This window comes from Elgaria multicarinata, chromosome 6 (genome assembly GCF_023053635.1).
Source record: "Elgaria multicarinata webbii isolate HBS135686 ecotype San Diego chromosome 6, rElgMul1.1.pri, whole genome shotgun sequence".
NCBI lineage: Eukaryota > Metazoa > Chordata > Lepidosauria > Squamata > Anguidae > Elgaria > Elgaria multicarinata.
The window spans coordinates 119,279,982-119,424,160 of NC_086176.1; positions in this window are offsets into that span (position 1 = coordinate 119,279,982).

Genomic DNA, 144,179 nt, shown 5'->3' on the forward strand with positions numbered 1-144,179 from the left:
TGCCAAGGCGGCGTTGCAGCACTCCAGCCTCCCCACAAGGAATTCTGGGAACAGGCTTCCTCTTTGCCTGCTGAAGCCACTGCTCAAAAGGTCAAAGATGAAAGGCTGGACAGGAACAAATGTGTCTGTCCACTAATCTTAGGTCTTCAGCCTTGTGGGGCCACGCACACACACACGCACACGCACACACACACACGCACACGCACACGCTGCACATCTGGTTGGCTGCCTGAACTCTTGGGATTGCAAAAAAGGGGAGCTTCCGTTGGCTCAGATTGCACTCTGTTTTTATTTTTGGCTAACCCTGCACTTCCTCTTTGGGGACAGCTTCTACCCAGCGCTGCGCCTCCAGAGTGGCTTCCTTTTACACTGTCAGATAGGGGGTCCATTTGCCTACCCCAAGTGGTGGCCCCAGGTTTCTGAGGGCCCTTGGGAAAGGCACCGCCCATGCTCCCCCTCAGCGAGCCCACCTTCTCTCCACCATTGCCACTAACTGCGCCTGCGTCTCTTTTTCATCATGGCTACCACTTGACCGCTTCCCAGGAAGGGAGCCAGTGAACAAGTCAGCCGTGGCACCTGCTGCGCCTCCCTCCCGCCACCACCATTTCCTGGGCCAGAGTAACTATGGGCACGAGGGGGAGCCACTCCAGTGGTCCCATGCTGGGCTGTGGCCCCCCAACAGGTGCCCAGGCAGGCCTACCCTTGACACTGGCCCTGCCTGCCCTTGACACGGCAGCCAACCTCCAGGGTCTGAGGTCACGCGTCCGTCCCAGCCCTGCAACCTGGGGTTCCTTTTAAAACTGGAGTTGCCATGGATACTTTTCTGGAGAGGAAACTTCTGGAGAGCTTCGGCTATTGGGCGGTATAAAAATGTAATAAATAAATAAATAAATAAATAAATAAATAAAACATAATTTGCTGATGTCATTCTGTTATCAACCTCATTAAAATTACCAATTGTATTTCTTTTATTTAATGCGTTGGTTTTGGTTCCGTCTGTCACATGCTTTTGGAGAAGTTGCTTTGGAATGTCTGTTTCTAATCCGAAGGATTTGCAAATCAAAGAGATGTTCCTGTTTTGATATCACAAAGCCTTGAGGTCTCTCTGGAGTAAACAGCCATGTCATTAGCACAGTTGCCACGTCTCTCCCGTGTTACTCGGGGTAGGCAGTGTCCCCTGGAGCTGAGGGTGGAGGGATCCTTCCTTCCCAAAACTGCATTAATGAGATTAGCAGCAGATGTATTTAGAAGCAGCCAGATGGTCTCAGAGCACTGGGAATATTCCTGTAGTTTGATGACTTTCTTGTCTTCTGAGAAATGGGAGATGCTGCAGCTTTGATAACAGGATGCAAAAGCTGTTTCCATCTTTGTGGAACCGTCAACAAAGTCCCTCGGATGAAGTCAGACAAATGGTTTCATCACTCACCCATCTCAGCTCCAGTTAAACCTGGGCAGCGCACCCACAGGAAAAGAAGAAAAGCGTAACAGAAAACGCTAAAAAGTGTTTTAGTTAATTAATGAGATTGCTGTGCAAATGGAGAATCGGACTCAAAGAGTACTTATCAATGGAACCTTCTCAAACTGGGGAGAGGCAACGAGTGGGGTGCCGCAGGGCTCAGTCCTGGGCCCAGTGCTCTTCAACATTTTTATTAATGATTTGGACGAGGAGGCGCAGGGAACGCTGATCAAATCTGCAGATGAAACAAAATTGGGTGGGATAGCTAATACCCTGGAAGGCAGAAACAAACTTCAAAGTGATCTTGATAGGCTGGAGTGCTGGGCTGAAAACAACAGAATGAAATTTAATAGGGATAAATGCCAAGTTCTACATTTAGGGAATAGAAACCAAAGGCACAGTTACAAGATGGGGGATACTTGGCTCAGCAATACTACAAACTAAAAGGATCTTGGAATTGTTGTAGATCACAAGCTGAATATGAGCCAACAGTGCGATATGGCTGCAAGAAAGGCAAATGCTATTTTGGGCTGCATTAATAGAAGTATAGCTTCCAAATCACGTGAGGTACTGGTTCACCTCTATTCGGCCCTGGTTAGGCCTCTTCTAGAGTATTGCATCTAGTTCTGGGCTCCACAATTCAAGAAGGACGCAGACAAGCTGGAGCAAGTTCAGAGGAGGGCAACCAGGATGATCAGGGGTCTGGAAACAAAGCCCTATGAAGAGAGACTGAAAGAACTGGGCATGTTGAGCCTGGAGAAGAGAAGATGGAGGGGAGACATGATAGCACTCTTCAAATACTTAAAAGGTTGTCCCACAGAGGAGGGCCAGGATCTCTTCTCGATCCTCCCAGAGTGCAGGACACGGAATAACGGGCTCAAGTTAAAGGAAGCCAGATTCCAGCTGGATATCAGGAAAAACTTCCTGACTGTTAGAGCAGTACGAAAATGGAATCAGTTCCCTAGAGAGGTTGTGGGCTCTCCCACACTAAAGGCCTTCAAGAGGCAGCTGGACAACCATCTGTCAGGGATGCTTTAGGGTGGATTCCTGCATTGAGCATGGGGTTGGACTTGATGGCCTTGTAGGCCCCTTCCAACTCTGCTATTCTATGATTCTATGATTCTATGAGACGATTACAAAATGGTTATACCTGGAAGAACCGAGGCCTCAAACCACTTGGACCAGGTATGTCTGAGATTAAGGCGGAACTGAGATGGAAACTGATTGGACCGGACTCTCATCACAATTCAGCTGAAATCTTCCTACTTAGCCACTGCTGGGTTCCGGTTTTGAAATTTCAGCAGATTAGACTGGGATCTTTGAGCTAGTCTCATTTATGGATAGTTTGAATGCTGAACCTACATTCCTTAGAGTGGACCTTGGATTGAAGACCTTCTGAAGCTCAAACTATATATCAAACAGAATTTTTGGCAGAGGGGCGTGGGTCATTTTTCTTTCTTTTTTCTTTTAGTAAACACCAAAATGATCATGAGCAAACTATATATCATGGCAGCAGCAGGATGGACAGAGAATGGCTGTGCAGCCCTTTCCTCCTAGTTTGGCTCAAAATCACCATCGCCATAGGGTTTTGGCACTTATTTATTTATTTATTTATTTATTTATTTATTTATTTATTACATTTTTATACCGCCCAATAGCCGAAGCTCTCTGGGCGGTTCACAAAAATTAAAACCACAGTAAAACACCCAACAGTTTAAAACACAATTACGAAATACAGTATAAAAAGCGCAACCAGGATAAAACCACACAGCAAAGTTGATATAGGATTAAAATACAGAGTTAAAACAGTAAAATTTAAATTTAAGTTAAAATTAAGTGTTAAAATACTGAGTGAATAAAAAGGTCTTCAGCTGGCGACGAAAGCAGTACAGTGTAGGCGCCAAGCGGACCTCTCTGGGGAGCTCGTTCCACAACCGGGGTGCCACAGCGGAGAAAGCCCTCCTCCTAGTAGCCACCTGCCTCACTTCCTTTGGCAGGGGCTCATGGAGAAGGCCCCCTGTAGATGATCTTAAGGTCCGGGTAGGTACATATGGGAGGAGGCGTTCCTTCAGATAACCTGGCCCCAAACCGTTTAGGGCTTTAAATGTTAATACCAGCACTTTGAATTGGGCCCGGACCTGGACTGGCAGCCAGTGAAGTTGTAAAAGGACTGGCGTAATGTGATCTCGCCGGCCAGTCCCTGTTAATAACCTTGCTGCCCTGTTTTGCACCAGTTGAAGTTTCCGGACCGTTTTCAAAGGCAGCCCCACGTATAACGCGTTGCAGTAATCCAAACGAGAGGTTATCAGAGCATGGATAACTGTAGCTAAGCTATCTCTGTCCAGATAAGGGCGCAGCTGGTATATCAGCCTGAGCTGATAAAAGGTGCTCTTTGCCACTGAGTTCACCTGTGCCTCAAGTGACAGTTCTGGATCCAAGAGCACCCCCAAACTACGGACCCGATCCTTTAGGGGGAGTGCAACCCCGTCCAGGACAGGGCAAACATCACCTCGCCGGACAGAACTTATGGGTGGGAAGGTATTAGGAACCCTGAGCTCCACGGCAGCTACTTTTCCCCCCTGGGATGCATCCGCAATTTCCACCTCCGTTTCATTAGTGCATCAAGCGCTGCTCACTTTCACGTTTATTTTTATTTTACTTATTACATTTATATACCGCCCCATAGCCGAAGCTCTCTGGGTGATTTACAAAGTTTTAAATGTTGAACATTAAAAATCAATATACAAAATTTAAAACCATGGAAGCATAAAAACCGACAACAGACAAAGACAATATATATCTAAAACAACTAATAAAAAAATAATAACTTAGGTACTCAAACCCAAATTTTTAAGAGCTAAGCACTCAGAGCTCTGGGCCTGGATTCTCTCATATTCTGATTTTTTACAATCTCAAATTCTTTCCATCCCCAAAATGAAGACATCTGCAAATTTTGGTAAATTCTTACCAAAACCGAAATGAATTTAATTCCCACTCATCTCTACTTGAAGCTCTTTGTTAACTTTTTGGTGCCAGGTCAAGACTTTTCTCTTCTCCCAAACATTTAGCAATATGTAATTAGCCTGGGTTTGTTTTTGTTTGTTTTTGTGGTTTTAAATTGTATGTTTTTGTGGTTTAAAATTTTTGTATATTGTTTTTAAGTGTTTTTATCCTATGTAAACCACCCAGAGAGCCTCGGCTATGCAGTATTTTGCCTTGTTTCCCTTTTTACCTGCACCGGCTCATGCTTCCTGGTATCACTGCCCCACCCCGCCCCTTCTCCTTCCTCCTCCAGTTCATTGGTTCTTGTGGTTGATGGACATTCTGATGGACATGGGCCTCACCCCTGCTCTGGTTTTGTTGTCTAAAGTTTAGCGATTTAGCGTTTCAGCGGCTGGGCACCTCATACAGCAGGCAAAAAAATAAGAGAGGGAGGGAAATTGAAACAGGTGGATCATAGAGCAATGAGAGTAAGGGTTGGAGCAGCGAAAGTCCATTCGACTGACTTGGCGCACTGGAGGAGAACTGCCTTCGCCCTCCTCTTTCTTCTGCAAGACCGCCTTTCAACGCACATGCCTCTCCCACGAAGGGGCGTTCTACGACACAGTGATTGGATAGCAATACTCAGGGATGGAAGGGTGGTTTTATCCCCCATGGAGAAAAAATACTGCAGTTTCCCAGCCCTAGAAAAACATGGAAAATGGAGGGGAAGAGGCAAGGTGACTGCAGGATGGGGACGACGTCATGTGAGGGTCATGGGGCAAAATGGTAAACGAGACAGGACGACAATGCGAAAAAATGCTGGTGTGATGGAGCTCCCTGCTCCAATGGGCGAGAAAAGAAGTATGGGGGAGGTAATTCTAAGCTGGAAAACATCTAGAGATTAAAGGATGACGTAGTTTCTCTGTGTCCACACTTCCTCTGCCTTGACTAGTGCAAACCCACTTGGACTGATTTTGGCTGTGTTTTAAATATACAGAAGGGGGAAACAGAGTTCCATGTAATGCGCTGCTGGTGCCTGAAGAACTTCTCAGGCCTGGTTGATGTGTCTGTCAATCAACGATCCCAGCATCAAGTGGTGAGTGGCTTGTGTGAATGGACTGAGCCCTCACTGATCGATGGCTCACAGTTGAGGGTGTACACTGACTCCACTGAAGCACGTTATTTTCTTTGAAATGAGGTGAAGCTACTGGAAAGTTCCGTTCGATCTGTGATGGCTCATTCACATGCAAAGGAGCCCTTCATGCTGCAGCTACCAAGTGATGGACATGGAGAGGAGACCTGAGAGTCATGGAGGGAGGGAGGGGCGGAGAGAGAGAGAGAGAGAGAGAGAGAGAGAGAGATGGAAAGATGGTCTATTTCAGCCATGTCCCTTGTTTCACAAGATATATGTCCCACAAAACATTCACTTGCTTCTATAACTAGGCATTTTGTATCCCTATTCTGGACAAATAACCAGATGATGATCTTGTTACTCCACTGATCTTCCGCACCCTGGCGAGGTGATGGAAAGGAGGCATTTGTCGAGTTACCGTTATATCTGGGACGCACATCCCACAGCGGTTGCTGATGGGGGAAAGAGACACACAGCCCAGCACGGATGAATAACTTGCAATACAACCACAGATGCTTGATTGGGGGTCTGTGGGATGGAGATGCCCCTGGGGGTGTCCTCAGTCCCTCTAATACCCCAGTCAACACATAAGCTGCAGAAAGGGCCAGGTTGAGGACATACCGGTGATCAGCAGTAAATCTGAGCACCCACTCAGCGTGGGGATGGTCCACACTGGATGAAGAGGCTGGTCACGGCTGAGTCCCTGTGTGTCCAAATGATGTACAGGGACACACGGAGGTGGGGGAGACGAGCATGGGTTTTCCACGGGATAAGTACTTCCTGGGAAAACCTGATTCCTTCCGCATTCTTGGGATCATCCTGAGACCGCGGGAGGTGTGTGGCTGCCCGTCCTGGCTTTTCCCCTCCTCCCCGTGAGTAGCAGTGGTCATCAAAGGGAAGGCGCCAGAACAAGGGGAGTGCAGGGCCATCAGGGGTGGGTTGGGAAACAGGGTCAGGGCTTTTTCTTCTTCTTTTTTTTACCTTAATTTTCGCTGGAGCACAAGTGAGCTCCAGCTCCTTTTGCCCACAGCACGCGCAATGTCCCTCGTCCCATCCAGAACATCGCGCAACCATGTAGACTCGGGGCGACGATCCCGGAAGTAGGTAAGTCTGGTATCGCCCCTTCTCCAGTCCTCTACACCTATAGGTGTAGAAAGGGACACTGATTCTCAGCAACAAATTCCTGTGTAGAATAAATGTGTGGAATATAATGACCTTAAGCATGAATGAAAGAGAGAGAGAGAGAGAGAGAGAGAGAGAGAGAGAGAGAGAGAGAGAGAGAGGGAGAGAGAGAGAGAGAGAAAGAGAGAGACTTCTCACCTAGGCTGGGTTGTGCTGGGTTGTGATTTCACCAGCACCTTGACCCTCTGCTTCTTGCTGCCACAAGCAAATGAGTTCTGGACTTGCGTGCTTGAGTTAGTATCAAATCTACTCTCAACCACCAATCTCTGACTGGTTGTGGCAGGTCCAAGATTCAGCAGGAGGGCACCTTCCTCAGTCAACCCTCTTCCACTATTCATAGTTTTATAAACCTCAGAATCTTTCCACCCGGCCAGAACAGCAGCATCCAATGAAAAACTCTCAAATGCTTTCCAGAAATGCATCCAAGTGTATTCTGCAACCAATAATGCTATTATGGATGTCTACACCAGCACTCTTCAAGCTGACTCACTACAACTCCCATCATCCCCAGCCTGCAAGGCCAATGATGCCACACTGGGGGGAGGCTGCTCTACAAAGACTCTCCAGTATTTTTTTTTTTTACTGATAATAGTCACTAAATGTATTTTAATCACCATCTTACTTTTTTTTAAGGAGGTAATTGTTAACCATTACAACTTATATCAGTAGCTTTTTCTTACTTAAGTAATTTCAGGGTCTTGAGGGCAACTAAAGGGCAACTAGAATGATCCAGGGGCTGGAGCATCTCCCCTATGAGGGAAGGTTACAACACCTGGGATTGTTCAGCTTGGGGGGAAAGGAAGCTAAGGGGAGACCTGACAGAGGTGTGGAAAATGATGCCTGGTGTGGAGAATGTGGATGGGGAGACCTCTCTCTCTCTCTCTCTCTCTCTCTCTCTCTCTCTCTCTCTCTCTCTGTCTGTCTGTCTGTCTCTCTCCCCTAGGACCCAGGGTCATCCCATGAAGCTGATTGGTGGGAGATCCAGGACAGATAAAAGGAAGGACTTCTTCACACAGCACAGAGTAAAGCTATAGAATTTACTTCCACAAGATGTAGTGATGGCCACCCATTTGGATGGCTTTAAAATAGGGTGACCATATGAAAAGGAGGACAGGGCTCCTGTATCTTTAACAGTTGCATAGAAATAGGGATTTCAGCAGGTGTCATTTGTATATATGGAGAACCTGGTGAAATTCTCTCTTCATCACAACAGTTAAAGCTGCAGGAGCTATACTAGAGTGATCAGATTTAAAAGAGGGCAGGGCACCTGCAGCTTTAACTGTTGTGATGAAGAGGAAATTTCCCCAGGTTCCCCATATATACAAATGACACCGGCTGAAATTTCCTTTTCAATACAACTGTTAAAGATACAGGAGCCCTGTCCTCCTTTTCATATGGTCACCCTACTTTAAAAGGAGGTTGGATCAATTCCTGGAGGAGAAGGCTATCAATGGCTAATAGCCCTGATGGTTATGTGCTACCACCAGTGTCCGAGGCAGTAAACCTACATGCACCAGTTGCTGGGGAACATGGGTGGGAGGGTGCTGTTGCACCACGTCCTGCTTGTGGGTTTGTGGTTGACAGCTGCCTGGCCGCTGGGTGAGCAGAGTGTTGGAGTAGATGGACCCTTGGTCTGATCCAGCCTCAGGGCTCTTCTTATGTTCTTATGAGAAATGCATCTTTCCTAGCTCCTAAACTCAAACCTGGTGTTTTTTGTGGCTATTTGGATCTTGTCTCCAAAAGGAATTGTACACTTCCAGTGAGGAGTGTGTGTGTGTGTGTGTGTGTGTGTGTGTGTGTGTGTGTGTGTGTACAAACTGGCCATCTCCAATAGTGCTTTGGAGAGGCTCTTGGATTCTGAGATTCCTTCCTGCTCTTGGATTCTGTTGCGACACCATGGCCCAGTGGTCTTGTCCTAGAAACCCTGGAATGAATAAATAAGCAGAGCACAATCTAAGCCAAAATTATTGCCATCAGGAAGAGGAGAGGCAGGGGAGGAAATGGCCACTTAAGCCCCTGTAGCTTTGCGGATTAACAGGTGGGTTTTTAAGAAAAGCAAGCGGCCGCAAGAGCCAGAGGCATGGGGCTTTGCAGGAGCTTAGAGGAAGCAGGGGGGATGCAAACACTTTGCCAAGGATCAAAGCCCTTCCAGAAGAATCAGAGCCTGCTGTTACCTTCTTTGGCATACAACTCTCCAGGGCTTCCCAAATCGCACTCGTCTCAGGCATCAAGACCTGACTGAAGCATCAGGGGAAAAGCTTCCTGAAACTCCTTTTAGGCAGAAACTATGACATGGCCCCAGATGAATCCGACAATGGTATAAACACAGAAGAACTCAAGCTTCCTACCTCAGGCTCAGTTTTTATATGATGGGAGCACAAGCCTCGCTTCCTGCCCGCATGGCTAGATCCGTCGTAGTGCTGATATAATGTAGGGATGAAGCAACCACAAGAATCATAGAATAGCAGAGTTGGAAGGGGCCTACAAGGCCATTTAGGGACCCTAAAGCATCCCTGACAGAAGGTTGTCCAGCTGCCTCTTGAAGGCCTCTAGTGTGGGAGAGCCCACAACCTCCCTAGGTAACTGATTCCATTGTCGGACTGCTCTAACAGTCAGGAAGTTTTTTCTGAGGTCCAGCCGGAATCTGGCTTCCTTTAACTTGAGCCCGTTATTCTGTGTCCTGCACTCTGGGAGGATTGAGAAGAGATCCTGGCCCTCCTCTCTGTGACAACCCTTTAAGTATTTGAAGAGTGCTCTCATGTCTCCCCTCAATCTTCTCTTCTCCAGGCTAAACATGCCCAGTTCTTTCAGTCTCTCTTCACAGGGCTTTGTTTCCAGACCCCTGATCATCCTGGTTAGCCCCATTGCCTCTGCCCACACAATCCATGTGCCCAGCTAAATGCCAGTCCTTAAAGGCCACCTCTCCCCTCTAATACACGGTTACTCCTTTCCAGCCACCTTCAAAGCAAACGTCCGCACTGGCTGATTTCAAAGCTGCACGTCCTGCCACTCCAGCCAAGGGCAGCACAATACGGTCTCTAAATGCAGCTTTCTGAAATCAAGTGGCATTTCCTAAGGGGAGATCACACATCCCAGAAAGGAGCTGTCGTTTGCGTTCCATGTGTGTGTTTGTGTGTGTGTGTGTGTGTATGTAGCAACTTCGTAAGTATTACAGCTGCTTCAGCAAACCTCTAACTGTCCAGATTCTGCACAGAGAAGGTAGAACTATTGGGATCTTTTGGCTCCTTTTCTAAATGGCCTCGGTTTGTTGATGTATTTCTTTAAATTAAATATTTCTTTAAAATAATACTTAAGGGCTCTTAAGTAATACAGATTGCAAGCTAAACCACAATCTCACCCTGAGTAAGATTGCTACTCTGAAGAGGAGGGGTCTTGTGGGAGGCTGAAAAGATTCCTGACAAAGTGGGTGGGGGTCACAGGCTTTGCTTACATCTAAAGTCCTCCTCCGGGTGCCTACTCCGAGAGAGGCTCGGAGTGTGGCAACGAGGGACAGGGCCTTTTCGGTGGTGGCCCCCAGACTATGGAATGATCTCCCTGACGAGGCTCGCGTGGCATCAACGCTGCTATCTTTCTGGCGCCAGGTTAAGACTTTCCTCTTTGCCAAGGCATATGGTGGCACATCTTAATCACCCACATGTTTAGGTTTTTTTTAACGGTTTTTAATGCTTTATGTGTGTATGTTCTGTGTTTTAGAATTTTAAATTTTGTATACTCGTTTTTATCTTAATTTTAGAATTTCTGTAAACTGTCCAGAGAGCCCTGGCTACGGGAGCAGTGTATAAGTGAAATAAATAAAAAAATAAAAAAATAAATACCCACCCACCCGCCTCCGCCCCCAGCAGTTCCTCTAACACCAATCCCTGTTTTGTACAAGAAATAGTCCATCAGAGTCTGGTGTCAAGAGAACTCACTCTGTGGGAAATCTCCTAGAAGAAATCTCCCTTACAAAGCCTGCCCGTGCTTTAAGATCTTCTGGAGAAGCCCTTCACTCAGTCCCACCTCCATCACAGGTACGTCTGGTGGGAACGCAGGAGAGGGCCTTCTCGGTGGCTGCTCCGGTGCTCTGGAACTCTCTTCCCAGGGAAGCTAGACTGCCTCCCTCCCAGATGTGTTTTAGGAGTCAGGCAAAGGCTTTCTTGTTCCAGCAGGCCTTTGGCGAATAATCGGGACCTCTGTCTGTGCCAAGGACTTTTAAAACTGTCATTTTAAATGTTTTAATATTGGAATATATTTAATATATATTTAACTTCGCATATTTCTGTTTATAGGTTTTAAATGTGTATGTTTTAAATTTTGTAATGCTGCCTTGAGGCCCAGCATTGGACAAAAGGCAGGATAATAATAATAATAATAATAATAATAATAATAATAATAATAATAGGTTTGAGTTAGGACTTGCGAGGCCCCTGGTGCAAAGGAGGTGGTCCGGCCCACCCGGACGACCAGATTTCTGCCACAAGAGCACCCTTTAGGTCCCGCTTTGAACCACTCTACCGCTGGCCGTTGTCGACAGCTTCGGAAAGGCGCAGACGCCCCGAGGCCCCTGAAGGCACACTCCATTTGAGTGCGCCAATAACAAGGCAGGAGAATTTAATTTCCACTCCGAGGGAAAGCAGAATGAAACTGGGGTGGCAGAGAGGGGGCTGCTGCTGTTGTTTTCCAGGCGACAGCTCCTGGATTAGAATGGTCCCTGAGAGCAAATGCGGAGACTGAACAAATAAAACTCACAGATGACTGCCTTGTTACCGTTGGCCCATCAGAAGAGGAGCGTCTCTCCCTGCCGGATCAATAAGATTGCCTTTCGTGGTCGTTTCATAGAAAAATTGCTCTCCAGGCAGGGGAGGGGGGCAGTTGGATAGGTTCGGCGGAGGCATACATCAGCCCCATTCTAATTTTCTTGCTATCGACCGCAATTGGTGCTAGAACCGGTGTGCTTGCTTAATAAGTATCTTTACACCTTGCCGGCTGCATGAGTACGTCATGTGGTTTTTGTGGCCTTCATCCCATTCATCTCTCCCTTGAGCCGGCACGAAAAAGCTTTCCTTTCCGTGCTGTCCTTTCAATTGGTCCGTTGCCGTATTGTCAAATCTCCCAAAGTATCAAGTTTGCACAGCACGTTTTGGCATCGATGATTACCGGCACCTTGGTTATGGAGCCTCTTAGCATGCAGGGGGAGTTTACACCTTAGCAGCCTCATCAAAAGACAAGGTATTGATGGATGGACGGCTGTGAAAATCACAGAGACGGAGAGGGCTCGGAAGAAATCCGTGAGCGTAGAAATGAATCATGCAAGGGGTTAAACCAATGTTTCCCAAACCTTTTGAACTGCTGCCCCCTTTCTAAATGTGTTTGGACTCCTGACACAGCCACCCCACAACTGCCTGTTTCTCACAGTAGACTGTGCATGCAACCAGGTGCGTAAGGCAGTGCCTGCTGCATGTATGAGAGGCACCCGTCGGGCTGTGCTGGCATTAGGCAGAGAAAGGAAACCGAACAAGGAAACTCTCACTCCTCCCAAAACAATTACTACAGATTACTACAGGAGCCCTGCTGGATCAAACCAAAGGTCCACCTAGTCCAGCCTTCTGTTCCCACAATGGCCAACCACCTGATGCTCCAATGGGAAGCCCACAAGTAGAACATGACAGCAGTAGCACTGTCCACCTCATAGTGCCCATCAACTTCTACTGAGGCTGCACTGCCTCTGATCTTGGAGGTAGTATATAGCCACTGCACACACACCCCTCACAGCTACTAGTGCTGGACTAGATGGACCCTTGGTCTGATCCAGCATGGCACTTCTCAAGAAGGATGCAGACAAGCTGGGGCGTGTTCAGAGGAGGGCAACCAGGATGATCAGGGGTCTCGAAACAAAGCCCTATGAGGAGAGACTGAAAGAACTGGGCATGTTTAGCCTGGAGAAGAGAAGATTGAGGGAGACATGAGAGCACTCTTCAAATCCTTAAAAGGTTGTCACACAGAGGAGGGCCAGGATCTCTTCTCGATCCTCCCAGAGTGCAGGACGTGGAATAATGGGCTCAAGTTACAGGAAGTCAGATTCCAGTTGGATATCAGGAAAAACTTCCTGACTGTTAGAGCAGTCCGACAATGGAATCAGTTCCCTAGGGAGGTTGTGGGCTCTCCCACACTAGAGGCCTTCAAGAGGCAGCTGGACAACCCTCTGTCAGGGATGCTTTAGGGTGGATTCCTGCACTGAGCAGGGGGTTGGACTCGATGGCCTTTTAGGCCCCTTCCAACTCTGCTATTCTATGACTCTATGTTCTTATATGTAGTAAGCCCTGCTAATAAAAAAGTGCTGGTGCTGCCTCCCTTGATCACCGGCTCCACTACACTAGGAAAGTGTCAGGTATAGGCCTTGTACCTAGTGGTTAGATTGTTTAGGAAATGGTTTGAGAATGTCACATGTTCTCTGCAAGCTTCTCTCTGTAAGCAGTTCCCCTGGGAGTAGCTGGTTCACTCCTTTGCCTTGGCCTTGAAGCAGCTAGTTCTCTGGGAACTTCAGAGTGTTTTGGAGAAGATGGGGGCTGCTCTTCAGAGTGGGTTGTAACATCCTACTCTCTTGGCACGTGGGCTTAGTTTACAGGTCAGAGGACCTGTCTGTCAAGTGGCCTTGAATAGGCCTTATACGCTGGCGCAAAACTGACAAAGCTTTGCTAGGCTTCATCTCTCGACACAACGCCTGATCTCCCTCCTGCTTTGGATTCCATCTCCGCTTGGGACTTTGAAAGTACTCTGCACGTGGACGCTCTGCTATTTGGACTTTGGATATCTAAGAACTCTGCCATGAAAAGTGGTGAGGCTTTTCATAGACTTGGACTTGCATATGCTGTGGATTCTGTGTTCGTGCCCAGACTCAGGTGGCAGGGAGTTCCCCGTCCTTAGCAGAAGGATGGGACTCTTGGGCCTGAGGCTTAACCTTACCTGGAGTCGTGGTAACAGGATCAGCTCAGTAGTGGTAGGCTGAGACTGACAAGTGCGTGACAGATCTCTCCGCCCGGCTTTGGTGGCTCAGAGCAACCTTTCCTGGGACTTTGTTTTAGGAGATTGGCCATGTTGTGAGAATAAAATGTGGGCTGGGGCATGTGCATAGCCTTGAGCTTCCTTGGAGAAAGGGTAATCACCACCACCATAATTGTTTCATGTGACTCAGCCCTATCACATGTGTTCTGGCTGAAGGAAGAGGCGACAGGATGGCTTTTCTCCTGAATCCACAACTTATCTTTTGAGTGCTGAGAAGAACACACCGGGAAGATGCCTGCAGGAAACACCTCTGTACACCTTGCTGCCTAATGGTTCCATGGCTGGGCTGGTTTGAGGGAAAACGAGTCATTTGGACAAAGCCACTAGATGGCTGAGACGCGGCCCAGGAGAGCATCAAGGGAGGGCCTCAGGTGGTGGAAAAGCAGCCCAGGTGACGGGGATCTTTGCTGGGGCCTCCGGAGGAGCCATTTCAGACACGACCTGATGAGTCGAGGGGAGACGTTCCCGGCGCAGCAGGGATGAGGCAGAAAATCCAGACAGAGGAGTTTGCCAAGGAGACCTGGAGCTTCGGCACACGCCAGGCTTCAACTGATTTAATGAAAAGTGCCTCTTCCCGAGAATACTGCGAATTGTGATTCAGGCGGGGTGGGGTGGGCGGCCGGCTAGGGATGTGCGTGTTGCTTGCCTTCACTGACATTCTACCTGTATGTTTGTAAATTTAGTAGCCTTTCCAGCAGGCTGTATGAAGGGAGATCAAAGGGGAAACATGGCTATTCCACCAGCCTGGCTGAAAACTATTTAATTTCCCCCTCTTCCCTTGCCTTTCACGTTGTGTCTTTTTAGCTTGTAAGCCTGCACCGTGGGCAAGGACAGACACATTTTACTGATCGGATGTAAGCCACCCTAGAAGGCTTTTTGGCTAAGGAGTGGGATAAAATGCTTTAAATAAAATAACTAAATGAATAGAGCAAATTGTTAAAAAAAATGGCGTAGGTCTCTCATCCAAACACACGCGCGCGCACACACACACACACACACAAACCATCCCAAAGAAACTCATCCAAAAGAAACTAAATAATATGAACAGAACAGCTTGAACATTGAGCTTCAGGGAAAAGATGAGGGCATTTCAGGAATGATCATTTCAGCCGACCCATTCAAAGATAAATGGAGTTTGTGGGAGTCAAGCTTTCAAAGCAAAATCACGCGCACACTTCCTTGCAATGAAGAAGGCTCTTGGGGGGTGTAAATTCCACAACACACCATTTGTGGGCCACCTTGAAGCACTGGAGGAGCGATGCCACAGCAGATTTCACAGAAGCAGAGGGATTTGCTGGGGAGCCATTCACCCGTTGATATCTGGAACTGCGGCGGCGTTATGTCAGGCTGGAGCAGACCAAATGAGCTGCACATCAGAGTGATTTTGTTTTCAAAGCAAATGCTGGGCAGGAGCATTTTTGGAACCTTGTCGATCCACAACAGTCGCCTTTGCTGAGAAAGATGGCAGGCCACGTCTTCTTTTCAATCAGCCTACCTGCGTGACTCATTTTCCTCATCCATGAAATTCGTCAAATCAAAGGAGGAGGAGGAGGAGGAGGACGACGACGACTCAGGATCACCTGGCTGACTGTTTGCGAGCACCAGGTTCTTCATACAATCCCAATTAAGAGAAAAGCTCAGCTGGGAGGCAGCGCCAAATTTCACACCAGCGTAGAGATTTGCACATCTTATATCTAAACGTTTCCCGGGGTTGATTTTGATGTTTCATTTTTATACGTAAAGGAAGTTCGAACAAATTCTTAATTCTTTTGTCAGTTCATGATGTTGGTGTCCTTTGTTCCCCCCCGCCCCATCCACCCCAATCGTGTGGGCGTGGCTTCAGCACGTCCTCGGAATTCCAGATGTGCCCACAGAGGTCGCCACGCCCTGCTTTAGCGTGATATCAACTTTTCTTGTTCTGTGACCTGGGGTTCCTTTTAACAGGAGATGCCAGTGGTTGAACCAGAGTGCCAGTGTGGTGTAGCGGTTGGAGTGTTGGACTGTGACTAGGGAGATCCAGGTTCTAGTCCCCACTCAGCCAAGGAGCTCACTGGGTGACTGTATGCCAGGCACTGACTCTCAGCCTAACCTACCTCACAGGGTTGTTGTCTAGAAAAGGAACCATGTACTCTGCCTTGAAAAAAAAAGGTGGGATATAAATGTAATAAATGAATGAATGAATGAATGAATGAATAACATTGCTTGACTGCTGTGCAATGTGTAGGGCGCTGCCTTGATGGTGCTGGGTTGCTGACCCTTCTTCTAGACTTTTGCTGCTGCAGGGTGGCGGTGGCTAATTCCTGTGCCAAAGGCAGTGCGCCGTTTGGCTTGCCGGCCTGCCCCCTGCCCCCTGCCCAGGCAAATGGTGACCCATCAGGGGTCGCCACCCGCCCAGCCATGCCTCCGCATCGAGGGTGGAGTGAGGTTAGATGGCGGAAGGGCCGTGTTCACCTCGCTCCATCCTGAAAAGTCAGGGTGAGTCCCCGACTTTCAAAATGCGGAGTTTCTCTGGAAAGCAGCACCACTGTGGAACCACCTCGGGGCTCCCAGGGCATATAGACAGCGCCCAAGAGCTGATGCGTCCATGTACATCATTTTAAATGACATTTTATGTTGTCGATTTTCACTGGTTGAAATAAAGGAATCTGGGAATGGAAGTTGGATGAGGGAAGTGCCTCTTCCCATGCGGTGTGTGTGTGTGTGTGTAACTAAATCAGTCGTCCTCAACCTCCAGATGTGTTGAATTACAACCACTGCCTTCCCCAACTGGGGACATCTCTCTCTCTGTGTGTGTGTGTCTGTGTGCATGAGCCAGGTTGTGGCAGTCTGGACTAGGTGATCCTTGAAGTGCCTTTCAAGACAGATGTCACCAGACACATTTAAGAAGAATGTTTTAAATTAAAGAAGAACTTCTTAAAAAAAAAAATTGGCAGTGATGCCGAAATAAGGTTACATGAATAATTGTCACAAAGCACGAGGCTTAATGAGCACGGCCTGCTCAGCTTATCAAAGGACGTAAGAAGTGTCAGTGTGTAATTACCTTGATAGGAGGGGAGAAACGTCTGCAGCTCAGCAGCGGAGAACATGCCTGGCATATGGAAGTGGCCGGATTCCAATCCCGCCCCCCTGCGCCGCCCCCCCCCCATCATCAGTTCAAAGGACCACAGGATTCAGGGCTAGGAAAGGGACCTGCCTGAAACCCTGGAGAACACCTGTCAAAATTCACAACCGACCCTTCTGGTCCAGGGGCTCGTCTATACGGCTTGTTTACCCTGACGTAGCTGCGCAGATTCTCATTTGAGGACACACGAGTCAGCCGTTTTTAACCGTGATAATGCGCATATTTGCATCAGCGATTTACCACGACTTTTTGCTCATGTCCGAGTTTGCTCCGCGTTATGGTTATATGTCACTGGGGGAATTAAACTGCGTTTTGATAGGTGGGCGGAGCTTTGAGGGTAGGAGAACGTGATTGGCCACTTTCCCGCTTCCCCACCTATCGGCAGCCTCGTTCCTTCCCCCCCTCCCTGCTCCGATTTTGCTGTTATTTCAATCTGCAGAGCTCCACATATAATAGGGTGACCATATGAAAAGGAGGACAGGGCTCCTGTATCTTTAACAGTAATGTAAGGAAAGGGAATTGCAGCAGGTGTCAATTGAAGTGGGTGAAATTCCCTCTCCATCACAACAGTTAAAGCTACACTAGCTATAGTAGAGTGACCAGATACAAAAGAGGGCAGGGCTTCTGCAGCTTTAACTGTGGTGATGAAGAGGGAATTTCACCCTCTTCAATTGACACCTGCTGAAATTCCCTTTTCTACATTACTGTTAAAGATACAGGAGCCCTGTCCTCCTTTTCATATGGTCACCCTAGCGTATAAACTATATCACTTCACTCGCCTCCAAAGCATCATATATCCCATACTGTGAAAATGTGCATGTATAACTGCACTACAAAATATATATATATACAGGAGATAATTCGCTGTTGCTGCTGCAGTGTGACACTCTTTACCTACATTTGAATCAACAAAAAATCTGGTTTATATTTAATGAGGAGCAATCCCGCTGTCGTATAGACAAGGGCCTGGCATGATTAGTGGTCTCACTCACTATGGGACACCTCCATCCGATGGCCATCTCTTTCTGAGGCTGACAGCACCGCTTACCAAAGCTTCGTAGGACCCATCATCCTTGGTTTGCCAGGGCTCCCAAGTTCCACCCCTACCTCTCCAGTGACAGGGGGGTGTCTAGTCATTAAGGGAACCGACCCCAGCCCTTCCAGTTCATCAGTATCGCAGCAGAGCAATCCTCTTGTTGTCGACGCAGAAGCAAGCCCCATTAAGTTCAATAGGATTGACGCTCAGGTAAGTGTGTATAGGATGGCATCCTTAAAACAACCCAAAAATCCTGGGAAGGAGATAAAATGGCAGCGTAAAATGTCTCGGCAGATAAAAACATTCTAAAACGAGTGTCTACCATATTATATAATCATCTGCCTGGCAAGATGAATGGTTGCTGGAACATGGAGGTTTGCACTAGTTGGTGAAAAACTGACTAGTTTTGGGGCTGCATTAATAGAAGTCTAGCATCCAAATTGCTTGAGATATTGGTCCCCCTCTATTCGGCACTGGCTAGGAATTGCATCCAGTATTGTATTGCATCCAGTTCTGGGCCCAATGAAAAAGAAGAGAGAGTCTCTAGTGTTGGAAAATAGAAAAAGGTTTTTATTTTTTGTTACATATATCTTCAATCTTTAAAAATTGTATTGTTGTAAAATGACTAATTGTAAAAAAGCTCGACGTTTCGGATCTCCTGATCCTTCTTCAGGAGCTACAAATAAATGAAAAACTTTTTTTTATCAACACATACAATACTTACATTGAATTTTATCATAAATTGTATACACATTAACAACATTAAAATATGCAAAAAGGAAAATGACAAAGGAGGAGAGGGAAGGGAGGATAGGAGGACAAGAGAAAAAGAGCGGAAACAAGAAGAAAACCAAGGAACAACATTGCTTTTACTTCTGTTTGTGGCAACCTCCCTCTTCCCTTGAATTACACTTGCCAACTCAAACTTTTTTCAGTCATTTAGTTGTAGCCTGCACTGGGCTCCACACTTCAAGAGGGATGCAGACAAGCTGGAGCGTGTTCAGAGGAGGGCAACCAGGATGATCAGGGGTCTGGAAACAAAGCCCTATGAGGAGAGACTGAAAGAACTGGGCATGTTTAGCCTGGAGAAGAGGAGATTGAGGGGACTCATGAGAGCACTCTTCAAATACTTAAAAGGTTGTCACCCAGAGGAGGGCCAGGATCTCTCCTCGATCCTCCCAGAGTGCAGGACACGGAATAACGGGCTCAAGTTAAAGGAAGCCAGATTCCGTCTGGACATCAGGAAAAACGTCCTGACTGTTAGAGCAGTACGACAATGGAATCAGTTACCTGGGGAGGTTGTGGGCAATCCCATACAAAAATCCTTCAAGAGGCAGCTGGACAGCCATCTGTCAGGGATTTTTCAAGGTGAATTCCTGCATTGAGCAGTGGGCGGACTTGACGGCCTTAGAGGACCTTCCAATTTTACTATTCTGTGATTCTATGATTCTAATTTCCCAGGCTTAGGCAGGGATGGGCTAACTGTTCTTCAGGGCCAACCTTCCCCCTCAGGTAGGGGAATATCTTCCAATCAGAGATAAGAGAATTTCCCTGCTTCACCAGCTGCCCACCAGCTGCCCTCCTTCAAACGCGCTCAGGCCGGAGCTGGGGAACGTCTAGCGACTTCCGTGGCTTTTTGCGGCTCCTCGCTTACCCACGAGGAGCCACGAAAAGCCGCGGACCTGGCGCAGCGCTCATAGGAGCGCTGTGCCCATCTGCTTGCTCGGGCGGCGGCGGCGCGATCGCACCCGCCCTCCCCCCGTGCCACCCACCCTCCCATCCTTCGCCCCCCCCATTTTTTTAAAAAAACAAAAAACACCCACTTACCTTCACGGAGTCTTCGGGCCACCCGCGGCCCCTTTAAACAAAAAAAAATTGGCGGACGCCGCAGGGCTTGCGTCTTCCCTGCGGCTCCGCCGTCTGGAAGCGTGGGGGAGGAGCGCTAACGTTCACGCGCCTCGGCCCCGCCTCCCTGCCGGCGTAAGCCAGCAGGTCTAGGAAGGCCCACAGTTTCATCTATTAGAAGACTGGCCTGATCTGCTCCGTGTGTTTATAGTTCTGGCTGCTTAACCCAGGGAATAAACTGTTTACGACTCAGTAAAGTTTGCCAAGCCCTTCATTCATTGGATCCAGTCTGCTTTATTCAGCTACTTCTGCTAACAAGAAGACGACGGAGCAAGGATCTGTGGCTGGGAACTAAACGCAGCGAACGGCGCTTTGAGGAAGGCACTTGTCTTTTCCTTATGTTATTCTGGGCCACACTAAGCCATGGTTAGGCTAACCCCTTTGCAGCAAATTGTCAGTGAGCATATTTAGACCATGGCTATGTCGCCACCATGGTTAGGAATGGTTCACATGACACACTAAGGGCCTTCCTAGACGAGGGTTTAGCCCGGTGCGAGGGCCGGGCTCCCTGTTGTGCGTACAGACGATGCACAGGGGATCCCGGGGTCGGGCCAGGCCAAACCCTCCATTGACCTGGGATAACCGGATCCGCTTGTGGCCCGGTTTTTCCGCAGCCCCAGGCTGAGCCCGGGGCTGTGGAAGATCTAGCTAGTTCCGTGGCTTTTCCCGGCTGTTCGCTTACTCATGAGTAGCCGGGAGAAGCCGTTCCCATTGGGCTGGGGGGGGTGAGATCATGGACGGGGGGGCGGAGGGGGCATTGGACATAGCGAGCAGGTGAGCAGGTGAGCGAGCGGGGGGATGGACAGGTGAGCGGGTGGTGGTGGACAGGTGAGCAGAGGGTGGACAGGTGAGCCGGGGTGGACATGGTGAGCAGGGGGGTGGATGGGCGAACGAGGGGGCAAGCGAGCGGACGGGCGAGTGGGGGGCGAGTGGGGGGCATCAGACATTGGGGGAAATCGGGGGCAGGGGGAAGCGGGGAACCCTTTTTTTGTTTGTTTGTTTAAAAAGTCTTATCTTATCGTTGGTGCGCTCCTGCGCAGATGGCCCCTTTAAGTTTTTTTAAAATGGCCGACGTGACGGGGCTTTCCCTTACCCCGTTGCGTCTCACGTGTAGAAAGGGGCGACAGCCTGCGCTAGCTGCAGCGCGGCCTCGCCCCTACTCCCCACCAGATTAACAGGTAGGTCTAGCAAGGCCCTAAGCCATAATGCTTAGCTCAAAAGGCTTAAGCACTTTGGCTGAGTGTGCCGGCTAAACAGGGCCTCTGTCTCTATATAAATACATTATTTATTTAATTTATTTATTTAATTACATTTATATACCGCCCCACAGCCGAAGCTCTCTGGGCGGTTTACAACATTTGTGGCTACAACATTTTACAACATTATTATTATTATTATTATTATTATTATTATTATTATTATTATGATAATAATGATAAGCAGGATAATTTCATAGGGAGCTTTTCTGTAATCGGCACGGGCGACAGGAACTCGGAGGAGCCTTCTCTCTAACGTCATCACTGGAGGGAGGAGGAAGAGGAGGGTGAGCGTGTGTGGGCAGGTGTTCAGAAGACGGGCTAGCTGCACCTTTCCAGGCCTCAGGCGGGAGTCCTTCTGGGCCCTACGTGGAGATGCCAAGGATTGAACCTGGGACCTTTTGCATGCCAAGGAGGTTCTCTGCCTCTGAGCTACAAGCTGACCTGAGAGGGGAAATGAGCTTGTTCAACACCAGGTTCCATCCCGCTGGTGTTCTGAATGGTCGTCTGTAGCTCTGTTTCAAGACTCAAGCCATGAGTCAACCTTGAGGGAGCTTAGGCAGCAAATTGTGCTATGCACTAAGGAGACCTGTGAGGGAATCCTTAACACCCATTAATCAAAGCATGTCCTGTGACAATGGCTATCTCCCTATAAGACCTTCCAGGTCAGACCTGCTCTCTGTGGTCTGCAGGGCCGGTGCTACCATAGAGGCTACTCAGGCGGCTGCCTAAAGCACCAAGCTAAGAGGGGCGCTGCGCGCTGCACAGCACTCACACGTGTTGTGAGCCAGCCCGGCCCGAGGATTCAGCTGGGCCTGGGCGGGCGAGATGGTGCCCCGCGTCTGCCCAGCTGAAGCGAAGCCAGGGACGCTGGGGTGGGGGTGGGTGGCTCCATGGTTGGACTTCCGCCTGGAAGCCACCCACCCAGAGCCGCTCTAGCTGCCCAGAAGCCGCTCTCCCAGAGCCAGGAGGCTGCCGCTGCTGCCAGAAGAAAAAGCTCGTGGCGAGCTCGACCCTGGCCCAAGCCAGCCTCTGCCTTACTCCCGAGTAAAGGGCACCGGGTCGCCGCACCTCTCTCCTCAAACAGGCCACGATGTCCAGGCAGGCAGGCAAGCGGGACTCCCTCTCCCTTCCCCCAGGAAAGCTAGGGACTTGTGGACTCCTCGCAAGGCAAACTCTCCTGCCTCCCGATCCTGCGCGCGTGGATCAACGGGACTTGCATCCGAGAAAGCGTTGCACCAGGAGGCACCAGTGCGGCCCGATCCACCTATGCCTCCTTACTCGGAAGCCTTATTCCCCTGAGTAAACGTGCGGAGGGGATCGGGACACCAGGCTGCATAGCGGGTTGTGTTCATACGGAAGTAAGTCCCCGGTGAATTCCAGACAGCTCGGTCCCAAATCGAAGTGAGCCAGTCCCAGCTCTCCACTCGGCGCACACGTTCGGACTTCTGGGCAATTTTGTGTGTGTGTGTGTGTGTGTGTGTGTGTGTGTGTGTGCGCGCAAGTAGCTCACCTTGCCTAGGGTGCAAAATAGTCTGGCACCGGCCCTGGTGGTCTGAGCAACTAAGGGATTCTCCTTGTGGCTGCTTCCTCCTAAGCAATAATCGCCCTCCCCCTTTCCATCACCCATCACCTCATGTGGGAATGGGGATCCCACCTGTAGAAAATGAGGAACCCAGTGCTTCACAGCTCTGTAGCCTAAGGAATATGGAGTTCTGTAGGCGGCAGCTCACTGGGAAGTTAACCTCCCAAAATGGCCACCATGCTGATTTAATTCTATGGCAGCCATTTTCGGCAGGATGGAGATAGAGCAGGGGTGGGCAACTTGTAGCCCTCCAGATGCTTTAGCCTACAACTCCCATCAGCTCTAGCCAACATAGCCAATGGTGAGGGAAAATGGGAGTCGTAGGCCAAAAATCTCTGGAGGGCCAGAGGTTGTCCATCCCTGAGATACCGGGGGGAAATATGTGGATCTCCAGGGGTATGAACCTTGCAATGAACTGGGTTTAAAACGAGCCCGAATAACACCCCTCCCCAAAGCAGCTGGCCTGGCCGAGCCCCCTGGCACCCACACAGGGCCTGCTGCTTGGAAGCAAGCTACTAGTCCTTCTCCATGCAGAAGGCAGACAGATGAACGGAGGTGGCTCAGCATTAATTAAACATCTGGAGAGCCTGGCAACCCGCCTGCTTGGTTTTGCCTGGTGTGTTCTGTTCTTCCACCCTGCCCCACGGTCCCTGTGTGTGGAGATTCATTTCCATTTTCAAAGCCAGCCAAGGCCCCCGTCTCCCGGGCTCCTTGTACAGGGAGAAAAGGCAGGGAACGAGTCTGAGAGCTGTGAAGGGGAACCAAAGCAGTTAGCAGGGAGAAGGTGGCTTCCTGGATGCTGCAGACAAGACCGGGTATTCCTAGATGATGCTATTCAGCCAACCTCTACATCCCTGCCCCTCCCTGCACCTATATTTCGGTTCCTCTGAGCTTTTTGGTTTTGCTATTTTATTGTTTTACTATACATTGATGGTGCTATATAAATTATTATTATTATTATTATTATTATTATTATTATTATTATTATTATTATTATTACTTCTGCTTGTGTGTTTAAAGATTACACATGGAACAGAATCTGTGCTGAATGTTCAACCATTGTGATTTTGGAGGATGAACATAGTTGCATGAAGGAGGAGCAAAATGGTGCCCCCCGCCCTGTGACAGCAGAGCTATTTCTGTTCCTGGTCACTGCCCTTCACTTCCTCTCTCTGTTGCTGCTTCAGTGCCATCCCTGCCCTATAATCACGGGGGGTGGGGGTTGTTTATATGGTGGTAGGTTGCTGCCACACTCAACCAAAAACCCCTACACTTTTGCTGCTGGGTGGGTGGCAGCTAATCCCGATGTAGCAGCGGAAGTGTGGGGTTTCCTGCAGCCAGGCCTGCCCCCTACTTCCTGACTGTTAGAGCAGTACGACCATGGAACCAGTTCCCTAGGGAGGTTGTGGGCTCTCCCACACTAGAGGCCTTCAAGAGGCAGCTGGACAACCATCTGTCAGGGATGCTTTAGGGTGGATTCCTGCATTGAGCAGGGGGTTGGACTTGATGGCCTTGTAGGCTCCTTCCAGCTCTGCTATTCTATGATTCTACCCTTTGCCCATGCGAGTGACAACCCATCAGGGGGCACCTTCACCTCACTACGTCTCTGCATCGAGGATGGAGTGAGATTAGATGGTGGAAGACCCGTGTTCGCCTCACTCCATCCTGAAAAGTCGGGGTAAATCCCCAATTTTTTAAAAAACACAAAGCTTCCCTGGAAAGCCCCACGATGGCTTCAAGGTGGCTGCTGCATTGTATAATTGACGCAGGGCTTCCAGAACATATAGAAAGCCCCCGGGTCTTTGTTTCCTTGGGAATAGCCCCGAGCGTGATCTCAGCCAGTTGGAGATTACAAAGTGAACCTGATGACATGATGATTCTACACGGCCAGTCGGATTTGGCTGCATGATGACATCACTGAGGGCTAGCAAAGGCCGGATCTACACTACTGCTTTGAAGCGCTTTGAAGTGCTTTATCACAGTTTTGACAACTGTATCTGGAGCGTGTCCTGGGCCCCAACAGTTGTCAAAACTGTGATAAAGCGCTTTAAAGGTCTTTAAAGCAGTAGTGTAGGTCCTGCCAAAGCCAATTAAGAATGACAACACTGCTTCTCAGATTGGCATTGCTTTCATTCTGAATGGGCAAAGGGTTTTGCCCTCCGTCAGATTATCCCCCCCCCCCCACAAATCACTTTCCCACAAGAACTTCCATTTTCTGTTCCTTATTCTCCAGACCTGCTACCCTGGATAGATAAGCAACCCAGTCGTTCAGCCCAAGGGCTGGATTACATTTTGGGGGCACTTTCAGGGAGGCCACATTCCAGTGGTGGGTGGGGCAAAAAGGGTGGGGCAAAATGCAAATAAAAATACCCCAAACACCAGCATATTTTAGCTCAAAGTTCTTACCGCTATTTACGAAGCCTTAAGGGCGGCATTTCAACCTTTTAGAATGGGGTAGGGGGTGGAATGCATAAATCCAGGAAACCACCAAACAATCAGCCACTGTGGGAAAAGGGGGCGGTGCCAGGAAGAAGGGGGCGTGGCCATTTGGGGAGGGCTGGTTTGGGCTACTGCTGGGACTTGATTTAGCCCCTGGGCCTGCAGTTCTGCACCCCTTGATTTTGGAGCACAAGTCATAGAATCATAGAATCATAGAATAGCAGAGTTGGAAGGGGCCTACAAGGCCATCGAGTCCAACTAGGGTGACCATATTTGGGAAACCAAAAAAGAGGACACCTAGTGTGTGTGTAGGGAAGCAGCTTTCTGAGTCCTGCAGAAAGTACGTTATTCCCCCGCCACCTTAAAGAACCTGATTGGACTGGAGGAGGGGAAAGGATTTCATTCTGCACCACCACCATCCACTCCAATTGGGGCCTTTTCTATAATGTCCACGAATGACCCACTTTCCCCTTTAAGACCTCAATTGGAGCTCGGGGTGGGGGAATGATGTGCCTCAAGAAAGCATGTCACTCCCTCCTGCCATGCTAATGGCAGCCTTAAAGGGGAAGGTGTGTCATTCCAAGACATTATTGAAAATTATAGACAATCCCCCCTGACACCATGGAAAGAGCAAAAACCAGGACAAATCCAGGAAAATCCTGACAGTTGGTCACCCTAAGTCCAACCCCCTGCTCAATGCAGGAATCCACCCTAAAGCATCCCTGACAGATGATTGTCCAGCTGCTTCTTGAAGGCCTCTAGCGTGGGAGAGCCCACCATCTCCCTAGGTAACTGGTTCCATTGTCATACTGCTCTAACAGTCAGGAAGTTTTTCCTGATGTCCAGCTGGAATCTGGCTTCCTTTAACTTGAGCCCGTTATTCCGTGTCCTGCACTCTAGTGTAGCTGTATGCAATTTGAGAGGCTACCCCAGGACCCGTGAGAGCAACCAAGGGAACTGGGGGGAGGCATCTCTTGGGGCGTTTGCCACAGCCACTTGTGGGAGATACAGGAGACTGATTAGGGGAGGGGAGGGGCTCCCAGGCTGGGTCCCGATCCCAACGTGGATGACGCTGAGCCCGGCTTAGCTTTCGCAATATCACCGGCTCGTCTGCTTCCCATCACGCTGTTCCTTTTTCTATGCAAAACATGATATTTTACATTTGCTCTTGCCAGAATTCATTTCCCAGCTCTCCAGTTTATTGAGATCGGCCTGGATTTTTATGGTGGCTTTCAAAGCCAGGCTGACCAAAGGCTGTGAGTTCTTCCCCTAACAATAACGAGGACTAATAGGTCCGGGCCTCCGTCTGTGACAGTAATTCTGGGGTGGAGGGTGGGGAGCCCGTGATGGCAGGAGCATGATTGATACGATACCTGGTTGTTCCATTGCTCCTTAAGTTTAAATTATGCCAACAAGATATTGGAAACAATTAGATTGCAATTAATACATGGGAGGTACGTCGAGATAATTAGCCATGAGTTTAACGGGATGGATGTGACGACCACATTCCCTGCTAATTGATGTTTAGTTAATTTGCCAGCGGCTGTCTTGTTAAGCGGTTATGAATGGTGTAAGAAACCGACTGCAAGTTGGAACATGCTAAAGGGCCTGCAATTACATGCGCCAGGCTTCGCAATCGTTGGGTTTATCGCTGTGTGCGGCAACTCTGCAGCTGTCTCCCGTTTCTGTTGCCATTCCGAATCACTCCTTTTATATGCTCCCATTACTTATCCCATTCCTAGCCAATAGGGCATGGGTTCTCAACAAGGGGGGACCCCCCCGGGGGAATTTTAGGGTTCTGGGTGTGTGTGTGTGGAATTGGGACCACTATTCAGCAAAGTATGACGTCCTGTAGATTATGTCTTCCTACACATGTTATTAAAAACATCCCAGAAAAGTGTCATGTCGTCTGCAAAAGCCAGGCCTTTGCTCTCTTTTCCCTCCCTCCCTCGCAATCCTAGAAGTTTCAAGCTTCCCATTTAAAGGGGCAACGCAAAGCATGGGAGCCGAGAATGTAAAAGGGGCCATGCTTTGCATGGCCCCTTTAAGTGGGACGAATATAGGGGGGGAAAAGATTTTCAATATTATATGCATATTATTTGGAATGCACCTTTTGAGTTAGGCTACCTTGGGAAGGGGGGAATTATATTCTGAACAATGGTGAAAGGGGGAATGGAGCAAAAAAGGTTGAGAACCACTGCAATAGGGTGACCCTATGGAAAAGAGGACAGGGCTCCTGTATCTTTAACAGTTGCACTGAAAGGGGAATTTCAGCAGGGGTCATTGCTATGCATGCAGCACCTGGTGAAATTCCCTCTTCATCACAACAATTAAAGCTGCAGGAGCCCTGCCCTCTTTTGTATCTGGTCACTCAGGGCAAGGCTCCTGCAACTTCAACTGTTGAGATGGAGAGGGAATTTCACCAGGTGCTGCATGCATGCAAATGACACCTGCTGAAATTCCTCTTTCAGTGCAACTGTTAAAGATACACGAGCCCTGTCCTCCTTTCCGTATGGTCACCCTACTATCTCAGCATCCACCATGACTTTAAACAGGGAGGAGGAGGGGGCCTGCTAGCCCTTTTTATCTTCACAACTACCCTATAAATTGGGCAAACGGGTGAAGTGAGTTGTCCAAGCTAACTGATTTATTTCTAATCAATTATTCTAAGAATTTAATCATAGAATCATAGAATAGTAGAGTTGGAAGGGGCCTACAAGGCCATCGAGTCCAACCCCCTGCTTAAGGCAGGAATCCACCCTAAAGCATCCCTGACAGAGGGTTGTCCAGCTGCCTCTTGAATGCCTCTAGTGTGGGAGAGCCCATAACCTACACCAGCCAAAGAGGCCCTCAAGGTGGGGAACAACTAAGCTAAAAGATATATAAAATCCTGTAAAACAAAGAAAAGTCTAACATCATACACAGCACAGCAGCAACTTTAGTCTGTTCTCCAAATGCCTCCATGAACACAAAGGTTTTAGCCAATTATTTTATTTTTATTTATTTAAGGATTTTTATGCCGCCATTCAGCCAAAAAAGGCTCTCACGGCGGCTTACAAAAGTATTTCTTGACAGTCCCTGCCCACAGGCTTACAATCTAAAAGACATGACACAAAAGGAAAGGGGATTGGGTGGGAGGGAGGAGGAGGAGGAGGAGGGGGAAAAGGAAAGCAAATTCAGGCACTACAATCTTAATTGCAAAGTTCAGCAGTTACAGTTGACAGCAGGAGGGAGGGGCCCCTCAGGTGGAGCTGGACCCAGGCATGGTGGAGAGATGCCTGGCTGCTGCTTCCTCCCTCACTGGTGGCCTCTGCAGAGACAGTTGGTAGCAGGAGGGAGGGGGCTCTCAGCTGGAGCTGGACCCAGGCATGGTGGAGAGGTGCCTGGCTGCTGCTTCCTCCCTCACTGGTGGCCTCTGCAGTGACAATTGGTAGCAGGAGGGAGGGGGCTCTCAGCTGGAGCTGGACCCAGGCATGGTGGAGAGGTGCCTGGCAACTGCTTCCTCCCTCACTGGTGGCCTCTGCAGAGACAGTTGGTAGCAGGAGGGAGGGGGCTCTCAGCTGGAGCTGGACCCAGGCATGGTGGAGAGGTGCCTGGCAACTGCTTCCTCCCTCACTGGTGGCCTCTGCAGAGACAGTTGGTAGCAGGAGGGAGGGGGCTCTCAGCTGGAGCTGGACCCAGGCATGGTGGAGAGATGCCTGGCTGCTGCTTCCTCCCTCACTGGTGGCCTCTGCAGAGACAGTTGGTAGCAGGAGGGAGGGGGCTCTCAGCTGGAGCTGGACCCAGGCACGGTGGAGAGGTGCCTGGCTGCTGCTTCCTCCCTCACTGGTGGCCTCTCCAGAGACAGTTGACAGCAGGAGGGAGGGGGCTCTCAGCTGGAGCTGGACCCAGGCACGGTGGAGAGGTGCCTGGCTGCTGCTTCCTCCCTCACTGGTGGCCTCTGCAGAGACAGTTGACAGCAGGAGGGAGGGGGCTCTCAGCTGGAGCTGGACCCAGGCACAGTGGAGAGATGCCTGGCTGCTGCTTCCTCCCTCACTGGTGGCCTCTGCAGTAATGCCCTAGGCAAACTCAGGAAGCTGACCAGAAGAGCCTCTCTAGGCAGAGAGTACCATAGAGGAGATGGGCACCAGCCCCAAAAAGGCCATGCCACTGCTGCTGCCAACCACTGGCCCAGCTAGTAAGTGGGGTTCAAGGAGAAGGGGGAGCGGAGTTGGGAGATGGGAGGAGGGAAGTGGCACTGGAAGCAGGTGACTTTTTTTCTGAGGTCAGATCCACTCACAAAATAATTCCAAATTTCCAAATTTCTGAGCAAGAGCTTGGCTTTTTTTCTGAGTCGATCAGACCTGCGCCTGGGAGAAATCACCTATATATATATATTTTGATGGTTTTCTCAATCAAGAAAGTCTAACAAACTTCTGAGGAACTGCAAGATGTCCCCAGACCTCTGGCTCTCTCTAGCAGCATCTCCAGCCTGCTTAAAACCAAACAAGCCAGCGGTGACGTTCTGCTTCCCGGCACCGTAGCGAAAGCCTCTTCCTGCCCTGCTGCTGGGACTCCTGGTTCCACGTTGATTCTGTTTATTCTAATAAGAAAGTGCTGTTGGAAAAGCAGCCCCGGCTTTTCGAGGGCGCGTTTCCCGGCGTGGGATGTCTGAGGACGCGAGACGGCTTTGACGGCACGTCGTGACGGTTTTGTTGCTCGCTAGATGAAAAGTGAAGGGTGAAGACAAGCCAATGAATCATTCCTGTTTGGTTTGGCTCGGGCGAGGGGATGTGTTTAGAAATGTTGGGTTCCTTTCCTCCTTTCAAAGGCTTTCTTCTTTCACCCGGTTTGCTTTTTTAAACTCCCCCCTCCCTCTTTCCTAGATTATCCTGAATTATTCCAAGATGGTAAAACAGGCAAACTCATCTTTTTCTTGCCTTGGCTTTCCTCACAGCAGATGTCAAAGAAAAACGTCTGGCTTTGGAATCGCGAGTCCTCAGTGGCAGCTGGAAAGATGTGAGGCTGGTTACTCTGCGGGTAGAGGAAGACCACGGCGCTGTGGCTGGGCCCCGCTGCATTCCCGTCCCACGAAGCGAAGAATGCCTTCCCACTGCCTTTTCTATCAGGGATTTTGAGGCTTCGTTTCCTCACGGAGACATCTGCTCCGAGTTTCCCAGGGCTGGGTTCCCATAGCTTGGTTGGCGTCTTCCTTTCTTGGTGGAGAAAGAGCCGCCGTGCCTTGGCTACCTCGACAAGCAGCATGCTTAAAAGGTTGTCACACAGAGGAGGGCCAGGATCTCTTCTCGATCCTCCCAGAGTGCAGGACACGGAATAACGGGCTCAAGTTAAAGGAGGCCAGATTCCGGCTGGACCTCAGAAAAAACTTCCTGACTGTTAGAGCACTGCGACAATGGAATCAGTTACCTAGGGAGATGGTGGGCTCTCCCACCCTAGAGGCGTTCAAGAGGCAGCTGGACAACCCTCTGTCAGGGATGCTTTAGGGTGGATTCCTGCATTGAGCAGGGGGTTGGACTCGATGGCCTTGTAGGCCCCTTCCAACTCTGCTATTCTATGATTCTATGAGGCAAGCCTGGGCTTTCTGTTCCAGACCTTGGATGTTCGGTGAAAGTCGCCAGATCTGGAAAAAACCAAATGGATGTTTGTTTTCCCCATTCCAGAATGTTGCCTCGTCATGTATCTTATCTTATCTTATCTTATCTTATCTTATCTTATCTTATTTATTTATTTGTTACATTTATATACCACCCCATAGCCGATGCTCTCTGGGCGGTTTACAAAAGTTAAAAACAGTAAAAATTAAAAATATACAAAATTTAAAACCATCAAAACAACAGTATAACAACAAGAGTATCCATTTAAACAACAGTTCTGGGGTCCGTTAGAAAACAAACTTAGCGTTGTTAAATGCTGTTAAATGCCTGGGAGAAGAGAAAAGTCTTGACTTGGCGCCTGAAAGATAACAGTGTTGGCACCAAGCGAGCCTCATCGGGGAGATCATTCCACAGTCGGGGGGCCACCACTGAGAAGGCCCTCTCCCTTGTTGCCATCCTCCAACTTCCCTCGGAGTAGGCACTCGGAGTAGGGCCTTAAATGTTGAGCACAGTGTATGGGTAGGTTCATGTATCTTGATGATCCTCCACCCCAACATACACACAAACATGGAAAGGTGTTGGTTAGGGGTTCATCTGAACTTTGGAAAGGGAGGGGGACTTGAAATGCAGATTCAAGGAATTTGCTCCCCTGAACCTCTTAGGAGCTGAGCCCAGAACTCCAGCAGAGTTTGCCCAGCTTGTAATGGCCTCGCTGCTATCCCCCTTTCCCAAGCAAAGGTCCCCTTGTAGAGTTGTGGGGTGGGTTGGTGGGTGGGATGGCCTTGCAATGCAATCTAGTCCAGCATGTGACCAAACAGACGGTCCCGAGCAGTGTATGAACCAATGGCCCTTCCTTATTCTATGTCCCCCAGAAACTGTATCCAGAGATGGACTGCCTTGGGATCTGAAGGTTCCATGAATTATTATCCACCATAGCTCTCCCTTCTTCCATGAATTTGTCTAATTCTCTTTTTCAGTTACCTGAGTTAGATGTTATCACCACTGGATTTAAATTGGCTGTTTCTTCAAAGAAGAGGTGCAGCCACAAATGAGAAGGAGAAGTGATGCAAAGTGGGCATGGCTAAAGGAGAAAAGGTTGGACTACAGAACCCATGTGGCACTTGCAGGAGTTGCATCAGTGACTCTCAGCATTGTGTCCCTGCAAATATGCATCTAGGCCTCCAAGGCCTTTTCCCACATAGGTAGGGTGACTATATGAAAAGGAGGACAGGGCTCCTGTAACTTTAACAGTTGTATTGTAAAGGAAATGTCAGCAGGTGTCCTTTGTATATATGGGGAACTTTCCTCTTCATCACCACAGTTAAAGCTGCAGGTGCCCTGCCCTCTTTTAAATCTGGTCACTCTAGTATAGCTCCTGCAGCTTTCACTGCTGTGATGAAGAGGGAATTTCACCAGGTTCTCCATATATACAAATGACAGCTGCTGAAATTCCCTTTTCTATGCAACTGTTAAAGATACAGGAGCCCTGTCCTCCTTTTCATAGGGTCACCCTACACACAGGCTCCTGCATAGGTGCAGGGATCAGTTCAGTAGGGCATGGAGGTCTCACTTTAACACCTTTCATGAGCTGATAATCTGCACATGCACAAAAACCTCTTTTAGGTCACAGTAGGCACCAACATTTGCTGGGTAGAAACACTGATCCGCTTTGCACGCAACCCATGATTTGCTGGGGTTGTGTGCCGCCACCATTTTGAACCAGCCCGATCAGAGCTTATTTTATTACATGCAAATGAACACTATGGTTTAACTGTGGGTTAAACAAACCACAGTTAACCTAAGAATAATGGTAGGTTGACTGTGGGTTGTTTAAGCCATGATTAACCCATAGTGTTCAGGTTAGCATATACTGTATTTCTTTGATTCTAAGACACACTTTTTCCCCCATATAAACATCTCTAAAAACGGGGTGTGTCTTAGAATCACGGGTGCGATTATTATTCTTAGAATCAAAGCTTTTTTTCTGTTGGTGGTACTGAAATTAGTGTGCGTCTTACAATTGATGGCGTCTTACAATCAAAGAAATACGGTAATGAAATAAGCACTGATTGGGCTGGTCGGTGGTTGCATATTTAAAATGGCAATGGTAGGCACTGAGCACGCAACCTGGCAAATTGTAGGTTAACTAATTAGCCCACAAATTGCCACCCTTATGTGCAAACAGGTCCATTGTGTGCTTTTGCAGAGGGCACAATTTAAATTGCTGGTTCTAACCTTTAAAGCCCTAAATGGTTTGGGGCCAGGTTACCTGAAGCAATGGCTCTCCCAACATGAACCTACCCGTACACTACACTCAACGCTCAACATCTAAGGTCCTCCTCCAGGTGCCTACTGCAAGGGAAGCTCAGAGGATGGCAACAAGGGAGAGGGTCTTTTCGGTGGTGGCCCCCCAATTGAGGAATGATCTCCCCGATGAGGCTTGCCTGGCGCCAACATTGTTATCTTTTCAGCACCAGGTCAAGACTTTTCTCTTCTCCCAGGCATTTAACAGCAGATGTTGAGTTTTATCTGATCCCAGAATAGTTGTTTGAAATCAATATTGTCTGTTTTTATGGTTTTTAAATTTTGCATATTGTTTTTTAATGTTCAATGTTTTAATCTTTGTAAACCACCCAGAGATCTTCGGCTATGGGGTGGTATATAAATGTAAATCATAGAATCATAGAATAGCAGAGTTGGAAGGGGCCTACAAGGCCATCGAGTCCAACCCCCTGCTCAATGCAGGAATCCATCATCATCATCATCATCATCATCATCATCATCTCCGATATTAACCTAGTTGGACATCAAAATCATTGTCTGAGGCCTCCTCCAGGTACCCCATGGGATGAGGTAGGTGAAGGGGAAGGGCTTTTCAGTGGTGGCACCTCATTTGTGGAATGCTCTCCCCAGAGTAGCTCACCTGGCATCTATGCTATGGTTCTTTCAGCACCAGGGGAAACCCTTTTTATTCTCTTAGGCATTTTAAGAACTGCTTTTAATGTGTTTAGTAAACCACCCAGAGAGCTTCGGCTATGGGGCGGTATATTTTTTTCCCCACCCTGTGCCTGCTTACCCTTCCCTGTACCTGTTGGCATTCTCTTCCCCTCCTTATTGTTTTACTATGATTTTATTAGATTGTAAGCCTATGCGGCAGAGTCTTGCTATTTACTGTTTTACTCTGTACAGCACCATGTACATTGATGGTGCTATATAAATAAATAATAATAATAATAATAATATAAATGTAATAAATATATAAAATAAATAAGTATTTAGTACCCTATTCTGCTGATATTTTTAATTTGGTTTTATGGTGTTGCAATGGTTTTATTCTTTGCTGCTTTTATTTTTGCTTTTTGTTTTGTTTTAATGTTTGTACTGTTTGTTTTTAATGTATTGCGCATCGCCCAGAGTACTTCAGTTATTGCGCGGCTAAAAAGTACAGCAATTAAACATGCCATTGCCCATGCGCAGATTACTGGTCTATGTGCCATGTGCAGTGGGGTCCGTGCCCCCTTCTGTGTCGGCTGCGTGGAAGCTTGTAGCAGACTGTGAACCTCACATGCGCTGGGCTTTCCCCAAACTCTTAAGCGACAATGAGAAAAGCCCCGTCTCCTGTCGTTCTCCCTGCCACACATATATTAAAGGCCTCTGACAGAGAATGTGATACGAACTGTAAAGCTCATTACATAGTAAAGCTCCTATGGAGTTATAATAATGAAGTTAATAATGAGATGATAATAATGAGGATAAGGACCTCACGCGCTCTGTGCTTTGAACAAAGGGAAGAGTTTAGCAGAGCTCGGAGGAGGCTCTGTCAGGCTGCAAGGCGGGGAGGCCACCACCTTGCTTCGAAGATTTTGGGGACCGTTTACAGCAGCCGAGCAGAAGGCTGTCAGGAGGAGAGCTGGGAGCTGTCATCTTAACGCATGGCTGCCCTCTGCCATCATGAGCCATGCGTAGGTATGCGCAAGGGGTGTGGCGGGTGTGCCCAGGCACACCCTAATGTCTCAAGCGATAAGGGAGTCATTGAGGGGGTCATTGAGTAGGGATCCAGAAGGGGATCCAGATGCAGCTGAAATGGTCCTTCGGCTGCCCTCCAGCTGCTCCACGGCCGTGCTGAAGAACCGCTGCCTCCGAGAGAGCCTCATTGCTCCCATCAGGCAGCAGGAGCGAAAAGGAATCACTCTTCAGGGAGCCTCTGTGCTAGCAGCCATGCTTCGAAGAGGCCAGGAGCAGGGCCCCCGAAGGCTAATATTGCCTTATAAACTCTTCCTCTGCCCAGTGTCACCACAAAGCCCCAAGAACGCTACGGCTTGAGGAACACAGAGTAGGGCATCAGTGTCTACAGTGTATAATAAAGAAATGAATAAAAATAATGCCCTTTATGACTGAGTATTCAATAAATATTTGCCTCAAAAATAAATAAAAGTCCCTGGGTAGACCCCCTAAAGAAATGTGCTGCACACGCCTATGGAGCCACGCAAAGCCTCTCTTCGGGCAGGAAAGGCTTCCCAGGCCCCGGACTGTCCCCACCAGCCCAGGCTTGCTACTGGATGAGAAGGTGGTAGACGAGATCAGGCCGAGACTTTGCAGTGACACTCTCCCCTGGAGCTTCTGGCTTGTTTCCTGGCTCCGGCCTCATGATTCTGACCTCCAATGCCTCCCGTGGGCTCCAATGGGGCCCTGGTGTATGGCTCAGCCCTGGGAAAGAGTATTTGTTTATACAGAACAATGTCTAGGCCACCTGTCAGGGTGGGACCCCCTCAAACCATGCAACATCGATGCAATCGAAACCAATAAGGACATTTATCAATACCGTAAATTCAAATCCATTAAAAACAGAGATCACCAATAAAAGCTAGGATTTACCAATAAAACTAGCAGCCTGGTGGATCCTCAGGTCTTTTGTGAAGACCTTCAAGGAAGGGGCCTGATGAAACACCAATGCGGCCAACATTGAGAAGTCCCTCTCCCTTGTACTCACCAGTGTCACTGCCCTTGGTGGTGGGCAAGGGGAAAGGGTCTCTTTGTTCTGGGCTCCACAATTCAAGAAGGATGCAGACAAGCTGGAGCATGTTCAGAGGAGGGCAACCAGGATGATCAGGGGTCTGGAAACAAAGCCCTATGAAGAGAGACTGAAAGAACTGGGCATGTTTAGCCTAGAGAAGAGAAGATTGAGAGGAGACACGATAGCACTCTTCAAATACTTAAAAGGTTGTCACACAGAGGAGGGCCAGGATCTCTTCTCGATCCTCCCAGAGTGCAGGACACGGAATAACGGGCTCAAGATAAAGGAAGCCAAATTCCAGCTGGATATCAGGAAAAACTTCCTGATTGTTAGAGCAGTACGACAATGGAACCAATGACCTAGGGAGGTTGTGGGCTCTCCCACGCTAGAGGCCTTCAAGAGGCAGCTGGACAACCATCTGTCAGGGATGCTTTAGGGTGGATTCTTGCATTGAGCAGGGGGTTGGACTCAATGGCCTTGTAGGCCCCTTCCAACTCTGCTATTCTATGATTCTATGATTCTATGACTGTGGGTGGGCTGGTTCAGGAGGAGGAGGAGGAGGCGCTTCTTCAAGATCGGCAGATCTGAGCCCTGCCACAGAAACCAGCAAGAGGTTCTCCTATCTCTGCCTATTGAAATAAATGGCTGTAGCTTGTGTACAGTTCCAGTTCACGTCAGTAGGGCTTGTGCAAAAGAAATATGTGCTGGATCGCACCCCTCCTAACTGGTGTGTATCTAGGGTGCCCCCTGGATTTTCCACCTCGAGTACCAAAATGCGTTGGTATTTTGCACTTCCATTGACTTTAGTGTCCTTTTTCCTTCCTGACTTTTTGAATATTACAGAGGCTTTTTAAACGGAAACCCATCTCACTTGAGTACAGCGCAAATAGACAGAGCCCCAAATCAGACATTTTACCAGAGGGCTTTTAACTCAGCATAATTAAAACCAAACAACAGTAGCCCCCGTGGCTGAGAAGATATTTATACAGGCTAATAGCTATCAGGTAGATATACACAGAAGCTGGCTGGAGAGCGATACGAAGGACTCTTTCCCATTGCAGCTTAATCCAGGGTGACGAGCAACAGCGAGAGAAGCAGCCGTCGCCACGGAGGCAGGCAGGTGGTGGTGATGGGGAGACAGCTTGAGAAGGAGGGAGCAGCAGCGTGCACCTGCACGGCCCTTGAAGAACGAGTGCGGATGCTCATGAGCTGTGGGTGTGCATGCGAAGAATTCTTTGCACCCAGGAATTGCGGCTGAAGTGGTGGACTGGGGGTCGGGAAATCCGGGCTCTAGACCCCACTCAGCCATGGAAGCTCACTGGGTGACTCTGGGCCAGTCATGGACTCTCAGCCCAACCCATCTCACAAGTTTGTTGTTGTGAGGAAAGAATGGAGAGGAGGAGGATTAGAGTATTGCATCCGGTTCTGGGCTCCACAATTCAAGAAGGACGCAGACAAGCTGGAACGTGTTCAGAGGAGGGCAATCAGGACGATCAGGGGTCTGGAAACAAAGCCCTATGAGGAGAGACTGAAAGAACTGGGCATGTTTAGCCTGGAGAAGAGAAGATTGAGGGGAGTCATGAAAGCACTCTTCAAAGACTTAAAAGGTTGTCTCACAGAGGAGGGCCAGGATCTCTTCTCAACCCTCCCAGAGTGCAGGACACGGAATAACAGGCTCAAGTTAAAGGAAGCCAGATTCCAGCTGGACATCAGGAAAAACTTCCTGACTGTTAGAGCAGTACGACAATGGAACCAGTGACCTAGGGAGGAGGTGGGCTCTCCCACACTAGAGGCCTTCAAGAGGCAGCTGGACAACCATCTGTCAGGGATGCTTTAGGGTGGATTTCTGCATTGAGCAGGGGGTTGGACTCGATGGCCTCGTAGGCTCCTTCCAACTCTGCTATTCTATGATTCTATGCCGCCTTGGGTTCTTTGGAGGATGTAAATGCAATAAATAAATAAATAAATATAAGAGGGCAATGCTTCCCATTTTAGGATGGGAAGTGTGATCTTCAACTATGGTCCATGCCAACAGTGAATACTCTCTTCCCTATCAGTGATCTCTTGGGAGTCAGGATGACAACGAGAAAAGAGCCCTGGTGCTGGATCAGACCCAGGGTCCATCTAGTCCAGCATTCGGTTCCCACAGTGGCCAACCAGATGACCCAATGGGAATAAATAATAATAATAATAATAATAATAATAATAATAATAATATTTCTTACCCGCCTCTCCATTCTGATCGAGGTGGGGAACAGCACCAAATATAAAATACATAAAACTAAATTAAACCATAATATACATTGTTTAAACATTCTATGAGTAAAGTATCTATTTACAACAACAACAATTTATTGCGGTCAATAGACCATTCCAACAAAAGTTACATACAGAAACACTTAGCGTACAGTTGGCTATTAAAAAGAAAAGTAATCACAGAGGATCTAATAGAAATGGCCAAGTTCAAAAACTTGGCCACTTGCTCGGTGATTGATTTGTCTGTGTTCCAAAGTAATAGGGACATTAGGAATTCAGTTGGGTGACCAGGAAAAGGTTGTAAAATGGGGTTCAGAAGATCATTCCTAGCCCCTTGATAAATTTCTAAAAACATCCTAAAATTCCACTGGACAGGCCTGCCGGAAGCCCGGGAGCAGGACAGGAGCACAACAGCAGTCTCCTGTTTGTCATCCCTAGGGTCGGGCAGAGGCATCCTATCTCTGGCAGTAGAGGTAATATAGAGCCAACGTGACTAGAGCAGAATGGTGGGGGAGGCATTCAAGACGTATTTCTGCTCCCTCAACTCTTATTTCACCATGCAAAATCTGTAATTCCCCCTTTAAAGCCATCTACGTTACTGGGCATCATCACAAATTGGGGCTGTCAATTTCAAATTTTGCCCGTCCCAAATCCACCTCCCGTAAATTTCATTGTATGGTCCCAACTTGAGAGAAGGAGGAAAAAAAACTCTACCCACTTCACCCACTTCCTTTTGAAAACCTCTGCCCTGTATTCCAGCCTTCTCCAAACTAGAGCCCTCCAGATGGTAGCCATGCTGGCTGAGGATGATAGAAGTTGTAGTCGAACACATCTGGAGGATTGGGGAAAGGTGATACTCCCTCAATCATCTTTTTCTTTAAATAAAAAAGCCAAAAAGCTTTAGTCTTTTTTCATACTTATGTTTGCCGATTGAGAGCTGGCAGACAAGACTTGGAGGCAGCAAGCAGATCCCCTATGGTGGAGAGTTTTGGGCAGTGGGAGGGAGGCGCCTGAGGGCCCACTCGTATGACTTCTCCGAGGAAGAAGGCGGTCTGGAAACAAAGCCCTATGAAGAGAGACTGAAAGAACTGGGCATGTTTAGCCTGGAGAGAAGATGGAGGGGAGACATGAGAGCACTCTTCAAATACTTGAAAGGTTGTCCCACAGAGGAGGGCCAGGATCTCTTCTCGATCCTCCCAGAGTGCAGGACACGGAATAACGGGCTCAAGTTAAAGGAAGCCAGATTCCGGTTGGACATCAGGAAAAACGTCCTGACTGTTAGAGCAGTACGACAATGGAACCAGTTACCTAGGGAGGTTGTGGGCTCTCCCACACTCGAGGCCTTCAAGAGGCAGCTGGACAACCATCCTTCAGGGATGCTTTAGGGTGGATTCCTGCATTGAGCAGGGGGTTGGACTCGATGGCCTTGTAGGCCCCTTCCAACTCTGCTATTCTATGATTCTATGAAGATTTCAAAAAATGGTCCTGAAGCAGCAGCAGGTCAAGGAAAACAGCAGAATGGCGGTGGGGGAGGGGAGGGGGTAAGGCTCAAGAAACGTTTCTGCTCCCTCAACACTAACTTCACTCTGCAACATAAAATGGACATGCATTTGGTGCAACCCCGATCACGCTCTCCCTGCAGTGAAGATCTTTGTAAGTAGAATACTCCGTTCCTCTGGCTGGATGACACAGATGGTAATTGGGAGTGAAGGAGGTGAGGAGAGGACCTGAGATGCAGAAGAGTTTGTTGAGGAATAAGTCTGCCAGATTGAGGAGGTCAGCCGGCGTCACAGCTTTCATAGGACCAGCTGGAATCCTAGAATCTTAGAATAGTAGAGTTGGAAGGGGCCTATAAGGCTATCGAGTCCAACCCCCTGCTCAACGCAGGAATCCATCCTATCGGTCCCTTGTATTGTGTGATTTCTGCTGAGGTGTTATCTGCAGTGCCACACTTTGGCCATTCCTACTGGTGGTGATGAAGTGCAACAGAGATAAGTTGAGCAAATCTGACTGGGACCCAGTTTGAGATTGTCAGGGTCTCATGTGCCCAAGACCCTGGACGAGAAATCTCTTCAGAGGAAGAGGTTTGGGGCTCCACAGAGAACCCCTCTCCAGCTGAAGACCAGGAGGAACCCACTATTGTCATGACACTATAGCGCCCAAAGGCAGCCTGATCAAACCACCCCAGGGATGCCTCACCTGGGCCTCCCAATAACCCATCCAAGCCCATTCTGAGCCCTGCCTCAACCCCTAATTCTCCTGCTTTGCTGCCCCCCCCCAGCCCTCAAGAACAAAGGAGGCAGCAGGTGATGCCTGCTTCACTGCCAGAAGACTTTGGATCACCAGGGTTCTTCCTTGGAGGAGGAAGAAGTTCCACCTAAAAGCAATGACCCAGCTGAGGACCAGGAAGGGGAAGGGCTGCCCATGGCTCTCTAAGGCTCTCTATTTCCTGTGGACCTTTGCTGGGTGAACAGCTCCCTTAGAGCCGCGACACCCCAGCTCATGGACAGAGAGCCTCACTGCCTTGCAGTTGGCTTGGGTTTTTTTAATGCCCGTGAGCTGTTTTAATAGCAACATTGTTTTATTTTTTATTTTTTACTGAATTATATTTGTGGCATATTTTATGTCCTTTGTTTACTGCCCTGGTATCTTGGGAGGAAGGAGAATTTGTCTATTTGTTAAATAAACAAATCATTTCAATTAATCACTTACTTAGCACCAAACGTATTCCAGGCACTGCTCAGAACACTTCCGTTACACGGAGAAGGGAGGGGTTCCACAGGGGAGAGAGGGGACAGCGCACGAGACCGTGGAGGAGGTGCAAGCTGCTAGTTCTACAGACAGGGTAGATCTGCATAATCCAGGCTTTATAATAGAGTCATAGAATCATAGAATAGCAGAGTTGGAAGGGGCCTATAAGGCCATCGAGTCCAAACCCCTGCTCAATGCAGGAATCCACCCTGTCAAGGGTCTGGTTTTTGGATGCCAGGAATAAACTGGAATCCTTTTTTAAAGCACAGGCATATAGTGGTTTGAGAGCCAGAGAGAAGTTTTGGAGGGGACGAAGTTTTGGAGGGGAGGAAATTTTGGAGGGGAGGAGACATGAGAGCACTCTTCAAATACTTGAAAGGTTGTCACACAGAGGAGGGACAGGATCTTTTCTCCATCCTCCCAGAGTGCAGGACACGGAATAACGGGCTCAAGTTACAGGAAGCCAGATTCCAGCTGGACATCAGGAAAAACTTCCTGACTGTTAGAGCAGTACGACAATGGAATCGGTTACCTAGGGAGGTTGTGGGCTCTCCCACCCTAGAGGCTTTCAAGAGGCAGCTGGACAACCATCTGTCAGGGATGCTTTAAGGTGGATTCCTGCATTGAGCAGGGGGTTGGACTCGATGGCCTTGTAGGTCCCTTCCAACTCTGCTATTCTATGATTCTATGATTCAGTTGGAATCCCTCCAAAGACTGGGTTTGCTTCTTAATGATCCCTCAGATTTCATTATCATGATTTCAGAGGCTGTTGTAGTTGGGCAACTTATCTGTCCTCTCGGAATAGTTCTGGGGTGATTCCCAACACGCACAAGCAAATATGCTAATAACATGTCTTGGGATATTAAGTCAAAGTGTTTTGGCTGGCTGGCTGGCTGGAGGCTTCTGTAGGATTAGGACAGGCAAGAACACGGAACAAGCAAGGCAAAGCAAATAACCAGTCAACAAAAGCAAGATTGATTTCGAAAATAATATAAATTTAGCCGTTTGTTCTTAGGGATACCTGTATTGGGGAATTAGTTCTGGAGAATAAAATGTGACATCAAATATGTGTGCCTGTTGAAATGACTAATCAGCCAGTGGCCAAAGTGACCACGAAAGCAGCCAGGAGACTCCACGTCATTATGAAAGGAAGGGCTCCTTCCATACACAGCCATGTCACACCCTATGTGGGGCAAATCCATTGTCAGCGATCTGTCTCTAGTTCTCCAGCAAACAATAAGCTAATTAAGATGCAGGTTAAACCAAGGGAGGGGTGCAGGAAGGGATATGCCCACCTGAGATCCTGCTATTCCTGCACTGAGCAGGGGGTTGGATTTGATGATCTTATAGGCCCCTACCAGCTCTTCTATTCTATGATTCTGTGATTCTACCAGATTAGCTAAGGGCACAGAACAAGGTCCTACAATTCCCAGCAATCCCTAGCCAGCCATGCATTAGATTGTACCTTAAGTTCATAGAATCATAGAATCATAGAACAGCATAGTTGGAAGGGGCCTACAAGGCCATCGAGTCCAACCCCCTGCTCAATGCAGGAATCCACCCTAAAGCATCCCTGACAGATGCTTGTCCAGCTGCCTCTTGAATGACTCTAGTGTGGGAGAGCCCACAACCTCCCTAGGTAACTGATTCCATTGTCGTACTGCTCTAACAGTCAGGAAGTTTTTCCTGATGTCCAGCTGGAATCTGGCTTCCTTTAACTTGAGCCCGTTATTCCGTGTCCTGCATTCTGGGAGGATCGAGAAGAGATCCTGGCCCTCCTCTGGGTGACAACCTTTTAAGGATTTGAAGAGTGCTCTCATGTCTCCCCTCAATCTTCTCTTCTCCAAGCTAAACATGCCCAGTTCTTTCAGTCTCTGATAAGTTCTTTCAGTTCTTTCAGTCTCTGATAAGTTGCAAATATCTGGTGGGGAAAGAGAAGAGGCATTCATAGGGCCAGGTAAAGAGGGTTTCCTATTTACATTTCTGGAAATGCAAGGGCTAATGCTTTAGTCTGGGAATTGCAAGCTTTTGTCCCCATGCAGGCTTAGCACTTAAAATGTGTGTGTGTGTGTGTGTGTGTGTGTGTGTGTTATCACTAAACTGCTAATGAGTTTTTCTACTCAAGGCATTTATTGTGCACTCATGATTCCGCATTCATGATTGTTAACTGGTTCTTTAGATTAGTGGTCCCCCACCTTTTTGGCACCAGGGACCGGTTTTGTGGAAGACAATTTTTCCATGGACCCGGGGTTATTTTTTTTGAGGGGATAGTTTTGGGAAGCCACGCCCACCCGCCCGCCTCCCCACTCCAGCATCCTGGCTTCGCTTCGGCTGGGTGAAGTGAAGCCAGGACGCTGGGGTGGACAGGCAGCTTTGGAACGGCGTGCCCAGAAGTCACTCTCCCAAAGTGGCTTCTAGCTGGGCGTGCCATTCAAAGTCACCCACCCCCACCCCAGCATCCTGGCTTCGCTTCGGCTGGGCAGGCGAGATCATAGAATCATAGAATAGCAGAGTTGGAAGGGGCCTCCAAGGCCATCGAGTCCAACCCCCTGCTCAATGCAGGAATCCACCCTAAGGCATCCCTGACAGAGGGTTGTCCAGCTGCCTCTTGAAGGCCTCTAGTGTGGGAGAGCCCACGACCTCCCTAGGTAACTGATTCCATTGTCGTACTGCTCTAACAGTCAGGAAGTTTTTCCTAATGTCCAGCTGGAATCTGGCTTCCTTTAACTTGAGCCCCTTATTCCACGTCCTGCACTCTGGGGGGATCGAGAAGAGATCCTGGCCCTCCTCTGTGTGACAACTTTTTAAGTATTTGAAGAGTGCTATCATGTCTCCCCTCCATCTTCTCTTCACCAGGCTAAACATGCCCAGATGGCGCCCTGCACCAGGTATGCTGAGGTGGGTGTGGGTGGGTGAAAGCAGCTCACCTGCGCGGCCCGGTTCCTAACAGGCCACGGACCGGTACTGGTCCTTGGCCCGGGGTTTGGGGACCCCTTCTTTAGATGACTTTGTGATCCTCCAGTTTTGCTTCTGTTTTTTCAGACCACTTCCATGTTTTTTTTTTTTTTTTAGAGTGGGGGAAATGGGGTATTATTTCTGAAAGCGCTTTTTCTACTTGTGTATTTGCGTCATTCTGCTATAGCAAAGCTCCACCTAGAGGTTATGTAGCAGAAAAGCAGGAAAGGAATAACTCTTTGTGTAGAGCTGGGATCTCAGTTCAGTGATGAAACTGAAAGTGGATACAGCAATGGTGCACAGCCCTATGTAGAAAAGCTCGAATCTTTGTTTCTCCTCCAAGGAGACGGGCACACCAGTTCTTCTGTTTCTTTTCCAAACGATGGGTGTATTTTCTATGCAGTGCAGAGTTAGGCTCCTTCCTTGCACCCCACAGTGATCTTTATGAAGCCAGGGATTTGGAGTGCAGCCCCGAGGCATCTGTTCGAGAGAGAAGCTTTCTCCAAAGGCCTGCCCCCCCCTCCATCCTGACAACCCCCCCATTCTCCAGGCCTCAAATAAAGTAAGCTGGTTTTAATTTCCATTTGTTTGAAGTCCTGTGATGCTGTGTTTTATCTTACCTGCTCTGAGCCTTCAGCCGCAGGGAAGAAACCTGCTGTGCCTAAACCCCATTACAATGAACGGCGGCTTGTCATGGCTGCTATTCATGTCAATGGAGTGTGTACAGGAGAAATTCCTGGTTGCTTCGGAACATAGGAAGCTGCCTCCTAGTGACTCAGACCGTTGGTCCAGCTAGCTCGCAGCTTGTTCGTGCCCCCGAATGCCTTTCGAACCCTTTTGCATCAGCAGACAGAGTCCGTGTAGGCCTTGCACTCTGTTGAGCTGGTTGCAGCCTTGGGGGGCTTTTGCTCTGCCTTCATGCACGGAGCCGATCAAGGAGTCGCGAGCATCTTCTTCCTCTGGTCAGCGCATGGCATGGCCTAGCACCACCACTGGAGGGTGCAAGAGAATGTGCTACAGGAATTTTCAGCCAAGGTTAGGTCTCTCTATCCTTTTCCATGTGTGTCTTCCTTCCTTCCTTCCTCCCCCCTCCCCTTCTCTCCCCTCCTGGTTTCTTCACACCAAGCAAACCTTAAGAAAGAGTGCTGATGTGTAGAATTAGTTCTGCCTGGCATAATTTGTCCTGGCACATCCACTGGCGCCCCCATCCCCACTAGGAGTGGCAAGAGGCCCATCCTGTCCTGAATGGACAAGGAGACTTCAAACAAGACTCCAGGGCAAAAGCTAAGATCCTGGGAGATTTACTCTACACACATACGCCTCACCAGCATCAGTTCCTTGCCAGCTTTCATTGAAATGGAAACATGTTTTATTAAGTGTGTGTGTGTGTGTGTGTGTGTACACACACACACACACTAAAAAATTGTGGTTGCATTGCCATCTCACCCACTGCCGAGAAAGAGGAAGAGAAGAGATGAAATATGTTGACTAGCACCAGATATGTTTGAAGCGCAATTCTGGGCTTCTCCCAACCTCCGTCTCTCACACATTGGCTGCTCTCAGAACTGCTCCATGAGAGGGTTCCTGAGGCTACCTAGAGGGCCATCCCGAGGACAGCAAGGAAACCGGTGCCCAGGCATTGCCAACATGGGTAGAAACCATGAGTCCATCCCTTGTGCATGCACAGAGTTTTTCATCTTAGAGTTCTTTAAAGGTGTCAAGAAACCCGTGGGCAGGGCAGGGTGAGATGGTAAACGAAGACGAGCTTAACCCACTCAACACACACACACACACACACACACACACACACACACACACACGAAAAGATTCAGTCTGGGTGTTTGTTTCAAGCAGCCACCCCCAATTTGGTTGATGGACAAGCTGGGTGGGGATGATGGGACTTGCAGTCCAACACATCTAGAGAGTGCCAGGTCAGGGAAGGCTGGTTTCAGGGAAAACCCTTCTCTCCTTGTAATTGCGGCCTTTTGGTCATGCTAGACTTTAGAATGGAAACAGCAGCACTTTCTCTTCCTCCGCCCGTGTCCAGTTGACAACTCGTTGCCACCATGTCACTTGTGACGTCAGCTTCTGCCATTAGTGGGGAAAGGGAACAGCTCTTGTCTTCCCTTTGATTTCCTTCAGCTTTCTCACATTCCCTTTGCCATTTTCAGCCTCTCTTGTTTGTCAACAGCCTTTTGTTTTTTGGAACAGAGTCCCTAAGGGCTTCTTTACATTAAGGGGAAATTGCGTTTCCTGCCCGGGGCTTTGCTTCCTGTTTCTCTTCCTCAATTGTAATGGAGCTGCATTACAGGGCAAGAGGGGGGCGAACACGTGGTCTGTCTGGGAAAACTTCCCCTCCTCTCACTGTTCATAGCCCCGAATGGGACAGTGCCCTCTAGAGGGTGATTTGTAGGGCAACTTCTCCTGCACACGGTAGGAAATCTCGAGCTATTTCAGCAACATCAGGATATCACAGGGTTTTGTTGGAATGGAATTACCAGGGGAAGGTGCAGGAGATGTGCAGAAGGCTGCGAACATCGTCAAAAGGACCCGCAGACTGCCATGAGTGGCCAGTCGTGAGCGTGCTTTATGAAGAAGCCCTGAGTACATCAGCCACCATGTTGCAATTGAGATGGACGCAGCCATCTGAATATACCACCCTTCATACCTGTCCAAACAAGGACCCCTTAGGTCAGTTCTGGTTCTCCCTCCCTCCCTCCCCTTCATATATTGGAATCTTGTTTTGCCAGCAAGACCCAGAAAAGGGCAAAGTTCTTATATGAGAGCTAATGGGATTGTGAAAGAGATGTCAGTGCCTTCACAGGCACACCGCTGGGCCATGCTAGAGAAAGCCTTGCTTGCTCCGAATCCCTAACAGAGATGTCAGGCAGGCATCTCAAATGAAATCAGAGATGTCACCTGTTCGGGAAGCCTTTCCACATCTTTTCTGCGTCTCACCTGCCATGTCTTTTCTCTCTCTCCTCCCCCGCCTCTCCCTCTCCCGTTCTCCTGTAGGAGCAGGGCTGTTGCAAATTTTATGGGTATTGTAAAGAGTGCTCTTGTCTGCCTCGCACATTACCTTTTCAAAGTGCTGACACACGTCTCGCTGGGATGAAAACTCCTCTGCCCTTTTGTAGTTACGCTTCGGAGGGCAAGAGGGGGCAACAGGACCCTTCCTCTTGGCATTTATGCGGCTGGATCTTCCCATCTTTGAAGGGATGATGAGGATCACAAAACATCAGAGCCGTAAAAAACAGAGCTGAAATTAATTTGTCCCTTCCACCCCCACTCATAGAATCATAGAATAGCAGAGTTGGAAGGGACCTACAAGGCCATCGAGTCCAACCCCCTGCTCAATGCAGGAATCCACCCTAAAGCATCCCTGACAGATGGTTGTCCAGCTGCCTCTTGAAGGCCTCTAGGGTGGGAGAGCCCACAACCTCCCTAGGTAACTGATTCCATTGTCGTACTGCTCTAACAGTCAGGAAGTTTTTCCTGATGTCCAGCCGGAATCTGGCTTCCTGTAACTTGAGCCCGTTATTCCGTGTCCTGCACTCTGGGAGGGTCGAGAAGAGATCCTGGCCCTCCTCTGTGTGACAACCTTTTAAGTCTTTGAAGAGTGCTATCATGTCTCCCCTCCATCTTCTCTTCTCCAGGCTAAACATGCCCAGTTCTTTCAGTCTCTCCTCATAGGGCTTTGTTTCCAGACCCCTGATCATCCTGCTTGCCCTCCTCCGTCCTTCCCAAATCCTGTTCTGCAAATGGTGATGTCTAATATTAATTGAAGAACTTGTGCACAGCGTCCTATAATATCTGCTATTTTTCCGATATCTGATTTCAAAATTTGACCACTGATAATTGAGGATATTTCATAGCTGCCGTGCAATGGCATTTAGCATTTGACTACTATTGTTTGACGACTGGTTGTTTGATGAACAAAGGCTAACGCCACTTGCTCTTTGCCACCTGATATTAGATAAATGACAACAGCACATAGCTGTGATTTCGTATTTGGCAATTGGTAGGTGCGTTATTTGATACTCTGTAAATATTTATTTAAAGGCTTTTCACCCTGTTCTTCTGCCAAAAAGCCTCCCAGAGATTTGATTCCCATTTCTCCATAATATGCAGTATTTCATACTCCTTGTTTCGTAGATAATATTGAATACCAGAAGCCTGCGGGGCAGGAGTGGGCAAGTTGTGGCTCTCCAGATGTTTTGGCCATAGCCAGCATAGCCAATGGTGGGGGATGATGGGAGTTGTAGGCCAAAACATCTGGAGAGCCAAAACTTTTAGTATTCATATATAAAAGCACATCTAGTTTGGAATCAAACTGTTCTCTGTTGTATAGATAGATAGATAGATAGATAGATAGATAGATAGATAGATAGATAGAATTTAGTCTTCAAACCTGAAACCATGGGCTTTGCTAGACCTACCTGTTAATCTGGTGAGGAGAAGGAGCGAGGACGCGCTGCAGCTAGCGCGGGCCGTTGCCCCTTTCTACATGTGAGACGCAACGGGGTAAGGGAAAGCCCCGTTGTGTCGGCCATTTTTAAAAAACTTAAAGGGGCCATCTGCGCAGGAGCGCACCAACGATAAGGTAAGTCTTTTTTTTTAAAAAAAAGGGTTCCCTGCTCCCCCTGCCCCTGATTTCTCCCAATGTCTGATGACCCCCACTCGCCCGCCCGCTTGCCTCCTCCATCGCCCGCTCTCTCGCCCCACCGCTCGCCCACTCGGTCGCTCGCCCCCCACTCGCCCACTCGCTCGCCCCCCCGCTCGCTCACCCCCCTCGCTCACCCGCTCGCTTGCCCGTCCACTCGCCTGCTCGCCCCCTTGCCCCCCCGCTCGCCCCCTTGCTCGCCTGTCCTCCACCCCCTCTTGAAGGCCTCTAGTGTGGGAGAACCCACAACCTCCCTGGGTAGCTGGGAGTTGGATTTCATCTAGGGCAGTAATAGGAGATTTTTTTTTGTTTATTTATTACTTCCTGTTACCCACCCTAAATCTTCTGGAAAAGGTAGGCTATACATATAAGAAGATAGTTTTACATAGTTTCACATTGTTGTTGTTGCTGTTTTAAAGTGAAGTGGCAGAAGAGAGCATCTTTTGAGAAAGAGTACGATGTCTATTTTTGGGATGCAGCAGCAGGGAACTTAAAGATTGTCAGACCACTTACAACAATTTCATCACATTAGTTTCTTCCCAGATCCTCGCCACCACGCCACACGTTGCAAAGAAGTGCTTGAAAATGTGAAAGCAATTTGGTTTGTGGTAAAAAAAAAAAAACATAGTTATTAGGCTGCCTTAGATTGAACTGGAACATGGACTCCCTTGGGTTAGGGCTGCTTGCGTGTGTGCTTGGAGTGGGAGCAGCTCACTGGGGTCCTGGGTGGAGTTCTTTCCCATCATCTGAAAACCTGGGAGATGCCTTCAGTGGAGAAGCTGAGGACTGAATCCAGGGTGTTCTGCAAAGAACGAATATCCATTCGCCCTGAGTAATGCTCTGCCCATAAGCTGAGCTAATGCTTATGGGAGCACGGGCCTAGGTGCCCAACCATTGATGGTGGGGGACCAGCCACCACTGCTTACAGGAAGGGTTGAGCTGCCCTAGTGAGTCATATGGAGTCGTGGGCCTTGTGTTCTGAAGACCTCCCTGTGGGCTCATCTACACCAAGCAGGATATTCCACTATGAAAGCGGGTATATAAAAGGCAGGAGCCACACTAATGCTTTATAGCAGTATTGAAGTGCACTGACATATGCTGGGGCCCATAGACACCATATACTGCTTTCAAACCACTTTCATAGTGCTTTATCCTGCTTGGTGTAGCTGTGTCCTGGGCCCCAACAGTGCTCTTCAGTACCACTATAAAGCATTTAGTGTGGCTCCTGCAGTGCACTTCAGTACCGCTATAAAGCAGTTGTGGGGATCCTACCTTTTATATACCACTTTCATAGTGCTTTCATAGTGGAATATCTTTCTTGGTGTAGATGAGCCCTATGTCCATGCTCTGATAACCTCTCGTTTGGATTATTGCAATGCGTTATACGTGGGGCTGCCTTTGAAAACGGTCTGGAAACTTCAACTGGTACAAAACAGGGCAGCACGGTTACTAACAGGGACTGGCCGACGAGACCACATCACGCCAGTCCTTTTCCAGCTTCATTGGCTGCCAGTCCAGGTCCGGGCCCGATTCAAAGTGGCTAGTATTAACATTTAAAGCCCTAAACGGCTTGGGGCCAGGCTATCTGAAGGAATGCCTCCTCCCATATGTACCTGCCCGGACCCTAAGGTCATCCTCAGTGGTCCTTCTCCGTGAGCCCCTGCCAAAGGAAGTGAGGCAGGTGGCTACCAGGAGGAGGGCCTTCTCTGCTGTGGCACCCCGGCTGTGGAATGAGCTCCCTAAGGAGGTTTGCTTGACACCTGCATTATATGTCTTTAGACGCCAGGTGAAGACCTTTTTATTCTCCCAGCATTTTTAACAGTCTATAAATAAATTTTAACTTGGTGTTTTAAATTTGTAATTTTGCATTGCCGCTCTTTTTATCCGGATCTACACTACTGCTTTAAAGCGCTTTATAACAGTTATAAAGTGCTTTAACTGCTTTAAAGCGCTATAAAACTGTAATAAAGCGCTTTAAATTATTATTATTATTATTATTATTATTATTATTATTATTATTATTATTATTATTATTATTTATTTATATAGCACCATCAATGTACATGGTGCTGTACAGATAACACAGTAAATAGCAAGACCCTGCCGCATAGGCTTACAATCTAATAAAGTTGTAGTAAACAATAAAGAGGGAAGGAGAATGCAAACAGGCACAGGGAAGTGTAAACAGGCACCGGGTAGGGTGAAGCTAACAGTATAGAGTCAGAACAAACTCAATATTTGAAGGCTATAGGGAAAAGAAAAGTTTTTAGCTGAGTTTTAAAAGCAGTGATTGAGTTTGTAGTTCTCAAGTGTTCTGGAAGAGCGTTCCAGGCGTAAGGGGCAGCAGAAGAAAAAGGACGAAGCCGAGCAAGGGAAGTAGAGACCCTTGGGCAGGCGAGAAGCATGGCATCAGAGGAGCGGAGAGCATGAGTGGGGCGATAGTGTGAGATGAGGGAGGAGAGATAGGCAGGAGCTAGACCGTGAAAAGCTTTGAAGGTCAGCAGGAGAAGTTTATATTGGATTCTGGAGTGAATTGGAAGCCAATGAAGAGATTTCAGAAGTGGAGTGACATGGTCAGAGCGGTAGTGTACTAAAGCAGTAGTGTAGATCTGGCCCTGGTTGAGCTTTGATATTGTATTTTATATTATGTTTTTATACTGTTGTTTTATACTTTGAATGGTATTAATTTTTGTGAACCGCCCAGAGAGCTCCGGCTATTGGGCGGTATAGAAATAAATAAATAAATAAATATGTCTCCTCACGATGCCTGGCTGTGCCCCCCCTCCCCTGCCTTCTTGGCTCACCAAAAACATTTTGACTTTGCTAGAAGCCTAACTTTACAGCATCCAGACTCAATGATGCCCATTAAGGATATATATGCAAAGTTGCCTAAGCTGCCTAGGATGGCACTGTCTAGGATGGCACTGTCTAGGATGGCATTGTCTAGGATGGCACTGGCAGCATTTCATAGGAAAACCCCACAGCGGGCCAGTTTGGAAATAGACAGTGCTTAGCAAAGCTGCAGTAAGATGGATTTGATCTTAGAGATAAATGTCTCCTTTTTTAAATGTGAGGAAATACAAATGGGGATTGTGTTCCTCACATATACACAAAACCCAAGCTCCATCAGGTTGTTGAGGGCCAAGACACTTTCCCTTCTGTGTCAGCAGGCACTCCGTTCTCTGAGTTCTCCTCCACATCTGGATCCATCCCCTTTCTTCCCCAGTTCAGTATAAGATCCCAGGCAATTTGGTTTTGCCTCTCCTGCGTCTACTGTGGGTTCTCCCACCGCTGTGGCTGTTGCACCTTTCCCCAGCTCCTTGGCTCCAAATTCTACCTTGGGTAAAAACAAAAAAATCCACCCAGCATCTTTCTTCAATCCATTGCAACCAGCGGCAGTTGGAGATATGTGATGTATAATGTTGTGGCGCAAGATGACCCTGTTGTGTTTTGGCGACACAGTTCCCCAAGGACTGCTAGATTTGTGACAAAGGAGAACCTAGCAGAGTAGCCGATCAGAAGGCAATTTTTGGTAAGGGGGTTGGAGTATTCGCGACGAATCGAACTTCATGCCTCTTTCTTTTTAAAACGGTGTGTGTGCTGTTGTCGCAGGATGGGTGTGTAGAGGGACTGTGAGGATGAAAGGCCGGGGTGGAAGGCAGAAGGCCCAGCGCAAGCCACTGTGAGACGGGCAGGTCCCCAGGCGGGAGGGGGCAGCCCTCAGGCTTGTGGCATTTTTACAAGAACCCCCGGGCCCACAACTGGAGCCAGGTGCACAAGGCATCCCCTTGGACCGAAAGAATTCTGACCCCAGGAATTTGTCTCGAGTGGCAGGACTGAACCCAACTCACAGACCTTCTGCCCCCAATTCTGCTCCTGGTTGCCTCAAGCTTTCTTCATTTCAGCAGCATTAGTTAGGGTCCTGGTACTAGGAGCTTTGAGAGTTGGGAGGCAGAAGGATGAAGGTCAGGTCCAGCGGCTCTGCTTACACATTTGACCGGCGTCGTGGCTGCAGTGAGCATCCTTGACCCATGCCTGGGCTACGGACAGGGCCTTCCGCTTGCTTTGCCTGCTGTTCTCGACTTGAAACGGCTCCAGCTCCCCCCTTGGGAGGACGACTCAACCGCACAATAAATTGCCGTGTCAGAAAGTTTCCTCTGGATATTTTGTCTGCATTTCCCTTTTCGCTGTTTCTGCTGATTTGCATTCATTCCCCGGCTTCTTATGGAGATGGGCAGCAGGCGACGGTGAGTCAGACAGAGACCGAGCGGGTAGAGGAAGGAAGCTAAGTGTGTTCTCAAAACCCCCCAAAGACTGGAGGCCCTGAAGAGTTCCATGTGGCTCATGATGCAAATGCAGCAAGGCTTTTAGCATTGCCGCTGCTTGCCTGGAATACAGATAGACCACCTCCCTGTAAAGGGCTAGAAGGCCCCTTCCTCAAGCATTCCCTGCGCACTCTCAGTTCAGCCTTGACTAGGGAATGCAGGCTCCACGTGGGTGTGTTGGCAACATCCGTGATTTATCCCCAGGGGTTTATGCACCTCCCCGGCAGGGCTCTGAAAGCAGGCCTGCGGCAGGGTTGCTCCTAGCCCAAGGGAAGGGAGGGAGGGAGGAAATCTGAAAGAGGCATCAAGGGTAGGCATGGGAGGGCACCTGCCAGGACCAGTAGGGCCCCACCGAGAAAAGCCCTCTGGACGTACTCCTCTTCCTGAGAGCAACCTGCTGCATCACCTGCCCCTTACTCTGGCGCAGACACGTAGTGAGGAGGAGGAGGAGCAGAAGTGGGAGCAAGGATCAGAAAGAGCACCGAGGAGCAACAGAAGCTGGGGACCATGGCAGTGAGTCATGGAGAGAGAGGTGAGGAGGCCCATTGGGGGCGTCTCACCCAAGGGCTCTCAGAAACCTGGGGCTGGCATTGATGTGAGGTTGTGCTAAAGGAGGAAGCTGCGCTGTTAATTGGCATATATTTGCATACAACTCAAAGCATGACTTATCTTCACAAGAACTCTGCGAGGTAGGTTGGACTGAGAGAGCGAGAGAGAGAGAGAGAGCGGCCCAAGGCCAATCTGGGGAGCAAGTATTCAGGGCTGGTGCTACCATAGAGGCCACTCAGGCGGCCGCCTAGAGTGCCAAGCTAAGAGGTGCGCCAGGCACAGCTCAGCACTCATGCGTGTTGGCTGTGAGCCAGGCCGGGCCGAGGACTCAGCTGGGCCTGGGCGGGTGAGATGGTGCCCCTGCGCCTGCCCAGCTGAAGCGAAGCCAGGGACGCTGGGGTGGGGGTGGGGCATCTCCACATTCGGAGAGAGAGAGAGAGAGAGAGAGAGAGAGAATGTATGGGTGCATGGGGTCTTTGAGTGTTGATGCGTGTGTTTGCTTGGAGTGAGTGATGCTGAGTGTGCGTGTGCGCGTGCGTGTTGGGGGGGATGATTTGGTGCCTGTTTGGTGCATTCTCTTCCCCTCCTTATTGTTTTATTATGATTTTATTAGAATATAAGCCTATGCGGCAGGGTCTTGCTGTTTTATTGTTTTACTCTGTACAGCACCATGTACATTGATGGCGCTATATAAATAAATAATAATAATAATTTGGAGGTGATATTCCTATTAAATAATGCATTTTAGACCCATAGACGTTCCTTTCCAATGTGTTTGCTATAATTGGCATGACGTATTTCTTGCACTTTAAAATAAATTTAGCAGTTTCAAGTTTTGTGCTTCTTATTTTTTCCAGGAAACATGTTCTTAAAAACCAAAATTGGCCTTTTTTGGTGTGTGTGTGTGTGTGTGTGTGTGTGTGTGTGTGTGTGTGTGTGAAAGTAGCTCACCTTGCCTAGGGCGCAAAATAGTCTGGCACCAGCCCTGCAAGTATTTCACCCGGTTCTCCCTTGCATTACCTATCTCTTACATTATATTATGGCTCCCAGGGGGCAATTATTTCTGTCCTGTTTTGGGAGGGGGTTGGAGATGAAGCCAGGCAGACCGTAAGGCAGCTATGGGTCCCGAAGCCACCTTGTGCAAGAGACACCGGCACCTCGCTCACCGCCGCAGCAGGGGGGCAGAAACTGTCTTCTCAGCTCCGGGACTCCTCACTTCTGCTTATTTGTCAACTTGTGCAATCATTGAATTGTGCATCCTTGTTTGGCACGGGATGCCGCTTAATCCCTTTTAATGGGTTTACGCCTTCCACCTGCCGGCGTTTGCCCAAATGCATTGCTTGGCAACTGATGGATTTGCAGAGAGCTGCCACAACAAAGAAGAGCCGGGCCTGACAGCATTGCTCAAGCGGCTTCCGTCTGGCCGTTGTTCCCTGGAAGCTGGTTTCGTGGTGGGTGGAGAAAGTGTCGAGATCCAGCATTCATCTGCAGTGCAGAGAGAGAGGCCTGAACTTACAGCACCCAAGATCTTCCTAGCAAAACTGTTTTGGGCACACTGTCAGCATGAACAGTAACCCCTCCCAAGCCTTTGGCTCAGGCACAGATGGAGACAGAATGTTACATGGTGTGGAAGGATTTGTGGTCCAATAAAAATCCCCTTGATGGAACTTGATGGGTATTTTTTTGTTTTGTTTATGCCACTGGGGTGTGATTGATTGCCATAGCAGGGGTTGGGGAGGAATTTGCCTTCAAATCAGAACCCGGCACCTCTGCGTGCATTTCCTCCTTTTCTTCATGATCTGAAAGCACAATGTCACAACTCACATCATTTATTGATGGAATTTGTTGAAATGAGGTGCAGTGACGGCCACTGGCTTATAGAATCAGGGGTCTGGAAACAAAGCCCTATGAAGAGAGACTGAAAGAACTGGGCATGTTTAGCCTGGAGAAGAGAAGATTGAGGGGAGACATGAGAGCACTCTTCAAATACTTGAAAGGTTGTCACACAGAGGAGGGCCAGGATCTCTTCTCGATCCTCCCAGAGTGCAGGACACGGAATAACGGGCTCAAGTTAAAGGAAGCCAGATTCCAGCTGGACATCAGGAAATACTTCCTGACTGTTAGAGCAGTACGACAATGGAATCAGTTACCTAGGGAGGTTGTGAGCTTTCCCACACTAGAGGCCTTCAAGAGGCAGCTGGACAAGCATCTGTCAGGGATGCTCTAAGGTGGATTCCTGCATTGAGCAGGGGGTTGGACTAGATGGCCTTGTAGGCCCCTTCCAACTCTGCTATTCTATGATTCTATGATTCTAACCATAAGAAGTAAGGATGCTCCTGCCGGCCCTGGCGGAGATGCTGTTCATCTTAGCTGCTGCCCCCATCACCTGTTGCTCTCTGGGTAATCATTTGAGGAGCGCCTGGACTTGGGTCCCAAGGTTTGGGTCCCAAGCTCCCGCCCTAGCAGCAGTACTGACAAGAGGCAGAAGCTTTCAGTTGGAAAGTGTGCCACTTGGGGGGGGGGGAGGAGAGGTGTCCTCTCTTGCCACGAGTGCTATCCACGAGGTGGCTGCTGTGCTGTTCTCTGGACGCAGGAGAGCACCGTGGTCCCTCATGGCCTGATTGCAACCTCTGAGCCTGGTGGGAAAGAAAAGGGACCCACAGTTGTGATTAAAGGAGCCACTCTTTCTCTGGAAGATGAAAAGCAAAGGGGGGGGGAGGGCGAATCCCCTAACCGCAGTAGTTCCCTTTACAGCAAGCTGCTTCCAATGTGGGCCCCTTTTGCCCCAGCATCTGGTGAACAGGGAGAGCCCGTGTGGTCATGTGTGTAGACGCGTCTCAGCCACAGCAGCTGACGTCATCTTCTGCCTGCTCTGGTCCCAGGGAGCCGCCGCGATTCCACACATGTTGGGTTCTGTGTCTGGGCACCGTGTTGCAACGATATCATATTCCGTGTCTTCGCCTATTATCTTACATTGTACATCACTTTCAGGGCCCCGGTGGGCAGGAAAGCAATTTATAAGTACTTGTTGCTGCTGCTGTTGTTTTCAGGGAAAAAATGAAAATAGAAAGGCAAAGATGATGCTCAACCATCGTCTTCCCTCTGTTCTTCGAGTTTCAACGCTGAAATGAGAGAAGGAGAAAATGCGTGAGTGAGTCCCATTTGCAGTTAGCGATGCGGGAGCAGCTCCTACATGATGTGATTCAACACTAGTGGGGTGGGGGAGCACACATGCAAAATGCAACCACCTTGTCCATGTCCATTGTATGGATGTTTCCCACTGAAAAACATGCCATCCCTTCCCACTGTCATACCAGTTGCATGGAAAAGACCCACAAAATTACTAGGGCTGTGCACGGACCCCCCCGATCCGCTCTGCACCCGATCCGCAAATTCCGGATCGGGCCTGCTCCGCCCCGTGTCGATCTGCCTATGGTCTACTCCACTCTGCTGCAGAATTCCAGCTCTGAATTGGAGCTCCGCAGTGGCGGGGGCAGCGCCAGGTAAGGCCCCCCTCCCTCGTCCCCCTTTACCTGCATCCATCACGGTCCAGCAGCGGTTTCACCTGAGGCTGAGGACTCAAACTGGAAGACCAGGCCGCGATTGCGGCCTGGTTTTCCGGTTTGAGCCTCAGACTCAGGTAGGGTGACCTGATGAAAAGGAGGACAGGGTTCCTGTATCTTTAACAGTTGTATTAAAAAGGGAATTTCAGCAGGAGTCATTTGTATATATGGAGAATCTAGTGAAATTTCCTCTTCATCACACCAGTTAAAGCTGCAGGTGCCCTGCCCTCTTTTGAATCTGGTCACTCTAGAATAGCTCCTGCACCTTTAACTGTTGCGATGAAGAGGGAATTTCACCAGGTTTTCCATATATATAAATGACACCTGCTGAAATTCCCTTTTCTATGTAACTGTTAAAGATACATATGGTGACCCTAGCGTCAGGTGAAGCTGCTGCCGGAACACAGTGGACTCAGGTAAGACCCTGTCCCCTTACCTGGCTCTGCCACTGTAGCCGCACAGACTGTGGTGGTGGCGCCGGCGCCAGCTAAGGCCCCCTCCCTCCTTACCTGCATCCGTCGCGTTCCGGCAGCAGCTTCACCTGAGGCCAAGGCTCAAAGTGGAAGGGCAGGCTGCGGTTGCGGCTATGTCTTCCGGTTTGAGCCTCAGCCTCAGTTGAAGCCGCCACTGGACCGCGACAGAGGCAGGTAAGCCCCCTCCCTCTGCCCCCTTACCTGGCTCTGTCGGCATCGCCAGACGGACTGTGGTAGCACCAGGTAAGCCCCCAGTTACCTTTTTTTCAGGCAAAGGATCCGCTTGGTCTCGATTGTCTTTGCCTCAATCCGTAGCCCCCCCGATCCACTTCGTCTCCACCTTTGTCGGAGGCGAATCAGGCCGCCTCGCTATTGCTTCTATGCTCCAATGCGAATCAGAGCACAGCCCTAAAAATTACCCCCTCTCACATGGTCAAATGTGGCAGACAAATTTACCATTTAAATTTTAAAAAAAAGATTCCGTGCAGATTTGGAGCCACCCCAGGGCAAAGAAGACGTGAAAACAAACCCCTCAGAATAAGGCAGCTTCCTATGTTGCGTTCATGTATGACACAATCAGTGTGTATTTCACACTCTGGGTGCCAAAAGGAGATCAAGAAGCCAACTTGAATAGGAAGAGAAAAGAACCACATTCTGTCCGCCAGGAGTGTTGGCTTTGGAATGGAAGATGCTGGTGGCTTTTCTGTAGGGTGCTGGGAACACAACTCCCTTCTCCTACCTCACACAGCTAGCATAATGTCAGCCCACATGTTGCAAACATTCCAGGAAACCAGATCTGTATCCTTTGAGTGGCTCTGGTTCCAGGAGTAATAAATCATCCTGCCACAAATCCTTAGATCTCCAGGAGGCGGTGGGCTTCTCCGGCACAGAACACTGTCTCAATCATAACTCCAATTGCCAGGACTGGCAGCCGAGTCGCTTCCGAAGCGTCTGAGACATATGCCGCTTGAAGTCAGCCGGGTGCATTCCCTTTCCAAATGGCTGCAGAGCAAACCTTGAATAAGGGAGACGTAACAAGGACAACGCGGCTTAGATTAGGGGGTGAAGATGGAGACTCTCCTTGCTCAGCAACCCCAGAACGTAAGTCCAGAAGCAGGGGGTGCAGCCTGCAGCCACTAACTGGGCGCAGGGGTGGTGGTCAAGCAGGGAACAGCCTCCTCCATTTATTATTATTATTATTATTATTATTATTATTATTATTATTATTATTATTAATTTATATAGCACCATCAATGTACATGGTGATGTACAGAGTAAAACAGTTAATAGCAAGACCCTGCCGCATAGGCTTACATTCTAATAAAATCATAATAAAACAATAAGGAGGGGAAGAGAATGCAAACAGGCACAGGGTAGGGTAAACAGGCACTGGGTAGGGTAAAACTAACAGTATAAAGTCCGAACAACATCAAGTTTTAAAAGCTTTAGGAAAAAGAAAAGCTTTTAGCTGAGCTTTAAAAGCTGCGATTGAACTTGTAGTTCTCAAATGTTCTGGAAGAGCGTTCCAGGCGTAAGGGGCAGCAGAAGAAAATGGACGAAGCTGAGCAAGGGAGGTAGAGACCCTTGGGCAGGCGAGAAACATGGCATCAGAGGAGCGAAGAGCACGAGCGGGGCAATATTGTGAGATGAGAGAGGAGAGATAGGAAGGAGCTAGACCGTGAAAAGCTTTGAAGGTCAACAGGAGAAGTTTATATTGGATTCTGAAGTGAATTGGAAGCCAATGAAGAGATTTCAGAAGTGGAGTAACATGGTCAGAGCGGCGAGCCAAGAAGATGATCTTAGCGGCAGAGTGGTGGACAGAAACCAACGGACTGATGTGAGAAGAAGGAAGGCCAGAGAGAAGAAGGTTGCAGTAGTCCAACCGAGAAATAACCAATGCATGAACAAGCGTCTTGGCAGGAGAGACATTCTGCCCTGTTTCGTGTGAGCTTCTTGGGGGCACCAGACCACGTTGGGTGTGCAATCCGCTTGACTAGACAGATCCAGATAAGCATATTGGAGGTGCCAAATCTGGCTTACCTGGGGTCCCAATCCAGCCCTCAAGGGATCCCAAAAGGCCCCACCCCTTTCCTTTGAGGGCTGAACATTGGGTGGTTGCCTGGATTTAGCATGTCCACCCCCGCATTCTAAAAGGTTGAATGCAGCCCTACGGTGGAGTTCCTGGCTGTAAGAGCTGTAAGGTACAATCCGCTGGTCTTCTATTTTTGCCCCCCCACCTTTTGTCTGTGCCCCCCAAGAGCTTCTCTAAAATTTACTTTGGCATGCACGGGGGCGGGAGCAAATTCAACACCCCTAACTTGTGGACTCAGCTAATTATTTATTAAATTAAAGTTTATTAAATTTATATACCGCCTCATAGCCGAAGCTCTCTGGGCGGTTTACAAAAGTTAAAAACAGTGAACGTTAAAAAGTATACAAAATTTAAAACCACAAAAATTATAAAAACAACAGTATAAAACGACAGTTCTGGGGTCCGTTAAAACCAAACAAACTTAGCATATGTTGTTAAATGCTGTTAAATGCCTGGGAGAAGAGAAAAGTCTTGACCTGGCGCTGAAAAGTTAACAATGTCGGTGCCGGGAAAGCTTCAACATGCTGAAAAGGTGAACAGGGACCGCCTGTCCCTGCCCTCTTCCCACCTCATACCGCACTGCCAATCCTTCAGAGAACTGGGGAAGGTGTTTGGGAAGCGTGCCCAGGAGCTGACCACTTCATGGGGAGCAAGGGGGAGATGCAAAACGGGAGGGAATTAAACGTAATAAGAGAGGAGTAGTGGAGCCAGGCAGGACCACGGAATCATAGAATGGTAGAATTGGAAGGGGCCACTAAGGCCATCGAGTCCAACCCCCTGCTCAATGCAGGAATCCATGGCTGGCCAGCTGCCTCTTGAAGGCCTCTAGGGTGGGAGAGGCCACTGCCACAATGCCTCTATTTACCACTATTTGTTGGAGACTGCCCCACCCCAATGCCCCAGAATAAAAACCTAAGACAACTTATGAGGAAGGATGAAAGAGCGAGTCAGGAGTCAAGATCAAAGAGCCAGTCAGGAGAGAAGAACAGGCTTGGGGGCAGATGAAGGAGCAAGCCAGAAGTTAGGACTGAAGGACACCTGAAGGATACAGGCTCCTGCCAGAGCTTGGGAAGACCTTTTTGCTCAAGCCAGGATTAATTGGACCCAGAAGCCCTCCTAAATTCCATGGTGTCCAGGAGGATCCAATGGCCACCCAGAGGACCAGTCGAGGGACTGAGGACACAAAGCTTCCTAGGCAGATGTTCTGACATGTAGTTCAGTGGCTCAACCTACACACAGACCCAAAGCTTTCCAGTTCATGCCCTGGTGGTATCATGTTCCCTGGTCTCCAAACTCACTCAAGACCACAGAGATAAGGAGGTGGTACCCCTTGAAGAGACGTCACCCCCAATTCCTTCCAGGCCAGAGGATGTTGCTTTAGTGGATGCTAGGATATGACAGCTGTAATTCCAGGTAGCCCACATCACCCCCACACCATAGGATCCAATGGCTGCAGAACAAGGCAGTGGCCTGTTAAGGAGTAGGGTCAAAGAACGAGGAATGTCCAGATTCTGTGGGATGCAACCTGGGTGTTTCACATCTGGCGCTGTTAATTCCAGTGTCTGCTCACAGATGGATTCAATTGGGTGTGTGGAAAAACATGCAAAAAATTCCACTAGAGGTTTTGCCACAATTTATGTAATTTACGTTAACATGAAACATGTAGTATATTTCCCCTGTCCCATTCAACTTGTGCTCATGTATCTGTAATTCTTTTCAAGTGGTGTATGTCCCAGGGTAAACTTGGGCATTTTCCATTGAATACATTTGCATAGATGTGGGGGGAAAAATTTTAAAAATGGTTCAAAAGTCTGCCGACTCCATGTGGCCTGAGGAAGCTGCTCTACCACAGATGCCAAAGGATGGATTGTTAGAAATCCAAATGCATTTCAGTCCATCTCGGATTTCTCCAGCAACCCAAGCAACAGCAGGACTAATCTAGCCATTCTACAGAAGGCCCGAGAAGGCCCGTGCCCCTTTGCTGAAGCAACAGTTCTCCTTCTGTGGGGAGGAGAACACTCCATGCAGCTCCCTCGCAGTGCTCTGTCCAAGGTCCTGACTGGCTCTGCCTTATCTGAAGCGGAGCCTGCTGGACCTGCCTTGATTTGACCATGCCAGATATGACTCTGCCCTTACCTGTCATTATTTGTCATTGGCCATTCTGCTTCCCATGAGAGCTTGGAGCCTGGCCGGAACAGAACAGGCAGCTCCTGAAACGTGTAACCATAAGCACGTGTAACCATAAGCACATGGGGGGCTCCTTTCTCACATGCTTTAAGGTGGATTCCTGCATTGAGCAGGGGGTTGGACTCGATGGCCTTGTAGGCCCCTTCCAACTCTGCTATTCTATGATTCTATGCTCATGGGCACTCCCTTCAGTATTTCTTTAGCAAAGTGCCTGTCCTTATGGTGGGCAGGATGGGAGCAGAGGGTGGGTCTGCACGTTGCAGAGACCCCCGTGAGTCCTTCTCGCAAAATCCCTGTTAACAGAGGCTAGACTCCAAGCATCAGTACTGCTGTCACTACGGTGTCTTCCAGTGCAACATTTGATGTTTCGATAGAGGTAAATGGCAATAATCGATTCATATTGGCTGGACCTGCTCATGGTTGAGTCAAACCATTGGTCTAACTAGTCTCTCTCGTTTCACTTCATGCAATTCTCAGTAGGGGTGTGCATGGACCCCCCGCTCCGCTTCACTTCCAGATCCACGATTTTCGGATCGGGCCGCTTCGCCCCACCCCCGCTCCGCCCATTTCCGCTCCGCTCCGCTCGGAGCTCCGGATCCGGATCGGAGCTCCGTTTTTCTCCCCATAGGGTTGCATTGAAAGCTAAAAAAGTAAACAACTTTTTTTCAGTTCAAGTTAGAAACCTCACGTTTGGCACCATGACACCTCATGGACGTACACACACATGCCAAGTTTCAAGGCAATCCCATCATCCCCTGATTTTTGGGGAATTTATGAAAATCGGGCACCCCATTCAGACCCTTGGGATAGCTCTGTCAATTTGCACGTTAGAAACCTCAAACTCGCCACCATGACAGCTTATCCATGTGTCCACATGGACGCCCAGACTCAAGGCAGTCCCATCATCCCCTGATTTTTGGCGCGGCTCTAACCTCTAACGCACCACCCATAACCCTAAGTCACACCCCTTTCGATAGCTCCGTCAATTTGCATGTTAGAAACCTCAAACTCAGCACCATGATAGCTTATCCATGTGTCCACATGGACGCCAAGTTTCAAGGAAATCCCATCATCCCCTGATTTTTGGGGAATTTTTGAAAATCGGGCACCCCATTCACACCCCTTTCCATAGCTCCGTCAATTTGCACGTTAGAAACCTCAAACTCGCCACCATGACAGCTTATCCAGGGATACATACGCATGCCAAGACTCAAGGCAGTCCCATCATCCCCTGATTTTTGGGGAATTTATGAAAATCCAACACCCATTCACACCCCTTTCCAATAGCTCCGTCAATTTGCATGTTAAAAAAACCTCTCAAACTCACCACCATGACAGCTTATCCAGGGATACATATGCCGCACACTGAGACTCAAGGCAGTCCCATCATCCCCTGTTTTTTGGCGGGGCTTAAACCTGCAGACATCTCAATGGGGCCATTTCAAAGGAAATCCCAACATGCCATGAATTGGGGAGTAGAGATCAACCTATATGAATCTTCTTCCACACTTGAAAAATGGATTTGGAACTTCCAAAACTCCAAGTGAGCGCGGGAAGGACTTCTCCCCTGAGTCAAAGCCAGACACACACAACATCCCTGCAAGGCGGGCAGGGGAGGAGAGAGGGAAGGCAGGCAGGCAGGCAGCAGACATTTCTGGGGGCATAAGGAAGTGAGCCAAGGATAAGCCAGTAATGCATATAAAATGGAATAAATAAATAAATAAATAAATAAATAAACGAAGGAGGGGTGGAATTAAAAGCAGCAGTGTTGCTGAATAAACAACAAGAAGAACTTTTTTAAAAAGATTATATCTGTCTTTTACCAGTAATAGGGGGACGGGCCCGGGGGAGGGGGAAGCAGCTGCCAATTTGACTGGTCCTAGTAGTGACCAGTCTTTTAAGAAGCAAGGCTGTCAGTTCAACTCATGAAAGCCATTGCTCCACCGCTAAGAAGTGGAACTGTCACTTCAACTCATGATAGGCATCGCTCCACCACTAAGAGAAGTAGACCGCTCACTTCAACTCATGATAGGCATTGCTCCACCGGGTTATTCTCTTTGGAAGGCTCTGATGGCCTTCCAAGTACAGGAGAGAGTGGGGGCACATCCACAATGAGATGCCCTAGGGGAGCTCATCCCCTTGCACCACATCTTTTCAGTTGTTCCCCAAAGTTAGGGTGGGTAGCAGTGCTGTGTTTCTATCTCTTATTATTGGCTTAGTATATGATTTCACAGGTTGTGTTTGTGCATTTGGTAGGGCTACTGTTTTAAAAAACACTGGGAAAAGTCCGTTCAGACTAAGAAAGAGAAGTTTCCCAGAATCCCAAGTTACCCGTTTTGCCTATCCCCTCCTCCAACTTTGGGATCATGTGATCATGACCGGGAGTTGACTCTGCCCCTCAGCAATCGAAAAGGTAATCTTTTTCCCGCCTTTACCCTACTTTTTTAAAAATTCTAGCGCGCGACCTGCACCACGCAGAGAGGTGAGAGAAGTCTCAAAATGACCCCCATCCACGACTGTCTAAGCACAAGAATTTTCAGAACGATAGCTTAAAAATCAACCCAGTTATCCCCGATTATTTTCCGCAATGCAATCCTATGGGCGAAAACTGCCGTTTGACCTGCGCTGTCCCTGTTTGTTGACCCGATTTTTAAAAAAATATAGCACGCGACCCGCATGACGCAGAGAGCTGAGAGTAGTCTCAAAATGACCCCCATCCACGACTGTCTAAGCACAAGAATTTTCAGAACGATAGCTTCAAAAACAACCCAGTTATCTATGGGCGAAATGTTTCAAGATGGCGATCGGAGCGGTCCGCCTGAAAGAGGAGCTCCGAAAAATGGGCGCTTCTCTTCGCCTTGCTTCTAGGGGTCCGGGGTCCGCTTCTACTCCGCCTCTGGGCAAGGCGGAGCAGGCCAATTCGCTCCTGCTTCTGCGCTTCTAATCGGAGCGGAGCACATGCCTAATTCTCAGGTATCTCATGCAGGGGACTTTGCAGACTTTTGCTTGGGAGGATTTCAAGTGGACATGCCTTCCGCATGCAAGGAGTGGGTGCTCTACCGCTCAGTGGTGACTCCTCTCTTGCCATGCACCACTGGTCCATCTAGGCCAGCATGACCTTCTCCAGGATCTCAGTCAAGGGCTGTTACCATCATCTGACACCTGAGGGCCTCTGCTGGTTGACCTTCTGGATGCAAAGTCACTGGACCTCGGGGCCCTTCCCATCAGCCAACCTGCTTCTATGCGCATCACTCCATTCTGAGCTCTGTTTCTGATGGAATGTTGAGAAACAATCCTTATAAATGCCATCTGGGGCTGAGCCCTGGCACTGGAAATACCTGGGGAGGCTCAGCCCTGACGCCAATCAAGCCTGATGGGAGAAGTGAGCATAATCTCTTCGGGGGAAGCAAACGGATCCTGCTATTTTCCCCCAAGTGGCCGGCATTAAGCTGCACACCAGACGGTCCGCTCCAGCCCCAAATCTCATTACTAGGCTGTGCTGTTCATTGCTAAGCTGGCATGTAAGCAAGCTGGCCTCTGCGCTGAGTCCCGAGCCAAAAGCTCTTTCCTGTGATTCAGAGATCTGAGTTTTAATTAACGGAAAGCGGCGCCCGTTCTGCTCAACGCAGCACTCTTAAAAGTTCAATTGTTGATTGAGGCGAGAGCCATTTCTCACCAGGTAGAGAAAATGAGACGCGGATCGGAACATAAAAGATTGTTTTAATTAAACCTGGCATTTCCAAGGCTTCTGCTGACAGGAGGATAATAGTGTAACTGGGGTTCAAAAAACGGATTAGACAAATTTATGGGGAATATAGACATCAGTGGCAATTAGCCAAGATGGGTTGCTGGCGGATGGGGAAATGGCTCGCCTCCCCTGGAAGCAGACTTTTTTTTTAAAAAAAAAACACTCTCTTTTTCACAATGCTCAGTGCTAATTCCCCATTTCCACACAAGGCACGGCATTGCCATGATGTGATAGTATGTCGACTTCTGCTTGTGCGATGATTTTCAGTGATGTCGCCGCACCGTGAAATGCGTGTTGAATGCTGTTGGCTGATACAACCCACCCGATGGTGCATAAGGGAACGGTCATGTCCACAGTGACCGAGGGAGGGCAACCAGGATGATCAGGGGTCTGGAAACAAAGCCCTCTGAAGAGAGACTGAAAGAACTGGGCATGTTGAGCCTGGAGAAGAGAAGATTGAGGGGAGACACGATAGCACTCTTCAAAGACTTAAAAGGTTGTCAAAAGAGGAGGGCCAGGATCTCTTCTCGATCCTCCCAGAGTGCAGGACGTGGAATAACGGGCTGAAGTTACAGGAAGCCAGATTCCAGCTGAACATCAGGAAAAACTTCCTGACTGTTAGAGCAGTACGACAATGGAACCAGTTACCTAGGGAGGTTGTGGGCTCTCCCACACTAGAGGCATTCAAGAGGCAGCTGGACAGCCCTCTGTCAGGGATGCTTTAGGGTGGATTCCTGCATTGAGCAGCGGGTTGGACTCGATGGCCTTGTAGGCCCCTTCCAACTCTGCTATTCTATAATTCTATGATTCTATGATCTTTTCCTCTTATCTGATACAATTTTCCATTGAGCAGAAAGAAGGAGTACATGAGGAGGTGTTAGAAATCACGGGAGGTACTGGTTCCTCTCTATTCGGCCCTGGTTAGGCCTCATCTAGAGTATTGCATCCAGTTCTGGGCTCCACAATTCAAGAAGGACTCAGACAAGCTGGAGCGTGTTCAGAAGAGGGCAACGAGGATGATCAGGGGTCTGGAAACAAAGCCCTATGAAGAGAGACTGAAAGAACTGGGCATGTTTAGCCTGGAGAAGAGAAGGTTGAGGGGAGACATGATAGGACTCTTCAAAGACTTAAAAGGTTGTCACAAAGAGGAGGGCCAGGATCTCTTCTCGATCCTCCCAGAGTGCAGGACACGGAATAACGGACTCAAGTTAAAGGAAGCCAGATTCCAGCTGGACATCAGGAAAAACTTCCTGAATGTTAGAGCAATATGACAATGGAACTAGTTCCCTAGAGAGGTTGTGGCCTCTCCCACAGTAGAGGCCTTCAAGAGGCAGCTGGACAACCATCTGTCAGGGATGCTTTAGGGTGGATTCCTGCATTGAGCAGGAGGTTGGACTCGATGGCCTTGTAGGCTCCTTCCAACTCTGCTATTCTATGATTCTATGAGATGAACTGGAACCAGTGCTGGCTCCAGGTTTTGGAGGGCTTTGGACAAGCCACCCTCCCTGCCTCCCTGCCTCAATGAGTTTCTCTTCTCACCACCATTGTCACCAGCTTCTATTGCTCCTCCTCCTCTTCCTCCTCATGGCTACCACTTGCTTGCTTGACAGTGAGCAAGCAGCCAGGGGCACCTACTGTTTCTCCTTATCACTGCTGCTGTTGTCCGGGTCAAAGTGAGGATAGGCGAACAAGCAGGTTGCAACAGTGAAGAGGAGGTACAAGACCAGGGAGCTGAGTGGGACCCTTGATGGGGTGTGGGCCCTCGGTAGGTGCCCAACCATGACTACCCTTGATGCTGACTATGGGAAACTACGATTCTTCTCACGAACTCGGGACCGTCCCGAGACTGGGGGAGGTGTGTGGCTGCCTGTCCTGGCTTCTTCCCTCCTCCCTGTGAGTGGTGGGGTGCAGTAGAGAGAAGGAGCCGGGCTGGGAGGAATCAGAAATGGGGGGGTAGAGGGGTTGGGGCTTCCCCCCCCCACTTATCTCTCGCTGGAGCATGAGTGCGCTCCAGCTCCTGTGACTTAAAAAAAATGGCCGCCTCCACTCGCGCGATGCCCCTCCTTCCATCCTGGACGTCATGCTGGCCATCTGGACACGGGGGACGATCCCGGAAGGAGGTAAGTCCGGGATTGCTCCCCTCCCTCCCGCTACACCAGTATGGTGTAGAAATGGCCAATGTTGGCAGTCTCCACCCATCCAGTGTTTGGCCTCAAGCAACTGGAGTTCATCGAATGTTTACTAAATGTTGGTTATGGAACCTCAGTTGTTGGGGACATAATTTGGGTGTTCGAATTCAGGATGGACAAATGTGTCAATTTTAGTTTCTCTCAATTTCTCATTTCTCCAATCCTACATTCTGTGCATCACAAAGTTTGAGAATTTTCCCAAACGGAAGTTCTCAACCTTTGAGAATTTGTTTTCTAAAAATTTGCATGAAAATTCATATGCAATTTTGTGTTCATTTCTCCTAATACACACATTGTGTGTGTGTGTGTGTGTGTCTGTCTGTCTGCAGTTTTGCCTACTACACACATTTTTGCAAGCCATTTTCTTAATGTAATGCATTTTTGCACATTATTTTCACCAGTATCATCATCTTCTTCTCCTTCTCCTTCTCCTCCTCCTCCTCCTCCTTCTCTTCCTCTTCCTCTTCCTCCTCCTCCTCCTTCCTGAACTCTCCCCTAAAATACACATTTCAGTACACAATTTTTGATTGGAGAACTCAATTCCAAATTTGGAGAAGTGCAAATTTCAAAGGTTAACTGAACTTCGGTTCACATTTTGGTTGGGAAGTGAGAACGGTAGGTACGTTTCAAATGCTATCTCATCCCCATTGGGAATACTTACTCACATGGCTTGGGTGTGTCCTACTACTTTTTCATTTTGGTCTGAACTTCACAGAATTGACAATAATAATAATAATAATAATAATAATAATAATAATAATAATAATGTATTTCTTACCTGCTTCTCCGATTGGATCAAGGTGGGGAACAACAGCAAGCATAAAACACATAAAATACTGATTAAAAACGTAGTATACAATGTTAAAAAAACATCCTAAAAGCATCCTAAAATCCCACTGGATAGGCCTGCCAGACGAGATCAGTCTTGATAGCTGTCTTGAATGCTAAAAGACTGTCAAGCCGATGAGCCTCCTCTGGCAGGCCATTCCACAGACTGGGAGCAGCAGAAGAGAAGGTCCTCTTAACATGACTTTTGAACAGCCACTGTTTGTTAAAGCTGTGCTCATGCTCTCTTCAGCTGTATTCCTGGCATACAGAATGTGTTCTTCTATCAAGCGTTCTGGATTCTTGGAGCATAGGAAGTAGCCAAGAGAATTATTCCACAGTACTGGAGGGAGAAATCCATTCTTGCAGCTCTGTGTTCTTTGTCAACTTTTCAACTGGTTCTTTTTTGATGGCATGATGAAGAAGAGGAGCCATTTGGTCTGGTTTCACTGAGTTTTTTGCTTTGTGAGAATATATTCCCAGCTTCCCCACCCACCGCGCCCGCTTTTCTCGTTTCGTTTTCTGTAATATATTATACTCCGGGGCTGCAGAACCTCCTTCAGCCCGAGGGCCAAATTCCACTTCTAAGAAGGCCTTGGGAGGCAGGACTGAAGGCAAAAGGGGCGGGGACAAAAATGCCAGGATGTTTTAGCTTAAAGGTCCTGTTGCATCACGAGTGCCTTTGCAGCGCTTCCAAATGCAGAGAAAAATTCACAAATGGAGGGAAACTCCTGAACAGGAGGTAGTTGGGGAAAGGGGGTTGGGTCCAAAGAAGAAGGGGAGGTTCTGGTGAACCTGGCAGGGCTGGATTTTAGAGACTGGGCTCTGCACTCACGTTATACACTATGCACCACCGTATATTTTATTTATTTATTTATTTATTTATTTATTTATTTATAACATTTTTATACCACCCAATAGCCGAAGCTCTCCGGGAGGTTCACAAAAATTAAAAACCGTTAAGAGCATAAAAACAACCAACAAATTTAAAACACACATACGAAATACAATATACAAAGCACAACCAGAATAAAACCACACAGCAAAAATTAATATAGGTTAAAATATGAGATTAAAAGAGCAAAGTTTAAATTTAAGTTAAATTAGGTGTTAAAATACTGAGAAAATAAAAAGGTCTTCAGCTGGTGGTGAAAGGAATACAGTGTAGGTGCCAGGCAGACCTCTCTGGGGAGCTCATTCCACAGCCGGGGTGCCACAGCAGAGAAGGCGCTCTTCCTAGTAGCCACCAGCCTCACTTCCTTTGGCAAGGGCTCATGGAGAAGGACCCCTGAGGATGACCTTAGTGTCCGGGCAGGCACATATGGGAGGAGGCGTTCCTTCAGATAGCCTGGCCCCAAACCGTTTAGGGCTTTGAATGTTAATACCAGCACTTTGAATCAGGCCCAGACCTGGACTGGCAGCCAATGAAGCTGGAAAAGGACTGGCGTGATGTGGTCTCATTGGCCAGTCCCTGTTAGTAGGCGGGCTTCCCTGTTTTGTACCAGCTGAAGTTTCTGGATCATATTTATTTATTTATTACATTTCTATACCGCCCAATAGCCGGAGCTCTCTGGGCGGTTCACAAAAATTAAAACCATTCAAAGTATAAAACAACAGTATAAAACCATAATATCAAATACAATATAAAAGCTCAACCAGATAAAAACAGCAGCAATGCAAAATTACAAATTTAAAACCATGTTATTTAAAATTTATAGATTGTTAAAATGTTGGAAGAATAAAAAGGTCTTCACCTGGCGTCTAAAAGCATATAATGTAGGTGCCAAGCGAACCTCCTTAGGGAGCTCATTCCACAGGCAGGGTGCCACAGCAGAGAAGGCCCTCCTCCTGGTAGCCACCTGCCTCACTTCCTTTGGCAGGGGCTTATGGAGAAGGACCACTGAAGATGACCTTAGGGTCCGGGCAGGTACATATGGGAGGAGGCGTTCCTTCAGATAACCTGGCCCCAAGCCGTTTAGGGCTTTAAATGTTAATACCAGCACTTTGAATCGGGCCCGGACCTGGACTGGCATATAATATCATATATTAGATATTAGGATTGCAGACTTTATTAATGTAGATTACATTGCCACCTCATATTTGTTACGCATCGATCTTGACCAGGGCTGCGTAGAGGGGGTGGGGCCAGTGGGGCCAGTTGGCATGGGCCTATGATTTTGAGGGGGCCTACTCGGAGTCCCCCTGGGCAAAGTTGCTTGATTTTTCTATTGTTGATGAATTTGCCCACAGAAAAGCACGTAAAGCGTTTCTGAATGTGAAGAAGTGATGTCTTATATACATCTTGAATAAAAGTGCTTGTTATTACCTTTTTTTAAATAAATCATTCTAGTTCATATGTATTTAGAACTGATTAAAAAATACTTAAAGAGCAGTTTGAAACGGGGCCTACATTTCCTATCTGGCCCGGGCCTATGACCAGTTTTGCCCGACCCTGATCTTGACACATATATTCCTCTCTTTCATTTGTTTGATTTTTATTCACAATCATCAGCAGGGGGGGATCCGCACGTCGCTCCCAGAGCGCTTCTATGTGACTCCAGTGCACCCCGAAAACGATAGTCTGACTTCCCTGTAAAACAGCGGTTGTCAACCTGTAGGTCGGGACCCCTTTGGGGGTCGAATGACCCTTTCACAGGGGTCGCCTAAGTCCATCGGAAAACACATATTTCCAATGGTTTAGGAAACTGTATTGACTGAACTATGTCATGTATCATCTTTTGTATTATTAAAGCTATTGTTATGAATTATTTTCATTAGCAAACCATCCCATGACAATGGATCGTGTAGAGAAGAACGAAAATAATTTTATGGTTGGGGGTCACCACAACATGAGGAACTGTATTAAAGGGTCGCGGCATTAGGAAGGTTGAGAGCCACTGCTGTAAAAGAAACGACGAAGAGCCGTCCATGCCGCTGCCGCCGCTGCTGCCGACGAGGAGAGCTCTCCGCCGGCGAGGAGAGCTCGGCAAAAGAAAGCGGGGTGTTTGCCGAGCTCTCCTCGCCGGCGGAGAGCTCTCCTTGTCGGCAGCGGCGGCAGCAGCGGCATGGACGGCTCTTCATTGTTTCTTTTACAGGGAAGTCAGGCTATCGTTTTCGGGGTGCACTGGAGTCGCATAGAAGCGCTCTGGGAGCGACGTGCAGATCCCCTCCTGGTGTTCAGAGGTAATTTCCCTTGACTTTGGTCTTGGATGCCGCCGGGGCGTGTGCCATGACAGGGAAGATCCTTTTAATCACTCTGAAGGCATCCAACATGGCGAGAGGAACTATCTTCTCCTCTTTCTCTTCCTAAAGTCTGATTGAATGGGAAGAAGGCAAAGACTGCTGTGAGCCTAGACATTAAATGCTTCCTGCACATTGCGGCAAAGCCGAGGCTACAGGGGCATCGACGTGTGAGGAAAAACGAAGCAGAAACCCGAGACCTGAGCTGGAATATTAAACCAAACAATCAAAACGAGCCGTCCGACTCCCACCTGCGGCCCCGACGCTTCCAGCAGCGGCAATCAGGAGAAATCCGAAAGGCGTTTTAATCAATGCAAAGGGTATTATTACGTTGTTAGGGTTAACAATACGCGCCGGCAGCGAGACCACAAAACGGCCTGTCTTGTGAAAGGGAAGAACGCTAAATCCTAAGCTGTTGGACAGGCCCACGATGCAGCATTTGTGGCACGAAGAAGTGCTGGAACAACTCTGAAGCAAGGGGCAGTTAGGGTTGTAGCAAACGCTCATTTGTCTTGCATTTCCAATTTGCATGGGGGTGTGGGTGGGGGGCACTTTGAGCTCTGGGAGTTTGGAGAAAGACCTTTATCCACGGAAAAACTCCGAGGTCTCAGGAAATGTTTGTGCTGTGTTTATTTATTTATTTATTTATTTATTAGGGCTGTGCACAGACCCCACCTGATCCGCATCCAATCTGCAAATTCTGGATCGGGTCCGCTCTGCCCTGCGTCGATCCGCCTATGGTCCACTCCGCTCCGCTGCAAAACTCCGGATTCGAATCAGAGTTCCACAGCGGCGGCAGGTAAGGCCTTCCTCCCTCCTCCTCCCTTACCTGCGTCCGTCGCGATCCGGCGGCTGCTTCAACTGAGCCCGAGGACTCAAACAGGAAGACCAGGCCACAGCCGTGGCCTGGTCTTCCAGTCTGAGTCCTCAGGCTCAGGTGAAGCCACTGCCGGAACGCGACAGACTCAGGTAAGACCCTTCCCCCCGCCCCCTTACCTGGCTCCACCGCCATCACCACAGGGACTGCAGTGGCAGCAGCGCCAGGTAAGGCCCCCTCCCTCCTTACCTGCATCCGTTGTGTACCTGAGGCCGAGACTCAAAGCGGAAGGGCAGGCCGCCTTGCTATTGCTTCTACGCTTCACAGCCCTATTATTTATTACATTTTTATACCACACAATAGCCTAAGCAATCTGGGCAGTTCACAAAAATTAAAACCATGAAAAGCATAATAAAACAACCAACAGTCTAAAAACACAAATACAAAATACAATATAAAAAGCACAACCAGGATAAAACCACACAGCAGGAATTGATATAGATTAAAATACGGAATTAAAACAGCGAAGTTTAAATTTAAGTGAAAGTAAGTGTTAAAATACTGAGAAAATAAAAAGGCCTTCAGCTGGCGATGGAAGGAGTACAGTGTAGGTGCCAGGCGAATCTCTCTGGGGAGCTCGTTCCACAGCCGGGGTGCCACAGCAGGGAAGGCCCTCCTCCTAGTAGCCACCTGCCTCACTTTCTTTGGCAGGGGCTCACGGAGAAGGACCCCCTGTGGATGATTTTAAGGTCTGGGCAGGTATATATGGGAGGAATGTTAGTACCAGCACTTTGAATCAGTTGCAAGTGGTTTGGTGCCATTTGCCTCATTCCTTCTTGCCACTGCAGATTCAATCATGCAACAGCATTTGTTTTTTCTTTACATCATTTTCATGTAACTGAGCTTTAGGAGAGCCAGTTCAACTTTTCAGAATGGGTGGAAAAACTGCACAGAAGCCAAGAAAGCTTGGGGGGGGGGGAGGAGGAGGCAGTGTGGCCAGCTGGGGATTTCTGGAGGGCTGGATTGGGGCCACAGAAGAGCTGGATGTTACCCCTGGGCCTCAGGTTTGCACCCCTTGATTTACACTCATGGTGCAATATAACTGACAGGGCTGAGCTGAAAGTATTCACTGCTTTTGCTAAAAAAAAAATATTGACCATCTTGAGAAATGCCTCTCCTTTCGTAATGATTGTTAGACACTCTTCAAGTGTTCACCCCTTTTGTATTAGCATTCATATTATTTCATATAGCACCATCTGTGTGCATGGTGCTTTACAGAGTATAAGAGGATAGGGCCCTGCCCCAAGGAACTTACAATCAAAAATTCAACCTGGGAAAGAGCAGAGGAAGAGGAAAGAATTGGAGTCGGGGTCGTTAGTGAAGCAAAGATGTAGCCGTTTCAGTTACAGATCTTAGGCTTAGTAGAAAATCAAGAGTGCTGTCTCATGGCTCTTGAGGCTTGCAAACACACAGATGGAAGAGAGAACAAGAACACTGCTCATCTCTCCTTTCTTGGGGCTGTCTATATGGTTTAAAAGCCACAATGTGACTGCGCTGTGGCGCTGCATCAATTATATGATGCAGCAGCCACCTTGCAGCCACCATGGGGCTTTCCCGTGAAGCTGAGCATTGGAAAAGTTGGGGACCTATCCTGACTTTTCCTGCCGGAGCGAAATCACTACGGCTCTTCTGCCGTCTTTCCTTGCTCTGGCATTCCTGGGCAGAAGGCAACCTCTCCATTGGTCACCGGAAGCCAGACAAGGGGCAGGAGGCGTGTCCAGTGAGCTGAATAGCTTCCAGGAAGCCTGCACTGCCTCCTCCAGTATGGATTTCTCATCACCCTGCAGCAGTGATACCATGGCGTCTGGCGGCAGAGCAGTCCTGAAGCGGCGTCATGAAGGCAGAGTCCTGGGCATGTCAGGGTGGGCAGCCTCCAGAGGTTGTGTGTGTGTGTGTGAAGTTATCCCAGGGCCGGTGCCAGACTATTTTGCACCCTAGGCAAGGTGAGCTACTTTTACCCACCCACCCCCAAAATGCCAACTTTGATTTTTAAGAACAGATGTTTCCTGGAAAAAATAAGAAGCACAAAACTTGAAACTGCTAAATTTATTTTAAAGTGCAAGAAATATGTCATGCCAATTATAGCAAACAAATTGGAAAGGAACGTCTATGGGTCTAAAATGCATTATTTAATAGGAATATCACCTCCAAATCATCCCCCCCAACTCACACGCACGTGCACACATACACACAGCATCACTCACTCCAAACAAACACATGCATGAACACATGCATTCACTCAAAGACCCCATGCACCCATACATTCTCTCTCTCTCTCTCTCTCTCTCTCTCTCTCTCTCTCTTCTGGGCGCATTCTGGAAATCTGAATATGGAGCCACCCCACCCCCATCCCAGCGTCCCTGGCTTCGCTTTGGCTGGGCAGGCACGGAGCGCCATCTCGCCCGCCCAGGCCCGGCTGAATCCTCGGGCCGGGCTGGCTCACAGCCAACGTGTGTGAGTGCTGCGTTGCGCCCGGCGCCCCTCTTAGCTTGGCGCTCTAGGCGGCCGCCTGAGTGGCCTCTATGGTAGCACCGGCTCTGCTAGCAGTGCCCACCAAATTTGCCAGCACAGTAGAAGTACTGGCCAAAATGGCAGTGATTTTGCAGGGAGACAAGGTGTGTGTTGCGCTAAAGGTTTCATAGAAAACGTGGGCTTTGAAGAAGAATTTGGAGGAAGGAAGAGGCGATGTCACACAGGTGTCCCTGGGGTCAGATCTAAGCATAGAAGGCAGGAAGGGAGGGGCAGCAGAGGCATTTAAGGGAGAAGGAGCGTTTGAGGGTAGTGGAGCTGGAGAGGTGGAGATCATGGGCAGAAAGGCATTGGGATATTACACTCTTCTCTAACTCCGGCTCTCCATGACTTCAGTGTCCCTCAATCATGCCATCATGTAGCCAAGCCTGGTTGGCTACGTAACAGTGTGACGTCACCCTCTTCAGCGTGGGAGCCCTGATTGGAGGGGATTGTCCACGCAAAGAAGCTCCAGCCACGGGGAAACGACGTGTCACTACTGAACAGGATTGGCAGCGGGAAGAGGAACAGCCCACACAAAGTGCTTGGGGGGGAAATATTTCTGGCCACCAAGTCAATATTTTGCAACTGAAGATTGATACTGGGCTCTATTCGGTGCAGCTCGAATGAATAATAAAAACAATAATAATGTCAAATAGTGTATAAACTAGTGATATTTACATTTGGAGATGGACTGTATGAATGATTCACACTTGGCCGACGTCCCTCTCGCCGCCCTCTCCTTCTCCTTCTCCCTCCCTCTCTCTCTCACGCTGTAATGTCTTACTTTGAAAGGCGCATTTGAAATCGGGTTGAGCTTAGACAGACCACGTACCTTTGGAACTCTCTGGGAAGGCTGCATAATTGCCCCTCCATCAACAATGCTTTTTGGGGTCTCAAGAAGTACGGGAAAGACGTGCCCATTATTCGGTGGGGGGAGAGAGAAGGGAGAGCTTCCCCACATCCAGGGACACCTTCCGATCTTCCGATTTTGGGCTGTGGGCACACGCAGAACGAAATGGTGACGACCAGCAGCAGCAGAGACATCGATCATTGTGGCAGCAAAGTTTACGAACAGCCACCAAAGAAATGTATTCAAGGTATATTTCTTTCAGGTGGGGAAACAGATACCAGTTGCTGGGGAGGAAGAGTGGGACGGTGCTCTTGCCCTCATGTCCTGCTTGTGGGCTTCCTGGAGCCATGTGCCTGGTCACCGTGGAGAACTGGGGGCTGTCCTGATGACGAATTGGCACCGTGAACCCCCCAAACCCGCGCTTACACTTCTGGGGGGTTGTCCCCACGCCAAGGAGCGAGCATGGGTTTTGCATCCTTCAAACGGAGTGCCCCGTGCACTGCTGCTCCACGCACTGCCGTGCCAACACGCATCACTGCACAAGCGCCACTGAACGTCTACGCATCCCTCCCCTGGTTCCCCCCCCTTACCTTGTGGGGCTTTCCCTGCCAAGCGTTTCCTTCTTCCCATGCTGGAGGATGTGCAGAGGCGTTCCAGGGGCAATTCGGCTCGCTGGCCCACCCCCTCCCTCCTATCCAGGCAGATGGTGACCAATCAGGGGTCGCCATTTGCTTGGCTATGCTTCTGCCATGACTCCAAAGCAGGGACCTGTGACAGATGCACCATCAGAGCCTTGCCCAAGAGAAAAAAGACAGGGTTAAGTCCCCATCTTTTTTATTTCGGAGCTTTGAGGGAAAGCCCTGGGATGGTTCTGCAGTGGCTTCTGCATTGTATAAACAACACAGCGCCAATGTGGCGTGAGCCCGGGCCTTTCCCCACGTATAGGCAGCCCCCTGGATGCTGGACTAGTTAGGCTTTGGTCTGATTCATCACAGCTCTCATTACGTTCTTACAACCTTGTGTCCCTCAATCATTTTGCTCCAGTTTTTTTTTAATGTTATTATTATTATTATTATTTATTTATATAGCACCATCAATGTACATGGTGCTGTACAGATTACACAGTAAATAGCAAGACCCTGCCGCATAGGCTTACAATCTAATAATGGGCAACAGTTTGACTCTTAGCCTTAACTTGTAAAAACGCCCAGTGGAGATGTGCCAGAGATTGAATTGCAGCTAAGTGAGGATCCTTTGCCCCATGGTCATGGAACAAACCCAGATATTTACGATGTAGAACAGGAGCAGGGGCCAGGTTTTAGGACGGGGTTGAACTGCCCCACACCAGGGGGAGGGGCTCCCCTTTGGGCATGACATGGGGCAGGCGAAGCTTCTCCAACCACGGCTTTCCTCCACTGGGGATTATGTGGTGCAGGCAAAATATTGAGCGCACCATGCGCCCTCCCAATTGGGAAGGAACTGGTGTGCTAAGTAAGGGCAACCCCCTTGTTAGGGCTGATCTGTGATTAGCAGGACAGGAGGGTCCCTCTCCCTGCCTGCTCCTGAAGTCCCCGGTTTCCTCCAGTGTGGGGGGTCAGAGCATGCGTCGGGGTGGGATGTACAGGCGAAGAGGGCAGGGCCCACGGAGGGAGCCCAGTCCTCCACCAGTCAGATGGCGACCCTCTGTGGGTCAGATGTGCTCCAGATGTTGCTCCCTCCAGCACACTGTGTTGAATGAATGGACTTGTGCTTAGTCTGTTGAATGGATTTTTTACTGCTCCAACCCCACCCTCATTGTCCGCAGAAACGGAGCCCAGCCGATGAAATATTAAATCAGTAAATCACTAGACTACAAAGCCAGAGCGAAGAGGGGAAGGAGCCCACGTCCATCAGAGTACCACAACCAACGAATTGGAGGCGGAAGGAGAAGGGGTGGGGTGGGGTGGAGTGAAAGGGAGGATTCATGATGCAGCGTAATACCACAAACCCACATGAAAGGGACTATTACCTTGATGCGCTTATGAAACAGAGGTAAAAAACATGGAGGCAAACCAGGGAAAAAAGGATGTGGTGGAGCCCATAGTGCTCGAAGAGGTAGGGTATTTTACAGGGAGTGCATGTGGCTGAAAGACAGGGCCATGTCCCAGATACTGGCAAGGGGTGGCATCCTGCACCACACCTGAACGCAACAGGCTGCGTGGCTCACAACTCACCTCCTGCATCTTGCTGCCGCCTCCCAGCATTTGCCACCTGAGGCAACTGCCTCACTCTGCCTAATGGTTGGGCCGGCCCTGCTTCCCACAGCATCATTACGACCCAGAGTGGACCCTAACGTCACAGGAACTCCACATCCTTCTGTGTTGTGGCAGACCCACACGCTGCCAGGACATGTAGAGAGGATAGGTGAGTGGGTGGTGAAATCCATACAGGAGAGCCCAGCCGAGGAGCAGGCCTGCCGATTTATCCTTTCTATGCGCGGCATGTACTGTTGGAAAGGCAAGGCAGAGCAAGCACCTGGGGGAACCGTTTATGCACGTAACACTTTCAGCAAGGTTGCCCTTGGGCTCCAGGTACGGAGATGGTAGTTTTGCATACTCATTTCTGCAAAATGCAGATACGGCAGCGATATCCAGGCAAGGCTAATGTTGACCTCTGGGGCCCGGCCTGCGAAGCATCGTGAGGATCTTGCTGTTCTTATTTACCAGCAAAGGTGGTTGTGGAGGTCAGCCCCCGTGTGTACTGAATGAGGACATGGGAAGCTTTTGCATCACGCAGCTGCTTCATGGCGGGGGCTTTACTCTTGTAACTAGGATTCTCATCGTGGCCGATGGTCATATGCAAGAGATGCTTAGGCGATGAAGGAAAAGATAGCTGCTCTCTGCTGGTGCAATAAAATTATATGACAGTGGTGGTGAATGGTGGTGTAGTGGTGAATTTTGAAGTGCAGGCGCTCATCATAACAGTCCCCATAGCCACGGCCTCAAGGAGCATAGAATCATAGAATCATAGAATAGCAGAGTTGGAAGGGCCATCGACTCCAACCCCCTGCTCAATGCAGGAATCCACCCTACAGCATCCCTGACAGATGGTTGTCCAGCTGCCTCTTGAAGGCCTCTAGTGTGGGAGAGCCCACAACCTCCCTAGGTAACTGGTTCCATTGTCACACTGCTCTAACAGTCAGGAAGTTTTTCCTGATGTCCAGCCGGAATCTGGCTTCCTTTAACTTGAGCCCGTTATTCCGTGTCCTGCACTCTGGGAGGATCGAGAAGAGTATTTGAGAGCATTTTAAGTATTTGAAGAGTGCTCTCATGTCTCCCCTCAATCTTCTCTTCTCCAGGCTAAACATCATAATGCAGGCAGCAGTGGTGAACTGTATAAGAACAACCAGTTCTAGCAGGTGTCATCTCCACCAGGAGCAATTTTTTGGTAAAGCTGATGGGTCTTAAGTGACCATCCAAGTCCATGTCACCCCAAAATACTCTGAGTACAACAGGGATAGCTCGCAACCGTATATTGTTGGTGGGAAAATCCATGTCCCCTGTTCCCCGGGTACTATGAGGATTGCAGCTAAGCTCAGAGGAAAGAAGGAAGCTTGAGATAATGTCATCATTCCTGCTAATCAAAAAGTCCTGGGGCTTTGACCCTGTGAGCCTTGGAGTCATAACATCACTGGTGGTCTGTCTTTGTGGTTGGCATGGTGAAAATCAAGCCCAAAGGACAAGAGAGAGCCTTAGCAGTGGAAAGAGTATCCTACTAGGACCAGACAGACTTGTATTCAAATTTCCACTCTGCCATTATATCCACTAGGCATGTCAGGGACCTGTTTCGCATGACATGACAACCCACCATGGGTTATCACCCATGGTGGCTTGTCGTGATATACATACTCAGTGCGGTTTCCACAGAGTGGTTTATTTTTCTCCATCAAGCCACTTTGAGAGCCCATGGTTTGTTTTTGGGTTGTTCAGGGTAGCTTGTCTTTAGGATTGCTTAGAATCATAGAATAGTAGAGTTGGAAGGGGCCTATAAAGCCATTGTGTCCAACCCCCCCCCCCAACCTGCTCAGTGCAGGAATCCACCTTAAAGCATCCCTGATAAATGGCTGTCCAGCTGCCTCTTGAAGGCCTCTAGGGTGGGGGAGCCCACCACCAATGGTTCCATTGTTGTACTGCTCTAACAGTCAGGAAGTTTTTCCTTATGTCCAGCTGGAATCTGGCTTCCTTTAACTTGAGCCCGTTATTGCGTGTCCTGCACTCTGGAGGGATCATAGAATCATAGAATCATAGAATAGCAGAGTTGGAAGGGGCCTACAAGGCCATCGACTCCAACCCCCTGCTCAATGCAGGAATACACCCTAAAGCATCCCTGACAGATGGTTGTCCAGCTGCCTCTTGAACGCCACTAGTGGGGGAGAGCCCACAACCTCCCTAGGTAACAGATTCCATTGTCGTATTGCCCTAACAGTCAGGAAGTTTTTCCTGATGTCCAACCAGAATCTGGCTTCTTTTAACTTGAGCCCGTTATTCTGTGTCCTGCACTCTGGGAGGACCAAGAAGAGATCCTGGCCCTCCTCTGTGTGACAACCTTTCAAGTATTTCAAGAATGCTATAATGTCTCCCCTCAATCTTCTCTTCCCCAGGCTAAACATGCCCAGTTCTTTCAGTCTCTCTTCATAGGGCTTTGTTTCCAGACCCCCGATCATCCTGGTTGCCCTCCTCTGAACATGCTCCAGCTTGTCTGCGTCCTCCTTGAATTGTGGAGCCCAGAACTGGACGCAATACTCTAGATGAGGCCTAACCAGAGCCAAATAGAGAGGAACCAGTACCTCACGTGATTTGGAAGCTATACTTCTATTAATGCAGCCCAAAATAGCATTGGAGTTTCTTGCAGCCATATCACACTGTTGGCTCATATTCAGCTTGCAGTCTACAACAATTCCAAGATCCTTCATGACTTTTTTTGAAAGAGACCCACAAGTGCTTAGCAAGAGCTCCCCACAGGCCCCTTGGCCTATCCTCCTCCACCTCGTGTAACGAGCCCCCGTTGGCTTGTTCTCAGGGTGGCTCATTGTGACAGGCAAGCCGGCCATCCCATTATTTCCATTATTTCCCATTATTTCTCAGTTCAACTGGCCTGACAGGTTTGTTCTGGGGATAAAATGGGAGAGGGGAGTATATGCAGCAGGGGCTGGTGGCTCTGATTCTGATGGGCTATGAATCCATTCCGGGTTTCTTTCAGAACCAGCTAGAACTCTACAGAAGTTAGTCAGGGTGCTGAACTGTATCCCGAAAATAGGTTAAGCACCTTGAATAGCACATTTAGAGTTCTGGCTTGTTCTATCAGAGGCAGTAAGCGTATATACACCAGTTTCTGGAGAACATGGGTGGGAGGGTGCTGTTGCACCCAAGTCCGGCTTGTGGGCCTCTGGTCGACAGCTGCTTGGCCACTGTGTGAACAGAGTGATGGGCTAGATGGACCCTTGGTCTGATCCCGCCTCAGGCTCCTCTTATGTTCTTATGACTGAAACCTGGAATGGATTCACAGCCCTACCGAAATTGGAGCTACCAGGCTCCACTGGACTTGTTTGTGTTTATTCGTTCGGTCGCTTCCGACTCTTCGTGACTTCATGGACCAGCCCACGCCAGAGCTTTCTGTCGGCTGTCGCCACCCCCAGCTCCCCCAAGGTCGAGTCCGTCACCTCCAGAATCTCATCCATAGAATCATAGAATCATAGAATAGCAGAGTTGGAAGGGGCCTACAAGGCCATCGAGTCCAACCCCCTGCTCAATGCAGGAATCCACCCTAAAGCATCCCTGACAGATGGTTGTCCAGCTGCCTCTTGAATGCCTCTAGTGTGGGAGAGCCCACAACCTCCCTAGGTAGCTGATTCCACTGTCGCACTGCTCTAACAGTCAGGAAGTTTTTCCTGATGTCCAGCCGGAATCTGGCTTCCTTTAACTTGAGCCCGTTATTCCGTGTCCTGCACTCTGGGAGAATCGAGAAGAGATCCTGGCCCTCCTCTGTGTGACAACCTTTTAAGTATTTGAAGAGTGCTATCATGTCTCCCCTCAATCTTCTCTTCTCCAGGCTAAACATGCCCAGTTCTTTCAGTCTCTCTTCATAGGGCTTTGTTTCTAGACCTCTGATCATCCTCGTTGCCCTCTTCTGAACACGCTCCAGCTTGTCTGCGTCCCTCTTGAATTGTGGAGCCCAGAACTGGACGCAATACTCTAGATGAGGCCTAACCAGGGCCGAATAGAGAGGAACCAGTACCTCACGTGATTTGGAAGCTATACTTCTATTAATGCAGCCCAAAATAGCATTTGCCTTTCTTGCAGCCATATCGCACTGTTGGCTCATATTCAGCTTGTGATCTACAACAATTCCAAGATCTTTCTCATTTGTAGTATTGCTGAGCCAAGTGTCCCCCATCTTGTAACTGTGCATTTGGTTTCTATTCCCTAAATGTAGAACTTGGCATTTATACCTATTAAATTTCATTCTGTTGTTTTCAGCCCAGCACTCCAGCCTATCAAGATCACTTTGAAGTTTGTTTCTGTCTTCCAGGGTATTAGCTATCCCACCCAATTTGGTGTCATCTGCAAATTTGATCAGCGTTCCCTGCACCTCCTCGTCCAAATCATTAATAAAAATGTTGAAGAGCACTGGGCCCAGGACTGAGCCCTGCGGCACCCCACTCGTTGCCTCTCCCCAGTTTGAGAAGGTTCCATTGATAAGTACTCTTTGAGTCCGATTCTGTAGCCAACTGTGGATCCACCTAATAGTTGTTCCATCTAGCCCACTTTTAGCTAGTTTGTTAATCAGAATGTCATGTGGTACTTTGTCAAAAGCTTTGCTGAAGTCAAGATATATGACATCCACAGCATTCCCACAGTCCACAAGGGAGGTTATCCTATCAAAAAATGAGATCAAATTAGTCTGACAGGATTTGTTCCTGACAAATCCATGTTGGCTTCTAGTAATCATTGCATTGATTTCAAGGTGTTTACAGATTGACTTCTTTATAATCTGCTCCAGAATTTTCCCAGGGATGGATGTCAGGCTGACTGGTCTGTAGTTCCCAGGTTCCTCCTTTTTGCCCTTTTTGAAGATAGGGACAACGTTAGCCCTCCTCCAGTCGTCCGGCACCTCACCCGTCTTCCATGATTTTGCAAAGATAATAGACAAAGGTTCTGAGAGTTCTTCCGCTAGCTCCTTCATTACTCTTGGATGCAGTTCATCGGGCCCTGGGGATTTGAACTCATTCAAGGAAATTAGGTGTTCTTTGACCATTTGTTTATCAATCTCAAACTGCAATCCTGCCCCCTCAACTTCTGCTTCACTTTTTCCAGGGGGGTCATAGATCCGCTTTTGGGAGAAGACCGAGGCAAAGTAGGAATTGAGCACTTCAGCCTTTTGTTTGTCGTCTGTTATCAATTTGCCATCCTCATTAAGCAGTTGAACCACCATTTCTTTCCTCTGTCTTTTACTACTCACGTATCTGAAGAAAGCCTTTTTATTGCTTTTAGCATCCCTCGCTAATCTCAGCTCATTCACAGCTTTAGCCTTCCTGACGCCATTTCGGCACTTCTGCGCCACTTGCCTGTACTCTTCTTTTGTAGCCTGGCCTTCCTTCCACTTCCTATATGTATCCCTTTTTGTTTTCAGTTCATCAATAAGCTTTTTGTGGAGCCACATTGGTTTCCTCTGTTGTCTTCTATCTTTTCTCCTTGTTGGGATTGTTTGTAACTGTGCCTTTAAAATTTCATTTTTTAGATACTCCCACCCATCCTGCACTCCTTTTCCTTTTAGGCTCCCTTGCCACGGGACCTTACTTATTATAGTTCTGAGTTTATTAAAATCAGCTTTCCTAAAATCCAGAGTACGTGTATGGCTACGCTCGACTTTTGTCTCCTTCATAATCAAGAATTCAAGTATGACGTGGTCACTTTCCCCCAGAGTTCCCGTAAGTGCCACTTTATCCACTAAGTCATCCCTGTTGGTCAATAACAAGTCAAGGATTGCTGACCCTCTAGTTCCTTCCACCACTTTCTGTAGGAGAAAGTTATCACCCATACATGTCAGGAATTTCTTGGAAGGGCCTTCCAATTTCTTGGAAGGACCAAGGGCAAGATCCATCCATCTTGCCCTTGGTCGGCCCCTCTTCCTTTTGCCTTCCACTTTCCCTAGCATCAGCCTCTTCTCCAGGGTATCCTGTCTTCTCGTTATGTGGCCAAAGTACTTCAGTTTTGCCTTTAATACCATTCCCTCAAGTGAGCAGTCTGGCTTGATTTCCTGGAGTCTGGACTGGTTTGATCTTCTTGCAGTCCAAGGCACTCTCAGAATTCTCCTCCAACACCACAGTTCAAATGCATCTCTCTGGACTTATGCCACCTTATTTTATTTTATTTATTTATTTATTTATTTATTTATTTATTTATTGCATTAATATCCCGCCTTTTTTCCTGCAAGGAACCCAAGGCGGCATGCATAACCCTCCTCCTCTTCATTTTATACTCACAACAACCACCCTGTGAGGTAGGTTGGGTTGAGAGTCTGTGACTGGCACAGAGACACCCAGTGAGCTGCTTGGCGAAAAGGTGGGATACAAATGGAGTGTGCACAGCCTGTGCAGCCTCGATGAGCAATGGGTTCTTGCCTCTGGTATGCAGGGATAACAGGAGGTGCCAATTTATGCTGCCTCTTTTTGTAAGGAGTAATTGGATCATTTGACAATGGGATTAAGACAACATCATCCCAGTGTCAAGATAGTTTTATTGGAGCAAGAGACAACAGCATTATTATATTCTGTCAACATACTGCACTCCCAGGAGTATCTATTTATATGCAAGGCGGGAATCCTCCAGGGACGGAGACACACAAGGACTCAAAGATTCTTTGGACGAACGTGTACTTTTCAAACAAGGAAAGGGGCGGGGGGAGAGAATGAGGAGGTGTTTGAAGGATGCTTTGTATTGAAAACTCAGTCAAAATATGTATGTACGTGGCTTTGTGGGGGAGGAATGTGAAAAGGGACAGTTCTATAAAGGGAGAGGGGAAATCTTCTACTCTGCAGACTGGTGCAGGGTAACTAGAGAAAGAGGTCCTTCTCCGACGTGTTTCTCTCGTGCATCCAAAAGATGTGTGCATGAGGGATAAATTTAGATTGTACGCTTTGGAGAATGGATGAGGCTTTTCAGAGGGTGAAATATTAACAAGAGGGAGACACTGTGCAGCCCACAAAAGTGCTTGGGAATAGTAACCAAGCGCAGCAAGGACTTCTAGGCGGGACAAGCGTCAGCCCGGTCCAAGGGTTCGTCTTGGACCTGCACTACTTGAGATAAAATCTAAGTTCAGCTGTGGTCTCTCTCTCTCTCTCTCTCTCTCTCTGCCTCAGTCCTTCATTTATAAAATGGGAGCATTACTTACTAGGTGGCTGTGCGCATAGGTGCACAAAAGCATGATGAAGCAGTTTGCTTAGTAGAGGAGGAGTGGGCAAAATGAGGATCTCCAGATGTTTTGGACTTCAACTCGCAGAAACCTCTGCCAGCATGGCCAGTGGCCAGGAATGCTGGCAGCTGCTCCAAAACATTTGGAGATCTTTCTGCCTACCTGCTGTACTAGAAGATTCTAGCTTTAATTTCCAACTGTAGCCACATGCTGTGTGAGTGTCCTGTGTGTTCTTTATGGTCATCCCATGAAGCTGATTGGTTGGAGGTTCAGAACAAACAAAAGGAAGTTTTATTCAAAGATTATCAGGGGTCTGGAAACAAAGCCCTATGAAGAGAGACTGAAAGAACTGGGCATGTTTAGCCTGGAGAAGAGAAGTTTGAGGGGAGACATGACAGCACTCTTCAAATACTTCAAAGGTTGTCCCACAGAGGGCCAGGATCTCTTCTCGATCCTCCCAGAGTGCAGGACACAGAATAACGGGCTCAAGTGACAGGAAGCCAGATTCCGGCTGGATATCAGGAAAAAATTTCTGTCTGTTAGAGCAGTACGACAATGGAATCAGTTACCTAGGGAGGTTGTGGGCTCTCCCACACTAGAGGCCTTCAAGAGGCAGCTGGTCAACCATCTGTCAAGTATGCTGTAGGATGGATTCCTGCATTGAGCAGGGGGTTGGACTCGATGGCCTTATAGGCCCCTTCCAACTCTGCTATTCTATGATTCTATGATTCTATGGTTCTATGAAGTACTTCTTGACGCAGCACATAGTTAAATTATGGAACTCACTGCCACAAGTTGTAGTGATGGCCACCAATTTGGATGGCTTAAAAATGGTGTTGGATAAAGTCCCGGAGGCGAAGGCAATCAATAGCTACTAGCCCTGTTGGTTGTGTGCTATCTCCAGTATTCAGAGGCAGTAAGCCTGTGTGCACGAGTTGTTGGGGAACATGGGTGGGAGGGTGCTGTTGCACCCATGTCCTGCCTTGTTGGTCTTTGGCTGACAGCTGGTGGGCCACTGTGTGAACAGACTGCTGGACTAGATGGACCCTTAGTCTGATCCAGCATCAGGGCTCTTCTTATGTTCTTATGTATGTACGCTGAAGAAATTGATGTCAGGAGGCCATTTCTTATCTAGGTGTGGAGAGGTTAGTTTTCAGGTGGGACCCTCAAATTGGCTTCAAATTTGGCTTAGGGCAAAAAATGTTGATGCTCATTCAAGGTTCTTTGTTTTTTTAAATGCTAAGAGCAGTCTGCGTATTTGTGATTTGAGGAACGTGTGTGTTGGGCAGGAAGGGTTCCACGATAACTTTGAAATAGGAGAGGGTGAAAATCTGAAAGGATAGTCCTGATGGATTGAGCTCTCAGCGCTGGGCATCCTACCAACACTCCTATTTTTAGCTTTCTTCTAGTGTAATAATAACACGTCAATGTAGCTGATGCATTGGGTTGCTGCCCAGGGAGCTGTCACTTGCAGTCCCACCAGCCTTGCCCCCTTGTTTCAAGGCCTGCCAGGCTTCCCCATTTCTGATCAGCTGAAGAAAGTTGACCAAACTTTTTATTACTTACCAGGCTGGTTGTGCCATCATTTCGCATGTGTCGCGAGGCCAAGGTCTTTAGACCAGAGGTGAGGAACCACTTTCGGCCTGAAGGCCAGACTCAGTTTTGGAGAAGCTCTCAGGGTCCACATTCCAGTGGGGGGAGGGGCTGAAGCTAAAGGGGGCGGGACCAAAAGCAACAGGTTGGGCCAAACCCCAAATATCAGCATGTTGTAACATAAAGCTCTTACTCCCAGTAACTAAGCCTTTAGACAGGCGTTTTGATTGTTTATAATGGGGGGACAGGGAAATTTACAAAGGCCAAGAAACTGCCAAAGATCACCGATTGGGGGAGAAGGGGGTGGGGCCAGAGGAAGGGGCGTGGCCATCTGGACAACTCGGGAGGGCCAGATTTGGCTCATGGACCTGCAATTCCCCCTCTGCTCTAGACCCAGCTTAGCCCACTCTATTTACAGACTCATTGGCAACGAGGATGCTTCAGTCCATCTTGATCTCGGCTGTCCTGTAGCTGTACACCAGGAGGGCGAACACGGGCCAAAACAGGCTGGAGGACAACTTTGGACTGACGCCAGGCAGGCTGGTGGCACAGAGGAAGGTCCCAGCTGGCTGTGCCTCTGAGAGCTTTATCTCAGCCCATGTCACCCAATTGGTTCTCCCCTGTCAGCTGACATCCTGCTCTAGGAGGTATGTGGACTGTGTGGGAGTGCCCTGCACCTCAGAGGACCTGGCTTCTCCTGATCTGCTTCGTGGCCCGATCCGTAACTTCCGGATCAGGCCGATTCGCCTGTCCCCCACTCCGCTCCATGGAGCGAGATCCGGTTCTGCTGCCATCGCCACATGGATAGCGCTGCCAGGTAAGTCAACCTCCCCTTACCTGTATCCCTCGTTGTGGGCTTCAATTGAGGCCCCGGCTTGAAGCTGGAAGAGGCCTCAGCCTTCACTTCCGGCTTCAACTGGGGCCTCAATTGAAGCCCACCAGGTAGGCCAACCCCCTGCCCCCTTACCCGTATCCATCGCGGTCCATCGCAGGCTGCCGTCGCAGGCCCCGGCTTCAAGTGGAAGAGAAGGCCGCAGCCGTTTCCGCTTGAAGCCGGGGCCTCAATTGAAGCCCACGACGGACCATGATGGATGCAGGTAAACCTCCCTCCTCCCTGTCTCCTTACCTGGCTTCATTGCCATCGCCTCAGGGACTGTGGCAGTGGTGGCAGCACCAGATGAGTCCCCTCCTCTTCGCCTCGATCCACAGCCCCCCAACTCGCTTCTCTGCCGCCTTTTCCAGAGGCGAATCAGGCCGCCTTGCTATCGCTTCTATGCTCCGAAGTAGAGCACAGCCCTACTGGCTTCTTGCTTCCCTTCATTGAGACCAACTCCATGGTTCCAACTGGGGGCTTCCATAACTAATCATGGTTCAGGAGTAATATTAGGGTTGCAGCCCAAGAGTTGATAACCTGGGATAACAACCCCTGCTTGCAGGTGCCTTTCCCCCTGTGTCCCCCGCTCCCTCCGCAAGGGATCCTCAGTGGAGGATGACCTGGAGTTCCCTGAGCTGAACACCCCAGTTTTGCAGACTGTTTCAAGAACCCCCGGAAGTGAACAGGGGATCTTACACCCCCAGGAGTAACATTAGTAGACCCATCGCCTCAGGGTGCTGGGTGCCCCCACCCCCACCTTCAGATTCGGGGAGGGAAACGGAGCCCCTGTCTTGCATAACAGCATAAGAACATCAGAAGAGCCCTGCTGGATCGGACTGAGGGTCCATCTAGTCCAGCACTCTGTTCACACAGTGGCCAACCAGCTGTTGACCAGGGACCAACAAAGCAGGACATGGTGCAACAGCACCCTCCCACCCATGTTCCCCGGCAACTGGTGCACACAGGCTTATTGCCTCAGATACTGGATGTAGCACATAGCCATCTGGACTAGTAGCCAGGCATTGATAGCCTTCTCCAGGAATTTATCCAACTCCCTTTTAAAGCCGTCCGAATTGGCAGCCGTCTCAGAGTGCAGACTCAGCTGGCTGCCAAGTAAAAAAAAAATGCCAATCTGAATCAGCACTCTTTGTAAGTAAAGGACTACTCATGAAGAAGGATCTCCATTTGAGTAAGAACTTTTCAAGGCATCTTTGATTATGTCCGGCTGAGCCCTGGGTGGGGCTCTAAGAGCTCAAGTTTAAAAGCCCTGAGTTCTGGGCAGATGGTTGCAGGGATGATGGCGGTTTTCCAGATCTCAGATTTTGTCTAGCATTCCCTTGATCCTGACCTCCCCTTTGGGCCTTGTTTGTGCTGACCCTTGGAGCATCCTTAACCCCTTACTTCTGAGTAATTGCCTAAGTCAGAACCTTTGCTGGCTCCTAGCTCCACAGCCTTGATGTGCTATGTAGCATTATGCAGCCTGAAAACATCAAGTCACCTCAGCACCAGAGAAGAAGACAAAATCTACACCAAGCAGGATATAGCAGTATGAAAGTGGCATGGAAGCAGTATATAAGAGGCAGGAGCCACACTACTGATTTCAGAGGATCATAGAATAGCAGAATTGGAAGGGGCCTATAAGGCCATCGAGCCCAACCCTCTTCTCAGTGCAGGGAACCACCCTAAAGTATCCCTGACAGATGGTTGTCCAGCTGCCTCTTGAAGGCCTCTAGTGTGGGAGAGCCCACGACCTCCCTAGGCAATTGGTTCCATTGTCGTACTGCTCTTACAGTCAGGAAGTTTTTCCTGATGTCCAGCTGGAATCTGGCTTCCTTTAACTTGAGTCCGTTATTCCGTGTCCTGCACTCTGGGAGGATCGAGAAGAGATCCTGGCCCTCCTCTGTGTGACAACCTTTCAAGTATTTAAAGAGTGCTCTCATGTCTCCCCTCAATCTTCTCTTCTCCAGGCTAAACATGCCCAGTTCTTTCAGTCTCTCTTCATAGGGCTTTGTTTCCAGACCCCTGATCATCCTGGCTGCCCTCCTCTGAACACGCTCCAGCTTATCTGCATCCTTCTTGAATTGTGGAGCCCAGAACTGGACACAATACTCAAGATGAGCCCTCACCAGGGCTGAATAGAGGGGAACCAGTACCTTGCACTATTTGGAAGCTATACTTCTACTAATGTAGAAAAAAGAGCATTTGCTTTTTTTTGCAGCCACATCACACTGTTGGCTCATATTCAGCTTGCGATCTACAACAATCCCAAGATCCTTCTCGTGTGTAGTATTGCTGAGCGAAGTATCCCTCACCTGTGCACTGACAACTGTTGGGGCCCATCAACGCAGACTACATACCACTTTCATAGTGCTATTTCCTGCTTGGTGTATGAAAGTGGTATGTAGTCTGCAGTTGTGTGGCGCCACACCAGGGCCATTGGTGTGGCTCCAGTTAAAGAAGGAAACCCAGGCCATCACTTTGAGCAACACACTGCTTCCAGATTACTTTGTGCAATTCCTGGGGCGTTATATTTGTCTCTAGGAAACTGTGAAATCTCCCCGTGTGAACGAGAGCTGAGCTCAGCACTCCCCCCTGCCCTTGTTAAGGGTTGTGGACTCTCTTTCAACACCGTTCAGGCTATGTTTTTGTTTCGTGTTACAGTAGCTAAACGTTCAGGCTGTTTCACTCACGCCAGGCTCTCCAAGTGATTCAAGTCAAAACATCAACTGCTTTATAAAAGAACATTCAAAATGGATGCACATCGCTGCTATCTTTCCGGCGCCAGGTTAAGGCATTCCTCTTTGCCCAGGCATATGGTAGCACATCTTAATCACACAAATGTTTATTTTTAACAGTTTTTAATGCTTTTATGTTCTGCATTTTAGAATTTTAAATTTTGTATACTCGTTTTTATCTCAATTTTAGAATTTCTGTAAACCACCCAGAGAGCTCTAGCTATGGGGGCGGTATATAAATGAAATAAATAAATAAATAAATAAATAAATAATATCAAGCCTTCCTAGAATAGCAGCTTGATCAAGGACGTCCTGCCCTCAGACTCAGACAGTCAGCAGAGCAAACCTGGTGGGTTTCTCCTGGGGAAGCTGTTCCAAACAGAGGTCACCATGGGTGGATCCCATTTCTAGTAGAAATTGAACCCACACCTTGGATTGCTTCAGCACCTTGGAGAGGCCCTTTAGAGTTCTGACTGGTTCTGGCTGAAACCCGGAGGGAATTCACTGCCCCACTGATATCGGAGCCACCCTGCCTCCACTGAATCTCCCCTACCCGCGCTCTCTCACACCCCAATGACACACTGGCAGCCCCGATTAAGCTGCGTGGCAGAGGTGCATGGCGAAGGGGTTAAACTCTCATTCTGAGCTGCATGCCAAGACCTGCCTCTCTCTCTCTCTCTCTGAAGATCCACTGTGCAGCCTTTTCTCTTTCAGCGCAGACATTATCAGATTAGGAATTAATTATAAATGTGAATAGGAATGGAAAAACACATCTTTTGTTTAATTTTTTTTTTAAAAAAACTATATCAGTGAGCCGCACATTAAAAGCAAATTACGCTCATCAGGCAGGTGAGGCCCAGCCCGGGAGGATGGGTGAAGAGAAAGGCAGCGTGCGCAAGCAGTAATTGAAAATGTAAGGGATGAACGAGTCCCTTCAATGTTGCCCTCATAACAACCTCTGTGCGTGGAACGACAGCAGCGCACAATCGGTGTCACGGTGGGGAAGGGAGGGGGGCAGTGGCACAGGGAGGGAATAGTCTCATTCACACTTGTCTGCCTGCTTTCGTCTGAGTTCCCCGGCTGCTTTGAGCGCATGTCAAAGTGGAGAACTCCAGGGAGCCGCATTTCAGCCTCTGTCAAGTCCGTCCCTCAGGCACAAGAGGAGTCCGGCTGAGCCTCAGGGACAGCCTGCAGCCCGAAGGTCGGCTTCCTACGGACAGAGAGCCCAGGATCAATCCGGGCCAGAACTCAGCCCTCTTGCCTGGTGAGCAAAGGACCTCTCCGAATAAAAGCATGTGCAGAATTGTTTTAGGTTTATTTATGGCGTTTCTGAACTGCCCATTTGCCAAAGCTCTCTGGACAGTTTGCAAGGCAACGCTTAAAACCATAAAATACAACAACTGAGTAAAACAAAACGTAAAAACTGTAAGTTTAAAACAGAATGAAAACAAAGTAATAACCAAAATAAAAGCCACCAGAAGTGCAACATGTGAATGCACAATTTTTAACATTGAAGGGTTAAGATCTAAGCCAGGGAAGATAAAAAAGGTCTTTGCCTAGAACAAGGTAAGTGCCAGGAGAGCCTCTCTAGGGAGAGCATGCCACGACCAGGGTGCCACCACGGAAAAGGCCCTCTCCTTAGAAGCCATCCACCCCGCCTCATTAAGTGGGGGCAACAGTGGTGGTGGGAATTTATATACAGGTGGCAGACTCCTTTTTTATTTGTACTGGGCATCATGGCTGACCATGTCCTGAGGCAATGAGGAGGCAGTGAGAGCCAACAGAAGCCATCTCTCCTCCTCCTGACGTTGCCTTTAAAACCTCTTGGCTGGCAGGACAGCAAGCGGCCTGAGTGAGAGCAATAGCTGAGTGAGTGATTCACAAAATATGATTTATTTTGTTTTATTTTATGTTAGGAAAGAAAGAGGGAGAGAGCCGTTTGAATTTTTTTATCTTCTGCATTGCAAAGCCAGCAACACTTCTTTCTTTTCCTGAGGAGTGGCCAGTATGTGATCTTCTCCTTCTCCTTCTCCTTCTCCTTCTCCTTCTCCTTCTCCTTCTCCTTCTCCTTCTTCTTCTTCCCCCTCCTCCTCCTCCTCCTCCTCCTCCTCCTCCTCCTCCTCCTCCTTCTTCTTCTTCTTCTTCTTCTTCTTCTTCTTCTTCCCCCTCCTCCTCCTCCTCCTCCTCCTCCTCCTCCTCCTCCTCCTCCTCCTCCTCCTCCTCTTCTTCTTCTTCTTCTTCTTCTTCTTCTTCTTCTTCTTCTTCCCACCACTTCTCTTCCTCCTCCTCCTCCTCCTCCTCCTCCTCTTCCTCCTTCTTCTTGCATGTAAATCCTAATCCTAATCCTCCTCCTCCTCCTCCTCCTCCTTCTTGCATGTAAACATCCACCACCACTTCTTCTTCTTCTTCTTCTTCTTCTTCTTCTTCTTCTTCTTCTTCTTCTTCTTCTTCTTCTTCTTCTTCTGGGATGGAGTTAATTGCTTGCTGATGTTATTGCTTTAATTCCTCAAAGGCCATATCTGCTTTGGAGGCATTTTTATTTTTATTTTCTTTAAGGAACCTCTGGGGGTTGAGAGCATTATTATTTTATATTTCCCTCTACTGTGTCCTGATGCTGCTGCTCCCTGTCATGGGGTTCCCAAGCAGGGAACATTAAACCCACCTTCCTCCGTCTTTGTATTTGCCAAGCAGGAGTCTTAAACAGGAGACAAATTGGACACCCTCTGTGCCTAGTTACAGCATTGGGGCATCAAGTTACCATCTCTGATTCATTGGTAGGTTTAAGGCAAGGCTCTTTTAATGTCCCTTTGGTGTTCCACCTGTCTGGAAAGAGATGCTGGTTTTGCTTTCTCCCCAATCATTTTTTTTTAAAAAAATCTCAGGTTCTTTCTGTCTTATTTCTGAAAAAATTTAGAAATTTTGGGAAATTCTTGCATTTAAAAAATGAACCGAATGCTATTCTTCTCATCCATCTCTATTGCCGCTTCTCAACACAATTCCAAGGGACGTCAGGAGTTGTTCTTTCTCTGCTGCCTCCTTTTTGTGTGCCAGAGTCCCCGGGTCTTCTGCTCTGCCCAGAATGCCACCTCTGCCAGGGAGCAGTAAATGGGGGAGGGGCAGGAGCCCCGGAGTAGAAGGCAGAAAGAGTCAGATTTCTGATAGAAAATGTTGGGGCAATTGTTCCTAACTCTTTCTCTGCCCTAGAGAGCCCCATCTGGGATCCATCTGGTTAGTGACTAGGGACTGGATCCAGATGTAGTCATACTTAGCGCAGACCCATCGGAATCAATAGATCTTAGTCATGATTAATGCAGGACTCATTGATTTCAGTGGATCTACTCGAAGTATGAATAAATCAATCCCTGGTTTTTGGCAAGCTGCGCTGAGAAATTCAGCATCCTGAGCCAAACCTTGTGGAGAAACGGTTTTGCCTTTCGCAGCAACCCAGTGAAGTAAGTTACACATTTTCCTATTTAATAGTTGAAGGCCTGGGAAGGCGGCGATTTGCTCAAAGACATGCAGTGAGTTTGAAAATCAGGTTCCCAAGTTCTGTGTTCAGGTTCCCATAACTCCAAACAGACTTACAACTTTTGTTGGCTTTGCAGCTCACTCCAATGCACATTTACTCAAAAGCAAGTCCCACAGTGCTCAGTGTGGCTCCCCCCTCCTCCCTGTGTGTGTTTGTGTATATGATCACAGCTTTAATCCTCTTGTTTGTTTTTAAACTGCAGAGATAATGGCCTGCCTCTTGACTTAGAGATGAGTTAGACTAGAAACTCCAACCAAGCTGGTTGCACCACCAACGTGAACAAAAGCAAGAAAACATCGGGGATCTTCAAGCACGGGGCAACCGAGGGCAGACATCGTATCACCTGAAGGGATGTGAACACAGAAGCGAGAGCGGCCGCCACGGGCTAGGAAAGAGGAGTGTTAAAAACAAGCCAAACTAAGTAGAGTTGGCATAAAATCCATGCAGTACATTGAACTGTAATGATTCTGACAATAAAGCAAGCCAATAAATATTATGAAATGAAAACAGCCCAGCGGGAGCGCAGTATCGATTGGCCAGGGTAGACGGCTGCGCGGCTCCGTTATGCATGAGACGAGGTGCGCTCAGCTCCATCCCCTGGCTTTTGAACGCCAACTGCAAAAGAACCTGGGCTGGAGGTGAGTGTGTTTTGGATGTGGCGGGGGCGGGGGGAACAGGCCTACACCCGGGGCGTAAGGCAGACCCGACCCAACGGGCATGTTCTGCCAGCAGATCATTGGGAAAAGAAGAAAAACAGATCAAGCTAAAGGCCCAACTAGTCCGCTGTTCTGTTTCTAACTAGAGGCATACGTGGATTTCATTTCTTGCTCACAAAACATGCAACCCTGCTCTGTTCACAACCTTGAGCGTGAGCATGAGAACGTGCCCAACAGAAATGTTTGCAAATCGCTGAAAAGGTGCTCACGTTTCATTTGCAGAACTTGGCACAACTTTCTAAACCAGCCCTGCTTTAGTTGGGCGTGGGGGGATTTGCACAAATTGGGGGCTTTTTTGTGCAAGTTTCACATTTGATCGCTGTTTGTTTGGTGCAATTTTCCTGGGAATGCAAAATAAGCAGCGGTCACAAACACGGACGCAAAGCGGGCACGAGATGTGTGAGAGGCCGATGTTTAGAAAATCACGGTGAGCTCAAACAATGCTCGTTCGTCCATCTCTGTTTCCAACAGAGAAGAACAGCCTTCTACATGCTGTCTGGGGATGATGGGAGCTGTAGTCCAGCACATCTGAAAAGGTACTTTGTCCGGGAAGGCTTGTGAAGAACATAGGAATCATAGAATCATAGAATAGCAGAGTTGGAAGGGGCCTACAAGGCCATCAAGTCCAACCCCCTGCTCAATGGAGGAATCCACTCTAAAGCATCCCTGGCAGATGGTTGTCCAGCTGCCTCTTGAAGGCCTCTAGTGTGGGAGAGCCCACAACCTCCCTAGGTAACTGGTTCCATTGTCATATGGAACATAACAGTCAGGAAGTTTTTCCTGATGTCCAGCTGGAATCTGGCTTCCTTTAATTTGAGACCGTAATTCTGTGTCCTGCACTCTGGGAGGATCGAGAAGAGATCCTGGAAACGGCCTTGTCCTGAACCAAACTTTTTATCCCTCTAGCATAGGGTGGACAGGGCTCCTGTATCTTTAACAGTTGTATTGAAAAGGGAATTTCAGCAGGTGTCATTTGTATATTTGGAGAACCTGGTGAAATTCCCTCTTCATCACAACAGTTAGAGCTGCAGGTGCCCTGCCCTCTTTTAAATCTGCTCACCCTAGTATAGCTCCTGCGCCTTTAACTATTGTGATGAAGGGGGAATTTCACCAGGTTCTCCATAAATACAAATGGCACCTGCTAAAATTCCCTTTTCTATGCAACTGTTAAAGATACAGGAGCCCTGTCCTCCTCTCCATATGGTCACCCTACTCTAGCAGTCAAAGTCAGGGTGGCCACTTTGGCACATCCCCCAAAAGATGAATCACATCACTGAAAATGAGGACAGGAGAGGACACTGCACAGAGTTCAACTTCGCATAAGCTATTTTATATGTATAAATGCAAATTTAGAAATAATTACTACCTTTTAAATAGAAATATCAGCCATTTGCCCAAGAGCGGGGGAGATTGTTCCGGGGGGGGGGGGGGGCTGTGTGCCTTCCTGTTCAGCCTTCTGCCCAGGTGCAAACTGGCAACTTCAAACCCCCCCCCCTTTCTGGGCTTCTCTAAACAAGTGATTTAGCACACTCGTGATTGGCCACTCATGGAAGTTTGTGGGTTGATTAAATGACATCGGCAGAAGCCAGGACGTCTCCTGCGGTTCCTCCGCTTATCCTGTTTTCAGAAAAATCAGAGATAAGCTGGAATAGACCCTTAATGGTGCAAAACCAGCTGTGTATAAACCTGGCATTGCACCAAGGAAGGACTTTCCTTGGTATCAGATGGAGAAGCGGGTAAAATGCCTCCCTGCAACAAAGGGAGACAGATCTGATCCCCCACCCCACCAAGAGCACCCCCTTAAATTCAGTGGGGCTTACTCTGAAGTAAGCGTGCCACAGGGATATAGAGGCTTCTATAAGAGCGCAAGAACAAGACCCTTCATTATGCTAGATTTAAATCCAATGTGATTCTTTTTAATTATTTTTCTTCTTTCTGTTGTTTTGGCTAGTAGTTCCCTGTGTGCCTACTGAGAAGTAAGTCCCATTGTGTTCAATGGGGCTTACTCCCAAGTAAGTGTGCTGAGGGTTGCAGACTTACAGCAGATGAAAACAAGCCTACACCTCCCGGTCTTCCAGGAGGAAGGGGGAAGGATCCTCCCCCTGGGTCCACGCACCTGTGCCACATCCAGGGACAGTGCAGGTGCCATTTTTTTTGAAGCAGCCCCGCTCCATCGAAAATGTGAGTAGTTTTTTTTTAAAGTCCCTCTACCACTCGGCTAGAGCAAAGCCCCCCCCCACATCAGATGCCTCTGCCATAGGGGGGGCATCTATTCACCCTCTTTGTCCACAGCACTCCCTCTGTCTCTTAAGGGTTTAGCACCTGCAATTTCCATGAATTTCAAAACCAGAACAGTGTCTCTTGTTTTGCTGAGACTCCCAAGTGTCCAATTTGTTTTTAATGACACCGTACGTCTACTCCCCAAGGCCGACTGTGTTTTCTATTTGTGGCAGTTTCCCATTATTTATTTCTTCAGTTGTGTTTGTTAAACGGTGCTTAAGCAAAGCCGACACCGGCAGAACCTCTACTGCACGCCAGATATGCCATCCTATGGAACAGCTTCCCCCAACCTGGTGCCCTCCAGCAGATGTGTTGGACTACAACTTCCAGTATCCCCAGCCGGCAGGGCCATTGGGGCCTTTCTTGAGGGCAGCATGGCTGGCTGGGGAATTCTGGGGGTTGTTGTTCAACACATCCGTCCAAGGACAGAGGTTGGGGAAGGCTGCTGTGGACATTTTAGGGGGACACATCTGCCCAGTAGTGGCCAGCGATTCAGATGGCACTCGCCTGCCTGCCTGCCTTGCTTTTTAAGCAGTCAAAGAGAGGAGGAGGAACCTTCGGCATTGAGCAGGAGGTTGGACTCCATGGCCTTGTAGGCCCCTTCCAGCTCTGCTATTCTATGATTCGAGGAGGAGGAGGAGGAGGAGGAGGAGGAGGAGGAGGAGGAGGAGGAGGAGGAGAAAAGGTCTACAGTCTCTTTGGCCATTGAAGAAGAGTGAAGCCTTCCCTGTAATCCATGTCATGCTCTCTTCTTCTCCCTGAGCCCTGATGGGAGACCCAACCGTGCCTGGTGCCACTCAAATGCAAAAGAGATGATTTCCCTTGATACTGAACTGAACTGTCCTCTCCTTCTCTGCCCTTTCCTGGCAGGGAAGCGGATCTGAAATGCTTGTGCCACCCAGGATGGTTGAAATGTCAATTAGTAGAATGCAAGAGCCAAAGGCTGGGAGGACTCCCAGGAGGCCAGGCTCTTTCCTTCTCCCCAAAGGACCTGTCCCTTTGCAGCCTCCCCGGCCCCGTTCTCCTCTGTTCTTGTCCTTCCTCCGGCTGCCTGGGGACATCTCCTCTTCAAGGCTTCACCCAGACATCTCCCCGGGTCGCTGTCTCTTAGCCCATCTTCCTCATGCAAGTGTGGATCCAAGTGACTCTTTGTGAGCCATTTCGCATCTCTCTGCAGATTGGTTTTTGTACTGCAGCGAGCTGACGGGAGATGACTAACGTCGCGTGGGGCAGAGGCAATGAATGGGGAGCAAAAATGCTCTCAGGAAACGGCAGCGGGAGTGGGGAGGACGTTGGGGGGCTCCAAGGAACTGATTCCACACTTTCGACCTGTCCAAGCCTGTGCCGGTTTCCTAGGATTCCACTTGGCCGACTGGGAATGGCACGGTCAGCTCAGGGGGCATAAAACATGCAAAGCCCCATGGGTGCAGAGAATCACGCCATCAGTGTGCATAGCAGTTTGCAATGCTCAAGTCCGCTTCTAGTAGGGTGGCCCTATGGAAAGGAGGACAGGGCTTCTGTATCTTTAACAGTTGTATTGAAAGAGGAATTTCAGCAGGTGTCATTTGAATGCATGCAGTACCTGGTGAAATCCCCTCTTCATCACAACAGTTAAAGCTGCAGGGCCCTGCCTAGCATGACCAGATACAAAGGAGGGCAGGGCTCCTGCAGCTTTAACTGTTGTGATGAAGAGGGGATTTCACCAGGTGTTGCCTGCATACAAATGATACTTGCTGAAATTCCCCTTTCAGTACAACTTTTAAAGATACAGAAGTCCTGTTCTCCTTTCCATATGGTCACCCTACTTTAGCTCACAGCTATCCTTAAGATCTCTAGTGTGGTTTCCTGTGATTTTGCTCCTCCCCTTCCTTCCGACTTCCTCCATTGTTTGCCCTCCTCTCTGCCTGCCTGTGTAATGGAACACAAAATCGACTGAACAAATGCCTTTTGAAACCCTGCACCGTACTTGCATTTTACCTTTCCTTCACTGAAGAAGGGTTTGGTCTCTCTTTAGATGGCCTTCTGTGCATGTGGGACTGATGAACGATCATTCAGCTTTGTGGTTTTTTTTGTTTTTCTCTGCTAAATTGCCTAACAGGAAGCATCATTACTAAACAATCCCATCAAACACCTTTCAGATCCTTAGTTTTTCTGGCATACTGAAGGAAAGGAAACATAGCCTAAAACTATGGGAAGGGTAAAGTACCTTCTCCAGATGGATAATGACTCCATTGAGTTGGGTTGGGGGGAGGGAGTGATTGTCTGCTGAAAGCAGCTCTCTACGACATTTCTAGACCTGTGTGTGTGTTTTAATTTTCTATAGGTTGGCATCTCATGGGGGATAGGAGAAGTGTGCCCCCAATGATGTGGCCATTATTCAGCCCCACAGCCAGGTAGGACACATTTGGGGGTTTGTGAGCAAAAATGCAGAGTTCTATTGACTGTGCAATGGGGTATTTCGACTCGTGGGAGCCTGGCCAAGGTGCCACTTCCTTTCTCTCTGAGCATCCTTTTTACAGGAAAGCAAGTTTAGCACAATTTTCTCATTAACCAATTGTAAAGCCCCATTGCATTTTATGTTTCCACCTGCCGACAAATCAGGCCTGCCTGTTCTCCCAGCCGGCATGCAGGCAGCCAATTGGAATTTCCTCATGCTAAACGGGCTGCGATCATGTATCACCCCTGACAGCATAAAGCAACAAGATGAACGAGGCTGAACTGACCCGAAAACAAATGGTGATGTTCTTGTCCAAAGCAACATGGAGGGAAAACAATAAGCAGAGTGACTGTTTTGAAGCTTTGTTACAAGACAGCTCTAGAGATGTGACGGCCTGGAAAAAACCTGGAAAAATTCAGAAACCCACCCCCAGCTTTTCCCCATTTCCCCCCTAAGCCTTTACGGGAAAAAGCTGGGGGGCTTTCTGATTTTTTTCCGTTTTTTTTTTTACGGGATGTTTTAGTATCATGTTTAGCATGATGAATAAAGTGTTTAAGAGAAGATGTTTAGATATTTACTTCTCCAAATGATTTCTAAAAACTGTACAGTATCAGATTATTACAATTTCTCTGCACCAAGGACAAGCAAGTCCTAGGTTGCAAAGTGAGACTACAACACTCAAATGCAAGAGCAAGATGCATTTCGGCCTCCAGGGGGCAGCACTGCCATTGAAGCAGAGACTGAAACTAATAGTGACAGCTATCAGTCAGAAAATGAGTCTGATTAAATTTCATGCATATTCATTGGTCCCCCTGCTTTTTCTCAGTTCTTTTTACGGGAATGGGTGCTTTATGTCTTGACACTGGAGGACTAGCGGAGACATAAATAATTTTCTTTGTTACTAAAGTTGGTGGTTTCTTCTGCTGTTGTTTTTTTTAAATTGTTTTTTGCCTGCTCCTCATAAACTGGCAGAACGAAAGAGGTCCCGTACAGTTCAGGTGTTCCCGTACAGTTCAAGTACAGTTCAAGTACAGTTCTCCCACACTAGAGGCCTTCAAGAGGCAGCTGGACAACCATCTGTCAGGGATGCTTTAGGGTGGGTTCCTGCATTGAGCAGGGGGTTGGACTCGATGGCCTTGTAGGGTGACCATATGACTGGATTTGCCCGGATTTGTCAGGGTTTTTGATGGCAAATCCGGGTGGGGAGGGGAAATCCGGATTTTCTTTCAAAGAGCAGCTCTAATGGGAATTAACAAAAATGCTTATAACGCTTTAGCCACACCAAATTTGAAACAGATCTGTACATCCATTGATTTTTTAGGAATTTTTTTAAAAAATGAGGTTTTAAAATTATTATTTTTTAAACTGTCATTTTTTAAGATAAAGAGCTGAAAGTTGGCACCATGATAGCTTTTAGGTAGAGCTTTAGCCATACCAAATTTGAAACAGATTTGGGGCCAGAAGCAAACCCTGTTAACAACAACAGCAGCTTGCAATGAGTGAAGATACAGTCAGAAAAGATATTTGAGGGAAGGGGAGAATGTAACACACAGAGTATAGCAAAAGCTTCAAAGTACAGCAAAACCTACAAAAGTAGGAGTGAGTGAAGTTAATTTCAGATACATTGAATCTCTCACTTGTTCTTTATTTCAGTGATTTTAACATTAAGATCAGACATGTGACCAAGGCTATGTTCAGGTGGGCACACCCCCTTGGTACTGGACACGCCCCCTTGGGGGCGACCATGTTGTCCTCCTTTTTGGTTTCCAAAATATGGTCACCCTATTGTAGGCCCCTTCCAACTCTGCTATTCTATGATTCTAAGTTCATGAGCTTTTAGCTCCATTTGTTACCAAAAAAAGTTTTAAAAAAGTAAAAAAAGTAAATTCAATTTGTAATAATTGTTTGAATACACTGTACTTTTAATATACCAAATGTAATAATTTTATGCCAAACCAACTTGGACATAATTACATTTTATGTTCCTAAAGTAACAAAGTGACTTTCAATCTGTAAAAAGTGCTAATATTGCATTATTTCAATTTTTCCAAAAAATTCTGTTTCTCCCTGAAAACCCCCCAGGGGGGAAATGTTTTTTTTCCATGGCTTCAAAATTTCCGGAGATTTTACATCTCTAGACAGCTCTAGGTTTTGCTGTTGTTGGCATAGACTGGCATGGGGTAGGCTGGTTCCAGTTGGACCAGTTTTCTTCACCATTCTCGGGTAGGCCAGAAGCCTCCTCAAGGTTTGGGGGAATGAATGCTTTTTTTGAGAGGGGGGAAGGTTCTGAGGTGGCCTGAGGGTCTTTATTTATTTTATTTATTTATTACATTTACATACCACCCCATAGCTGAAGCTCTCTGGGCAGTTTACAAAGATTCAAAAGATTAGATTAAAAAGACTGAACATTAAAATCAATACACAAAATTTAAAAACAAAAACATCTAACATTTTAAACATTTTTTTAAACACTCGGCCAGTCCAAATCTCATTTTGGAGTCAGTTTAAACTCAACATATGCTGTTGAATGCCTGGGAGAAAAGGAAAGTCTTAACCTGGCGTTGAAAAGATAACAATGTTGGCACCAGGCGAGCCTCATCGGGGAGATCGTTCCATAACTGGGGGGCCACCACAGAAAGGACCCTCTCCCTTGTTGCCATCCTCTGAGCCACCCGAAGGAGGGCCTTAAATGGGCCTTAAATGTTGAGGGCCTTAAATGTTGAGCGTAGTCTTTGGGTAGGTTCAAATCGGGAGAGGCTTTCTGTCAGGTAGCGTGGTCCCAAGCCGTGTAAGGCTTTATAGATAAAACCAGCACCTTATGTCAGGCTCAGAAACGTACAGGCAGCCCCTATTTTTTATTTTTAACTTTAAAGCAAAGCTGAGCAACCCAAGCACTTTGCAAATCTAGCCAGCATGCTCCATTGAAATGATGCTACTACATCATGCAGCATCATTCCTAGGAGCATTCCTGGGTGGGTGGGGTGGGGGTGGGGGCTGATCCCATGGGGCGCTCTGAACAGATTCACAAATTGCTCAGCAGCCAGAATGCTCCATTTTAGCTTTGTTTTAAAAGAGAGAAACAAAGCCCTATGAAGAGAGACTGAAAGAACTGGGCATGTTTAGCCTGGAGAAGAGAAGATTGAGGGGAGACATGAGAGCACTCTTCAAATACTTCAAAGGTTGTCACACAGAGGAGGGCCAGGATCTCTTCTTGATCCTCCCAGAGTGCAGGACACGGAATAACGGGCTCAAGTCAAAGGAAGCCAGATTCCAGCTGGACATCAGGAAAAACGTCCTGACTGTTAGAGGGTTACGACAATGGAACCAGTGACCTAGGGAGGTTGTGGGCTCTCCCACACTAGAGGCCTTCAAGAGGCAGCTGGACAACCATCTGTCAGGGATGCTTTAGGGTGGATTCCTGCACTGAGCAAGGGGTTTGGACTTGATGGACTTATAGGCCCCTTCCAACTCTACTATTCTATGATTTTATGAGTTGCTTCATTGACTATGAGAACCTGAAACCACAGTGGGGTTTGCCCAGCCCTCAGGAGCATGTCACTGACATTCCCTCTCACATCCTTGTGGGGAGGATGAATGAAGGAGCATTGTAGGGTGCTGCTCAACTGTTGCTGTGAAATGAGGCTTCCTGTGGCACCCAAGATAATCCAGCCTTGTTCTGCAGAATACAATCATACACTGAGGACCCATAGCTTGACTTGTTCCTCTCTTTTGCTCCCTGCATTCAGTCCATCACCAAACCATTCAGAATGTAAGAAGAGCCCTGAGGCTGGATCAGACGGAGGGTCCATCGTTCTAAGCCTGCTGTTCACCTCGTGGCCAACCAGCTGTCCACGGGGAAACCCGCAAGCAGGACGTCAGTGCCACAGCACCCTCCCACCCATGTTCCCCAGCAACTGCTATACATAGGCATACTGCTTCTTCTGCCCCTCGGCAAAAGTTCTGGTTCCGTCTGTGGTCATGTCCCATCCTGATGACTACAAGCTTCTCCTCTCTAGCCTTCCCCCTGTCATACTTTGGGCCTCACTCTGCTGCCAATATCACGCTTGTCATGCTGACCACAAGATGCCCCTCCTGAAATCCCTAAACTATCTTCCTGTCTTCTCCTGGATCTAGAAGGAGCTCCTTGTCCTTACTTTCAAAAGCTTGCTTTGCCTCCTGTCATCTCTCTGCTGGCATATCCTGATACATCTCAGCTTGTGGCATTTGCTCCTCTTCAGCTGCACCACCTCCAGCCCTCCGGGAGAGCGTTCCAGGCATGAGTGGCAGCAAGACACACACGCAGAGGGTGCTTGAGAGGACAGAAGTTTTCTTCACCCTCAGACAACTCCGCCCTTTCTCTGGCTCTCTGCCCCTATGTCCTAGAACACTCTCCTGGAACAACAACGCTGAGCTCTGCTTAAAGCGGTGCTGAATCAAACCAAGGATCCATCGAGTCCAACGTTCTGCTCCCACAGTGACCAACCAGTTGTCCAAATGGGAGACCTGCAAGCAGGTCATGAGTGCGAGAGCTTCTCTCCCGTCCTCCGACTCTCCTCAAAATGCCCCTTTCCCACAAATGCTTTCAATCAGCTCTTAGTCCCCATATGGCAATGAAACTGAGCCTGTGCACCTGACTGAAATGAACACACACCTGTCTCCCCTCACTTCCATCTTCCCCCTTCCATCTTGTTAAATAGTAAGCTCATGAAGTCAGGAACTTGTTCCCTCATTACACTGCAAAGCACCATACACATTGGTCACTGGTACACGTAGGGGTGACCACATCACACCAGTCTTAAAATCTCTTCACTGGCTGCCAATTAGTTTCTGGGCGAAGTACAAAGTGTTGGTTATCACCTTTAAAGCCCTACATGGTTTGGGTCCAGGTTACCTGCGGGGTCGCCTTCTCCCGTACAACCCTCCCCGCACACTCAGGTCCTCTGGGAAGAATTTACTCCAGCCAACAAAAACAAGGCTGACAACTATTACCCAACTATTTCTTCTGCCACTCCCAGTTTGTGGAATGGCTTGGCGGGAGAGATTCGTCAACTTAACAGTCTTCCGGAATTCAAGAAAGCCTTAAAGACTGACCTCTTCCGGCAGGCCTACCCAGCTGAATTTGAAGATGTGTTTTTTTAATGGTGTGCTGCTTTTAATGATGCACTGGTTTTAAACATTTGAATTAGTTGTATGTATTTTATGGTGTTTTTATTTGTGCTGTACCCCGCCTCGATTCAGAGGGAGAGGCGGGTAACAAATCATTATTATTATTATTATTATTATTATTATTATTAGGAGGAGGAGGCAGAGGAGGAGGAGGGTGATATCGATTATGTAAATTACTGATGTCAAGTTCTGTGCTAAGAGCAAAACCAAGGAAATGGGTAACCTGGCCTCCACCAACTGGTACCTCCTAGGGGGTGACTGTGGCGTTACACCCCACAAGTCAGTTCCCAAATGTATGTCTGCAGTTTGTAAGTCTGTGGTGAGTTTAGAATGTTGGCCTGAGTGGGCGGAGTTAGGATGTCTTGGGAGTGGGGAGGAGGGATATATAAGGGAAGGACGGAGGGGATTGAGTGGGACTTTTTCGGTCCTCTTAGAGTCTTTAGTGCTCTCTGTGTTTAGGGTACTTAAGTTCTGGGAAATTTGAGGGTCAGTGTAGAGAGTGGTGTCTTTGGAGTGTGGTGTGCACATAGTTGATGTATATTAATACAGATAATAAAGAAAGCTCAAGAGTGATTGTGTGAGAGAAAGGAAAGCGTGTATGTGAATGAGTGAAAGGATTGGATGAAAGGTTTCAAAATGTTTTATTTTGAAACAAAGCTTGTGAACCTTTTAAAATAAATTTCAATTATTTTGTTTTTAACTACCACAAAAATCTCACGTGTCTGTTTGGCATTTATCATCTGAAGTTTACACATTTAGCACCCACTCTGACAATCATTCACCTCAGCACATATAACTCACAGCGTTTTATTTTATATATTGACATCCTTCTCCATTTAACCCCTTTCTCCACATAGTTGGGAGGAAGGTGGTTTTTATCCCTTGCCTCAGGCGTATCAAGCGGCGGTGCTTGGCTTGAGCAGGGAGTAGCCGCGGCCGGGTCTGGTGTTCAGAGCCAGTGTCGTGGCATCTAGGACCCCCTCCATACACACCCCCTGCCTGTCATTTGTCTATCATTTATTGACTGCCTTAAAGAACATCGTTGATGTGGGCTGAGTGGGACTGGGGAAAGGCCTGGATTCCTCTGTCCCTCAGCCTTCCTTGCCTATCACAGTTGGCGGCCCTTCAGCCAGAGAGAAAATGAACTCTCTCCCACACTGCTCACCTCCATCAGCCCCATGTGCTGTTTGTCGTGAGGTCTGAGAGGTTTTCCATGTCACGAGCAGCCAGGGGACTTGTCTTTTTGCTCACAGCCTCTGGATCCCTTCAGATGTTGTGAGCTCAACTTCATTTTCTACAGGCTCTCTGACACACGTGGGGCCAAACGCCTCCACAAAAGGTGTTATCATCTTCACAGGATTACTGGCTTATTTGCTCCCCGGCACAAAAACCCAGCATTAAAAGAAATAAAATGTAAAAGTGATTGCAGCACAAAACCAGATGTCCTGGAACCCGGATTGCCTCGTCAATTGCTGCAGCTTCTATTCAAAGATGTTTCTCTCCGAACAAAAAGCTGATTGCAATTTACCAAACCGTCTTGGGTCCGCAGGCAGCCTCCCTGTCAGTCTCTGGCCTGAAATTGCCCTGGTAAACAGCTCGGCTGGAGAAAGAGGAGACTCACCCCTGAGCGCCGACGGAACCGAACGACAACAGCAGCAGTGGCAGCAAAATGGAACGATGGCCGCGGCAGGCGACGTCCGAAGGCATTGTGGGCCCGGCGCTGGGCCTGGCAGAGTGCCGCTCGAGGGGAACTTTGGAGATTTGTACCCGCCCTGCTGTGAAGTGCATTTCGTGAGTGCTCAAGCGGCATGCCAACGGCTTCCTCAACACCCCCCTCCCCACCGTGACAGATTCCTAAAGCGCAACTCGGAAATGGATTTTAGAGAACAAACAAGCAGGCGTGAGCCACGGGCTCGATGCCGTGGCCGGAAGGGGTGACGTGACCTTTAGGAGGATGGAAACAGCTGTTATTTGTACGCCTGGAAATGGCACCGCTCCGAGGCTGCTGTGGGGAAAACCCGGCCTGCTCTTTTTATTTATTTATTTATTTATTTATTTATTTATTTATTTATTTATTCTATACCGCCCAATAGCCGGAGCTCTCTGGGCGGTTCACAAAAATTAAAACCATTCAAAATATAAAACAACAGTATAAAACCATAATATAAAATACAATATAAAAGCTCAACCAGATAAAAACAAAACAGCAGCAATGCAAAATTACAAATTTAAAACCATGTTATTTAAAATTTATAGATTGTTATAGATTGGGAGAATAAAAAAAATAAAAAAAATAAAAAAAAAACATTTTTTTTTCCTTTGGAACGTGAAGGGAACTCGGGGATGTGTGGGTGTGGGGTGAACCAGAGTCTAAATTCCCAAACCAAGTTAGGGCCGTCCACACCTCAGAACCATCAAAGAATAACTTGCACTAATATAGATATTATGAACGGCCATCTTGACTGAGGGAGGGTTTGACAGGTATTAGCTTCAGATGCAGTATCTGTAGGGTGACTATATGAAAAGGAGGACTTCAGCAGATGTCATTTGTATGCATGGGGAACTTGGTGAAATTCCCTCTTCATCGCAACAGTTAAAGCTGCAGGAGCCCTGCCCTCCTTTGTATTCGAGCAAGAGGGCAGGGCTCCTGCAGCTTTAACTGTTGTGATGAAGAGGGAATTTCACCACGTGCTGCATGCATACAAATGACGCCTGCTGAAATTCCCTTTTCTATACACCTGTTAACGATACAGGCGCCCTGTCCTCCTTTACATAAGGTCACCCTAGTATCTGGAAACTAATTGTGTTCTTCAATTGGCAATATGAGGACCACCCTCAGCTAGTTCATTCACCTCCCGCTCTGAGGGCTAAGCTGGATTCCATATTCATACCTAATCCTCACCATTATTTTTTTTACCTTGAAGTAAGCATATGAGGCCCTGATTAAGATCAGGATCTTTGTACACAGGTTAGGGAGATTAAAACCTTCCTTCCTGGCCATTTCCCACCCTAACCATGCCCCCAATGTGAGGGATGTGTTGGACTACAACTCTGGCTGGGGCATTCTGGAAGATGCAGTCCAACACATCTGGAGCGCCCCAGGTTGAGGAAGGCTGGTCTAGAAGAAATTGGGAAAGGAGGTCAGAAAGTTATTTAGGAGGTCAACAACAGGCTCTTTCTAAATAGGGCACCTTGGGGTAACCAATGAAACACAATAGCAGGGGGAAGTCAAATACTGTGTACTTTCTGTGGTCCGTCCCCCCTCCCCGAAAGCTTGATTCATGGGGAAAACTCAGAACTGAACCACTCTGAATCAAGAGGGGTTGGGTTTCCTCATTTTTAGTTGCCGCCAAATTCCACTATAGGCAAATCCCACTCGAAGTGTGTAATTTCATAAAATGGAAGCGTATTCCAAAACAGCTATCAGGCTTATTGACTTTCTTTCAGAGCTACTGAATCATCCAGCACTCAATCATCCAGGAAACGCTCTGTTTTTCTTTTCATGATGTGGCAAAAAACATTCCGCCTTTTTGCAATACCTTTTCCAATTCATCCTCACAACGTTTAATCCTTTTGCACGAAGGCGCCTCCTGTAATCATACCGACGCCTGTAATCTCTTTTTCCACCAAGGAATATTGAATGTTTGTTTCTCTGACGCTTCCGCGTGTACCTCGACAGAACAACTGCGAAAGGCATTGTGTATGAGTGAAAATGTCTAATGATGCAGTGTGACTGTGAGCCAAGCGCTTGTGCATTAGAAAAAAAAAACCCAGGCTTTTAAGTGAGCCATTGATAAAGGAATGACAGGCCAAGTGAAACAAGCTGGGATTTGTCAGCAGCTGGGTTTTCAATGGAACCCCACCACTCAGCACCAGAAAAGCAGATTTTAAAATATAACTCCTTTTGCTAGTTCCTTTCATTGACAGTTACTGCTCTTAAGACATAAAAGCTTCACTTATATGGGAGTAGGTCCCATTGACATGGATACAACAGGAACCTCTAGTCAGGGAGAATCAGTGGAGAATGGAAAGAAATCGTGTTAAATGTGATATCCCTCCTCTCCGCTGCTGCAAGACTTGCAAACCACCTGATTATTGTAGGGGAAATGTCCCCTTGGTTGGCTTTTGTGCTTCCCCAAGATGGCAGGTGTTTGGGGCTGTACTTCTCATAAACCCAAGCCAACAGGGCCCATGATCAGGGATGATGGAAGCTGAATTCCAGAACTTCCAGAGAGCACCAGATTCCCTACCCAAGGTCAAGAGGATCCCAGTTATCTGACTCCCCCATTATGAACCAAATTTAAACTCTGCCCAGCTCCCCCAGATGATAAAACAACATTTCTGACTTCTCACTGGAAGGGGAGCAGGGTCTCCTTTCCAGGATATTCTGGATAATAAAACCCTTTTCACAACACTGGATGCAACCAGCTTCAAAGGCATTGGCCATTGCTAGACGAGGAGTTAGCCCGGTATGAGGCCCGGACTCCCTCCTGTACATCCAGATGACGCACAAGGGATCCCGGGGTCAGGCCGGATGCGCTTATGGCCCGGCTTTTCCACAGCCCTGGGCTGAGGCCGGGGCTGAGGAAGGTCTAGCAGGGTCCATGGCTTTTCCCGGCTGGTCGCTTACTCGTGAGTAGCTGGGAGAAGCCACGGAGTGGCTTCATAGGAGTGCTCCATAGGAGTGCTGTGCCCATCGGGCCGTGGGGGGAGGAAAATCAAGGATGGGGGGGCTCGGAGGGGGCATTGGACATGACGAGCGGGCAGGGGCAGGCATGGTGGATGGGGGGAAGAAGGACGGGGACAGGGCCTGGCGGACAGGGGGGGGGGGAGAAGGATGGGGACAGGCATGGCGGACGGGGGGAGGATGGGTGAGCGAGCGGGCAGGGGGGCATCAGACATTGTGGGGGGGAAATCAGGGGCAGGGGGAGCGGGGAACCCTTTATTTATTTTTTTAAAAGTCCTTACTTTTACGTTGGTGCACTCCTGCTCACATGGCCCTTTAAGTTGGGAAAAACTGGAGCATGCGACGGGGCTTTCCCTTGCCCCATCGCGTGTTTACGTCTAGCTAGGGGCGATGGCGCACGCTAGCTGCAGCGCGGCCTCGCTCCGACTCCCCACCGGATTATCTGGTAGGTCTAGCAAGGCCCATTGACTGTGGCTAATAAACAAGTATATAGATAAAAACTGGGAAAGATAAAACACTGCAAACTTGTTGTTCACAGTGATTAGAAACACAAAACAGGACCCTCTAAGGCCATGGCTAGACCAGGCCTATATCCCGGGATCATCCTGGGATCATTCCTGTACATCCAAATGACACACAGGGGATCCAGGGAGCAGGCAGGGACGACCCCTCCATTTGCCTGGGATAATCCTTCGGTCTAGCTAAGGCCTGTGTTTTATGGAATAGTCAGGCGTGTTTGCAGCCTTTCTTTTGGCTGTGTGGACCCGGCACCTGGGCTCAAGCCATGTCCTGAAGGCAAACAAAAAGCCACCATCTCCATGGCCTCAAGAACCAGGAGATTCTCCACATATAGAAGCAGTAGCAGAGGGTGCTTTTTTCTTTTTTTCTTTATTAAAACATTCGTATCCCACCCTATATCACTGGGATCTCAGGGCGGCATTCAGATAAAATCAGAACAAGGTACACATAAATAATATAGACAGCTAAAAACATATTAAATCATTAACAAATTAAAACCAATAGAATCTTTTTTTAAAAAAAAAACCAATAAAAACAATTTAAAACAATTTAAAGTTATGTGTAACCATGGAGAATTTAGCCCCCAAAAGCTTTGATAAAGAGCCACGTTTTAACTTGGTGCCAAAATGAAGCCAGGGTTGGCACCAGTTGGACCCCCAAGGCGAGGCTTTTCCACAACCGGGGCGCCACAGCCGAGAAAGCCCTCTCCCATGTCCCACGATAGCGTATGTCTCACCGGGGCCGGCGCTACCATTAGGCCAACTAGGCAGCCGCCCAGGGCGCAGACCTCAGAGGGGCGCAGTACTGACCTTTAAGGGTCACTGTTTTATACAAATTAGCTATTTTAAGAAAAACATAATAAAAGGAAAATATAATAGTTCAGAAACTCCTCTTGAGCATGAATCAAAGTTGGCAATTTTTTTGGGGGGGAGGATGGGGGAAGTAGCTCGCCTTGCCTAGGGCGCAAAATAGTCTAGCTCTGGCCCTGTGGACTCCTCCAACATCTCAAATCTCAGGCAGGCATATATAGGGAGAGGCGCTTCCTCAAGTACAGAGGTCTCAAACCATTTAGGGTTTAAATATCATTGCTGACACCTTGAATTCCAACCGGAAGCATATGGGCAGCTAATGCAATTTTTTAATATGGTCTTTAAAGGATGTTCCGGTGAGCAGTCCAGCTGCTGCATTTTGTACTAGCTGCAACTTCCAAGTCTTGGGGCCTTGCTAGACCTACCTGTTAATCCACTGAGGAGAGGGAGCGAGACCACGCTGAAGCTAGCGCGGGCTGTTGCTCCTTTCTACACGTGAGACGCGACGGGGTAAGGGAAAGCCCCATCCGGTCAGCCATTTTTTAATAAACTTAAAGGGGCCATGTGCGCAGGAACGCACCAACAATAAGGTAAGTCTTTTTTTTTTTAAAAAAAAAGGGTTCCCCGCTCCCCCTGCCCCCAATCCTCCCCCCACAATGTCCACCCCCGCTCACCATGTCCGATGCCCCCTCTACCACCCACCGTCCGTGATCTCCCCCCCCCAGCCCAATCCTAGTGATCCTATGGAGTGCTGTGCCCAGTGCGCGGCTTCTCCCAGCTACTCACGAGTAAGCGAGTAAGCGAGGCTGTAGAAAAACCGGGCCACAAGTGGATCCAGTTATCCTGGGTCAAGGGAGGGTTTAGCCCGGCCTGACCCCGGGATCCCCTGTGCGTCATCTGCACACACAGCAGGGAGCCCGGGCCTCGCACCGGGCTAAACCCTCGTCTAGGAAGGCCCTTGGTCTTCCATTTGCTTCTCCCCCGCCCCCAAAACATTTAAGATGCTGTTTTCTTGCCATGCTCTTCATAAGCTAAAATTACTTAGGTGTTTGTGACCGTTGGGATACAAGGGTGTGTGGGTGTGGGTGTGGGTGTCGTCTGATAGTTAGGTACAGTCTCCAGAAAACTACAATGAGGGCTGTCTAGCCCTGAGGCAGAAGTCTTTAGCAGACATGTAAGTTGGCTACTGTGTGAACAGAGTGCAGGACTAGATGGGCCCTTGGCTTTTAGTATGCTTTTAGTATGTTTTTAGGAAGTTTCAACAATGTATACTATGTTTTTAATCAATATTTTATGTATTTTATATTTATTGTTGTTCCCTGCCTCGATCAGGATGGAGAGGTGGATATTATTATTATTATTATTATTATTATTATTATTATTATTATTATTATTATTATTATTATTTTGTTCCTATGTTCTTAAGAATAAGTTTGCCCAGTATTTTCTCCTGTTTAAAGGATCTCCAAAGCTCCGATTGGCTCCTGCCTGTTCTTTGATCTGGCCTTTATGATATTTCCTTTCATATTTGGGATGATGTGATCATGACCGGGAGTTGACTCTGCCCCTCAGCCCTTCGAAAAAGGTATTTCCCGCCGGGTTTTTTTTTAAAAAAAATTAAAAAATTCTAGCGCGCGACCCGCACCATGCAGAGAGCTGAGAGTAGTCTCAAAATGACCCCCATCCATGACTCTCCAAGCTCAAGAATTTTCAGAAAGATAGCTTCAAAAACAACACAGTTATCCCCCTTTCTTTTCCGCAATGCAATCCTATGGGCGAAATGTTTCAAGATGGCAATCGGATCGGACCGCGGAAACCGGAGCGCTCAGAAAATGGGCGCTTCTCTTTGCCTTGCTTCTAGGGGTCCGCGGTCCGCTTCTACTCCGCCTCTGGGCAAGGTGGAGCAGGCCAATTCGCTCCTGCTTCTGCGCTTCTCCTGCCTGTTCTTTGATCAGGCCTTTATGATATTTCCTTTCATATTCACCTGTCCTGATTTCCCCCAGCTCTGATCTGTCATATTCCTGAACTGCCTTTTCGAACCTCAATCTCATCTTTTATTTTCCTGACCTTCAGAATTTGCCAGGGCTGATGTGGGGAGAGGTGGTGGGTGGAAAGGAGAGGGTGTGTGGTTTTGTGACTGAAAATTCTAGCTTCCTATCACAGTGAATGGTTTTGTCAATCACAGCACTTTGGGGGAAGATGTTGAACTAATACACCGCAGGATTGTTCCAGTATTCAATGCTCCTTGATAATTCTCGGCTCATCTACACCAAGCAGGATATTTCACTATGAAAGTGATATATAAAAGGCAGGAGCCACACTACTGCTTTATAGCGGTATTGAAGTGCACCGACAACTGTTGGGGCCTGTTGACACATATAGAATCATAGAATCATAGAATAGCAGAGTTGGAAGGGGCCTACAAGGCCATCGAGTCCAACCCCCTGCTCAATGCAGGAATCCACCCTAAAGCATCCCTGACAGGTGGTTGTCCAGCTGCCTCTTGAAGGCCTCTAGTGTGGGAGAAGAGCCCACAACCTCCCTAGGGAACTGGTTCCATTGTCGTACTGCTCTAACAGTCAGGAAGTTTTTCCTGATGTCCCGCTGGAATCTGGCTTCCTTTAACTTGAGCCCGTTATTCTGTGTCCTGCACTCTGGGAGGATCGAGAAGAGATCCTGGCCCTCCTCAGTGTGACAACCTTTCAAGCACTTGAAGAGTGCTCTCATGTCTCCCCTCAGTCTTCTCTTCTCCAGGCTAAACATCCATAGGTAGGAGAAGAATATATGATTATAATATCATTTATGTGATATTATCATCTTTAGGCCTAGTTATAGGATAGACTGTGTGCTCAGGGGTTAAGCCAAAGGCTTCCTGGAACAGCAATACAAAGTCTTCCATATTGCCATTTGGTTTTGATTGCACAGATCAGTGTACGTTTGCCATGGCCATTGAAATGCTTCAACCTAAAATAGGTGGCCTAGAAGTGGGCACATCCGAACAGCCTGCGGACACTCCCACCACATTTACATGGGGGAAAATGGGCCGCCGCAAAGCGCTTGTGGCTGCCAACAGAGCCAGATGCTTCGATTCATACGGCAATCCCTGCAGAAGGCAAACTCATTCAAGCAGGAAATGGCTGCATTGACAGCAATTGCCTATATCACACTGATCAGCCACCAGTTTCGCAGCTTGGGTGCCAAGACCCCCTCGCAAGGTAACAAGCCCTGGATCCACGTACAAATGTTTTGTTGATGTTCCTTTTGTAGTGGAAGTCAGGAGAGCAGTGAGTTGGCAAGGCCCTGCCTCTCCAACTGCTTTGTTATTGGGTTCCTTGACACACAATCCTGCTAGAGTTTCATGTGCCAGTGGCGCTTGATTGCAGTTATGCGCTTTGCATAATACCTGCCTCTGCAGGTGGGCTTTGCTTTGTCTCTGAAGGGGTATGTGTGCAGGAGTCTCACCACACCCCACCCCACCCACCCCAAAAAACGCCTGCAGCAGCACCTTTCCAAAGGAAAAAACTTTCCACATCCACTTGGAGGCTGAAGAAGCTCTACCCATGTCAGAAGATTATGGGGCATTTTGGGGGGGGGCACACTAGGGTGGCCACATGAAAAGGAGGACAGGGCTCCTGCATCTTTAACAGTTGTATTGAAAAGGGAATTTCAGCAGGTGTCATTTGTATATATGGAGAACCTGGTGAAATTCCCTCTTCATCACACCAGTGAAAGCTGCAGGTGCCCTGCCCTCTTTTAAATCTGGTCACTCTAGAATAGCTCCTGCACCTTTAACTGTTGCGATGAAGAGGGAATTTCACCAGGTTTTCCATATATATAAATGACACCTGCTGAAATTCCCTTTTCTATGCAAGTGTTAAAGATACAGGAGCCCTGTCCTCCTTTTCATATGGTCACCCTAGCGTCAGGTGAAGCTGCTGCCGGAACACAGCGGATTCAGGGTGAAATTTCCTCTTCATCACAACAGTTAAAGCTGCAGGTGCCCTGCCCTCTTTTAAATCTGGTCACAGTATAGCTGCAGTATAGCTCCTGCAGCTTTAACTGTTGTGATGAAGAGGTAATTTCACCAGGTGCGACATGCATACAAATGACACCTGCTGAAATCCCCTTTTCTATGCAACTGTTAAAGATACAGGAGCCCTGTCCTCCTTTTCATAGGGTCACCCTAGGGACACTCTACGTATACAAGAAGAAACTGTCCAGGCCTCCTGGGTTACCCCATCACCCCACAAACGGAGCACAACCAACACACGACACTACCAATACAAAACGAAATATTCTCCTCTATACTTCCCTTTCAGGGAAACTTGCATGCCACTATTGATCTGAAGAGTCCACGGATGAAAACTCCAGGGGAATTGGGGATGTGGGGCTTGAATCCAAGATCTTAGGCAGGCAGAAAAGAAAAAGATTCTGAGCTTAACAGGCCACAAGTCTGCATGGATGAAGGCCACGATGCTGAATCAAAAGGAGACCTACGTTGCGTGGATTCGAAGGAACGTTCCGCCCTGCGTATTCAGCAGGCAAGGAGGCAAGGAGGAGAGTGGGGTTGGAGCAGCAAAAGCCCATTTGAGCAGCTCAGTTTGTTTGACATTGGGCCACAGCTAGACCGCAGGGCTCAGTCCTGGGCCCAGGGCTCTTCCACATTCTTATTAATGATTTGGACGAGGCGGTGCAGGGAACGCTGATCAAATTTGCAGATGACACAAAATTGGGTGGGGTAGCTAATACCCTGGAAGACAGAAACAAACTTCAAAGTGATCTTGATAGGCTGGAGTGCTGGGCTGAAAACAACAGGATGGAATTTAATAGGGATAAATGCCAAGTTCTACATTTAGGAAATAGAAACCAAATGCACAGTTACAAGATGGGGGATACTTGGCTCAGCAAAACTACAAATGAGAAGGATCTTGGAATTGTTGTAGATCACAAGCTGAATATGAGCCAACAGTGCGATATGGCTGCAAGAAAGGCAAATGCTATTTTGGGCTGCATTAATAGAAGTATAGCTTCCAAATCACGTGAGGTCCTGGTTCCTCTCTATTCGGCCCTGGTTAGGCCTCATCTAGAGTATTGCGTCCAGTTCTGGGCTCCACAATTCAAGAAGGATGCAGACAAGCTGGAGCGTGTTCAGAGGAGGGCAACCAGGATGATCAGGGGTCTGGGAACAAAGCCCTATGAGGAGAGACTGAAAGAACTGGGCATGTTGAGCCTGGAGAAGAGAAGATTGAGGGGAGACATGAGAGCACTCTTCAAATACTTAAAAGGTTGTCACACAGAGGAGGGCCAGAATCTCTTCTCGATCCTCCCAGAGTGCAGGACATGGAATAATGGGCTCAAATTAAAGGAAGCCAGATTCCGGCTGGACATCAGGAAAAACTTCCTGACTGTTAGAGCAGTACGACAATGGAATCAGTTACCTAGAGAGGTTGTGTGCTCTCCCACACTGGAGGCCTTCAAGAGGCAGCTGGACAACCATCTGTCCGGGATGCTTTAGGGTGGATTCCTGCATTGCGCAGGGGGTTGGACTCGATGGCCTTGTAGGCCCCTTCCAACTCTGCTGTTCTATGATTCTATGATAGACCTAAGGTTTATCCTGGGATCATCCAGGGTTCGCCCCTGCCTGAGCACTGGATCCCCTGTGTGTCACCTAGATGAACAGGTTTGACCCCTGGAAGATCCAGGGATAAGCCTTAGGTCTAGCTATGCCCATGGTGTCCTGGAGCAAGAGAACCAACCTGCCCTCCTCTTTCATCAGCAAGCACATGTTCAAAGCACATGCCCCCAACTAAAGAAAAAAACATGAGGGCAGCAATACATGGGGGCGGAAGGGAGCTTTAATCCCACATCATCATTATCATCATCATCATCATCTATTTCTTACCCGCCTCTCCAATTGGATCGAGGCAGGGAACAACAGCAAGCGTAAAACACATAAAATACTGATTAAAAACATAGTATACACTGTTAAAACGCATCCTAAAAGCATCCTAAAATTCTACTGGATAGGCCTGCCAGAAGAGATCATAGCTTTCTTGAATGCTAAAAGATTGTGGAAATAAACCAGACTTTCCCCACACCAAAATAAGGTGGAAAGAGGAGGGGAAGAGGCGAGATGAGTGCAGGATAGTGACGGCGTCATGTGTGTACCATGTTGCAAAACCACAAAGCAAGCAGGACGAGAGTGCGATAAAATGCTGGTGTGATGGAGCTCTTAGTCCGACACATCTGTAGTCTAGGTTGGAGAAGGCTGACAATGTATGAAAAGAGCCACCACTACCCCGTCCCCAAAACCTTTGGCTCAGCTCTAATATATTGTAACACCTCTTGGAACTAGGAAGGAATATATATATAGCATTTGAAAAGATTTTTATGGTAGGACACATTGTCCATCATAGATACGTTAGGCAATTGTGCCGATTTTGTAAGCATTGTTCCTTAAGAGAGCTGGGATCATCCCCAGCTGAAGGAAGGCAGCCTATAAAACGAAATAGGAAGTGGCAAAGAAACCTGCTTAGCTCCAGGTACGGCTCTTAGCTCTGCCACCTTTGTTATCTGTTCTTTTGAATAAAGTGTTTTGTATTTTCCTTTGCTACTCTTACTGGATACTACAGAAATGATGCATTTTAACACGAGTATGCAGACATCTTTTGTACATCGCAAACAATAATTTGCTAACACCTTAGTATGCATTCACATATATTTTTTGCAACAAAAACGCTGATAGAAATGAAATGTTGCTGCTGCTGGTGGGGAATCTAATTTTAGACCAATTCAGCGTGGGAAACCTCTTCCTTGCAGGGTTTATTTTTCAAAAAAAGTTGAGGCACATATCTCCTGAGGGTGCTGGTTTGGATAAAGGATTAGATAACTCACAGATTTCCTTCCAATTCTGATTCCATGATGCTATATTTTTTTTCATCTTGCTGTTGCGTTTATTATTTTGACCCATCTCTATGCCACTTGTCAATGTACAAAGTCCTTTTGATTCATTCCGCAGATGTCACCCTTAACAGCCACTGTGCACGCCTGATAGAAACGATGCAAACTTTCAAGTCGAATTCATCTCTCTCTCTCTCTCTCTCTCTCTCTCTCTCTCTCTCTCTCTCTCTCTCTCTCTCTCTCTCTCTCTCTCATCATATTAGGATTCACAACCAGGTTTGCCTGGAGGGAGCACCCCTCTCTCTCTCTGTGTTGAAAAGTTGAAAGGGGTGGGGGGTGAGGAGAAGACTCCAGAACTCAACGTTAGGGTGGATTCCTGCATTGAGCAGGGGGTTGAACTCGATGGCCTTGTAGGTCCCTTCCAACTCTGCTATTCTATGATTCTAGGATTCTGTGGTTTATTTCTCTCTGAGTTGGCAAGAAAATGGCAGGATCTGACTCAGTGGTTTTGCAGTGAGAAACAACAGTCTTCCTTTCCTTGGGATGAATGGGAGAAATGATGGCCTTCTCATTCTTGCCAGGCAGGGTATCACGATTTGGAAAGATGGAGGGGGCCTATCGATGATTTGAAAAGACGACATAGGTCATAGAATCATAGAATAGCAGAGTTGGAAGGGGTCTACAAGGCCATCGAGCCCAACCCCCTGCTCAATGCAGGAATCCCCCCTAAAGCATCCCTGACAGATGCTTGTCCAGCTGCCTCTTGAGTGTGGGAGAGGCCACAACCTCCCTAGGTAACTGATTCAATTGTCGCACTGCTCTAACAGTCAGGAAGTTTTTTCTGATGTCCAGCTGGAATCTGGCTTCCTTTAACTTGAGCCCGTTATTCCGTGTCCTGCACTCTGGGAGGATCGAGAAAAGATCCTGGCCCTCCTCTGTGTGACAACCTTTGAAGTATTTGAAGAGTGCTATCATGTCTCCCCTCAATCTTCTCTTCTCCAGGCTAAACATGCCCAGTTGTTTCAGTCTCTCTTCATAGGGCCAACACAAGAAACGTGAAATGCACCTTAATTTCCAAAGGGCATCACAGCTTTGCTGCAGAGAAGGGGAAAATACTACCACTAGACAGCAACCAAAAGATTTGCAGAAATTCCAGGCCTAGATCTCACTGGGAGAATAAATTTGTGTCTGGACTGCAATATTTTTGAACTTCAGGAAATAGCTCATGTATATAATTAAATGCTCCTCCATTAAAAAAGAAAGTAGGGAAAAATCTCTACATGTAGCTAGAAATCTAGCACCAGAATGGTTCTCATTAATACTATTCCCTGGGGTTTTCTTGATGACACTGCCGCAGATTCGAATCCACCCCGAGGCGAAGATGCACAGCTGAAAAGTCAGGGACTTATCCCGACTTTTCCAGGCAGAGAGAGGTCAGCCAGACTATTCCAAAAGTCTGTCCTTGCTCAGAAGAACTCCAGGGGCGTTCCTGGGTGGAAGATGACCTCCTATTGGTTGCTAGGAGGAGGGGGAGGGGGCAGGCCCAGCAAGCCTAATGGTTACCAGAAATCCCATGCTGTCTCCCTTTGTAAGGACAACTTGCCACTCAACACCAGCGCCATGAAGACAGCTCCCCCTGACTTCCCAGAGTGCAGGACACGGACTAATGGGCTCAAGTTACAGGAAGCCAGATTCCAGCTGGACATCAGGAGAAACTTCCTGACAGTTAGAGCAGTCCGACAATGGAACCAGTTACCTATGGAGGTGGTGGGTTCTCCCACCCTAGAGGCCTTCAAGAGGCACCTGGACAGCCATCAGTCAGGGATGCTTTAAGGTGGATTCCTGCATTGAGCAGGGGGTTGGACTCGATGGCCTTAAAGGCCCTTCCAACTCTACTGTTCTATGATTCTACAACTTGCTCATTTTCTATGTGCAGGGAACGTCTGGTGTGGAAGCAGTGCAACCTGAAATGGGACGACCCTGACATGGCTTACCACCCGGTGAAAATTGGGCCCCAGTTTCATGAGACACATGTCAGCAGGTTCGGCTGAGTGATGTCACCTCAAGCTTTCATCATTCCTAAGAAAGGATTTGAGCACAGATGGCAGCCACAGCCAACTATGGCACTCTAGTGGGGCCACGACCCAAGGAGGACTGGGATGCAAGGGTGGGGCATTCCTTCAGTCTGAGGGTCAAATTCAATTTCTCTTGCGGGTGGGGGGGCTACATTCCAGTGGTGGGTGGGGCTGAAGGTCAAAGGAGCGCGGACAAAAATACTGGCATACTGTAGCTTCAAACTCTTACTTACCATCACTAACTAAGGCCTACCCAGCTGTTTTTTTTAACATGTCCAATTGTTATTTTAATATTGTATCAGTTTTATATGTTTTTAACCAGATTTTTTTGCATTTTATTGTGATTTTGTATTTAATGTTGTTGTTCTCGATCCAGACGGAGAGGCGGGTAAGAAATAAATATTCTGTTCTGTTCTGTTTTGTTCTATTCTAAGACTTGGAGAGGTATTTCAGCCTTTTAGAAATGACACCAAACCCAGGAATATCCCAAACGAGTGGTGGTTGGACCAAGGGAAGGGGACATGATCATCTTGGAAGCTACGTTGGGACCCTCAGAGGGCTTGATTTGGCCCCTGGCCCTATGGTTCCCCACCCCTGCTTTGATGGTTGTGTAGCAGGTGCAAGAATTGTACTGCCCAGGAACTCCCTCCCACACACACACTTTCCCCCAGTCCTTCCAAACCAGAGACCTCTTGGCCACTCTGGTGGGGTCGGGGAGTAGGAAAGCCATCTGCTCCTTTCCCTCTTGCTTGAAACCTCTCATGAATATCTCCAAAGAGTGATGTGGAGTTGATCAGCTCAGCCAATGTTGTGGCTGTTTCCAAGTTCTACATCTAGGAAATAGAAACCAAAGGCACAGTTACAAGATGGGGGATACTTGGCTCAGCAATACTACAAACGAGAAGGATCTTGGAATTGTTGTAGATCACAAGCTGAATATGAGCCAACAGTGCGATATGGCTGCAAGAAAGGCAAATGCTATTTTGGGCTGCATTAATAGAAGCATAGCTTCCAAATTGTGTGAGGTGCTGGTTCCTCTCTATTCAGCCCTGGCTAGGCCACATCTAGAGTATTGTGTCCAGTTCTGGGCTCCACAATTCAAGAAGGACGCAGACAAGCTGGAGCGTGTTCAGAGGAGGTCAACCAGGATGATCAGGGGTCTGGAAACAAAGCCCTATGAAGAGAGACTGAAAGAACTGGGCAGGTTTAGCCTGGAGAAGAGAAGATTGAGGGGAGACATGAGAGCACTCTTCAAAGACTTAAAAGGTTGTCACACAGAGGAGGGCCAGGATCTCTTCTCGATCCTCCCAAAGAGCAGGACACGGAATAACGGGCTCATTTTCTATGTGCAGGGAACGTCTGGTGTGGAAGCAGTGCAACCTGAAATGGGACCTGAAATGGGACCTGAAATTCCTTCCTTAAAGGAAGCCAGATTCCAGCTGGACATCAGGAAAAACTTATTGACTGTTAGAGCAGTACCACAATGGAACAAGAGACCTATAGGGAGGTGGTGGGCTCTCCCACACTAGAGGCATTCAAAGGCAGCTGGACAAGCATCTGTCGGGGATGCTTTAGGGTGGATTCCTGCATTGAGCAGGGGGTTGGGCTCGATGGCCTTGTAGGCCCCTTCCAACTTTGCTATTCTATGAGTCTATGATTCTATGCGGGACTTGGGAGGAAGAAGCCTGCCCTTCCCCCCACCCCGCACCCCCTGCCACCCCATCCCGCACTCTGCTCCTTTCCTCTCTCCGAGGCCCGGCAGTTCCATGCAGCACAGCACCCTCTCCACCACGCTCCGGCCCGTCAGCTGCGTTCTGCTGCAGGTGCTTTTCATGGCTTCCCATCCCGCAACTTTTACTTAGCTGTGGTTTTCAGCCTGCTTGTTAGCAAATAAAATTGCTGGCTGATCATTAATAACCCTCCACTTCCTGCCCCATCGAAGCGGCACAAGGAACAAATGAAGCACTCTTTATCCACCTCTCTCCAGGGCGTCAGTCGATAGAAAAATGGCTTGCTGGAGCCCGTTGCGCTCAACACGGTGTCAGCCGGTTCTGAAAAACTCCCTGCGAGGATTAAACCCGGTCTCTGGAGTGGAGCTGCAGATTTCTTGGCAGCCGCCCCCCCTTCCTTTATTTTTTCTTTTTTTAGGAAATGAGGACATTACATGGCAGTTAACAAGCTTGTTCTGAAGGAGCGTCTGTGGAACTGGAACATGACAAGATAACCCCATTTAGGCTTAGAAATTTTATGATTCTACCCATGTTCTTGGCTTCCAAAGCACAGCCCAAGGGCCCGTCGTGGCTAATTTTAGATGTTATGAGCCTGGCTTTGCAACCTCGCTGGCTGTAACGAGAGCAACATGCCTAGTAAAATGCACACATGCGTAGGGCATCTGTCCCGTTGGTTCTGAAGTGGGAAGAGACACCAGGACAGGAGCCTGCTTGGCCGTCTCTCTCTCTCTCTCTCTCTCTCTCTCTCTCTCTGTGTGTGTGTGTGTGTGTGTGCGTGCTGGCTGTCATTGTTCAATGATGAGAGAAAGAGAGAGATGCTCCAAAATGAATCATGGGCACATTACAGGAGGGGTAGACGACTCCTGCATTATTGGGAGTCACACTCTCTTCTCCAGATGGTTGTCTGAGATGGGGTGGGATGGGGGAGGACTATCTTTTGAAGAGGAAACTGGCCTCTTCAGCAGACGCCAAAATAAAATTGGAGCAATTGAGCAGGAAAACCGCCCAGAGAGCTTCGGCTATTGGGCGGTATAAAAATGTAATAAATAAATAAATAAATAAGATTTTCCCAGATGCATTGTATGCCTGCCTAGGCATAGCCAGGACATCATATTCAAAGTCCAAACAGCAATGGAGCTAACATTAAAGTGTAGGCAATCTCCATTTCATAGAATCATAGAATAGCTGAGTAGGAAGGGGCCTACAAGGCCATCGAGTCCAACCCCCTGCTCAATGCAGGAATGCTCCGTAAAGTGTCCTTGACAGGTGGTTGTCCAGCTGCCTCTTGAAGGCCTCTAGGGTGGGAGAGCCCACAACCTCCCTAGGTAACTGGTTCCATTGTCGTACTGCTCTAACAGTCGGGAAGTTTTTCCTGATGTCCAGCTGGAATCTGGCTTCCTTTAACTTGAGCGATCGGCGCTCACAGGGCACACGCGACCGATGTTTAGTGCAATTACAGGAGTGCCGTTGTGGGAGCACATGTGCCCCATTATGGCACTTGCACATGTATATCGGTAGAAGTGGGTGGGGCTAGGGAGATAGGTTTTTTTAATGACTTGTGAGGGATGCGCATGAGCGCAGATGCACAGCAACACATGGGGGTATGAACTCTGTTGGATATGCCCTCTTGTGCAAAGATATGTTAGTTTTAGAAAACAAACAAACACACTCGGAGGTAAAACACACTGATACCCATCCAAAACATGTGGCGAAAATGGCGGACAGGTCCATTCCCACATACCTCCGATACTCATAGTTGATTGGCTGTTCATTGAGCCCAGAACTCATGGCGAATAGCAACAACCTCACAAAACAACCACCGCAAACATTCTTGGGAATGGAGGCGAGAGAGCTGGAAAAACCATGACAAAAGCAGTCAAGGATATTCCGGGAAAACTAAGAGATGGAGCTGAGATCCCCGACAGAGCAGGTAAATGTCATGTGCCCTGTTAGTGATGACTGCGATACAGTCCTGCAATAAACGGCTGGTGTAGACGCCCCCCACCCTCAGTCGCAATCTGCGGTCAAAGCCCATACATTTCCAAGCTTCCAATGTGAGCCATGGACTAAAAACGTGCATTCGACAGCATGCATGCATTTGAAAAAAAATGTGCATGAAAAATGCATGAAAATGTGCGTGGGTTTTCATGCGAAAATAAACAAAACTTCCAAACTGACGTGGACTTAAGCTTAGAGACGGAGTTTGGAGAAATTTGGAGAGCTCAGGTTTGGCGTGTGCACATGGCCCTAGCCTCAGGCTCCTAGCTGTAAAATGAGGTTTATAATACCAATGTAACTTGCAAGACCATTGTCAGGATTACTGAATGAATGTCTGTGAAGTGCTCTGAATGAGCAAAACAGGCTTTGTGCACAATTTCCGTTTAAGAGACGGGGAACTGAAACTGAGAAGCTGCGAGGCTCTTTGTGTGGCCTTGGCTAACCTACTTTCTCTCCGCCTCAGTTTTCCATCTGTAAAATGGGAAGAACAACGACCTTTGAGGGCAAGGCCTGAGGCAGAGAGAGCATTTGTGGCTCTTGCAGGTCTAAATTCAACATTTTCACACTGTTGAAGGATTTAAAATTTAGACACACATGCGCATGCGCATGCGCACGCACGCACGCACACACACACACACCACTACCCCTGCCCCATCTGTCTATTTGCTGTCCTCCCTATATTATGGACTGGAAGTGCTTTCTGGGCCAGGGCCGGTGCCAGACTATTTTGTGCCCTAGGCAAGGTGAGCTACTTGCACACACACACGCACACACACCCAAAATTGCGTGGAAGTCCGAACGTGTGCGGCAAGTGGAGAGCTGGGACTGGCTCACTTTGATTTGGGACCAAGCCATCTGGAATTCACTGGGACTTACTTCCATGCGAACGCAACCCGCTACGCAGCCTGGCGTCCTGATCCCCTCCGCACGTTTACTCGGGGGAATAAGGCTTCCGAGTAAGGAGGCATAGGTGGATCGGGTCGCACTGGTGCCTCCTGGTGCAATGCTTTCTCAGATGCAAGTCCCGTTGATCCACGCGCGCAGGATCGGGAGGCAGGAGAGTTTGCCTTGCGAAGAGTCCACAAGTCCCCAGCTTTCCTGGGGGAAGGGAGAGGGAATCCCGCTTGCCCACCTGCCTGGACATCACAGCCTGCTTGAGGGAGGCGAGGCGACCTGGTGCCCTTTCCTCGGGAGTAAGGCAGAGGCTGGTTTGGTCCAGGGTCGAGCTTGCCACATGCTTTTTCTTCTGGCAACGGCGGCGGCCTCCCGGCTCTGGGAGAGTGGCTTCCGGGCAGCTAGAGTGGCTCTGGGAGGGCAGCTTCCAAGCGGAAGTCCGAACGTGGAGCCCCCACCCCCACCCCAGCGTCCCTGGCTTCGCTTTGGCTGGGCGGACGCAGGGTGCCATCTCGCCTGCCCAGGCCCAGCTGAATTCTCGGGCCGGGCTGGGCTGGCTCACAGCCAACAACACGCGTGAGTGCCGTGCTGTGCCCAGCGCCCCTCTTAGCTTGGCGCTCTAGGTGGCCGCCTGAGTGGCCTCTATGGTAGCACCGGCCCTGCTCTGGGCTTTCATTAGAGCGAGGATAAATCAGCAAAGAAAGCAGCTGGATATGCTGGCTTGTGAAAACAGGAGGCCTCCTGAGCCCGAGGCATGTAGGCGCTGTGCAAAAGCTCAGCATCATCCTGCCCACGGAGCCTGTTTCATGCATGAAATAAGAATTCCCCCAACGCCGTGTTGGAAGGAATCGGTCCTGCATCCTGCCTTGATTGTAAATGCTGGCAATCCAGCTGGGAACTGACTGGGAGGCAAAGATAAAACCAATTGCTGCTTTGCTGGATGATGAGCCAACAGGATTTAGTGGCGTTTTGTTTCTTTCCCCGGGAGAAAAAAAAGAAAGACAATTTGCCATTGTAGATTAAAGAGGATTTGGCTCAATGTGGGATTTGCATGCAGATGAAGAAAGACCAGATGTCCTCCGACATGGGATCTGCTGGTCAGAGGAGACATTATTGTTCGGCCTTCATCATATCGGGGGTGGGGTGGGCATTTTCCACCCTGGAGACCTCATTGCTCAGCTGGGCAAGGCTTCAGTCCACCAGAGTCATTCGAGTTAAGTAAGTGACCAGTCCTTCAAGCCACAATCTTCAATGCAGAGGTGCCACATACGGACAGTGTGACCATGTGCTCAAGTTCACAGAGAAGAGTCCTCCATTTGAGGGGCCTTGAGGTTGCCCATCAACAGCACCTGGATAGCAGACGGAGCAAGGCACAAGGGTCACCTGGTGACAAACGTCCCCACCATGGCAATAGGGACTGTATTGCTAGTTCACTTATACTAATTATTTCGAAATTTGCCTCTGTATGTATAAGCTAGAATATGGGAGCTTTAGGCAAATTGATGTCCTCTTTGGTTCTCATCTTTGGTGATGTATTTCCTCTTTTCTTGTGATGCCTACGTAGCCACAGTACACTCACAAGGGTTGAGGTCAAGGCTGTGGCCCGAGGGGTGGGAATAGCCCACCAAGAGCGCCATTTCCCTGGGGTGAACGGTGGGCTCTGAATCAAAGAAGTAGAGAAATAGTGAGTCAGCAGTGCTTGCTGCTGAGAATGGCATCTCAGAAGACGTATGCTGGTGCTTTCAGGGTGTGCCAGACCCTGGGCCCCATGGCTAGCACTCCAAAAGACCCACAGCTTGAAAATCCTGTACTAACTGTGAGCATCATTGCATGGGGGAGAATTGTGTTTCCTTACCGTTGCTTCTCCGCCTCCACTTTTGTACCTCATTACTTCCTCATTCTGCCCGGAGGGGAAAGAGGAAGTAAACAAAGACCACATGGCCCATTCTGTTTGTATCATGCCATTTTTCTAGATCTGGTATCAACATCAATACAAACTCCAAGGAAATGGGTGGGTGGGATACTTTGGGAAGGAGGCGGTAGGTGTGTTTATGTCAAGGTCAACTTCTTCTAGATATCAACAGGTTCCCATAGAGATATCTGATTAAAATGCGCTTTATTCATAACTTTATTCAGATTGATTTTAAAATTAACAAGGAATCTTTGCCATGTGAGTTGGGAGTGATGACTCCTCCAATTGGGACCTGAGAGGTTGAGAACGTAGTAGCGAATTTGGCCATCGGGAAGAAAAGAAAGGAATTGATGAGGGCAAGGGAATTGCAGAGGTAGGGAGGGAAAGGAGATGGAGCATCGGGAAAGGACCAGAGGAGCTGCTGACAGAGAAGGCAATTAAGACCCAAAGAAACAAGAAAGCGAGAAGTTACGAGGTAACTGAGTAGAAAATTAAAATTATTCAGCTACAGAAAATGCATCTAATGACTTAAAGACAGGCAGACCTGCGGAAGGGAATTTGGAGCGGTAGCTGCCAGTGCAGGTGGGGGGCTCATGAATGGGGGGGGGAGAGAAAAATGGATCAGGGAGACGGGGAGATGAGGATGAGGCATCTCCTGGGCTACTGAGGTGTCAGCCTTGCTCATTGTCAAAGAGGGAAGAAAATGAACCTTGTGCAACCGAGAGGAGTGAAGTTACGTGGCTCAGCTTCAGTGGTGATTTTGCCTGAATAATAGAAAACCAACAGACTTTATCAGAGCATAGAATGAAAGCGGTGTGTGTGTGTGTGTGTGTGTGTGTGTGTGTGTGTGTGTAACACAGCAGCAGGCTCTGTCCCTGATCTACGTGTGTTCAGCTCAACGTCAGAAGTGACCCATTGTGGAATAATGTAGGTAGGTGACCAGGACCAGCCCCAGGGTTCAGAGGAGGCCCAGATGAGACCTGATGTGCAGAGGCCTCCAGAAGCTATGGCACCTGATAGTCTAATTTGCCTCTTTGGATGGAGATCAAACTACCTACTGCTCTGGATTTCTCCAAGAATTTATCTGGGAGGCAAGAAAAGAAACAGCAGGCTCAGAGACTTCTAAGTCCAAAGTGCACCCAATGCATAGTGCAGGAGCTATACTAGAGTGACCAGATTTAAAAGAGGGCAGGGCTCCTGCAGCTTTAATTGTTGTGATGAAGAGGAAATTTCACCAGGTTCTCCATATATACAAATGGCACCTGCCGAAATTCCCTTTTCAATACAACCGTTAAAGATACAGGAGCCCGGTCCTCCTTTTCATAGGGTCACCCTACCCAATGCTGACACCACGGGGTGTGCAACATGGCCCAAAGGACTTGGGAGCAGGCCTGTTTGACCCCATTTCAGAACTCTGGTCCTTTCAAAATTCAATATCCAAAATCACGAGTCTGTTTCCATGACAAATGGAAACTCTGCCACTGGAATGTGTCCTTCTCATTTACTCGGCCGATTACATTCAGATCCTGCCCTAGACCTAAGCCAAGCACAGCCTCTTGGTGGTACTGTCCATTAGCTAAGCTCAGAAGCTTTCTAGATGCTCTTGGTAAATAGTCCTTACCTCTGAAATAGACTTCATCTAGAGCAACCTCACCCCCACGTGGCGCCATGTTGGACTATAACTCTCATCATTGAATCCAACTGGAAAGCAAAAGGGAGCTTTGCAAGAAGATGGCGTTCTGGCCAGAGAGTGGGTGTTCAACCGGTTCTGGATGGGGTTGCACTCCCTCTGAAGGAGCCGATTTGTAGCTTGGGGGTTCTCCAAGAACCATCTCTGTCACTTGAGGCCCAGGTGACCTCAGTGGCACGGAGTGCCTTCTACCAACTTCGGCTGGTGGCCCAGCTATGCCCCTAACTGGACAGGGATAACCTAGCCTCAGTTAACCTAGCCTGGTAACCTCCAGATTAGATTACTGCAATGCGTAATCTAATCTAATCTAATCTAATCTAATCTAATCTAATCTAATCTAATCTAATCTAATGGGGCTGCCTTTGAAGATGGTTTGGAAGCTGAGGCTTGTGCAAAATGCAGCGGCCAGATTGATAACCAGAACCAGAAGGTTCGAGCATATAAGACCCACTCTGGCCCGCTTGCATTGGCTGCCTGTACGTTTCCGAGCCCAATTCAAGGTGCTGGTTTTAACCTATAAAGCCTTACACAGTTTTGGACCACAATACCTGATGGAATGCCTCTCCCGACATGAATCTACCCTTTCCTATTCCAGGGAAGCTCGGAGGATGGCAACAAGGGAGAGGGCCTTTTCAGTGGTGGCCCCTCAATTATGGAATGATCTCCCCGAAGAGGCTCACCTGGCACAAACACTGTTATCTTTTCAGCGCCAGGTCAGGTCTTTTCTCTTCTCCCAGGCATTTAACAGCATATGATGAGTTTTTTAACTGACCCCAAAATAGCTGTTTTAAACAGATACTGTTTGTTTTTGTTTGTATGTTATGCTTTTTATGGTTTTAAATTTGGGGTATTTGTTTTTTAATGTTCAATGTTTTTAACTTTTGTAAACCGCCCAGAGAGCTTCGACTATGGGGAGGTATATAAATGTAAATCATCATCATCATCATCATCATCATCATCATCATCATAATCTTTATTACGGTCACTGACCAGACATTACACATGCACGAGAGTAGGGCAAAATTACATACAGATTTGAAAAGTATATGAACCTCGTGTGGCGCAGAGTGGTAAAGTAGCAGTTTCTGCAGCTGACACGCTCCCCATGGCCTGAGTTCGCTCCCAGCGGAAGCTGGTTTCAGGCAGCCGGCTCGGGTCGACTCAGCCTTCCATCCTCCTGAGGTCAGTAAAATGAGTACCCAGTTAGCTGGGGGAAAGGTAACGGTCGGGGAAGGCAACAGCAAACCACCCCGCTATAAGGTCTGCCAAGAAAACGTCAGCGAAAGGTGGCGTCCCTCCAAGAGTCAGTAATGACTCAGTGCTTGCATGAGAGATTCCTTTCCTTGAGTCTCATGTGGCGCAGAGTGGTAAGCGGCAGTTACTGCAGCCGAAACTCTCCCCACAGCCTGAGTTCGATCCCAGAGGAAGCTGGTTTCAGGCAGCCGGCTCGGGTCGACTCAGCCTTCCATCCTCCCAAGGTCAGTAAAATGAGTACCCAGTTAGCTGGGGGAAAGGTAATAACGGCCGGGGAAGGCAACGGCAAACCACCCCGCTATAAGGCCTGCCAAGAAAACGTCAGCGAAAGGTGGCATTCCTCCAAGAGTCAGTAATGACTCAGTGCTTGCACGAGAGGTTCCTTTCCTTTCCTTGAAAAGTGTGCAGCAGAATCAATTCTGGAGAGACCTTAGTCTCATAGCATTCAAAAAGAATTTTGCAAATGCCTCTGTCCTCTGTGGCCCTGAAGCAATGAAGAAGTGCATTAATTTCATTATTATTATTATTATTATTATTATTATTATTATTATTATTATTATTGAATCTTTATTGCTTGTTAGCCAACTAGGCCATTCGCAAACAAATAAAATAGTGGCAAAATAACATATTAACATAATAACATAATAGCATATCCATACTCCATCACAGCACAATCAGACGAATAATACAAGCTAATAATATGAAACTGATTATTATTATTATTATTATTATTATTATTATTATTATTATTATTATTATTATTATTCTATCTCCTTCGGAGATCTTTCCCCTAACTTTCCAAATGCAGAAAGTGACTTTTCTGGTCCATGACGGATGCCTTTGCCTTGAGCAACGTTAATGGACAGATGGGCTTCCTGCACTTGCCTTGGGCACTGGCATATCCCCTGGTCGCCGTGAGCCTCTGCTGTTCACCACGGGGCGATTATTCAGAGCAGCAAGCGACCAACCCAGCAGTCTGGAAAGGAGATGAAAAGGGTGACCCCTCTTGGCCCTTTCGGTATTTGCCCAGCGAACTCAGGCTGGCATTCTTTTTAACCTTGCTGCGTATATGCAGAGGTAGGCACAAGGTCTAAATGGCTTGGTGGTGGACTCCTGGCCAGACCCCACCTGTTTGGTGGTGGAGTCTGCCGTGAAATCGCACCGTGGTTTGAATGTAGCCAGAGCAGGAGACAGAAGGCTGAGTTTGGCCAACGGCTCTGAAGGAAGGGCTACGGTGGCCTTGAGTGGCATGTGGTTTGCTTTCAGAGGTGTGGGTGTGGGTGGGTGTGCTGCTTTTTAAAACTAGCATGACCAGTCTGGGTGGCTGTCGGTCCCAGCCCTCGCCCACCCCACTCGTGGTGGGTCAAATCAAACATGACATAGGAGACCTGTGAAGTGTCTCCCAATATGTTTGCTGAATCATCTGCTTACTTGAAGGCAGCTGCAGCTTCCCTGAAGTTGGCCAGAGCAGAGATGGAGGGGAACAGGGTGGTGGTGGTGTTCACATCTTTCCCTGCAGGCTGTTTGTCACCTAAAAATAGCTCCCAGCTTGCTTTTCTCCCTGCAGGGGAAAGAATACGCGGATCTTTACTCCTGTGAGGAGAAAACCAGCCTGAGGAAGGAAAGGATGGCCAGAAGAAATGCCTCTGGAGAAAGGATTAAGCCTCACCTCTCCAATTGGGGCCCCCTCCCCCCTCCCAGGGCTGCCCTAAACTTAAAAGAAGAGTGGGAGATACTTCACCTGCTTTGAGCTCCGTTTGGCCCAGAGAGCAGCAGCAGCGAGCGGATCAACTGGCACCTGGCAGACAATGCTCGTTCTCATGGCTGTATCAGTTCACCGAAAGCCGGCCGCACGTGCCCTGGGAGCTGCACTGCGGCTCTGGCCTCATCTACACCAAGCAGGGGATTGCAGTATGAAAGCAATATATAAAAGGCAGGAGCCACATGACTGCTTTGTAGCGGCATTGAAGCGCACTGACAACTGTTGGGGCCCGTTGACTCATACGATATACTGCTTTCATAGTGCTATCTCCTGCTTGGTGTGGCTCCTGCCTTTTATATACCGCTTTCATACTTCAATATCCTGCTTGGTGTAGAGGAGGCCTCCGACTTCATTGGGGAACTCTGCTTTCTTTCATGAGTGTCTTACTTCCTATTTATTTGCTTGCTTACTTAAGAACATAAGAAGTTCTTAAGGGGAGACATGAGAGCACTCTTCAAGTACTTGAAAGGCTGTCACACAGAGGAGGGCCAGGATCTCTTCTCGATCCTCCCAGAGTGCAGGACACGGAATAACGGGCTCAAGTTAAAGGAAGCCAGATTCCAGCTGGACATCAGGAAAAACTTCCTGACTGTTAGAGCAGTACGACAATGGAATCAGTTGCCTGGTGAGGTGGTGGCCTCTCCCACACTGGAGGCCTTCAAGAGGCAGCTGGACAGCCATCTGTCAGGGATGCTTTAGGGTGGATTCCTGCATTCAGCAGGGGGTTGGACTCAATGGCCTTGCAGGCCCCTTCCAACTCTGCGATTCTATGATTCTATGATTCTATAAGTGCCCTGATGCTGGGGCCATAGCTAGACCTAAGGTTTATCCCTGGATCGTCCAGGGGTCAAACCTGTTCATCTAGGTGACACACAGGGGATCCAGTGCTCAGGCAGGGGCGAACCCTTGATGATCCCAGGATAAACCTAAGGTCTAGCTGTGGCCTGGGTCAGACTAAGGGTCCATCTAGTCCAGCACTCTGTTCTCACAGTAACCAACCAGCCATCGGCCAGGGACCAACAATACAGGATACGGTGCAACAGCACTCTCCCACACATGTTTCCCAGCAAATGGTGTATAAAGGCTTACTGCCTCTGATATTGGAGGTAGCATAGAATCATAGAATAGTAGAGTTGGAAGGGGTCTGCAAGGCCATCAAGTCCAACCCCTTCCATGCAGGAATCCACCTTAAAGCACATAGCCATCAGGATGAGTAGCCATTGTTAACCGTCTTCAACCATCTTCTCCATGAATTTATCCAACCCCTTTTAAAGCCATCAAAATTGATGTCCGTCACTACATTTTATGGTAGTGAATTCCATAATTTATACCTAGCAACATTGTTCTTTGGGCAATTCACAGCATAAAAATAAAATGCAATGAAAATACAATGTGATAAAATAACAGTTTGTAGCAGAATCCTTCCCCCTTCGCACCGAGTAGACAGAAGCATACAGGCAGGTAACTAAAATGGAGCACATAAACCATGTTTCACATCTAGTTTGGCCCCAAGCATTTCTGTAAACAAATAGATGCTACCCCTCATGCCATAAGCCTCCAGCATTCTCTCATTACAAGGAAGCCAATTGTGTAAAAAAAAAAAAAAGGGAAAAAAAGCTTTCCCTGAAATTTCCTACTGTTCAGGAGGGTGCCGAGTGTGAAACAATATACATTTGGGGGGGGGGGAGGGAGGCGCTAGCACTTTCCATATGCTGGAGTATATTCTCTCCTGCCAAAATGTGTTTCTGTTCTGCTTCCAGCTCTATGTGTCTATGTAACCTGAGCAAGAAAAAGAAGAAGAACATGAAGAAGTATTGGGCGATTGTGAATTAAAAAGGGAGCAGGCCAGCTGATACCGGCTGGTGTGTGCGAGACCTTGCAAAGATGGATAGCATTGTACTTTTAATTTGCACAGTGGCATAAGACAAACAGATGAGGTTTCAGAGGAGCGCATCCAATTAATCTGGGCTTTGACAGCTGTGAAACTGGACGTTATTCATTCCCCCTCCCTGACAGGCCAAAAAGGGTAATAATTACACTTAGATGGTGCACGGCCCTCACCCTCACTCCGGTCCTGGAATGCCTCATAACTACAGCCCTGGAAATCATTCATTACACTAATTCCAGGCAGCCTTGCCAGTTGCGGAACAGGCAAGGGATGAATCGAGTGAATGTATTTGGCGTGATTTGACTCCACAAGGCAACAGCATGGGTTTGCCTTCCAGGAATACCGCAGCAATATTGAGACCCTGTTCTGGATGCTCAGGGAAACCAGTGGCACGGCTGGCATTGGATGACGTTGCAGCTTCAAACAGCCAAGATGCACCTCCTGTAGCCAGGTCCATAGAACTGATTTATGCCAAGTCAGACAGCTGGTCCGTCTTGCCTAGGGTGACCCTATGAAAAGGAGGACAGGGCTCCTGTATCTTTAACAGTTGTATTGAAAAGGGAATTTCAGCAGGTGTCCTTTGTATATATGGAGAACCTGGTGAAATTCCCTCTTCATCACAACAGTGAAAGCTGCAGGTGCCGTGCCCTCTTTTAAATCTGGTCACTCTAGTATAGCTCCTGCAGCTTTAACTGTGGTGATGAAGAGGGAATTTCACCAGGTGCAACATGCATACGAATGACACCTGCTGAAATCCCCTTTTCTATGCAACTGTTAAAGATACAGGAGCCCTGTCCTCCTTTTCATAGGGTCATCCTAATCTTGCCTAGTATTGCATACACAATGACTGGCAATAAGCCTAGGTAGGTTTTTAGGTGGGCATCTTTCCCAGTCCTACCTGGAGATAAGGATGGGTGAAGCATTTCATTAGGTTCCTTTTTTCTGATAAGAACTTATCAAAGTCTGCAACATTCTTCATCAACAAGATGGTAAAAACTTGGTTGTTTTTGAAAATGAACTTGGGAGAAAGTGAAACTGACAAATACATCTATTCAGGCAGAGGGATTTGAGTGCTTTATTGATTTATTTGATTTAGTTTAAAACATTTATCTCTCCCCTTATCTCTGAAGAGATCTAGGCATCTCACAACAAGTAAACCATTCAACAATTTCCCTCTATAAACTAAAACAAACAAAAACAATTAAAATGTAATAATAATAATAATAATAATAGTAATACACAGAAAATACAGTAAGAAAAATATTTAAAATATCAAAAAGTAGAGATTAAATAAAACTGCACGTTAAAATTATCCACAGAAGGCTTTCCTGAAAAGGAAAGCCTTCACCAGCTTCTGAAAAGTCATAAGTGGAGAAGTGGAGATGGGCTTCCATTGGAAAGCCTAGGTGCAGTCACCAAAAAGGCCCTCTCCATAGCCCCAGCTAAGCATATCTCTTAGGTGGACAGGTTTGTATGTGGAGAAGGTGGCCCTTCGGATTTAATGGTCCTAAAGTAACTTTTAAAAATCTGGGTTTGAATTCCTGTGTATTCAGCCGGACTTGTGGTGCTGAGTCAGGGTTACCAGCCCTTTTTATTAAAAAAATAATAATAATCTGCCAGGATCCTGATCTTTAACAGTTAAATAATGGGCAAGTACAACATGGTCGTCTCCATGCTAGAAGTGGCTGTACCTGCTGAATTTGGCTGGTGTAGACTGATGAGAAATTGTTTTTCATAGGAATTTACCAAAATTCATGAATTTCTCCATAAATCGATGGAAAGAACTCAAAATTCCAATGTGGGAGAATGTGATACTGTCAGGTTTGTCCATTCCTATGTCGAGGTGTCAGGGATTGGACCTGGGGCCTTTTGGATACAAAACAAGAGCTCAGCCACTGAGCTATGCTATGGACCTGGTCCATTTCTGAATTGCTAGCATCATCAGAACTGTGGATGGCCACTGAGGCCGTAGCTAGACCTGAGGTTTATCCCAGGATTGTCCTGGGGTCAAACCTGTTCATCTAAGTGCCACACAGGGCATCCAGCGCTCAGGCAGGGACGAACCCGGGATGATCCTGGGATAAACCTTCGGTCTAGCTACGGCCTGAATTGCTACTGCCAGAAGTAGTGACTCAGCTCAGGTTTGAATCTAGAGCAGGCTTTGAACATCTTTCAGCTTGAGGACTGAATGAGAAACTCTGGGGAGGGGGATACATTTCAGTGGTGATGGGCAAGGCCCAAATACCAACACACACACACACACACACACACACACACACACACACACACACACACAAACCCCACCCAGCATATTTCAACTTACTGCCAGTAACCAAGCCTTAACAGAGGGATGTCAACCTTCATAATGGGGAAAAATGCAAACAAACAAACAAACAAACAAACAAACAAACAAACAAACAAAATACACTAAAAACACCCCCAGATAAACACCAAACAATCAGTGGTGAAAAGGGGTGTGGCCATCTGATGAACCCAGATTTGGTCCATAGGCCTGAGGTTCAATTCCAATGCTCTAGGGCAGAGCTTTCCAAACTGTGTGTCGCGACACGTTAGTGTGTCAGCTGCAGTGTGTAGGTGTGTCACGCGAACGTAACGAGAAACCTCTGAGTCTCTGTGAAATAAGCAATACCAGCTTGCATGCAGTTTTACGCAGCAAAGGTGCCGATCAGTATGGTGCACTAGTATATTCCCCTTCCGTCGTATCCGTGTATGCACACCACGGTCGAGGGATCATACAGGGACTGCACATGCGCAGTATGCATAATCGGGTCAAAACAACTGATTCCGTGTCACTTCCAGTGACGCAGCTGCACCTGAAGTGACACTTTCGAGAAATTCCATGGGTCCAGTTTTTTGATAGAACAGCATAGAATCATAGAATAGCAGAATTGGAAGGGGCCTACAAGGCCATCGAGTCCAACCCCCTGCTCAGTGCAGGAATCCACCCTAAAGCATCCCTGACAGATACTTGTCCAGCTGCCTCTTGAAGGCCTCTAGTGTGGGAGAGCCCACAACCTCACCAGGCAACTGATTCCATTGTCGTACTGCTCTGACAGTCAGGAAGCTTTTCCTGATGTCCAGCCGGAATCTGGCTTCCTTTAACTTGAGCCTGTTATTCCGTGTCCTGCAGTCTGGGAGGATCGAGAAGAGATCCTGGCCCTCCTCTGTGTGACAACCTTTTAAGTATTTGAAGAGTGCTCTCATGTCTCCCCACCGTCTCAACCGCCGCTTGATCGCAGCTCAACAAAATTGGTTCAATGTGAAAAGTCTTGGAAATGTATGTTGTTATCTTGCAAATCATATATTTTTAAAAATATAAATGAAAAGTTTTCACGAGACATGTTGTGTCCCCATACATTTCGTTATTACAATTTATGTATGTGTCCGTATCTCTTATAAGGGGTTAGTTTAACCTCCGGTTTGCTAGTAAAATTGAATTACTGTGTTGCGAAATGATGCAGGTCTAAAAAGTGTGTCACCAAGTTGAAAAGTTTGGAAAGCTCTGTTCTAGAAAGTTCAGCCCCTGATTTTTCCAATTCAACAATCTCAAGGCTGGTAGTGACCCCTGCCCGAGACTCCCGGAATCTAGCAGTGCACCCATCAGAGCAGATAATACTGGGATAGATGGACCAGGTCCAACCGAAAGTCGCTGGGGACATCCACAGCAGCTTCAGCTTTGTCCCAGACTTTTGCAGCCCCTTGACAGCAGCCACTGTCTCTGCCAAGCCTCAGTGGAATATTTCCATCCACCCCACACAATGTCAACTTCGCACCAGGAGGATTTTGAAAAGGGATGATATTTAAAGGTGAGCAGCCCGAGAAAGACGTGCTGTCCAGGGAACAAGCTCACAAATGGCAGAGCTCAGAAGTAAAGCTGTGTTTATCCTTCCCTTAATTCTGTTGTGCCTCTTTGTGTTCATTTTGCAGCTCATGTAAATACCAGGTTGAGCTCTGCTTATCCGGAGGGGAAGGTTTTATTTGACAGCTTGCCATTAGAGCATCTGAATAAACTGACATTGCCTACGGCTGCGGAGAAACTACCCAGCGCCTACTTAGAAAACGTACACGCATCCTTGGCAGCAGCCGGCAAACTGCTTTAGTTATCGGATTGGAAGCAGGGATGGGCAACTCTGCCAGCTTCACTTTCTCCCACATTTGAACTTCTAAAATCTCAAGTCTTTTCTCTCCCGAATATGAACAACTTTGCAAATTTTGGTAGATTCTTATCAAAACCAAACTGAAGTTAACTCCTCCCCTCTCTAGCTGGAAGTATTCAGTCACTCTTGAAGGAGGGGCGTGGCAAGGGAGGTGGGAGAGGTCATATGAACAAGATTCAAACTAGGGCTGTGCACGGACCCCCCCCCCCCCGATCCGCTTTGTGTCCCGATCTGGAACTTCCAGATTGGGGCCAATCCGCTTCGGGCCGATCCGCCCGTCCCCCGCTCCGCATGGCAGAGCAAGATCTGGCTCCGCTACCGTCGCCGCATGGACGGCTGCGGCACCAGCGGCGCCAGGTAAGCCAACCCACCTCCACCCCCTTACCTGTGTCAGTAGTCACAGGCTTCAATTGAGGCCCCGGCTTGAAGCCAGAAGAAACCACGGCCTTCATTTCCGGCTTCAACCAGGGCCTCAGTTGAAGCCTGCGATGGACCATGATGGACGCAGGTAAGCCTCCCTCCTCCTTGCCCCCTTACCTGGCTCCGCCGCCGCCGTCACTGCATGGGCGGCAGTGGCGGTGGCAGGTAGGCCAACCCCTGCGCCCTTACCTGCGTCTGTCGCGGTCCGTCGTGGGCTTCAATTGAGGCCCCGGCTTTAAGCGGAAGAGAAGGCCACGGACTCTTCTGCTTGAAGCCGGGGCCGCAATTGAAGCCCGCGATGGACCGTGATGGACACAGGTAAGCCTCCCTCCTCCCTGCCCCCTTACCTGGCTCCGTCGCTGTAGGGACTGTGGTGGCAGCGCTAGATGAGTCCCCCTCCCCCCTCACTTACCTGTGTCCGGAGCTCTGGATCGAGGCGATCCTCTTCGCCTCAATCCGCAGCCCCCCCCGAACCAATCTGCCGCTGCCTTTTCCGAAGGCGAATCAGGCCGCCTTGCTATTGCTTCTCCGATCTGAAGCAAAGAGGAGCACAGCCCTACTTCAAACCCTTCAGATGAAGGGGTGCACAGTGGGTTTAGGTTGCCCCTTAGGTCTTGTACAACTTTGGCCATTCTTCTACTCCCCCTCCCAAGCCTAACACAGCCCACTTTGGGCTCCATAACCCTTTTCTTTTTCTCCCCATTGGTCCTCAAGAACTTGTCCGGATGTCCTACGTAGCCAGGGCCAGGCAAAGCTGGTAATAGACCCAGGCCAGATGGGAAATGTAGGCCCCATGTTTTTTCATTGTCCCACAAAAAGAAAGATCCGACCATACCTCCAAAGAACACAACAACAGAATGCATTATTGAGGGCACTGCATTACTAGATATCACTCTTGCTATCCAGCATTCATATTCTGCTTAATTTTATCTCCCATCTTTGCCTCTGGAGACTGCATTTTATGAACCCTGTTAGGAGCTGAATCGCTTGATCTCGCCTTTTGTGATTGCTCTCCATCCCGTTCATGTGCTTTTGTCTCATCTCTGCTGGAGATGCGGGGGTGAAGACACCTTGGCTTTTTGGCTGTCTCAAAATGGAGTCAGTACTGCTCACTCACAGGAGAGCTACTTTATAACAAATCATTACCAACAGGTCCCCGGCTTTGCCTCTACCAGGGGACATGGAGTAGGCCCCCTCAAAATCATAGGCCCATGCCAACTGGCCCCACTCCCACCCCTCTGTCCAGCCCTGTACGTGGCTTGAGGTATCATGCTGCTTTAAGCACAGAAGACAGGATATCGTCTGTCATTGTGGGATGCTTTTGATGCAACCCCCCCCCCTCAAATATGGCAGCTCCCTCCAAATGCATCAGCAAGTCTAATGTGAATGGAGCTCAACGTTCCTTTCCCTGGAGCATGAACCTTCCTTTGACCTCCGCTCTCTCCAGCCACCTCTCTCTCTCTCTCTCTCTCTCTCTTCACCATCTGCCCTCTGAGTTCCTTGTAAGGGTCTCCATTAACACAGCAGGGTGGGAGACCAATACAGCTGGGAACCTGCAGTTAGATTGACTCTTCAAACCGAAAGGTTCACCAGTTCCAAAGGTGCCGACGGGCGTCACCCCAGACCTCTTTCCCAGGCAGCTCGTGAACCCGGCAGATTCCCCTACTGAAACTGGAGCCGTTCCCCCCTCCCTTTCCACCAAAAACAAAACAAAGTGGAGGCGGCCTCTTTCCCCTGCCCTCCCTCGTAGGAGGTTAATGCGTCAGTCATTTCCTGCCTCTGACAAAGGGATGTGCCTGGATTATATAAACCTGAATTCAAATTAACTCTCAATTTAGAGGCTTTGTGTGGGGGTCAGGTTGGGCGGGTGGAGGTGCCCCGGAGTGGGAAGAGATGTCGCTTAGTATCTGGACAAACTGAACGAGGGAGTAAAGTGGGGGAGGTGTCGTTTGCTTCCAAGGAGGGCTTGCGGTTCGGATCGTCTCATCGTACTAAACACTAACAGCCGTGCACTGAAAGACACGTCGGAGGGACTATTCCTCCATGCCATGTAACAGTCAATGTGACTCATTGCCACTGGATGGCCAGATCTACGCCAAGTAGTATAGAACACATTGAAAACATTTTGAAAACTCTCAATGGCGCCTGTCCTAGGCCCCAACAGTTGTCAATATTGTTATAAACCGTTTTAAAGCAGTAGTGTGTAGATCCTGCCAGCCAATGTCATGATGCCAACGAGGGTGCGTTACTTTTAAAACGAAGGATAGAAAGTTGTTCTTTTGGTCCTCCACAAAATGCCTAGGATGCTGAGGTTTTCCATAAGATGTCTAAAATAAACATTAAAGAGTAATTCTACACACACCGCATAGCTGACGTATGGATGCCATGATGGCTACCAACTTTTGAAAGAGGAGAAGCATAGCTGGAGGGCAGGCTCTTATCCAGGAGCACCAGAAATGCAATCTCCATTTTCCAAGACAGGATAGTAATGACTACTCAGGGGGTGGGGGGTGTCTTCAGGTCACTGCTTTGGCCCCACGTTCCCTTAAAACCCCTTGGGGTGGGGACTGTTAATCTCCATGGCAGGAGGGAGCGTGGGCTTTCTGGCAGCCATTCAGCTTGCCACGTCTGCCATCCAACCTCTGCCCAGGCTTCTGCTCTTGCAGCGACCTATCAGTTGTCCCCACCCCGAAGATGAAGTGAAGTCTGTACCAACAGACAGTGGGACGATGACGGTGTCCTTGCAGCAAATCAAAAAGTCAGGGTAAATTCAAGACTTCTTAAATCCACAGCTTTGGGGGAAAGCTCCATGTTGGCTGTGAGTTGGTGGCTGTGTTGTGTAACCGATGCAGTGCCACCACGGGGTAAATCATAGAATCATAGAATAGCAAAGTTGGAAGGGGCCTACAAGGCCATCGAGTCCAACCCCCTGCTCAAGGCAGGAATCCACCCTAAAGCATCCCTGACAGATGGTTGTCCAGCTGCCTCTTGAAGGCCTCTAGTGTGGGAGAGCCCACAACCTCACCAGGTAACTGATTCCATTGTCGTACTGCTCAAACAGTCAGGAAGTTTTTCCTGATGTCCAGCTGGAATCTGGCTTCCTTTAACTTGAGCCCGTTATTCCGTGTCCTGCACTCTGGGAGGATCGAGAAGAGATCCTGACCCTCCTCTGTGTGACAACCTTTGAAGTATTTGAAGAGAGCAATCATGTCTCCCCTCCATCTTCTCTTCTCCAGGCTAAACATGCCCAGTTCTTTCAGTCTCTCTTCATAGGGCTTTGTTTCCAGACCTCTGATCATCCTGGTTGCCCTCCTCTGAACATGCTCAGACAGCCCCCTTGTCATCAAATTTTGCTGGAAACACAATTTTGAGGCAAATTTAGAGATTCTGGCTGGAGGAAAGCCAAGACACTTGTGAAATTTCTCCAGGGGAAGTATCTGAGTTTTTGCCTGTCCCGCCCCTCAGTGACCCCACCAGGAAGAACATTGTTTTCCTGCCACTATTAGTAGTGGAGAAACAGCCAATTCCAGCTGCGGCCCTTGGGGCTGAAAAGGTTGTGCAACTCTTGTGTAAAAGTTTGGGGAGTGGGAATTAGGTGTATTCATGTCAGATTTTAAAACAAAGTCTTCGGTTATGGGGCGGTATATAAATGTAATGAATAAATAAAATAAATAATTCACCCATCCTTACATATCCCTGTCATAGTTGGTGCAACAGACTAAGCTAAATGGAAGTTGTCATGAGGTACATCTGAAGCTGGACGCACACTAAGTCCTGGCCGAGATTTCACCTTGTGGGATTCAACTGGGAGGTTTTCTTTCCCTGCCGGACCAATGGAAGGAGGAGGAGGAGAAGGCTCCACCCCCTCCTGCCTGAGGGTGTGCTGTTTCTTGTAGGGACAACCCCTTGGACTGGAAGCGAGAGCTTCTACGCCTCTCATTGGTTTCTTGCCTGGCGTGCTGCCTCTGCTGTAGGTCAGGTGTGGCTGAAAAGGAGGTGCTTGACTTCTCAGAGAATTTCAGCTGGTGGGTGGTCTGTGAGGTCCAGGCACAGGTTCACAGATGTCTGTCTTGGGTTCTGTAACCAGAACCTGGTTATATTCTTCACACTCACTGGCTCATCCTCCTGTCTCTCCAAATCTTGGCTGTCACTTGAGGCTGGGGCCATGAGAAGTCCTTTCCTCTTTTGTCTCAACTGGGCATTCCTAGGCATTTTTGGTCTCCTGCCTTAAGATTTGTGAAAGTTTCCTCATCTCTGCTTGGAGATGTTCACCCCCCTTGAACGTCTGGGTCATCGTCCGAAGATGACAAGTGCTCCTCTCACCCACGGTGGCCACCAGATTGCCATTCCAGGGTCAGCATGACCTAGATCTCCTCCTCCTCCTCCTCCTCCTCCTCCTCCTCTTCCTCCACCCACCCCCTCAACACCACATCACGACTTTGTGTGATTTATCCCTTCAGATTATTTCAGGAACGTTTCCTTCTGTAAGCTCTGATGCTGATTAATACCACTTAGCACTTTCCATCTCCAAAGCACTTTGCAAGCATTTGCTAATTAATCCACCTTCTCCCCTCCCCCCTCCCTCCCCCACCTACCCCAGGTAGGAAAGGCTAAACTTCCTGCATCTTAACTCATGGGAAAAGAATATCTCTAATGCCTTCCCCAATATGGATCCCTCCAGATGCTTCAATTACAACTCCCATCACTCCCCAGCCATTGGCCATGCTGGCTGGAGCTGGTGGGAGATGTAGTCAGCATGGCCAATGGTCAGGGATGCTGGAACATATAGTCCAAAACATCTGGAGGGGCCCAGGTTGATGAAAGTTGCTAAATACCTTGAGTCACCCTGAAGGAGCAGGTTTGTAGCTTGGGGGTTCTTCTAGACCCATCCTTGTCACTTGAGGCTCAGGTGACCTCAGTGGCACGGAGTGCCTTCTACAAACTCCGGTTGGTGGCCCAGCTACGCCCCTATCTGAACAGGGATAACCTGGCTTCAGTTGTCCATGCTCTGGTAACCTCCAAGTTAGATTACTGCAATGCACTCTACGTAGGGCTGCCTTTGAAGACGGTTCGGAAGCTGCAGCTCGTGCAAAATGCAGCGGCCAGATTGATTTCGGGAACCAGAAGGTTCGACCATATAACACCTGCTCTGGTCCGCTTGCACTGGCTGCCTGTATGTTTCTGAGCCCAATTCAAGGTGCTGGTTTTGACCTATAAAGCCTTACATGGCTTGGGACCACAATACCTGACAGAACGCCTCTCCTGACGTGAATATACCAGGTCATTACGTTCAACATCTTAGGTCCTCCTCTGGGTGCCTACTCCGAGAGAGGCTCAGAGCGTGGCAACGAGGGATAGGGCCTTTTCGGTGGTGGCCCCCAGACTATGGAACGATCTCCCTGACGAGGCTCGCCTGGCACCAACGCTGCTATCTTTCCGGCGCCAGGTTAAGACTTTCCTCTTTGTCCAGGCATATGGCGGCACATCTTAATCACCCACATGTTTAGTTTTTTAATGGTTTTTAATGCTTTATGTGTGTATGTTCTGTGTTTTAGAGTTTTAAATTTTGTATACTTTTTATCTCAATTTTAGAATTTCTGTAAACCGACCAGAGAGCCCTGGCTATGGGAGCAGTATATAAGTGAAATAAATAAATAAATAAATAAATAAATAAATAAATAAATAAATATAGTATGGCCTTAGAGGCCCCTTCCAACTCTACTATTCTATGACTCTGTGATTTTATGAATTATCCTTTGTTTGAGTGCACAGAACATGGGCACGTCAGCACTCTGAAGCCTTATGCCCAAGAGCTTCAGGGTGGTGATCTGCCCATTGTCTCTGGCCTCAGCTGGGACTAGGTGATGTTTCTTGATACTTTTGTTGGCTTTTTAGTCCCTTCCATGAACAATTCAGAGTGCTCGGTTTATCTACAGGGTTCATAACAGTAGTCATATGTGCTAACTTTGAAGCCCAACTCTAAATATTTGGAGACTAGTTCTGGCTAGTGTTTGTGGAAGAGTGCTGTGTAGATCAGCCTTCTCCAACCTAGTGCGCTCCAGATATTTTGGATTACAACTCCCATAACCCTTTCCTAGCTGGGGCTGATGGGAGTTGAAGTTCAAAACTTTTGGAGGGCACCAAGTTGGGGAGCCTAATTGGCAGATGGTGGATGGTCCAAGATTCTCCACGTGCTCGGGGTTGCTGTTTTATTTATCACTATTCTGCTCATTGCCAAGATGAAGCTGAGGGTTCCAATTAAACCAGTGTCCTGGCTAAGACGCATGGGGATTTCATTTTGCTCGCAAAACACGCGAGTGTGCCCTGTTCAAAGCCCCAAACACGATTCAAAGTGCTGGTATTGACATTCAAAGCCCTAAACGGTTTGGGGCCAGGTTATTTGAAGGAACGCCTCCTCCCAATGTACCTGCCCGGACCTTAAGATCATCTACAGGGGCCCTTCTCCGTGAGCCCCTGCCAAAGGAAGTGAGGCAGGTGGCTACTAGGAGGAGGGCTTTCTCTGCTGTGGCACCCCGGTTGTGGAATGAGCTCCCCAGAGAGGTCCGCCTGGCGCCTACACTGTACTCCTCCCATCGCCAGCTGAAGACCTTTTTATTCTCTCAGTATTTTAACACTTAATTTTAACTTAAATTTAAATTTTACTGTTCTAACTCTGTATTTTAATCTTATATCAATTTTTGCTGCATGGTTTTATCCTGGTTGTGCTTTTTATACTGTATTTTGTAATTGTGCTTTTAACCTGTTGGTTGTTTTATTGTGGTTTTAATTTTTGTGAACCGCCCAGAGAGCTTCGGCTATTGGGCGGTATAAAAATGTAATAAATAAATAAATAAATAAATAAATT